The sequence below is a fragment of the Neltuma alba genome, unplaced genomic scaffold (genome assembly GCF_004799145.2).
Source record: "Neltuma alba isolate B1F8T4 unplaced genomic scaffold, ASM479914v2 tig00012629_pilon, whole genome shotgun sequence".
Classification (NCBI taxonomy): Eukaryota; Viridiplantae; Streptophyta; class Magnoliopsida; order Fabales; family Fabaceae; genus Neltuma; species Neltuma alba.
The window spans coordinates 63437-169878 of NW_021637069.1; the positions used below are offsets into that span (position 1 = coordinate 63437).

The 106442-nt window shown below is 33.5% G+C and overlaps 13 protein-coding genes, 1 long non-coding RNA gene and 2 other non-coding genes across 21 annotated transcripts; 10 read left to right on the forward strand and 6 right to left on the reverse strand.

Moving 5' to 3' along the window:
• Positions 1–21979: 21979 nt before the first annotated feature.
• Positions 21980–27033, reverse strand: LOC114729378 (carbon catabolite repressor protein 4 homolog 5-like). 2 transcript variants are annotated; one of them, XM_028916383.1, is made up of 14 exons: positions 26495–27033; positions 26097–26224; positions 25759–25824; positions 25615–25667; positions 25194–25275; positions 24587–24633; positions 24179–24266; positions 23825–23917; positions 23691–23723; positions 23343–23440; positions 23043–23175; positions 22822–22907; positions 22659–22743; positions 21980–22584 (listed from the first exon to the last, which is right to left on the reverse strand). In XM_028916383.1, exons 1-14 carry the CDS (start codon positions 26796–26798, stop codon positions 22507–22509), a joined length of 1374 nt encoding a protein of 457 aa, XP_028772216.1. In that variant the 5' UTR covers positions 26799–27033; the 3' UTR covers positions 21980–22506. The 2 variants fall into 2 exon arrangements, with proteins under 2 accessions (XP_028772216.1, XP_028772215.1); XM_028916382.1 differs by having other exon boundaries at positions 26061–26224.
• Positions 27034–28775: 1742 nt separating this feature from the next.
• On the forward strand, positions 28776–33956 carry LOC114729352 (lysM domain-containing GPI-anchored protein 1). Its single transcript, XM_028916349.1, has 5 exons — positions 28776–29942; positions 32423–32537; positions 32681–32842; positions 33624–33655; positions 33778–33956. The coding sequence occupies exons 1-5, from the start codon at positions 29294–29296 to the stop codon at positions 33954–33956; spliced, it is 1137 nt and encodes a 378-aa protein (XP_028772182.1). The 5' UTR covers positions 28776–29293.
• A 1977-nt stretch (positions 33957–35933) lies between these two features.
• Positions 35934–42907, forward strand: LOC114729325 (protein Brevis radix-like 4). 4 transcript variants are annotated; one of them, XM_028916312.1, is made up of 7 exons: positions 35935–36201; positions 36295–36463; positions 36542–36694; positions 36778–37157; positions 41131–41266; positions 41644–42044; positions 42461–42907. In XM_028916312.1, exons 3-7 carry the CDS (start codon positions 36572–36574, stop codon positions 42537–42539), a joined length of 1119 nt encoding a protein of 372 aa, XP_028772145.1. In that variant the 5' UTR covers positions 35935–36201; positions 36295–36463; positions 36542–36571; the 3' UTR covers positions 42540–42907. The 4 variants fall into 4 exon arrangements, with proteins under 4 accessions (XP_028772148.1, XP_028772146.1, XP_028772145.1 ...); XM_028916315.1 differs by having other exon boundaries at positions 35934–36463; positions 36567–36694; XM_028916313.1 differs by having other exon boundaries at positions 35934–36440.
• Positions 42908–43786: 879 nt separating this feature from the next.
• Positions 43787–45295, forward strand: LOC114729326 (protein BIG GRAIN 1-like C). The gene has a single exon (XM_028916316.1). The coding sequence runs from the start codon at positions 44196–44198 to the stop codon at positions 45204–45206; it is 1011 nt and encodes a 336-aa protein (XP_028772149.1). The 5' UTR covers positions 43787–44195; the 3' UTR covers positions 45207–45295.
• A 406-nt stretch (positions 45296–45701) lies between these two features.
• Positions 45702–45803, reverse strand: LOC114729383 (U6 spliceosomal RNA). The gene has a single exon (XR_003738738.1). It is a non-coding gene; the product is annotated as a U6 spliceosomal RNA (small nuclear RNA).
• Positions 45804–48213: 2410 nt separating this feature from the next.
• Positions 48214–50547, forward strand: LOC114729327 (vacuolar protein sorting-associated protein 2 homolog 1). Its single transcript, XM_028916317.1, has 5 exons — positions 48214–48403; positions 48863–48993; positions 49336–49440; positions 49808–50068; positions 50175–50547. The coding sequence occupies exons 1-5, from the start codon at positions 48367–48369 to the stop codon at positions 50310–50312; spliced, it is 672 nt and encodes a 223-aa protein (XP_028772150.1). The 5' UTR covers positions 48214–48366; the 3' UTR covers positions 50313–50547.
• A 1080-nt stretch (positions 50548–51627) lies between these two features.
• Positions 51628–52824, forward strand: LOC114729329 (uncharacterized). The gene is made up of 2 exons (XM_028916319.1): positions 51628–52199; positions 52301–52824. The coding sequence occupies exons 1-2, from the start codon at positions 52059–52061 to the stop codon at positions 52511–52513; spliced, it is 354 nt and encodes a 117-aa protein (XP_028772152.1). The 5' UTR covers positions 51628–52058; the 3' UTR covers positions 52514–52824.
• A 2591-nt stretch (positions 52825–55415) lies between these two features.
• On the forward strand, positions 55416–58198 carry LOC114729353 (mechanosensitive ion channel protein 10-like). The gene is made up of 5 exons (XM_028916350.1): positions 55416–56737; positions 56824–56947; positions 57044–57337; positions 57414–57616; positions 57755–58198. The coding sequence occupies exons 1-5, from the start codon at positions 55416–55418 to the stop codon at positions 58020–58022; spliced, it is 2211 nt and encodes a 736-aa protein (XP_028772183.1). The 3' UTR covers positions 58023–58198.
• A 719-nt stretch (positions 58199–58917) lies between these two features.
• LOC114729328 (uncharacterized) lies at positions 58918–59550 on the forward strand. Its single transcript, XM_028916318.1, has one exon. The coding sequence runs from the start codon at positions 58985–58987 to the stop codon at positions 59342–59344; it is 360 nt and encodes a 119-aa protein (XP_028772151.1). The 5' UTR covers positions 58918–58984; the 3' UTR covers positions 59345–59550.
• A 150-nt stretch (positions 59551–59700) lies between these two features.
• LOC114729324 (replication protein A 70 kDa DNA-binding subunit A) lies at positions 59701–62942 on the reverse strand. The gene is made up of 2 exons (XM_028916310.1): positions 62557–62942; positions 59701–61487 (listed from the first exon to the last, which is right to left on the reverse strand). The coding sequence occupies exons 1-2, from the start codon at positions 62820–62822 to the stop codon at positions 59876–59878; spliced, it is 1878 nt and encodes a 625-aa protein (XP_028772143.1). The 5' UTR covers positions 62823–62942; the 3' UTR covers positions 59701–59875.
• A 1380-nt stretch (positions 62943–64322) lies between these two features.
• Positions 64323–67064, forward strand: LOC114729333 (40S ribosomal protein S3-3). Its single transcript, XM_028916323.1, has 6 exons — positions 64323–64460; positions 64551–64698; positions 64800–64971; positions 66285–66339; positions 66424–66555; positions 66668–67064. The coding sequence occupies exons 1-6, from the start codon at positions 64431–64433 to the stop codon at positions 66845–66847; spliced, it is 717 nt and encodes a 238-aa protein (XP_028772156.1). The 5' UTR covers positions 64323–64430; the 3' UTR covers positions 66848–67064.
• A 3809-nt stretch (positions 67065–70873) lies between these two features.
• On the reverse strand, positions 70874–72675 carry LOC114729343 (protein ELF4-LIKE 4-like). Of its 2 annotated transcripts, XM_028916336.1 has the most exons (3): positions 72515–72675; positions 72123–72196; positions 70874–71518 (listed from the first exon to the last, which is right to left on the reverse strand). In XM_028916336.1, exon 3 carries the CDS (start codon positions 71471–71473, stop codon positions 71129–71131), a length of 345 nt encoding a protein of 114 aa, XP_028772169.1. In that variant the 5' UTR covers positions 71474–71518; positions 72123–72196; positions 72515–72675; the 3' UTR covers positions 70874–71128. The 2 variants fall into 2 exon arrangements, with proteins under 2 accessions (XP_028772169.1, XP_028772168.1); XM_028916335.1 differs by lacking the exon at positions 72123–72196 and having other exon boundaries at positions 72515–72673.
• Positions 72676–76524: 3849 nt separating this feature from the next.
• Positions 76525–76605, reverse strand: TRNAL-AAG (transfer RNA leucine (anticodon AAG)). The gene has a single exon. It is a non-coding gene; the product is annotated as a tRNA-Leu (tRNA).
• Positions 76606–78654: 2049 nt separating this feature from the next.
• Positions 78655–79436, forward strand: LOC114729376 (uncharacterized). Its single transcript, XM_028916379.1, has one exon. It carries the CDS (start codon positions 78750–78752, stop codon positions 79044–79046), a length of 297 nt encoding a protein of 98 aa, XP_028772212.1. The 5' UTR covers positions 78655–78749; the 3' UTR covers positions 79047–79436.
• A 2955-nt stretch (positions 79437–82391) lies between these two features.
• LOC114729322 (uncharacterized) lies at positions 82392–98150 on the forward strand. Its single transcript, XR_003738732.1, has 3 exons — positions 82392–82915; positions 86961–86965; positions 98138–98150. It is a non-coding gene; the product is annotated as an uncharacterized LOC114729322 (long non-coding RNA).
• LOC114729321 (chlorophyll a-b binding protein, chloroplastic) lies at positions 82919–84624 on the reverse strand. The gene is made up of 4 exons (XM_028916308.1): positions 84544–84624; positions 84181–84401; positions 83238–83752; positions 82919–83132 (listed from the first exon to the last, which is right to left on the reverse strand). The coding sequence occupies exons 1-4, from the start codon at positions 84588–84590 to the stop codon at positions 83115–83117; spliced, it is 801 nt and encodes a 266-aa protein (XP_028772141.1). The 5' UTR covers positions 84591–84624; the 3' UTR covers positions 82919–83114.
• Positions 98151–106442: the final 8292 nt, after the last annotated feature.

Below are 106442 nucleotides of genomic sequence, written 5' to 3' on the forward strand. Positions count from 1 at the left end.
TGTTTTGGGCTTTAGCGCTCTCTTGCACACAAAAAAAGAATCAGAAGGTACTACCAAAAGAAGCTAATAGATACGCTTACCCCAGAAACATCGTTTTCAGAAGGGACCATCTAGTTACTTCCTATTCAACCGTTTTCAGTTCGTCTCATTTTTCTTAAAAAAAAAGAGACTTCGCACCTAACCCGGACCCATACTACTGCCGTAGGCTGTGCAGGTATTGCGATTCTAATTTGAACGTCTTCGCATGTAAAATCAGTTGGCAATATTTTCTTTAATAATAATTATTTTTTTTGAGAAACTTTCATAATTATTATTCATAACATTAAAAGTGGTGCTGAAGTCCTTTTTAATTGTATTTCGTTAAGTTCTTTTTCAAAACTTGAACTTAGTTTTATTTCTGCTTTTAATGCTGGATGTTTGTAAGCTCTTTTATCCTCAGTAATAGCATTTTGACTTTCTCCACACAAAAAAAAAAAACATTAAAAGTGGTGTAAAGAAGGGAAAAATTTAAAAAAAAAAGTAAAAATTGAGCTAAAGATTAAATTGATTGAGATTGAGATTTAAACAAAGAGGATTGTAATAGAATTCTATGAAAAGAAAATAATTATCAAAAAGTCCTAATGACAAGTAAAAAATTGTCACTTTTTACTTTAAAACTTTAAAACTTATTAGTAAGCTACCACTTAGTTGTTATTAAGAATTAATAAAAATTATATTCTTTTCTTAAAACTTAGTTACAATTCTTCCATTTAAATATTGAAGTGATAGCACGTGAATTATGAATCAATGTAAATTTAAATCTTTTTAGCTCAATGACATATTATTTGAACCAAACAAAAAATCATTCATTTGTTTTTGTTTAGCTCGGTCATTATGATCGATTTTTTGTTCGGGGTGAGTATTCGGTTTTTCGGTTCAATTATCAGTGATAACCGAATAACCGAATAGAGTAAATTTTAAATACCGAATCGAAACCAAATAACTGAACTAACCGAAACCGAATTAACCGAAAATTTTAGTTTGGTTAACCAATTAACCAAAATATATATAAATATGGAAAATAATTTTAAATTAAAAATAATAATAAAACACAATTATAACTATTAATTAATAAATATTTCATCATTCAATGTGATTTATTATAATAATATTTATTGAATATAAATATATTTAAAAAGTTCACATATACCTACATATATATTTATTATAATAATATTTATTAAATATAAAAATATAATATATTTATTTCGGTTATTTGGTTATAACTGATTTTTTTTTACTAACCGAATCGAACACCGAAACCGAATTGTTTAAAAAATAAAAACTGAATATATAACCGAAAACCGAAATAACTAGACCCAAAAACCGAATTAAATTCGGTTCGGTTCGGTTTTCAGTTATTGTTCGGTTTTGCTCACCCCTATTCTTTGCCCCATATTTTTAAGAGTAAATTATAATATTAATAGATGAAATATCAATTTAAAATGTTGGGCGTGATCGGATTTTTTTAATTATATTATTCGTTTCATTTGAGGTCTATTACTATAATTAAAATTATAAGAATTATGGGCACCCATGGCCATAATAAAACCTTGAGTTTTGTGTTTCTCTCATCTCATGCCCATGTGAGTCATATGAACATATTTCAATGTCATGCGTCTCAGAGACTCATGAGTCAGTCAACAATGTAAACTTCGTCCACAAGTTGAAAAGTGAACATATTCCTCACGGAAATCAATCAAATGCACAAAGCATAATTAATAATGTGATGTATATAATATATTTTATATTATTTATTAACAAATGTATAACGGCCAGAAGTGTGCACAATACTGCTGCAAAATGTATGCATGATAAAAGGAAAATTATTAAAAAATAAATACACAAACATGTACAATTTTTTTTTTAATTACAGAGACAAGTACTAATAAACTGAAGTTTTAGATGAGATGGAACTTGTTATTTCTCACTTTAAAAAACTCAAGACTGATTTTATAACGTAACCTGCATAAAAATAAGTTTTATATTTAAAAACGTTAGAATAATATCAGGGTTAAGCGCAAATCTTTTGAATAATACACCTACAGACACACACTTTTTAAGGTTAAACAAGGAATATATGTCTACCCTGTGGTCACAATGGAAAAGGAGAGCGTTCTACCAAACTTTATTGATCAATTAAATACTGCCAGAAGAAAATTCAACAAATCTCATAGGGTATTTGGATTACTGAAAAAGTGTTTTTTAAAAATATTTTTTAAATCAAGATAAATTTTTTTACGTATTTATTTTGCATATTTCTTCATAAATTGAGATAAACTTCTCTGCATATTACTTCGTAAACTGTAAAATTATTTCTAAAAAAATAAAAGATTAGTTTACATCCAAATCCTTCCTTAACCTTACGAAGAAAGTAAATCTTGTTTGACATAATATAACAAAAAAGAAGAAGAAGAAGATAACTGCGGAGGTCACAGGACTACGTTGTGATATTTCAAGATGATTAATTTTTTTACAAAAATATCATATTTTTGTTGAAAATATGATAGAAAATATCGAATAAATTTTTGCCTAACAAATTTATATACTTGCCAACAAATTATCCTGAAGAGGGAAAGTCTTCTATAGAGAAGCAATCATGCTATACAAAACTACACTTTGATATTTTTTACAAGAACAATAGTCAACAAGCATGGAGGAGAAAAGAAATTATTCTTAGATTTTGTTTACAATACGAAAAGAAGAAGAAGAGGGATTCATAAAGTATGGCAATATTGCAAGTTACAGATTTCAGAACAATTAACCAATCCTTAAAAAGGGGTTTTTGGGGGAAAGGAAATAAAGTTAAAAGGGGGGCAAATCCAACGAGATCCAGATATCCAATACCTTTGCTGTTCGGATTGGTGTGTTAGGACAGAGCGTCAGCCCACTCCCGGCGACCGATCCTTCGCTCCGCCGCTCTCGTCGGCCTCAGGAGCCACGGCGTTCAAATCCAATACTTCATTGTTCATGGTCACCACCACCTCCTCCTCGTTCTTCTTCTTTTTCATCAATGACAACGCGTGATCACCGTCGCCTCCAGCATCATCGGCGTTTTCTCCATCATCCACCGTGATCTCCGCCTGCTCCAGCGCCTCCCTCCCACGCCTCCCTCTCTCATCAAAGTACTTCACAGCCACCTTCATCCTCCTCAGTATCGCAAAAAACTCCTCCACCTCCTCCTCCGAAGGGGCCGCCGCCGTGCTTTCCCCTCCGTCGCCAGCATGTCCCTCCTCCTCCTTCAGCTTCTTCAATTTCTCTCTCTTTTCCGCCTCCACCTCCTCTCTAACCACCCTCTTCTTCCTCTTCTCCAGTTCCATAACACAGATGAATCAATTAGAGCCACGAGCTCATACAGACATATATAAATTATTTGGAGTGAAAATGATAATCTCTCTCTCTCTCTTCTTGTTCTTGTTCCTTTGGTTAAGACAATAAATTGATTGATCACAATATTTCAACCGGCAAATTCAGAAATCGGTGAGCGAGTGCTTTGCACGTGCTCTTGCCCGACAGGGACAATATGGTAAATAACATTTCTGAGTTTTTATTCTCAAAGAACTTTTTTTTTCTTTTTTTCATTGTCAAAGGACAATTAACCTGAGTATAAACTTTAGACCAACATTGATTTGGTAGATTTGTTTATGAATCCATTTTAAAAAAAGCAGAGAAATTTTGAATAATAACCTATTACTCCTCCGGTCCTTTAATATAGGACCCAATTGTTGAGTTGGTTTTGATTCTAAATATAAGACCCATTTATCATATTTATTAATTTTCTCTAAAGTACCCCTATGTATACTCCCTCAACCATAATCAAGTAGAAGAGGGAGATGAGGTATTAAGAAAGATGATTATGGTATTTTAGGTAAAACATGTCACATTTCTTATAATTAACTAACTTACCTAACTTTTTTAATCTAATCAAATTAATTAAATAAATTTTATATTAAGGATCGGAACAGTAGAATAGTACATGCACACCGTGAAGATTATTATTCTTTCCCCCACAGTGACTCCATTTTGAGGCGTCCATGGGAAGGGTCGAGGGGTGATGATGTGATGGTGCGGCGCGTGGGGTCACATGGAGCCGTTGGATTTGGGAGGGATTGGCGGAAAAATCAACAACGATGGATGACGTCTTGAGATGAGCACCGTGACGTCAATGTGATTGCGTAAGCGTAGTTATGCTACTCCTGGTCCTCACATGCAGGCCCACTCGCCGAAAACGACACGCGCACAATAACCGTTGTTTTGTTTTTGGAACAAAAAATGTAGGTTTTTTTTTTTGGTCTCCTTAAGGGGAATGGATGTTAATAAAATTAATTAATGTAATTATTCAAAAGAAAAAACTTAATAATTAATTTTTTTAATAAAATTATTATTTTTGGGTAAAAAATTATATTTATTAAATATCTATATTTTATCCTTAATTTTTTTTGCCAAAATTCTCAATTTATGTTTATAACTAAACATTGTTCTTAACATTTTTAGCTTTAAAAAAACTTTAAGTCAACTGGTCATATTAATTATAAAAATAAATAATTATAAATTTCCACGTGTTTGAGTTCTATCTTTATTTTACTATTTTAATCATTTCATCTTGATTAAATTACAGTTAAAGGATTTATTTGAATTCTAATTCTAAAAATTTTGCAGGAAAACAAAAAGGAAAGAAAACATTACGATTTTATCATTTCAAGCTTGAAATTTTTTTTTAAACTGATTTTTAAGTACTAAGCTACTTTCTGTTCTGATTTCGAAGATGCTTTGGATTGAATAAGAACTAAATATAAGTTATTAGCATTTTATACCAAATTTATTAATTAAGTCACACGATTCAATTCCACCATTTTAAGTTTCAACATAATTAATAGGGTTAAGCTACATTCACTACGTTTAATATTTTAGAATATTTTGTAGTGTATTTGGTACACTGAAATATATTTTTTAGGTATGTTCAGTATCTTAAATTATATTTTTATGCATTCAACACGTCAAAATTGTTAAGTGCAAAATTACATTAAAAAATACTTTAAAGTGTTAAACAGATTGAAAAAAATATTTCAAAAAGATGCGTCACAAAGTATTTTAAATTATTGGATATACCTAAAATAATAGTTGAAGGTGTTAGATGCACTTTTATCCCAGTTAATATTACCTTCCGTTTTTAATATAAGAGTTAATTTGATTTTTAATGTAGTCTTAAATATAATATTCAATCCATTTTGTCACTCATATTACTTTCGATTCTCAATATAAGAGCTAACTGACTAATTTGAGTATATTAAAAAAACTAATTGAGTTAATTATTTGTAATAAATGTGTTACCTTTCCTAAAATATCAGTGTATTAGATAAAACTATTGTTATTACAAGGAATGCCTTGAAAAAATGAATAAATATGAAAGATATAATGGATTAAAGTCTTATATTTAGAATCAAAATAAAAGTCAAATGAGCTCTTGTATTAAGAACCAGAAGTAATATTTATTTATTTTTTCTAAAATAATTATTGTAGTAGTTGCATGTATTAAATATTTCATGAAATGGTAGTTCTAGCTAATACACATAATTAGCAAAGGTATTTTGGGGAAGACAATACATATTTATTAGAAATAACTAACGTAACTAATTTTTTTAATCTATTCAAATTAATTAACTAAATGTTATACTACTTCCGATTCTTAATATAAAAGCTCTTTTGATTTTTACTTTGATTCTAAATATAAGACTCAAATTCACTTTGTCTCTCATATTTATCTACTTTTTTCCAAGATAACCATTGTAGTAATGGTAATTCTAGCCAATACAAGTGATTAGCAAGTGTGTTTTAGGAAAAGTAATATTTATTTATTACGAATAACTAATTTAATAAATTTTTTTAATTTACTCAAATTAGTCAACTAGTTCTTATATTAAGAATAGGGTTAGGATTAAGGATTAGAAGTAATATAATGAAATGAATAGACGAAGGAAAATCCGGTTAACAAAATTTTCAGGAAGAAAAAAAGAAATGGTCATAATTATTATTAAGGTTATTAATATGATTTTTAATCTCTCAAATTTCAAACTATAAGTTTTAATCCCTTAATAAACAAATTGATCAAAGTTTTTATCGAATTGTAAGGATTGATATTTTAAATAAAAAAAGGATAAAAAATTATATTAAGGTTTATTATCAATATCAAATCAAACATTTCTTTTGACAGATCAAATCAAATATTTATTACTGGAAAACTAAGTTAAGGAAATGTTCGAATAAAAAGAGATGGTCATAATTTTGGCCAAAAAAAAAGAGATGGTCATAATTATTGGTAGGTATCAAATCAAATATTTATTACGGCATCTAGAGTCACATATAGACGACAAGGGACGAAAAGCATGTCCAGCCGTAGCCAAATTTCGAGGTAGTGGTGCTCAAAGTTCCTCGTATCAACAGCTTTCAAACAGTATTGTCAACAAACAAAACGGAAGAAGAATATTCAACATTTCTGTATTAATCGGGATTTAGTTATGATTAAGATAACAATAAATAAACTTTTACTATCAAGGACAGAGTAGCTCATATTTTAAACTACGCGTAAAGTTAAAAAAAAAAAGAAGAAGAAAGGACCCAACTCGATTAATGTATTAAAATATTTAAGAGAAATAATGTAGGTGAACATTTTTTGAAAAAAAAAAAATTCTCCAACGCGAATGTTAATTTATTTTGGTAATTGTAAGCTTGTGACCGTTAGTATAATTTTGTGAATTCCACTAAATTTCATTTAAACAAAAAAAACATGAATTCTCCTGATAATTCAAGGAAGTTGGCGCTAGTTTTGAATATTTTGACACATTTCTTTCGTGATTTCTAACATTTTGAATGTTTTTAGTTCTCTAAGTTTCAAAGTCAGTCAATTTTCCTCTTCTTGACTGAATATTTAAAGGTCGTAGCTGGAAGAAAAGAAAACATAAATAAAAAGCTCCAGGAAAAAAAGGTTCTAATGAACCACATTTTCTACAAGTTAAAATTGTTGTTTATCCTTTATATTGCATAAAAAATACATTTTTATCTAGAAATAGGAACAATCTAAAAGGATAAAACATATTTTGTAGCATAATACAAAATTTATTTAATAAATTTTATAAAATATAATTGGTAATTTTAACACAGACAAATAATAAAATTTTTATTTTTCTTCAGATAAATTTTAATTTTTAGAATATTTTGACTTTAACTAGGCTGTTATCATTAATTTTATAAAATTAGAGATAAGCGCATTGTTCTAAGTTATAAATAATACTCCTCCGGTCCTTAATATAGGACTTAATTCATGAGTTAGTTTTGATCCTAAATATAAGACCCATTTCTCATATTTATCAATTTTCTTTAAATTACCCCTATAGATACTCCCTCAACCATAATCAAGTAGAAGAAAGAGAGGGGTATTAATAAAGATGATTATGGTGTTTTAGGAAAAATGCGTCATTTTTCTTATAATTAACTAACTTACCTAACTTCCTTAATCTAATCAAATTAGTTAAATGGGTATTATATTAAGGACCGGAGGAGTATTATTTTATCATGAGCTCACATTTTATTTTAGTCACTTTTGCATTATAAGCAGATATAAACCGTTCACATTAAAACTGAGCCATTCAAATTTAATATTCTTATTATTTTAATAAATATAAAATTTAAATATATTTATAAAGGTTAACATATTTTGTCAGAATGAAAAATCTTCAATCTCGTGGATTTTTAAGAAATCAATAAATTTTCCAACTTTATAAGATTACATATTCTCATAATAATTTGAATAAGATACTCTTCTGCCCTTATTTATAAAGTAAAGAGAAGATGTTTTTTTATTTTATTTATAAATCACTTCATTAAATTTTTAGTATAAATTTACTATTTTGTCCTTTATTTATTATAATATAAATAATTTTTTTAAAAAAGGTATATACATATTAAATAAGAATAAAGTTAAAAAAATTGTTATATTTTAATAGAGGATTAATATAATTTAAGATTTTTTTTAATATATACTCCTTTTATTCTATTTATAAATTACTTCCAACATGTTTCACATAGATTAAGAAAAACTTTAAATGCCATTAATTATCATTTAAAATTTAACTTTTCAATTTTATTCCTATTTAATATACATTATACCTTATATAAACAAAGTTAACAAGGTATTCCTTCCGTTCCTTATTATAAGAGAAATTTGATGCTTATGGCATGTTCCTATATATAAGAGACACTTAAAAGTTGTCTCTATTTTTTTGTATTGATTTCTTATTTTACCCTTATTTATTTTGTCTCCAACTCATACTCTCTATCCATCCCCCTTCTCTTTCTTTTAATAATTTAATTGTTCCCTCTCATACTCTCTCTCCTTATTAAGGGAGTATTGTTGGAAAAAACATTATACTTTTTACATATTAATTGTCCTCAACTAATTTTAACTGTTTTTTTTATCAACATAATTTGGTTATTTGTCTCTTATAATAGGAATGGAGAGAGTAATAAATAAAAAATAAAATTATATATTTATATAAAAAAATTTTAATACCTTATAAATAGGATCAATTTTTTTTTTTTACTTCGTAAATAAGAACGGAGTGGTATGAACATACGCGTGAACAAGACAAAAAAGTAACCGGCGAAGGGAAAAAAAAAAAAAACAAATCAAACGGGGGGCCTGTGTGATGAGAAGGAAGAGATGAAAAGGCGCGTGAGAAGGGTTGTTGTGGGGTGGAAGAAAACAAAGGGTAGTGGGGAAAGATGACCAAAGACGAAGTAGTGAGCTTCCTCGATGATTCCGATGAGACTTAACTATGACTCTCTCTTTGGTCCAATCCACCACAGTCAACTTTTTTTAGTCTCTCTCTCCTCTGATCTCCACCATTATTGTCTCCCCTTTATTTTTCTTTAATTATGATATGATTTAATAACAAATTTCACATCTAATTTCTTGTTGGGAGGAAAATTTTTTGATTAATTAGGGAGATGGGGACTCCACTCATCAGGACTAAGACAGGCAATATGACTAAAAACTGAACAAGATTCAAACTTTTACCTTTGTGAATTATGAGTTATAATATTCCACACTGTATTTGTTTGCAACTATTTAATATTGATATTAATAACAAATTTTCATTCACCTTTGTCAGATGTCACCACACTTGCACAAATACTTCCTTAATACTTCCTTCAATCCTATATATAAGCTTTACTTTTAGAGATGAGTCTATTTCAAAATATATGTTTTATTTTTTAGTTTGTTTGAGTATTTATTACCTTTTTTTTCTTTCTATTTTACCCCTGATTAACTGTATTTAGTACTTCTCTCTCATTAATATTACCCACATATATTTTCTTTTGTTATTTTTCTCATTTATTGCCTATCTCATTTAATCTCTTAATGAATAAGGATAAATTTGAAAAAAAATACATTTCTAACCAATTTATTATTTTTAACTAATTTTAATTGCTAATTAGTTAAATGTGATTTAGTTATTTGAAACTTATATATATGGCCACAGGGAGTACTAAAGTTTAATCTTGATAACCAATGGAAGAGGGACTAGCTCTTCATAACGTAACAAATCAAAATTCGAATTTCTGTTAGCAACATTGTCTTGTATAGGATTGCCTCTAAAGGTGTGTTTGGATGGAATTAGAACCATAGTTTTAAAAACGCTTTTACAATATAGGAAGCAAATATGTAGAGGAGTTTATCTTGATCTGCAGAAAAATGTTTTTACTTTTCATGGTATTCAAACATCCCCTAATAAAAAGATGTTTATGCCTAGAAAAAAAAAGAAGAAAAAACAGTCTTAATGGCTAAGTTAAGTATACGTGCACATGTTTCTCGGTCTGTTTTCAAATTAAAAAACCACAAACCTGAATTTAAGTTTCATCGAATACGTTTTTTTTTTCCCCGAATGACATCTTTGATATTTTTTTTTTAAAAAGCAATATTGCATTCTAGTGTTCAGCAGTCTCTTAATTTTCAGTCAACAATTTCAGATGTGATTACTGGTTGTATTATGTTATTTACTTCTTTATAACTGGGAGAATAATTATTTTTAAATAATTATTTATTTTTAACAAATTTATATTATACACGCAAATCGAATGATCACAATTTACTTAAAAATTATAATTTTTAAGGAAAAGCTTATAAGATCCACACACAACTCTTAAAAGATTCTACAGTCTAGGGATTAAAAACTAGCATTTTAAAAAAATTATTCTATCTAATGCATTATATTAATTATAATACTCGCCGTGTTAAATATGTAAGCTAGTTATAAGCTTTATTTTTATCATAAATAGTACAAGACTTTATTTTATTTTATCTTCTAAATTTATATTTTTCAAATTATTTATATTAATTGTACATGTTAAAAGATTTTTCATGAAATATTAATTTTAATGCAAACAAGGCACTACAAGTCTACAACTTATTAGAGACACAAGCATGGTGTTGCCATGTTTATATGAAATTAAATTGGTCTAAATGCATGCGTAAGGATACACGCACACATTCGTATATATATGTGATTTAATTTTAAAACGAGGTAATGACACGGTTCAAAAATATTTGAAAAAAGAGAAGCATAATTTATTATTGCCTCATGCCCATAATATAAAAGTCAGTTCAGTTCATTATTTTCTTATTATTTATCAAAAGTAGCTCTATTGATTTTACTCCCTTCTATTTTTATTATAAGTTTTAAATAACTAATTCATGAATAACAAATAATTAATTAATACTAGTTAAAAATAATAAATTTGTTAAAAATGGATTTTTGTTTTCAAATACGTCATTGTAATAAATGAGAAAAAGTATAAAAAAATGTGTATAAAAATTTGATAAAAGAGAAATAATTAAGGGTAATATAAAAAATATATTAAATGTTAAGACAAATTCAAATTAAAAATTATAAAATAAACCATACACTTTTTCAAATTTAAAATTTATAAATAAGATAGGATGGAGTATATATTAAAGGAGTTTGCAAATGATAGTTCCAATCAAAATGATCTAAAAGAGATATTTTAAAAAACCTATATATATTTAACAGATACTCTAACTAGTTAAATAGATGTTATTTGAAATGAAGGAATTATTTTCGGGGAGGAAATAGGAATAAACATGAAGTCGGCCAAGAGAGCGTGAGTTTCGTAGTAAATAAGGAAGAGAATATCAGAGTCAATCCTGTGGGGCCCGGATACGTGGCAGCCTCAGATAGTCGCCTATTTTTATTGCGTCAAAAAAGAAAGAAAGAATAAAAAAAGCCAGGGTAATGGCCCACTTAAACGGTTGATTTGACTGAAGATGTCAACATCTCAACAGTATGTGGAAGAATTACGGTTAGATTTGAAGGTAAGAAAATAATTACAAAATAAATCTTAGAAATTATTTTTTTATTTTAAAATTTATCATTACAAACTGTTTAAATTATTATTAAAATTTTTTAATAATAATTCTTTTTAAGGACCCATTGTAATTCTCTCAAAGTATTTTGAGAAGAGTTACAGAATTTTACTTGCCTACATCCCATTTACGCATAACATAACATGTGAGACACAGATTATTGGCTAGTGCTTTTATTACGAGCTAGTACTTTTCGTTTTTAATGTAAAAACTAATTTAATTTTTAATGTAGTTTTAAATATAAGAATCTAATTCACTTTATTTCATATATTTCCTAAAGTGGTTATTGTACTGTATATGTTAAAAATTTTATCAAATGACAGTTATAACTAATACACATAAGTAGTAAGGGTATTCCAAAAAAAAATCTAAATACTATCTCTAGTCCTAATTATAAAATCTTATTTGTATTTAACCAACTCTTATATTAAAAACCGGAGATGGTACCATACAGGGAGAGACTTATATGATATGGCTATAAATATTGGGATTTGGATCTCTAAATTCTTCTTTGTTTTTTTTCTTAGAATCTCATTGCTACCAACTCAAAAAAAAAAGGTTCAGATTTAATATTTTTTTAAATAGATATTTTCCCTCTCTCTTTTTTATGCAATATTGTAATAAAATTTTTATAAAATATTAAATTTGAACTGTTTTTTCTTTAAATCTAAGAGTGGAGAAGAGATTCTAAAAGGAAGAGAAAGAGAAAGAAATTGTGAGGGGACGCGAATTCTACGTATTGGTAATCACCCTTTGCATAAAAAGAAGAAAAATATAAAATTGATATGTGCAGAAGAATCATTATTGGGGTGGGAGGAGGCGGAGAGATTTTCAAAAGTCACGGCATCAAATATTCCGCCCTTTTAATTATGCCATGCACCATGTTCCCAAAGACAAGGGCCAACTTCAACCAACCCATTCATTCTGAGCAATGTTTTAAAAGCCGGACCGGAAGTCGAGCCGGAAAGATCAACGGGTCATGGTTCAATCGATCGGATCGGTCGGACCGTTTGGTCAGACCGGTGATGCAATAATTAATTTAAAACAATATTATATACATATAATTAGTATATATGAAAAATATCAAATTATTAAATAATTTAGAAATGCATTTAAATAATCTAAAATTATAATGAAATCATTGAAAATGGACTAAAACCTTATATATTTAAATTTATGTATGTTTAAAATATTTAATGATATTACAAATTATCAATTCATTCAAATCAAAATATTTTTTTAAACGATAGACCAAATATCAAAACAAAAAGACTAGCAACTTACGATTTTAACACCACAATATATGAAATTTTCAATGAAATAATACTCTATGGTTATAAATAGTCTAAAAATATATTAGGATATTTAAGGGGATCAATTTTTTTATTTTTCTTCTATTTTTTTTTTAAATTTTTAGTATTTTTTCAGTCAGGCTAAAAAACCGTCCGGTTTTCTGAAAACCGTTCCGGTTCCCGGTCCAACTCCGGTTTCCGGCTTAATAACGGCTCAACTCCGGTCCAATCCGGCTCAACTATATGAACGGTTTTTTGGTCCAAACCGAGCCGTTAACGAGTCCGGGTCACGGTTCAACCGGTTCGACCGTCCGGTCCGGTCCGGTTCTTAAAACATTGATTCTGAGTCGTGGCCTCACAATGAATTTAATAAAACTGATTTTTTTAAAAAAAAAAATCTTTTTAAAGTGTAATATTATATTCTGAGTTCAAATCGCATGAATGCGATGATGGGCTCCAGGTTTCCAAGCCTCGACTATTACAACAACTATCATCAAGCTCATCTTTGCTTCCAGTTTTTTTTTTTTTTTTTTAAAGAAGAAGCTTTGTTGTTAAAATTTGTTTAATTTTCAATTTATCCCTTAATGATTTAGATATTTATAATTAAGTACTACCTCCGATCCTAATTATAAAACCCCATTTCTAGACTACAAATAAGGTCTTATAATTAAGACAGGAGGTAGTATTCTATTTTTAAAAAATTATTTTTGTCCATGTAAGTATACTTTTTCCCATACAAACTATTAGGTAACTTTAAATATATTTTTTGACTATTATATCACTTTAAATATATACATAAATCCTCTTAAAATCACTTAACATAGGTTGCATCGTGTATTATATTATTCTGTTATTTTTTGTTTCCTTTGACAAAGGGGGAAAAAACACGTCCAACAAGCCAAAATAGTCCATAATTGATTAAATTGCTATAACTAGACGATACATGTAGGAGATAAATTATAAGAAATAAATTAACGTGTAATGTAAGAAACTAATAATAATTTTTTTCGAATAATGAAAATCGAATTGAAATCAAAATTTTCAAAGAAAAATTCTGACCTATTATTTTTTCCTTGGGACATTAATTCTTATATTATTAGTCTGACCAAAACAAATTAATTAGGCTGTTGTAAGATGGTGGATTCTTTGCGTGATGGATTATGAACCTGTCACAGCAGGGTCGATAAATGGGCCCATACAGTGGGCCTCATCGCTCATATTGTAAATATTGACTGTGGGCCTGTGGCCCAAATGTTCATGCAATTGCACACTGGGAATGAGCGTTATTTGTTTATCGTCGCAGAACAGTAATTATTTATTAAAACTTTTTGATTTAGGTATCATCTTCATAAGCTTGACTATTTACTGTTTTTTTTTTAAAAAAGAGGAATTATTTTAGATGGAGCGAGTTTTGTGTTGACCAGTGAATGAATTTAATTTTCAATTTTCTTCTTATGGTGATCCATCAACAATGGCTGGGATGAGTAGAAAAAAATATAATTATTCTTAATCAAGATCTCGAGTTCAGATTCTTGTGAATAGGAGAAAATTACGTTGAAATGTATTAACCAGAAAAAAAAATCCTAATTGACTTCGCAATTACCTACTTCACCCATAGTTCAAGTTTTTTATATTTATTATATTAAGTTTACCGATCATACATAATCATGTTTTTTTTTTTTTTTGCTTCATGTGGATTTCTAATTAAATGCTAATATTTTAAAAATAGGACACATGATTATATGTGATTGAAAAACTTGACACAATAAATATCACAAAATATAAAAATTATTTGAAGTTAGTTTTTCTCATCAAATTGTTCTAAATTGATATATTCCTCCAATCCTTAATATAAGACCTATTTAACTAATTTGATTAGATTAAGAAAGTTAGGTAAGTTAGTTAATTATAAAAAAATATGATATATTTTTCTTAAAACACCATAATCATCTTTCTTAATATCCTCTCTTCCTCTTCTATTTGATTATAGCTGAGAAAGTATCTATAGGGATAATTTAGAAAAAATTAATAAATATAAAAAATAAGTCTTATATTTATTATCAAAATTAACTTAATAATTAGATCCTATATTAAGGACCGGATGAGTATTTTCTTTCAAGTATGCTCTTGATCATTAATGTTTATTTCTTCTTAGGTTGAAGTATATTTTTAGTTCTTCAATTTTATGCAAGGTTTTAGTTTGATAGCACACTAATTCTATACGGGGTTTTGGTTTGACCCTTTAATTTTTTTAAAAATATATTCTAGTCCTTTTAAGATTATTAGCCTTAAACAGTGATTTTTGTTGTAATAATTATGATTATTTTAAAAATTAAATTTGACATGCTAGCATGTAATAATATTGTAATAACATTTATAATTTTAATACCATCATTTTTTGTTGACAGTTTTAGGGTTGAAGGACAAAAAAATATAGTTTTTAAAATTAAGGAACTGAAATCTTATATAAAATGAAAAGAATTAAAAGTATGTTTTAGCCTTTTACTTATTAATTAAAAAGCATTTAATGTTAATTAATGATATTTGCCAATAATATGCATTTAATGATATAGATATCGCTTATATTTTGAGCCTGAGACCTTTCTTTTTTCGGAAAAATAACTTATATTTAAAACTGGAAATAATAATAAACAAAAAGCTAACAAGAGAAGTGTGCACACACAAATCTTGAGCCCTCGTCACAGGTTGTCTTGAAACATATGGAACAAAGGAAATTTGTGTAGGCAGTATATTTCTTCATTGTGGTGTTGTCAAAAGACATTTTTCTTTCTTTTGTTTTTAAATAAAGTAGCAAGTATTAATAATATGAGATTAAGTGATAGTAGTACTACTTCGCCTATTAATATAAGAGTTTGTTTGACTTTTAATTTGATCATAAATCTAAGATCACAATCTATTTTGTTTATCATATTTATCTATTTTTTCTAAAATAGTAGTTCCACATGTTAAGAGTTCAATTAAATAGTACCTCTAGCTAATATACATGATTAGCAATGATATTCTAGGAAAAATAACATATATTTATTACAAATAATTAACTTAACAAATTCTGTTAATATACTCAAATTAGTTAACTAATTCTAATAGTACCTCCAGTCAATAATATAAGAGCTAGTTGATTGATTTGAGTATATTAATAAAACTAATTAAGTTAGTTATTTGTAATAAATATGCGTTGTCTTTCTTAAAATATCTTTGCTAATTAAATATATGAGCTAGAGCTATCATTATTACAAGGCCTATTTTAAAAAAAATGAATAAATATGAGAGACAAAATAAATTAGAATCTTATAATTAAAATCAAAGTAAAAATTAAACAAGCTTTAATATCAAACTTGCCGCCCCCTACTTACAAGTCCGTTGGCTTGAAGGCTTTCTTCAGCCGTCCACAACTTTTTTATTTTTTATTTTCTCGTCTGAATGTCTTTTATTTGATTTTTTTAACTAAATAGCTAGCCTTTTAATAGATTTTTAGTTGAATTTATTAATCTAATGTATAGTTGTTAATAGATTTTTATAATAAAATACTAATAGGGAGCAATATTTTTTAAAAGTATAGCACTCATAACATACAAATATTTTCTCATGGAAAAAATATAATGATATTTTTATTTTGAAATATTAGTCACCGAATAAGAGAACATTTTACCACATTCTCTCTTTAGTTACTTGCCTCCTTTTTCTCTCACATTTATTTCTCTGTCTTTTTTTTTGCCAGCATTTCTCTGTCTTTTAATTATTTTATTGGATTCTTTTCCTTTTCCAGGAAGGCAAAAAAGGTCCCCTCTCGAGTTCATTGACTACTCTTCACTGTTATTTCATTATATTGAATGACAATATTGGGATTTTGATATTAAAAAAAAAGTGTTGAGATCTTAATTTCGTCGTTATATAACACACACACACACGCTAATTTTACTTCGAGGTCACAAAAAGTTTGAGTTAAAAGTAACAGCACATTATATTTAAGTTGAATACTTTTAAAAAAAAGAAAAAAAACAGTTAAAAGTTCTTAAATTTATATATTTATATATAAGAACAATTAAGATTTTTTAAAATTATTATTCAATTAGCTGTATATGCCATGAAAGCAAGATGTTTGGTGATGTGTGATGATGAAGAGCAAAAATTAATTAAAAATTGAATATTATGCACTGTGTTTCCTTAATGGTTGGGGGTTATTTTGGAAAAACATCCAATTTCATATTTCTATCATTTTTATTAGTCATATTCCGAGGAAGGTTTATTAGCTATGTTTTAAGGGACAGAAGCTGTGTATGTCAAATCAAATGAAAAATATTGGCCACGTTAAAATAAATAAATAAATGGACCGTGAAAGAGATAATTGAGAACAACCATAATACCGGATTTATAAATATTAAAAGTGATGAACTTTTTGTAGTTATTAGTGACTTAATTAAAAGTAAGTGTGTGTTCATGCATCTCACAACAGGGCCTAGAAGTTTTCCATCCTAAATTTGCAACCATATATCCCTGCAAAATCATTCTATCTTGATTTTTGTTGAGAATTTTAATAAATATTTTGAAGAATTTTGTCGATATATATTTCTTAAGTATGTGACTATACTCAAGCCTAAGAATATAGTTTTTTAGAAAAGTAGATATATTTTTCTTAATAGCTTAAAATTTTCTCAGTCATTGTAATTATTAGATATATTTTTAACTTTTAATACGTTTTACTCATTATAAAAACACAATTTTAAAAATGAATAGAACATGATTGCAGTAATAATTTAATCATTTGTCCAGTGAGAAAGTATAAAAGATTTAGTTATGAAAAATTATGAATAATTTTTATTTTTATTTAAGAATCAAACGAAAAAAACTTAATAACTAAAAAGTGTCATAGTTTGATACACACTTAATTAAATCTATATACAGAGTCACATCATGACGGATAAAATTCACTAAGTTAATAAAGACTTGACTTACACTCTTAAGATTGGCTTAAAATCCAATGTTAGTGAGGTCTACATGGAAATTTACCTCGCTTTATGATAAGAACGTTAGGGTTTTTAAATATATATGTGTGAAAATTTTAATTATAAAAATTATAAATAAGTTTTATTTTCACTTAAGAATTAAATAACATGACCTAATAATTAAGAAGTGTGTCATCATTTAATAGACACACTTGATTGACTCTGTATACAATGCCATGTCATGAGAAATAAATTCGTTCAATTGATAAGAACTCGACTTATACTCGTAAGATTGGTTTAAAATCCCGTATTAGTGAGATATAAATTAAAATTTAACTTACTTTATGACAAGAAGGTTAGAGTTCTTATATTATATATAATAAATTAAATTATAAAAAATTATAAATAAGTTCTGTTTGATTAAGAATTAGAAAGAATGACCTAATAACTAATAAGCATCATCATTCAATATATACAATTAATTAAATATATACAAAAACACGTCATGACAATTAAAATTCGTTCAATATTAATAAGAACTTGACTTATAAGATTGGTTTAAAATTTAAGGTTAGTGAGATATGCTTTAAACATTTAACTTGCTTCTTGATAAGAATGTTAGAGTTTTTATATTACACAGATATAAATAGATAGATAATTCTATTCATACAAACATTCTCTTCTTAATAAAATTTTTCGGTTGATCTTGCACATTTTTCTCTGGAAGTTTAAAACATATGAGAAGCTGAGGCCAAAAAATATAAATATAACCTCTCTTGGTTGCTATTATTGTTATTTCATAAAAAATGTTTCATGGTTTCCTTTATCTTTCGTTTTTTTTTTTATTTGCATTGAAATAATTTATGACAATTTCTACTTTCCATGTATTTTCTTTGAGTTTCTCGAGAAAGGCGAGTTACGCGGCAAATATAGAGTGTGAGCTGGGTACCTACTGGGGCAGTCTCAAAGCAGCCCTGCCCTCGTTCGTCCCTGTTCGTTGACATTCTGACATTCTGAAATGCGGCCAAAGGAAACCGTTCTCTCCAACGTTTATCATCACACTCACACCTAAACGGTACATGCACTCACCTTTTTACTATGATTTATTATTACTGAGAGGGACATCATCGTCCACATTATTATCATTGGTTTTTGAAGAGTTCAAGGTTCTTCTTTTTATCACCTTCCGCTCTCGCCCTGAAATATGTCATTCATTTCGTTCCTCATGCAGGGCCTCCATTGATGGTTTCGGATGTTTCTGGGTTTCACATCACAAAATATCACCACCCATAATTCTCTGTAGAGTTTTGGGTTTCTTTTGATACTCATCAGAAAACTGTCTCTTCTGATCTTCTTCCTTTTTCCTCCATTGTTCTGCGTGCTTAGATTTTCTTTCTCTTTACTTTTGTTTTGGATTCTGGGTTTAGCTCAAAATGACAGGCTCGCCCAGAAAAGTTCTAAAGCCCCAACGAGAAAGAGCAAAGAAGTCGAACTTTATGAGAAGAGTTCGAATCACATTCACAGACCCATATGCTACGGATTGTTCAAGCGAAGAAGAGGGTGAATCTGTGATGATCAATGGCTGCAAGCGATTCGTGAAGGAGATTCTTGTTCCTATCAGATCATGCGGAGGAAACCTGAAAGCGGGTCCCAGTTCTGCCACCAGCACCAGCCGGAGGAAGCGGAAATCGTCAGGCTTACCGAGAGGGGTGTGACGTCGTAAATGGGGGACCTACGTTGCGGAGATCCGGGACCCATTTCGAAGGGTCCGAATGTGGCTGGGAACATACAATACTGTGGAAGAAGCTTCTTTGGCTTATGAGGAGAAGAGGAGGGAATTTGAAAGCTTGCTGTCCCGTCCATCTCCATCATCTGTGCTTGACGTCACTTCTAATAATAATAATAATAATAATTCAATGGGTAGTGATGAGAGTGATGGTTCTGTGAATGTAGAACAGTATTATGAAGAAGAAGGGTACATTCAGCACTTGTTAGAGGAGCCAATTGTGCCATTACTGGAGGTTAGAGGAATGGTGTTTGGTGGTGAATCTGACAATAATTTGGACGTTAATGATAATAATGATGATGATGGTGCTAATGGAGGTTTGATCTGCGATGATAATAAGGAGGAAGCAGAAGAAGAAGAAGAGGGTGAAGGGAGAACAGGTGTTCAGTCTGCTGGGAGTGATTCTAGTGATAATGTAGAGTTAGATTGGATTGATGAAGCTCTCAATGATGATGAATGGCCTTGGGAATGAATGAGCTATGTTTTGCAGAATTAAATGTTATGAGATGAAAATGTTTGTTTGTTTTTTTATTTGCAGACAAATTGTATATATGTTGCCGGACTCCATTAGATCGAGAAGGATGCCTACTGTTCTATTGCTCTCTGCTTGCTTCTTGTCATTATTATTATTATTTTTTCACTTCACTTTTCCAAACTGTCTTCTTTTGCTTTGAGTTGGCTCTACAGAAAGGGATCATGCAGGCATGGCGAGAAAAATGTTTTCGTAAACAGTTACCTGACGTTGAGATTAGTTTTTGTCCCAGAGGTTAAGATTCGCTTTTGTGACGGGGGGAACACGAATGCCTTCTTTATAAAATATCCACTTCATTTTTGTGAAGGCGGGAAAAAGAATGCCTTCATTAAGACTTTTTTTTTTTTTGGGAATTTGAACGGCATGCAATGCATGCCTGATTAATATCCTCTCAGATCTTATTTATAAGTTTTAAAATTGAAAAAATATATGGTCTATTTTATAAGTTTTAATTTTACTTTGTCTTAATATTTATGTATTTTTTCTAATGTTATTTTTAATTATTTCTTTTTCATCACATTTCTTAATACATTTTTTCCCATCCTTTTTCTTATTTATTTTAGGGGTTTATTTGAAAACAAACTATATTTCAAATATATTTATTATTTTAACTAATTATTTGTTATTCATAAATTAGTTATTTAAAACTTATAATAAGGATTAAAAAGAGTAACTAGTAATTAAACATCAAATCTGATGCCACTGGTGGCATATGGAGTGCCACTAGACCATATAGTCTTCGGCCATTGTATCATATTTACTTCTTATGTTCCTACTTATTCTAATTATTACTGTTATTAAAGTTTTTCTTTTAAATTTGAAGTCATCAAAATATTTTGACAAAAAATATAATAATACAAAGTTACAAACAATGGACTATGTGATACTAGGGGTGTTCATGGGCAGGGCTGGGCAGGGCATGCCCCCTGCCCTGCCCTGCCCATAGAAGCCCTAACCATTTTCGGGCTGGGCAATAACGGGCTGGGCAGGGCGGGCTTCCAAGCCCAAATAGTGATACCTTGGTGAAATTTTTTTTAGTTAAAGTAAAGGTATCTTATAACAATTATAAAGAAATAAATACTTGAATAAACAATAAATTCAACAAATCAATAACTTTGCTTTGTCTTAAATTGATATATCTTTTAATATAACACTAAAGTGAGCTTGTTTTTGCATCTTTGTAAGACAACCAACAATAAAAACAAACTAAAAGATACTAAACCAAATTAAAAAAATTAAAAAGATACTAAGAAGGAAGAATTACGCATACTACTAAATGTATTTATGGCAAATAAAAGAGGGGAGAATAATATATATTATTATATATTATATATTATTATAAGTATTTTTGGCAAAAAAAAAGAATTATAAATATATATATCACGGGCAGGGCCAAATGGGCAGGGCAGCATACCATGCCCGCAGCCCTGCCCTGCCCATAATATGCCCAGCCCAAAAATGCCCATTTTTCTTTGGGCTATTTTTTATCCGGGCTGGGCAGGGCCATTTTCTTGCGGGCTCGGGCGGGCATACCGGGCTAGCGGGCTTGATGAACACCCCTATGTGATACGCACGATGCGTGTATTAATGCCAATACCGTACATATCGCGAAATCGAATACAAATACGTTTACTCTTTTTTTTTTTTTTTAATTGTTTGTGCTTGGTGGATCATAAGAGCGTATGGGCAACTGCTGTTTTACTTTAAGGCTATGTTTGGCATGTGAAAAACAGTTAAATGCGAAGAAAACCATTTTTATTGTGTTTAGAAATTAGTATACTGACTTTTTTCCAAAAAAAAAATCCTCTATCTACAAAAGAAAGCTTTTCCCTTCTCATTATCTTCTCAATTCCCTTTTTGTAAATAGCGTCACTCGCTGATGAGAAATTGGCAAGAATTCCGTCCTATCATACAGCAGGCAACATCTTTATGGTCTGATACAACTTTAAGAGAATGCTATTACATGAACACATAAAAGTACCGCACCATATGAGACTAACTTCTCTAATCAAATGGGATAAGCTTATACAACTTCAAAGAATCAAAGTTGTTTCCGCATGTTACAAGGAACTGGAATGTATAACGGCTTCAGTGCCTCTGAGCCTTTGTAATACCTCGAGATATACTAATGCTTCTCGGCAAAAGCGGATATCTGAAGCATTCACTTGTGCCGATTTTGTTCAATGAGTTTCAAAAGGACTTTCACGCAGCATACTTTTAAGGGAGTTTGTACATCCTCGGCAACGATAAATTTATGCTCATGATGGGCCTTTGCAGTGCTAGCAATGAGCAGAGAGAGAGATTAAGAGGACCAGGAAGGGTAAGAAACTGAGCATTGATCATTGGTTTTAAAGTGATCATTGGTGACAACAGTTCTCTGAGTTCCTCGATGCTGGCATCTTGTCGATCACCTCAAAAGTTTGTACATCCAGCACAATATTGGAATATCTTACTCAAGCAAATTGGGATCGATCTTCGTTGCTTGCGAAAGCAAACTCACATACAAGAGCAAGATGGTCACTTCCCCATTTCTGCAGAACCAAAAATAGTCATGAATACACTAAGAATCCAATATGGATACAAGGCTTGGCTTTAAGAGTGGTACCTCACTGGGAAGTCCTTTGGTTCTTCTTAAAATATCAATGGGCAAGGTTTCAAGAACTCTGACTGGGACAAATTCCTTTGTATGCCTGTTAATAAATGACATCATTAACCACGATTCATGAAGGCAAACAATTTGAGTGCAAATTAGTAAACTAAAGAACAACCAGATATAATCAACAGTTCCCATGAACTTGGAGTGGTACGATGTTGCCAACGGTTCCCCAGTGTCATCCCTTGTTTTATTGTTTCCCTGTCAGCAGTAAGTACATAGGATTTATACAAGAACAGCCAGTATGGGCTGAAATGGAAATGCAGCCCAGACAACTAAGTGCCGTGCAAAATTTGCCAAGAGGAGAAATGTAATTAGCAGATCAAAACACCATACAGGAACACCGGCATATGCACTTTGGAGCTTTAGATGACTCCGTAGATGAGTGACTCCTGCTGCACCAGTTGCAAGTCCTAATTCTTCCTTACTCCATCTATATCCCAGTTGCCTCCGAACAGACATTGAAATGCTGCACCAGATGCACAACCAGATAATTAATTACAGAATACATAAAACACACACACATGAGCCACAGATAATGACCCCAAACCTTACTACTAAGCACAAACCCTGTGTGATTGCTTTGCATCACAGATTTGTTCAAAGTAAAGGACTTGATATGGATTTGAAAACAACCTGGCTTCATAACCAACTTCAGGTCTGAAAACTCTACAGCTAGACGAGGCTTCAAGCTGTCCTGACATATTCCTGCGATTATACAATTGGATGTCCAACTGCAACGAGTGGGACGGTAGCTTCAGTATGCTGAAACTCAATAAGAGGCTATACAGCGAGTGTTTATGTGATTGCCCTAAGGGGAGGGGGCAACAGAAAACAGATTACTGAATTTTTTTTCCTGGCAAGTATGATGAACGAATTGCTTAATTGGAAGCTATTCATATGAACAAATTTCTGTTAAAATACTAAAGAAGTTATTGCATAGACTCTTGAAAATATACCACGGAGAGGAGATTTGGGATTCACCTTGGAAGAAGCCAGGAATTCATATATCGCACTCTAATCAAGCAATAGCAACAAGGAATATTAGCGATCAAGTAATAGCCTAGAGCCTCAAATCTGAAGTTTCTCAACAAAAAAGTACACACACAAAATCTTACTTGTGGAACACTATTTAAATCGCCAGCAAGAATAACAGGAATGTTGTCCCATTCTTGGGATAGCTTGTAAGCTTTATCAACAAAAAGTCTGACCTAAATCATCAGGTCCCATGGAAAATTAGCAGGATCAATAAAATAAATGGGAAATTTGATTAACTAAAGGCAATTACCAATATTCTCTTCTAAAAACAAAGGAAACAGTCAGACACAATTTGAAGGAAAAATCATTAGTACCACTCCCGACCGAGGGGAAAAAGGTTTTTACACAGAAAGAATCACAAGCACAAACGAAATGCCTAGATGTTAAATGTAAGTGTAATGCAACCCCAGCCGCTGCAAAAATCAGACAAGTACCTGGCCCAGCTTGATGTCTCCTCGATTTGGGTTGAACAGCACATGTATATTTCCTACTAAAAATCTTCTATTTCTTGTAAATGGTGTCCTAGATGTAAATGGAAGTTCAAGAAACAAGGAGAACATACACAAAGAATTAGTGATTCAGCAAGGCTCTTTCATTTACAAAAGATACAATGTCTGTCCATGTATATGTGGGCAAGTTATTGTTAAGGCAAGATTTTCCACTTAAAAAACCAGATGAGGATGCAGCATATAGTAAACACTTTCCAAGGTTTGGGCCACTTCATCATCACCACTAAAAGATACCTAAATAAAATTACACCAAGCAATACATATATGAAATGACATATTAGACAATTGATGATTGATTCACTATGCAGCTGATTTAAGAGATGCAAAACTCACAATGCTGTTGGGCTGCATACATCAGATTCCAACGTATCATGGTTCACCTGCCCAATAGATGGAAATATAGAGTGATAAATAATAAAAATAAGAAAACTAACCATGCTACATAAAGGAACAGCTGACAAGAAAACATATTAGCATGGCTACAGTGCAGGGAAAAAAGCAATACCAGGAACAAGATGGTGGAATGAAGCTATGGGGAAAACTGGGAGAAAATGGTCACCAAATGTAGACCAGTTTAGCAGAAATGCCTGATCTTAAGTTTTAAATCCATTTTCACACAATTAATCAAATGCAGAATTGGTAAAAAGAGGCAATAAAATTTCCGCATCTGCAGTCTACACCACTTTTATAAATATCACATCATACAAACCTCAGCACTAGAGCAAAACATCAAACCGATATATGACAAGAATAGCACACCACTTGCACTAAGGACTGCTAGACATAATTATGTTACTAGAAGCAGCAAACTAAGTTATGGGAAATATTGGTAAATTAGTGTAATAATGTGATCACATAGATTGTGTCAATAAGAGAACAGATCAAACCCATAACAGAGATAAGAGAAACCAAAATTAATAATGAATCAAATCCTAAATACCTCAAAAATGCAAAGCTGGGCAACATTGTTACGAAGGCCAAACTGTTGGAACTCTATGTCTTCTTCATGCAAAAGGGTAAATCTGTTTTCAAAATATGGCCTAGCCTGAATTAGCAAAGTGACAGAGAGGGCAAACAATAGCAATAGAGAAGCAAACAAAGAAGAATATGATACACAAATAACATGAGAAGGAATGCCCGTATATACTATGTGCCAGAATTAGTACATTTTTATTTCCACCCACATTAAAATATAGAAGGATATTTAGACTGCCTGTCTGCCCAGTATTCATTGGCAAAGATTAGGCAATGGTAATTACCAGAAAGAGAAAAAAAGGGTAGGAAATGTTATATACAGGACGAGTTAGTAGAATAAGCAAAAACTTAGCAACATTAATCACTTAGGGGTAATGGAAACCCACAATTTGTCTTTCCAGAATACAGCACACCCGTCATATGCTTCCCCTGTGCGAGCCTGATGATTAATAATGCTAATCCATGTGAGCTAATAAACTCATTTTGGACCATAAAAAATTGATGTTTACACAAACACTACCGTATAATACCTTGTAAACACCTTTAAAGCCATCATTTTGGAGAAGATTATCCAAGTTATCAAAGCGATCAACCTCCTGAAGCCATATAGAAGGTCATCAGGATGCAGTCTTTGATAAACAAGAATCGATCCTATTCTATTATGTATCAACAATAACATAGATCTTCATAGATACAATAGGGAAGAAAAGTCAACTATGCTGATGTCTGTTAATTCCATTTTTAATTTTTCTAAGCTTCTTGCGGGTAGTGAGATGTTGAAATTCTAACATGTACAGCATGCCGTGCAAAACAGATGCTGATAATAAACTACCTGGAAACATATTATGCCAGCATTGTAGTTATAAACCTCCTCACGTATAAGTAATTTCCGACGGTCCCACTCCAAAAAACGATGTGGGATATTAGAATACAAATCCGGATGCTTTAACGCATTTTCAACACCGAGGATATTGTATGACACAACCACAATCTTATCTGCAAGAAAAGGAAAGGGTTGAGAAGAAAGATCACCGGATCAACATAAAATAGTACCACTACCCGATACAATCTCATCAATATATTGCCACGCATCCTCTAGTGTTTATCTTAAAATGTCAATCACACAGCACTAACTCTCCCTTTTCCCTCTTCACTTTCAACGCAGTACGTGAACATAAATCCAGAGGCAACGTTTAAGAGGAAATCAGAATTCACGCACTTATCCTCCAATTTTTTCTTCCAAAAAGCTATCTGTCGATTCCTTACCCTTATTGTTAAAATGATCTTCGGAAGAAAAAACCCATCTCCGAGAAGACACCTCGTTATTGGATTTTCTTGCCATTTTCTTTCTACGACCTCGAGAGGAAGAACGGAAGGCTTTGAATTGATTCGAAGTGTGCAAGCTCCGATTAGGCCTAGGGTTTCGGGTTACAGGCTCCGACTTCAGGAACAACCGCCGCTTCTTCATGTGAGTGCTAGAAGATTCCATTTGAGAAGACATCCTCCGCTTCGCCAAATGACTGGCGTTTGAAATTTCCGGTTTTGGCCTTTCGCGATTGGGATTCGTCATCCTGCCGCTATAATAGGATAATGACTCCGAATTAGGATAATTTAACTTCTAATCTTGTCGAACGGTCACAGAAACATAGGAAGGACACCAGGTTCCCCGATTGCAATTCCTTGGTTTCAAAGCCAATGCTATTGCGGTGATTCTTTTTCTCAATGAAAAGCCCCTATCTCTTCAGGCTTCCCGATGAGGTCCACGGTGGCACGAGATGAAGTTCACAGGCACGGCGAGCTCCGACGTTGGTCAAGAGTCCACAATTAGGGTCGTTGACAGTAAATAATGCTTCCAATTATATAAAATAAATATTTTAGAAATTACCCAAAAGTGTGTGTAATTTTACTTTGATTAAAAAAAATAACTGGATCGTTACTATTTTTAATAAATTTTCTTGGTCGATGTTTTAATGAAAAATGCAAAGTATATTATAACAGGGAAAAAATAATTACTAAAAAACCTAAATAATAATCTAAACAACCTGTAATAACAAATTTCAAGATAAGAAATGATAATTTTTTAGACTTATTTTATAATATTTTTTTTTGGATCTCATTATAATTTTTTTGAAGGAAAAAAACTCTGGCAAAAAAAAATATAACAAAGAAAAAAATTTTGGTAAATGAGATATTTATGCATATTTAAAAGCATTGTTAAAGTGCATTTTTGCCATTAAAATATCTCATAAGGTGGAATTGGTATTCTAAAGTACTATAATACTTAATGAAGCAATTTGGCTCCGGACTCTGTTAACATTCTGTTTTCTGCTGTGACTGACAATGAACATGCTTAATTGTTGCGTTCATATAAGATGCTTACTCTCATTATGATTTGGGAGGCAAATTAACGAGATATTTTTTTCACTTAAATAATATTTTTCATGGGATTAGCCGTATAATAGTTTTTAAAAGTTGGGAAATGACGTTGTTTCATTACATATATATATATTTTTTATCATACCAATTACTCCTTGCATGTTTAAGATTTTAAACTGACTTTTCACCCAAATTTACTTGAAATGCAATAAAGTTACAAGAAATGCATCTTCTTTTCGTTTGGAATGCTTCTTTCTCTACACCGTCCATCTTCATCCCTCTCTTCTTCTCTATCCTTTCAGCCTTAAAATAACAAAATCTTCGACTCATCTCAGATCTCGCCTTCTTCCCTATTTTCTGCATTGTCTATTTGGGAAAGGGGGGGGCCATATCCCCGTCTGGTCACCCTCTGCCTCTCTTTAAGAGGCCCCCCCTTTGCACCTGTCCTTGCTTACCAAATTTTTTTTATTGGAAAAGATTTCTGTAAAATTATAAATGATAGGGAGAATTATTACAAAGTTCCATAGGTGTGTCATTGCAAATAATTTCTCACTAAATCCTTCTGTCATGATTCATGAATCTCAATAATATCCTATGCTTTACACTTTTAATTGTTAACTACAATTAAAGTAAGACACGCACACATATTGAATCATGTTATTATGTAAGTTGGATTTTCCCTAATTATGTATCAATGCATTTGAAGAAAGGGCAGCACAAGAAAATGCAAATTTGTGCGGAGTTACATATAACATGCTCACACTCATTCATGATTTACCTTTTCGGATTTTTCATTCAAATACATTCTCTGCATTCAAGTTTATAAATGTAAAAAAAATGCAGACTAGATATTATATGATCTCTCAATAAAATTGGGATGTACAATAGTTGGACAGATTATTATCTAAACAGGTAATTATCTAACCTATATCTAACACCAAGTATCGGACAAAAATAGTACCATTAGCATATAGGCCTAAAAATCAAAATTTTAAACCGAGGAAATCGATGAATGTTCAACTTGAAAACCAGTTATTCATTCGTACTGAAAATCAGTCTAGTCCATGATTTCCAAAATGGAGGGTTTTGTCATTTTCCCCCCTTTTAAACTGGGGGGTTTTGTCCTTGGTTGATCTGGGCGATTCCCAAAATCAGTCAATTCTATACTATTTTACCATACCATTGTCCAATCTAACTAGGAATCAAATGAAAACTATACAAAGCTAATATATCAGCCTTCATTGAAATCAAATTTTCAAATGAGAAAATCTATGAATGTCCAACTTGAAAATCAGTCTGGTCTATGATTGCCAGAGGTGGGTTTTGTCTGTCCTTGATAAACTACAGTCACAGTTTCTTATGCCCCAGTAACAGTAAACTTAGTAATGTGACTAGCTCGAATTGTTTTGCGTAAATGCAGGTTCTATAATCTATCTCATCTTAAATGACTGGTAGGTTGCTAGCAATTACTCACTACCAGAATCCCATTCTTGCATGCTATATCATCACTCATCGTCTCTTCAAACCAGAAACATTCTATCCACACAAGCTTCCAAAAATTCACCAGCATATCCATGTGCATATCTACCTAACCAGTCTTCCTCAAATTTACTCACAGGAAATAAGAACAATCATCAAACACTCACCGTGATCTCTTTTTTCCTCCACATTCTCGCCAAATAAACAAACATGAGGAGCCATATCCAGTTTCTCTTGGGACTTGCGCTCTTCAGCATTATCTGCCTCGTTCAAACAAAATCCATCATCGAACCCTGCTCTTCCTCAGACTCCTGCTTTTCTCTTCTCTCCTTCGTCGTTCCCTGGGACTCCAAGCTCTCTGAAATCGCCTCGCACTTCCAGGTCAATGTCTCCGACGTCCTCGCCGCTAATTCCATCTTCCCGATATCACAGAAACTCTCCGATCAGATCATCAGATCCAAATCCGTCGTGAAGATCCCCACGTCGTGCCCTTGCGTAGACGGAATCCGAAGATCTATGTCCACGAACTACACGGTGCAAGCATCGGACACACTGGAGACCATATCGGAGGGATTCGGCCGGCTGGTGAGCGCGGACCAGTTAGCGACGGTGAACAGCATTAATGCGACGAATCGTTTAACGAACGGAGGGAGGTTGGTGATACCGTTGCCGTGCACGTGCTTGAATAACGTGAGGAACGGCGAAACGACAGTGTATATGTCGTATGTGGTGAGAGAGGGAGAGAGCTTAAGGAGCATAGCGTCGGGTTCCAAAACGACAGTGTCGGATTTGGAAGCTATCAATGGATTGGGTCACGCCACCGTCGAACCGGGGGATATCATTGCCGTTCCCATTGCAGGTTGGTTTGTAATCTGTCTTTTGTCATTTTGGGTACTTTTTCTTTTTTCTTTTTGGGTGCGGTGCCTTCTGCAGCAAGAATTTTTTAATAAAGAAAAAAGTATAAGAAGTATAATGGCCAAAAAGGAAATTAGAAGAAATAAGGGCAAGAGTTTAAATGCTTGCTGCTTGCTGCATTCGGGCATTGTCATTGCCTTGTCATGGCCTCATGGCTGATCCAATTTTAAAATATATTTTTGGCCTAAATATAATACCAAAATTTATCAGAACAGAAAATAGTTAATATTATTACTTATTAGAATTTATTTAGAATATAAAATCAAAATTACTACTATTTTTCAGTTTTAAATATAAGAGTTAGTTTAACTTTTATTTTGATTTTAAATATAAAAAATCTATTTTATCTTTCATATTTATCTATTTTTTCTTAGTTAGTTCTTGTAGTAATAGTAGTTCTAACTAATTCATTTAATTCGTAAGAATATTTTAGAGAATACCACACATTTACTATAAATAACTGATTTAACTAATTTTTTAATTTATTTAAATTAGTTAGGTAGCTTTTATATTAAATATGGAATTAATAAAAAGTAGTTTGGGGGTTGAGCACTTGAAGCCGAAATTGGAAGAGTTGTTGCAGACCTGCAGATGTGCATGGGGTGGTGGGGACTCTGGCCTTTGGATCTACATGGCTATAAAATCCACTGCAAAAATATAAATAATTTTGAGAAAGAGAGAATTAAATTAGGAAAATCTCTAAAAATAACTGGTAAAATTTAAAATTTTAAATAAAAAATTACTACTAAAATGTGTTGTCATTTGTTTTCGAGTGTAGTTATTTTTTTTACGAGTGTATTACCCAATACTAATTTCAACAATTATTTTTTTGGAATTTTCCCAATTAAATTCTCCTGAAATATTGAAAATTTAAATGAGTATTTCAAATTTACAAAAATGCCAGATAAGTTTAAAGGCACTGTTTAATAATTGATTTTACTGCTTCTTACGAGGATAAAAAAAAAACTCTCTCCTCACTGGTCGTTATAGAATTTCGGTCAAGTTTAGTTAATGTGGACTTTTATTTTTTGGACTGAATAGTTAATGTGGACTTGACTCTCCTATCCTTTTTTCTCCGACCAGATAATCTACTATGATTCGGTCCAAAAAACCTGACAACCATTTCTACCAAAAAAACAAAACTGACAACCATTGACGCATTAAAACTTCTTCCTAGCATCACATTCCTTGGGTACTTAGCGCAGAATCTAAATAGTAAGTTGATACTCCCTCTGTTCCTTATTATAAGAGACGAATAACCGGATTACGTTAATCAAAAAAATAGTTAAAATTAGTTAAGAACAATCAATATATAAAAAGTACTCCCTCCGTTCCTTATTATAAGAGACGAATAACTGAATTACGTTGATCAAAAAAACAGTTAAAAGTAGTTAAGAACAATCAATGTGTAAAAAAATATAATTTTTTTTCAAAAATACCCTCATTAATAAGGAGAGAGAGTATGAGAGAGAACAATTAAATTATTGAAAGAAAGAGAAGTGAGAGGTAGAGAGTGTGTGAATTGGAGACAATAAATATGGGTAAAATAGGAAATCAACACAAAAAAATAGAGACAACTTTTAAGTGTCTCTTATATATAGGAACATGCCATAAGCACCAAATGTCTCTTATAATAAGGAACGGAGGGAGTATTATTTTTTTCCAAAAATGCCCTCATTAATAAGGAGAGAGAGCATGAGAGAGAACAATGGTAAATTATTAAAAGAAAGATAAGTGGGAAGGAGAGAAAATGTGAGTTGGAGACAATAAATATGGGTAAAATAGGAAATCAACACAAAAAAGTAGAGACAACTTTTAAGTGTCTCTTATATATAGGAACATGCCATAAGCATCAAATGTCTCTTATAATAAGGAACGGAGGGAGTATTATTTTACATATAAGATTTATTTCATATATTTATTAATTTTTCTAAATTAATCTCATTGATATTCTCTTAACAATAATGAAGTAGGAGAGTAAATGAAAGAATTGAGAAAGACACTAAGGATGTTTTAGAAAAAACATGTTATATTAACTAATTTAACTAGTATTATTTATCTACTCAAATTAGTTAACTAAGTCTTATTAAAAACCGGAAGAGTACAAAATATCTTATCAAAAAACAAAATAACTTATAAATTATATAACTATCAAGCTTCTATATGAAATGACTAGAATAATTAAGCTAATAACAACTTTACCGAAGACATCTCTGAATTTTATTTTCATGTTATATAACTATACTGTACTAAGTTACATTTAAAAAAAAAGATTATCATAATATTATTGTAAAAACAAATATAAATATGACTAGTCTATTACAATAAAGGAGTTTATTATAGTGAATTAATGTTTTGATGAAGTACACGTAGATTCATATGTAATTATATGGTGTAGACTTGTACCGTGGTTTGCATTTGCAGCATGTTCTTCAGCAACACTGAATTGGTACAACGAGTCTCTCATCGTCCCTAATGGCTCCTACGCTCTCACTGCCTCTCGCTGCATCAAATGCTCCTGTAACCCCACTGATCTCAGGTCATTACATACATACATATATATATTCCACTTTAGTTTCCATGTTTTTACTCATTAAATGTTTTAACTAGATCTTATATTAAAAGTTGGACGTACATATGTTTTATGATTGCCTTCTCTTTGTGGCATGTATATATCTATAGGCTGCAATGTTACCCATCTGGTCTACCAGTTCCTTGCTTCAACTTACAGTGCAAAGAATCCAATCTTGTAATTGGCGACCAACATGTCACTTATTTCAAACCTGGCTGCAATGTCACTCAGTGTCTTTATCGTGGCCATAGAGGCGGCAAGATTCTCAGAAGGTACCGTCCTGCCTAATACACATTGTTATTTTTCATAGTCTCTGAATAAACTTTAGTTTTGATTTCTGTAATCTTAAATTATTAATTTTAGTCTTTATAGTTTCATTATTTTTTTTTATCTTAGTTTAACTAATGGTTTCTATTCGTTTAATGAGTTTTGATCTTGATCTCTAAATCTAAACTCGAACAAAATTTTTATGAAAACTATAGGGATCACTCATAATTTGAATGGCTAAAACTTAAAACGGGATTGAGCTGTGATAAGGACCAGCAACAATATAGTTTATAAACAGGATCTTATAATTAGAACCAGAGGTAGTATATAAATTAAAGTGCATGCTGTGTAATTGATAAATAATACTCTTCCGGTCCTTAATATAAGATCTATTTAACTAACTTGATTAGATTAAAGAATTTAGGTAAGTTAGTTAATTATAAAAAATATGACATATTTTTTCTAAAACACTATAATCCTTTTTCTTAATATCCTTCTCCCATCTTCTACTTGATTATGGTTAAAGAAATATCTGTAAAAGTAATTTAGAAAAAATTGATAAATATAAGAAATAGATCTTATATTTAGGACCAAAATCAATTTAACAATTAGATCCTATATTAAGAACCAGAGGAATAATATAAATGGAGTCTTATAATTAGAACAGAAGGCAGTATATTGCATCACTCCAACAACTCAACTAAGAAAACAACCCAATGAAATTTGAGATTATGTTATAACAATATTATATTAGAGCTAATTTGTGTGTTGATTGTCTTATTGCAGTGTGTCGAAATCTTCTTATCTCAAGTGCCCCGGTAAGTTCACTCATGATAGATACAGACATATGTATCATCTTCATGTGTGTGTGTGTATAATATCATCAAGAGAGGTTTCAGAATTTCTGATTATGGCTATTTAAATATCAATTTTTATGCAGAAAATTTAACTTATAATGCAGCATCTCCTTGGCCATCCATAAGTTTAAATCCCGCAATAATGCCATTTGGGGCACTTTCTCCATATCCTTCACCTAGTCCTGTTTCTGATGCTTCCATGCACACGGCTCAAGTTTCAATGGAGTTGCTCCTATTACTACTTTGGATTTGTTTCCTGTGATTAATCGATCAATGAAATTACGTTTATTATTATCGGCTTTAGTTTCCAAGGATATTGTATATTTATTAATTATTAGTGAGTACAATGACTGTCCCAAAAGTGTATGCCTAATTGTACAAGTGGCAGCCGGCAGGTATTGATTATAACAGATGGCTCATTATCACCATTTAGACATGGTGCTTCGGTTCAAATAGAATGTAAATACAAAAGATAACTTCAGGTCTATGAAAACTATCCTCCAAGCGCATGGCTCATATTTAGATCCCATTTGATATGCGATGTTGAGAATAAGAGATGATGATTGGGGTTATAGTGTTTAGAATGAGTGGTTACTTGTGACTTGACAAACCCGCATATGAAATTGGAAAATACGACGTAATCCCAATCACAATTTTTACCTGTCATTTTCATTACTTCATACTAAACATGACCTTAATGTTGGACATATTGTAAAGCATATTGTTGAAAGTTATTATGTTTTAATTAATAAGGCATTTTATGAAATGCAATTAAAAGTAATTGATATGATTATCTCTGAAATATCCTCCATAAATAAACAATCTACATGATTGAACCATTAATTGTGTTCATTTGTCGTTTAAAAAGTCAACCGTATGCAATGAATGATACTCCTCCGGTCCTTATTATAAGACTCCATTTGACTTTTTATTTGGTCCTAATTATAAGACCCCAATCCATTTTGTCTCTTATATTTATGCATTTTTTTCCAAGATAATCCTTCTAATAATGATAGTTTTAGCCAATATACTTAATTAGCAAGGATATTTTAGGAATGACAACACTTATTTGTTATAAATAACCAACTTAACTTACTTCCTTAATCTCCTCAAATAAGTCAATTGGGTCTTATAATTAGGACCGGAGGAGTACTACTATACTTGAAAATATTAGAATGACTCCGGAATGTTGACTAATTGCATTGACCCATATGAGCTAGTTTAAAATACCTTGTAATAATAACAAGTGAAGGGAATAGTAATTTTATGGAGATTTTCAAAAGTGATTCCATTCATTTAGATTAGGGTTGTGCAAAAACCCAGTAGTCCGGTATGGTTCGGTCCAACCCGAGCAAACCCGGTTTAGAAAAAATTAGTCTAAAACCAGATTGGACCGAACTAGTCTCATCGGGCTGGACTGGATTAGGGACTGGCCCCTCAGGCCAGTTGGTCCAGTCCAGTCTAGCCCTTTTTTTTCAATTATTATTTATATAATTTTAATTTGATTTAATTTTTCTATATAAGTTTTTTGTCTATTTAAATAATCAAGATTTATCTATTAACTTCCTAAGAGTATGCGTATATATTTTCTACAATACAAGATCTATATTAATTAGGATTAATTAATAAAACATGGCATTATTGGGAAATTGAAAGGGAATGATCAAATTTGATGAACTTTGGATTAAAATATATGTAAAATTTTATATAGTAAGTTACAATCTTGCCTCCTATTAAAGAAAAAAAATTTAAAAGAAAATTAAATTTAGGTCCTGGACAGTCCTGGACTGGTCTAGGCAATCTAGAGGATTAAGTCCAGTCCAACCCGACCTCGAGTTGGTACTGGACTGGACCAGACCTTAGGCTGTCTTTTTCAGCCCGAGGTCTTTACTGAACCAGATTTTGAGTTGATAACAAATCCGATCTAGTCTGGTCCATGCACACCCCCTAATGTAGATAATGTTTTCATCCTACTTCTTAAGTTTCCAATACAATCAATGAATTATTAACTCAAAATCTATCTGATATACTTGAAACTCAATTTATCAAAAAGGGAATTTTTCTCTATAAATATTTTAAATTATTTACCTATAACATATAAGTTACAAACACACGATATCATTTTGAATTTCAACTAATCATCTAATATATTGTGAGCACGCTCTTCTCCACTCGGTTAAGGGGTTAAAACCCGTTTAAGCTTGGGTCCTCTTCAATTAATGGTATATTGGGCCTGAACTGGATCAATATCTACGCCCAATGGGCCAAGCCCAATCACAATAAATGGCGGAGTCATTCTTTTACTTGCTTCGCCATTGGGCAAACAAGTATCCAAAGCTTCGCGGAGGGTCCAATAACCGGTTAGCATCCGGTAAGGGGTAACCGAAAGGCACGAGAAATACAGTACGCAGTTTCTTGAAATGAAAATGAAACAATACAGTCTACAACCATCACTGGGCATTTTTGCAGATTTGCCACTAGAATTCGCCATGATCCCCGACCAGATGGTATCTCTTTCCCTTTCCCTTTTCTTTTCCTCCAATCATTCAAAATCGATCTCCCTCCATTTTTTATATTCGGTATGTTTTCTGTTTTTCCAGGGATTCTTTGCTTTCGTAATTGAAGTTTGACGTTCGTGGCGCATACTCCTAGATCCTCTGTTTTCTCAAGTTCATTATCGAAGCACCTGATCCTCCTCAATTTTATCCTCAACTTCCAAATTTTTGTTCTGGCTTGCGCTTTCAGGGTGCGCTCTATTTCGATTGGGAGGTACTTCTTGCAATGCGGAACCGTATAAATTAGCTAGTATAAAATCTGAGTTTTATTTTCTACGAGTTAACTTTGCAGAGATTGACGAACTTTGATTAAGCAGCAGAAATGCTTACATGCATAGCTCGTCCAAAGAAACTCGGGCATGAGTCACTGAATCAGCCCGATGATTCCGATTCTACTAACCCAAGCGCCGCCAAGAGTCAAGCTACCAAATCCCTCACTTCTCAGGTACTTAAATTCTTCTTCTGTGGTTTCAATTAGAAGTTTCGTCCGATTGAAGTATCAAATTGAAATCTCTATGTTTCGTTTAGCTCAAGGATATGGCGTTGAAGGCATCCGGAGCTTACAAGCATTGCGCCCCCTGCACCGGACCACAGACACAGAATCGACTGAGAACCAGTACTGAGTCAGACGCGGACTCGGATCGGTTCCGATGGTCCTACAGACGAACGGCGAGCTCAAGCTCGACAACGACGAGGACATGGGGAAAGGAGATGGAAGCGAGGCTGAAGGGGATTTCGAGTGGGGAGGGGACGCCGAACTCTGCCAGTGGACGGCGGGTGGAACCGGTGGTGCTGTTCGTCGAAGAGAACGAACCTAAGGAGTGGGTGGCGCAGGTGGAGCCCGGCGTATTAATCACCTTTGTATCACTTCCGAGCGGAGGGAATGATTTGAAGCGAATCCGGTTCAGGTACGCCTCCAATTCCTACTCATAAGGGGGGGACACTAGGCGTCGTATTATTTCTTTAGGTGCCGTTTTAGTTTTGATCGGACGGTGACTGTTCGTGACAGTTTTGGTCAAGGTGGACATATGGAATTGGACCCTGCTGTACCAAACTAACAGTGATGTGATGATAATGACTATGAGTGCCTTTTCCTACGGTGAACTGTCAATTTGTCTCACATCACTAATGGTGCATGGACAGCCAAGCTTTAGGTGATCCTTGATTTAGGATTAGTGGTTCATACCGATTTTAAATATAAAAATTAGTTGATTAATTTAAATAGATTAAAAAAATAAGTTAAGTTAGTTATTTGTAATAAATATGTGTCATCTTCTTAAAATATCTTTACTAATCAAGTGTCTTGGCTAAAACTATCATTATTGTAAAGATTATTTTAAAAAATAAATAAATATGAGAGACAAAATGAATTAAAATCTTATATTTAAGACCGGAATAAAAGTCAAATGAATTTTTATATTAATAATGTGAAGTACTACCTCCGGTCCTTAATATAAGACCCTATTTGACTTTTATTTTGGTCCTAGATACAAGACCCCAATTCACTTTGTCTCTCATATTTATGTATTTTTTCCAAGGTAGTCCTTCTAATAATTGTAGTTCTAGCTAATATAGTTGATTAGTAAGGATATTTTGAGAAAGACAACACCTATTTATTACAAATAATTAACTTAATTTCTTTCCTTAATCTCTTCAAATTAGTCAATTGGGTCTTATAATTAGGATCGAAGATAGTATTACCTTAATATATGCCTGATTGTCCTATTATAGCCCTGATGAATTTTTCATTTTAAAATATAGTATGTCCCCACTTTGGGCTACTTCTATATTTCAATTGATAAAGTTAGAGTAGAGCCTAATAGAGGCTACCGATTTAAAATCTCATAATGTAACAAAAAATGAATAACATGAATGACTTTTTTTTTAAATTGAAACAAGATGAATGTATAATATATTTAAAAAAATAATCATATACTTGTTTATTAAAATTATTATTACGAGACTAATATACATTGTATTTTCACTGGGAAATGTAAAAGTAGCTCTATAAAAAATAAAAATTTTCCTCTATGATGGCGTAGGATAAGCAATGATTTACGCCTGGCCATTCACAGCCCATTTTGTTGGAGTAATGTCGCAAGATAATCAAAATAAAAACAATCAGCACTGTATCAATAAATCAAGGAATCATTGAATTGACATCTCTTTATGAAGTGAAAATTCTTTAAAACTTTCTCTCTTTCTTAAACAAAGTAGCATGACCCTTCCGTCATAGCATCCAAAGTCCAAATCCTATTCCATAAATGTGAAAGGGCTTAAGTAGGGGACCCCATTCCCTTGTAATTTCACGCCCTTCCCATAAAGCAATAAAAGAAAGTTCAAAAGGAGAGCTTACTGTGGCCTGTTTATTGGCGGTGGGCCAGTGTTGATTTTATTAGGTCCTCTAACCCGTCTTTGTTGTCTGGTGGGAGGAAATTCTTGTCTTGTGATCTTGTCATGACAGGAACTTTAGTATTAACTAAACCAATAAACAAAAGCTATATATATTCACGCTAACGAAATTTTGAGAGATCTCTAAAGCTTCCATGTAGAAAGAAATCTATTATTTGTTTGATTTACCTTTCTTCATTTTTAGTTCGAATATATAAAATTATCAAATTTTCAAATAAATTTTACTCTTGATAAGTGTTGTCCGCGGCCAGCTGCTGTTTATATGCTTAATCTGCCAGGAGTCAGCTGATAAGTTTGTACAAAAAGCTTTAGCTTTAGTATTTGTCATCTTATATGTGCGCTATGCTGAGGAATGCCCTCATCATCGGCCACTCAGAAACTGTATACATGACAAAAGTGAACTCTTGTTTCGTGGGCACCAAACACAGATTGAGAAGCATAACTTAAAAGAGGGTTGTTTGCCATATTTTTATTTAACTTATTGTATGATTGAAGCTCAAAGAGAGTCTGCATATGTTGCTGGTCCTACTTGGTGACTTGTGGTGCAATCCCATATAATACGAACAGAGATTGACGATTTTTAGCCATATATTATTAAATCCTGTTCGTCATCGAAATCATTTTATGTTTAGGTGAGTTTAGTGGTGTGGTTAATATTAATTAATTTTGGACCCACCATGTTTTGATTGCTTAGACAAACCCCCCAGCCAAGGTCAAATGTTGGCCTCAGAACTGCTTTATTCCATGCACCGCCTGACCCAGTTCTGCAATTATTCATTTGAGTATACTTTGTCAAAAAGTATCCACTTGAGTGGCTCGCCATTATTGAAAACAGCGTTAAGAACTTCTTAAAAGTGTGTCAAGCATAACACACATAATAATACAGTTAATATGAAGCAAAAAAATAACATTATAGTCATAATTGAAACTTTGGAGCTATCACAAGACAATATAAATCCTGTGATTGAAGACCCATAAATTTCTTTTAAGTTTGTTGTTTTAGATTTTTTTTTTCATTTTCCTTAAAATGTTAAAAACATTCCATAATAAGTAAATTTCAGCAAATCCATGGATCTCAGCTTCAGAGGATCCATATTCATCACAAGAGCCGCTCAAGCAACACGGGCAACACAAAAATGTTGGTAAGGCGGCCAACTTGATTCAGTTGGAAACTAACGAGGGCCGAGTCTAGTGAAGGAGACTAGTTTGACACAACGTCACAAATCAAGATCTGAATTCCTATTGGAAAAAGTATCACATTTGGTGTCCAGCAGTATTTGCTTTTAATAGAAGTATATCTGTGCCTATTAAAAAAAAAACTTGATTTAGTCGGGCCTAACAACGAACTCGATTAGGTTGGGTTAAATTTTGGGCCAGTATCTTGGAGAGTTTTGGCATCCAATTGCGTGTAGCCGTGAACATTGTTTTAGGGTCCACCTGTGTTGGGGTTTCCGTGCTGTGTCCTAGTGTTTAATTCTTAAGAGACATAATAAAAAAACAAAGTTATTGATCATTTTCAGTTTTTATTAGGCTCGACTAACTAAAACCAAAACAGTCTTAGAGAATGTTTGGATTGGTGTTGGACAAAACTGACTTCTAGCTTAATTGACTTTTGTAACTGAAGTTAGAGTAAAAGTCAGTTATGGTATGTTTAGATAAATACTTTTAAAAAATCAGTTGAAAAAGTTAAAAGTTATTTGGATGATTAATAAAAAAGTTAATTTAGTTGTAAAATGACTGAAAATGGCATGAACTTTATTAAATAGTAGTGTTTGAAATTTTATATTTTTAATGTGATAATAGTTTTAAAAAATACATAAAATTATTATGATAAAATATAAATAGTTTATTTGTGAAATTATAAAATAAAAATATTTGCTATGGAGAAAAATTTGAAAACACATTGTAGATAATTAATTAAATATATATAATGGACAAACATAAATATAAATTAAAATTTATTTGGTCTGAATAAAAGCTCATTATGCTAACAAAAGAGATGAGGTAGAGGGGACAATGTGAGGGTAAATCTAAGATGCTCATTTTTAATGATTATCGTTTAAAACTGCAGTTTGAAAAGTCAAATTTTCTTCCGTTGTGTCCAACTGAGGTTGGAGGCCAGAAGTTGGTTGGAAAAGTTAGTTCAGCCAAACAAAATTTTTTGTCTAACTCAGTTTGCAACCTCAATTTCATCATTTCCAAGACACTTTTGCCGTTAAAAAGGGTAATCTAAACATGCCCTTAGCAAATGCCTTAGTAGCGTGCAGCAGTGCACCAGAAATGAAAGTTTAATTATTTTCTTAAATGAAAGAATTAGAGATAAGGGTGAGGTAGGGGAAGTAATCATAAAATGCAGATGCTTTGTGCTATGCTCAAGTACTTCAGTTATAAATTATAAAATGTCATTAGGATTAAGGACTTAAGAGTCATTGGCAGTGAATTGAGTTTTGGCTTATTTTCTATGTACAGTCGGGAAATGTATAATAAATGGCAGGCGCAAAAATGGTGGGCAGAGAACTATGAAAGGGTCAAGGAACTTTACAACATTCAGAAGCTTAATCGCCAAGCCTTCCCTCTTCCAACACCACCAAGATCTGAAGATGAGGTAAACTCTGGATTTATGTATATCTTAGACATGTGATCATACTACTCAGTAATTTCTAGCTAAATTTGCTTGGAGCAAATGGTTACAGACGTGTGGCGCATGTATCGCTCAGTAATATTTCTTCCATTTGGTAGTTGTGCACTTACAGAGGAGCAACGGCGACTCTAGCAAATGTTTATGTGCAATCTTTTTTCCCCCCCCCCCCTTCTAGTTATGCCATTTTCATATTACTAAAAGTTTCCCTTCTTAAAGAGGTCAAAGCATTTTTGTAATGTTTTCAATTCATTTTATTCTATTTTTCACGGGCAAAGAAAGCATTGACAGCTGAAAGAAGTTGTTTTCATTTTGTTTATTTAATGGGTTTGTGGTTGTGACAGCTCTCAAAGCTTGAATCAGCAGAAGATATCCCTGTGACACCCCCATTAACCAAAGAACGATTACCTCGTAATCTAAATCACCCAACGGCGTTGGGAACGGGATACTCGTCATCGGATTCTTTTGACCATCTTTCAATGCAATCTCGCCATCATCATGAATCGGGTGGCCTTAACTCAACACCTAAAGTCTCCACCATAAGTACGACCAAGACAGAAGCATCATCCATGGACGCCTCTATCAGAAGTAGCTCATCCAGGGAGGCTGATCCTTCAGGGGATATATCAATCAGCAATGCTAGTGATCAAGACACTGAATGGGTCGAACAGGATGAACCTGGGGTTTATCTTACCATCAGAACATTACCAGGCGGCAAAAGAGAGCTAAGACGAGTCAGATTCAGGTATGTTTGCCGCCAACTATTGGGAAAAATAGGAATCAGAAATAGAAGAAATTATTGTGTAGATACCTAAGGAGGATCTATGTCATAAAGAGAGGAACTCATAAAATTCTGACTGGTTTGGTTGATGAACTTAAATACAATATCGGGTCTTTATTATACGTAAAACGGTTATAATGCAGATGCTAGGTAACTTTTCTGGCAAACTAAACTCTACTAAAATTTCTTTGAAAATGCGGATCCTCCTTTATACTTGAGCATGTGCCTTGTAAAGCCGGTGACATAAGTGTTCTCAAATCCTTTTATGGGTTTGAGGCTTCAGATTGTCGTCACTTGGTAACTAGAAAATTTTATTTCAATCATTTTGATGTAGAACCATATAGAATTGATTTCCGTGCATTTTCTCATTTGTGGTGCAGCCGAGAAAGATTTGGGGAGGTGCATGCTAGATTATGGTGGGAAGAGAATCGAGCCAGGATACATGAACAATACTTGTGAGATTGAGGAATAATACTTCACAGAGCCTGGAGGTGGTGTTGCTTATGAAATTGTTTCATACCTTGTCTTACCATACTAGAGAAATCCCATTATAGGTAAATTAGATATCACAAGAGGTGTTCTTGGCACCTCTCCTGTTTTAGGCCGCATACATAAACTCGTCACACTAGCTATATTTGTGTGATCAGTTCAATTTTTCTCTTGAATGTATGTGGTAAATTTACCTTTTGCTATTTCCTTCACATAATGGTGGATAAGGGTGCCAATTGCTATGTTACATGAAAGTCGGGTGGGTGTAAATTTCTATAGTAAATCAGATATTGGGTACAAGAATGAATGAATCTATCAATTGCTTTTTGTTTCCACTTCTCTATTCGTGTCTAAACTTTCCCGTTGAGAATGACGTTTATTCTTATAATCTTATTATTCCCAGGGGCAACCTTTGAGTCAGAAAAGGAGGCAAGAACTGGATTAGTTAATATTGGGCTCTGTAGTCAGCCCAAACAATGCTTGTCTTTGTAATTGGGCCTAGGAGAGGCCCAAAATGCCCCTTTCTCTAAGTGAGGCCTTAAAAATAGGAAAAAATAGCCAACTTCGGAAACAATAGCATGTAAATTAGGCGTCTGGCAGTTGTGTTATGCAAAGCCGCCCAATACTAATCTGGTAATCTCGAATCTTTTGGATACCTGTCGTTAAGTTCTTTCATTCTAGTAAGAGAAAAATGTGAATGTGATGAGAAATGGCACTTCTGTATTTTGGGTAAATAAAAATACAGTAAATATTGAAATGAAAATTACTCTATTTTTCATGCACTCGCTTTTTATTTATATCCATGATGAATCAAACATAAAAAGATTGTTTTCTCAAAATAATTCCAAAAAAAATAATGCTAATAATATGATCCACAATACAAAAAAATTATTATTTCATCGGTGAAAAAAAATTATCATCTTTTATCCAAAACTAACTTTGCTAAACCAATCATCCCTATAGAAGGGCAAAAGGAACATGATTCGGACAGAAGAAACGAAACCACGTGACAAGGTATTTGTTAAATCTTGTTAAATTACTGTAGACATAAAAACAGAATTTAATAACTGTGTTCACTCAGAAACGCCATTGATATATGATAAAGCTGAAACGCCACCAGCAGCTACCAGCATCGATGAAGGTGGGTGAGTTCTGAAAAGATAAGCCGCACGCGCGGAAGTCACTTTCCCCTGTCCCCTTTTTTCCTCCGAAAGAAAATTCCCTCCATCGCTTCAAATCCAACACTGTCATATCACCCTCTTCATCATTGCCTCTCAAACCCTTTTTTTCTAAACAATTTCTCTTTGTCTCTCTTTGTCTTATATTTCTTCTCTTCCTTGTTAACCTAAAGCTCTACATTTACAAAACACCTTAACGTGATCTCTGTATCACACACATCTTCTTCTAAATCTCACACGCTTTCTCTCTTTCTTTCTTTCTCTGTTTTCTCACATGACCCTCTTGCCTTCTGTTTATTAATTAATTTCCCGTTGCAGCTTTTGACACTGTCTGTCTCCAACATTACAGCTCGTTTCCTCTCTTAAACTAAACTTCTCTGCCTTCTTCTCTCCTTCGTGTTTATAAATTCTGTCTTCTTCTTCTTTGTTCAATTGTGCTTGAAAAAACATGTGCACTGAGAGATCCATGCGAGACCCAGAATCTTTCCCACAGAGAAGAAGAACCCCGTCTTTCTCCTCTAGCCTCCTTGACGCAATTTACCGTTCGATCGACGAGTCAAAATCCAGTCTTGGTGAGGATCTTGAACTGGGGGTCTCGAAAAAGAGCAATTTCACCTATAAACAGAGTGTGTATATGGAGAAAGGAGGGAAAGTGAGGATGAATCTTCGTCGAGCCGTTATGATGGAGGATTGGATGGAGAAACAGAGTTCTATGTTGTTTAATTCTTCTTCAAGCTCATCGGAATGTAGCTCTCGTGGTGCAGCATTTTCATTCTCAGAAACAGAAGCCAGCTTCAGAAAACTAAGGCCAAAGCTCAGATCCGAGAGGACCCAGAAGCATGAGAAGCCAAAGAAGGTGAAGCAGCCAATTTCACCTGGAAGTCGAATAGCTAGCTTCCTGAGCTCCATCTTCAATTCTGGGAATGTGAAGAAGGCCAAGATGTGTTATGTTGGAGCTGTAGAAGATGTTGGCCTTGAGAGAAAATCAAAATCACCATGCTTATCCACTTCCTCTGCTTCTTCCTTCTCGTGCATGAGGAAAACTCCTAAATGCCAGAAGCCCAACAATGGCAGCGTCAAAAGATGCGTGAGATTTTACCCAGTTAGTGTGACCCTAGGCGAGAACGAAAACTCCCAACCGTACCACAGTGATCCAAACAGTGTTCGGAAATTCTCAAGAAACCCTTCAATGAAGAAGTTGAAGAGCTGCTCTGTAGTGGCTAAGGAAAACAGAGCAGAGGCAAAACAAGCAAATGGCGAGTTAAATTTCAGAGGGTTTTATGGTCGTAATAATGAACATGAGGTTCATGAAGATGACGATGCTTTGAGCTGTTCGAGTTCAGATTTGTTTGAGTTGGATCATCTTATAGGAACTGCAAGGTACCGAGAAGAGCTTCCTGTTTATGAAACTACTGATTTAGAAACCAACAAAGCCATTGCTAATGGTCTTCGAGTGTAGTCTTGTAACCTTCAAAAACAAAATCATTCTATTTCATTCCTCAATTTGTGGAATTTTTCATTTAATAATGATTTATGTATTTTTTTCCGTTTCCCCTCTAATAAAGAGACAAAAATTATGCATTTATTTAAATGTAGATATTTAATTTTTTTAAAATTAGATTAAATTTATTCAATTAAAATTTATTTGAAAAAATAACTTAAATATACAAGAATAAACCTATTTTTTACCCTAACTCCTAGATCTACTTGAAGAATATTCTACTTGGCTTTATTTTGATATTTTTCTTTGTAAGGCAAAAAAAAATCATTTTAATGAAATCCTTATGATTTAATTAATTTGAACAATAATTTTTATTGAAAACCAAGAAAAATTATTCATAATAAATATATACCAGTTAAATATTAAAGTTATTCATAATAAAATAATCACTACTGTTTCCTTGTTTATTAAGAAACATGGAATGTAATCTCAACTTTACTTCTTCCAACTCTATCATTTATTCGGGTTTTCTCGATTTGTGATGTTATTCTTGCGTAGAGACCATGCTAATCTTTTCTGTATCGTTCTAATTTTATCAGATGTCCCCGAAGGGACATTTATTCCGGTTTTTAAGCCCACGTAAGTTTTGTACATTTACAAATTCTATAATCCAAAACTAGTAAATATTATGACTTCTTCTTAACCATAAATAAGACTTAATTGCTAGAGGTTTTATTATAGGTGCATATATATACAGAGAATTTTACTACGATTGATAACATTGTTAGCGATTGAGAGTCAATAGATATATAATATTTAAAATGCGAAATTAATAAAATTTTAGTTCGTTGTAACTCAATTCCTAAGTTTTAATTCGGTGTAACTCATTGTAATTTTAACTATTTAAAACGTTGATTAGCACATTAAAAAAATAAAATGATAAGGGACTATAATTGTTTTTTCTCTAACTTCGGGTTAATATTTTAAATGGCCAAATTATATATAAAGATTGAGTTTTAACCAGGTCAAAAGTATAGAATTTGAAATGGCACTAAGTTAAAATTTAGGGATTAAGTTATAATTAAGACAAAATTATAAGAAATAAATGGTTAATTTCCCCCCCTAAGAATGGCTTATATTATATAGAAATAAAAGTACACCTAATGGCTAACAATGAATCTGGTAATCCATATTTGGGTGGCAGGGTTTGTTAAGAGATACCAAGACAAACTGAAAAGAGAAAAGTGAAAAGCAGCCTCTCAACGATAAGAAATGAAAAGGCTTTTTTTAAAAGGAAAAGCTTAGCCTTTTCCACCAGCTTGGCACATGGGTTCAGTGATTGACTTAGTTAAAAGAGAAAGAAACCACTTAACCACCCCCTAACCTTTTAACTTCATGCAACATTGGAATTAAATATTCTTCCGGTCCTTAATATAAGATCCATTTAATTAATTTGATTAGATTAAGGAAGTTAGGTAAATTAGTTAATTATAAGAAAAGTGACACATTTTTCCTAAAACACCATAATCATCTTTCTTAATACCCCCTCCCCCTCTTCTACTTGATTGTGGTTGGGGGAGTATCCATAGGGGTAATTTAGAGAAAATTAAAAAATATAAGAAATGGGTCTTATATTTAGGATCAAAACCAACTCAAAAATTGAGTCCTATATTAAGGACCGGAGGAGTATATCATTACCAGTTCCCATATTTGCACTTCTTGCCCGTTTCAAAGCTCATAATTACACTCTCAATTTGAACTCCCCTAGCTAAACAATATATAGTCAAAAAGCATCACTACAAGTTGGTTTGTTTCAATTTTCATGTAATAATAAGTGAACCAAGAATTTAATAATTCTGGAACGAGGCGTGGACTGACAAGGAACATAAACCAAAGGGACAAAGCAAAACCACAAGAGTACGTACGTACGAAGAAGCAACAATATAACATTAATTTACAGTGAAGACTGAGGATTTTGCAGAGAATAATAGCGTGGGAAGATAGAGCTAAAACAGGCAGAAACAGAGGAATGACATGCACAAAACAGAGTGGCAGTGAGTTTAAGGGCTCATGTTTCTCACCAACCTGACACAGCTTGTGATGCCTTCAATATTTTATAATACACTCACATTGTGTTTGCATTAATAGCAACTTCATGTGAAGAAACAGAAGCAATAGCACTCGATCCAAACACCATCTGTCATTCCCCCAACCCCAACCCATTATATCTATATTTAATTATTGTCTCAAGTTTTATCGTATTACTCTGAATAATTCTCAATCACTCCTCGAATAAACACTCAAAGGGGAGGGATAAAACAGAGAAAAAAAATTGTTGGCAAATCCTCCGCTGCAAAATTTATTTGTCAAAGGTATCTAACTCCCACTTACACAGCAATCCTGATAAACTAGAGGCGTATGGTTAAGCGATAGGGACTTATGTTCTCTTGACCAAGGTTGGGGTCCGATCCCCGCTTGGGCATGGAAAGCGTTAAATCTCCTGGCCAGCTATCTCACCCTTTGAGGTGCTTACAATTAACAAATCTGCATTAGTCTGGGCTATTGATGTATCTGAAAAATAGTCTACTTAGGATACCAAATAAGGTTACTAAAAAAAAAACAATAACAATTATGTTTAAGTTACTACTGTCAAACACCAAATGTGAACACCTCTCATAATGAGAATTTGAATATTGATTTATCACATTTCGAAAAATTAGTTAGTTCTGCTAGACCTAACCTTCCCGAGAGTAACTTGACTCAAATTTTTACCTTCAACAATTTTGCCTAAAATGAAATCATATTTCAAGAATTTAGTAGTTAATCGGGCCCAAGTGATAGGCCCAACATACCTAGTGATTTCGGAGCTTCGGCCCAAAACTAAAAGGAAGGACCCAAGGGCAAAAACGGCAAGGCGGCAAAAGGACTGGGGTCCACACGTGCAGGACACGTCACTTGTGGTGGAAAGGGAGATCGGCTCGGTAATGACGATGATTCCTTCGTTGGACGTTTACCGCGTAACAGAGGTGGGCGATATTTTTCTACGAAGACAAAGTCCCAAACTCAGAAGCATTATATAGGATCGGAAGATAGCTGTTTTGTCCTCTGATCATAGGTTTTTGATTCCATTTCAAATCTCTGTCTCTGGCATATTGATTTGTATTTCCACTCCAGCACCATGAGTTTCATCTTCGGGAAAAGGAAGACTCCCGCAGGTCTGTTCCCGCGCCCATATTATAAACCTTTGAATTTGATATAATTTTTATTCGATTGGACTCGAGATGATGAATTCTCAATTGGGGTTTATCTATTCGGGTTTTAACATTCACAATGTCAATTAGGTTTTTTTTTTTTGCCCCACGATTGTTCCCCATGTTATCTCTTTTCTGGTTGTGACGGTTTCGCGGGAGTTTTTGCCTCCTTGCTCTGATCATATGTAAAAGTTTAATAGCTATATCTATTTTCCTCTAGTCAAATTATGAGTCGTAATCTATTTGTTTTAGCTGAGTCGTATGGCTCGATCATATTTTCGTATTCATTTTGCACTCCTTCTAGTTATGATAATAAAAAAGTAGGATTCTTCCATAGACAGAGTGGTAATTACTTCAAATTTTACTTACAGAAGCGCTTTATATTGATTTTAAAGTACGTGATCGTAAGCTTGTAATTTTCAGAGCTTTTGCGGGAAAACAAGAGGATGTTGGACAAATCAATAAGAGAAATAGAACGGGAGAGACAGAGTTTACAAGCACAGGAGAAGAAACTGATTACGGAGATAAAGAAAACTGCCAAACAAGGCCAGATGGTATGGTGTTTTTATAGAACTAGTAGCATCTGCAATATGCTAGCTGTTGGCTCAGCAGTTTCAAACTTATGAATTACGATTTCAAACCTACAAGCCTCCCCTATGACGTGGGACTAGTGTTACTGTTGTAGTTGTCTTATTTTATATTAGTGATCTAGTTTGGTTCCTTGGATGTGGATCAATGAGCAAATTGATCCACATTTTTGTAGCAGATAACTGACATGTCAGTAATGCTGAATTTGTGTCCCTCAAATTGTAAAAGGTTAACGCCTGGTTTATTTGTTAAAGTGGGCGGTGAGATGTTCCAATAACTCCATTTCTTAATGTTATATAAAATTTCAGGGAGCTGTAAAAGTGATGGCCAAAGATCTTGTCAGAACACGACATCAAATTGAGAAGTTTTACAAGCTTAAATCACAACTCCAGGGTGTATCACTTAGAATTCAGGTACGCTATAGTTGGTTTAATTTTATAAGTGGGTTTGTCCGTACATGGTCGTTGTAAGATGTATGTGTTCCGTTTTCTGAAGATAAAGTCATTTTTTCTTGCAAAAAAGTGATTGGCGTTTGCATTGAATATGAGAGATTCTTAGGTATGTCAAACAGATGATAAGTAGATTTACAAGTATGTCAAAGGTGGGTCCCATTGGGAATTGTGCCCGGTATGCTTTGTGTCATTTCGTGATTGCTTTGGTTTATTTAGTTCGAATAGCTTATATATGAACTGATCTACTTCAGGGTTTTCCTATTAGAATCCATGGCTTTAACTAAGTGGGGCGCTAAAACATGGAATCTTCTGTATCACAATTGTGCAGACTTTGAAATCAACACACGCAATGGGTGAGGCAATGAAAGGCGTGACAAAGGCAATGGGACAGATGAATAGGCGAATGAACTTGCCATCTTTGCAAAAGATCATGCAAGAATTCGAAAGGCAGAATGAGAAGATGGAGCTGACAACTGAGGTCATGGGAGATGCAATGGACGATGCTCTGGAAGGAGACGAGGAAGAAGAGGAAACAGAAGAACTAGTGAACCAGGTTCTTGATGAGATTGGAATTGACATAAACCAAGAGGTATTTTTAATCACCCTTTATCTTCTTTCATCAGCTGAAAGAAAAATAATTCATTATGACTCGTAACAGTGCCTGTGCCCCTAACAAGTTTTGATTTCATGCACAGCTTGTAAATGCACCATCAGCAGCAGTTGCTACTCCCGCAGCAAAATCTAAGGTGCCTCAAGCTGAAGCTACGGGAAATGATGACGGTGGGATAGATAATGATTTACAGGCAAGGTTGGACAACTTAAGAAAAATGTAGTCTTCACTTTCTATGATATATATACAAACCCTGTCTCTGGCCTCTGCTATGAAATCTGGAGTTTCTTTTTCTCCCCTCTCTTCCTTTTGGGTGTGTACATATGACACAGCTTTGATTGTTTGAACTGTCTTGTTGCTCGGACCCACGGGCCACGGACGACCTGAGATTGTGAGCAACAAGAGTGTACGCTCTGTTGGAAAAAGTGTTCCTTTTAGTTTCTCCTTACGAGTCATAATGGCCTCTAGTCGTTCCCTTCATTTAAGCATTTCCCTCAAGTTACAGAATGAAATTGCATGGATTCAAATTAAGCCTTTTTGGAAAAAAAAAATTGCGAAAAATGTTACTTCTAAAACTTTTATAATTAGCTATACATTATGGATCCTATATGTTTTTTAATACAACGATCCTGTGTTTTATGACACATCTGAATGGTGTAATTTTATTTTATATATATATATATATATATATATAAAAGGATAACATTTAGATTAGTTTTCTTATATCTATTATGATAAATTCTCTAATCAAACATGGATTATATTCTTAAAGTACTAGCATTTAATAGTATTTAATTACAAATTCATATTAAAAACAAAACGCATGATCATGTGTGATTGAAAAACATGATATAATAGATATAAATTTAGCCCAAGTCTTTTCATAAATAAAAATGGACAAACAACGGACACACAGCCTTAAAGGCAATTGCATTATTTATTACTTATAACAAGTGTGGCTTTTGCAAACGTTTGATACTAATTTGATTCCGAAATGATATATCCTTTTTAAGGTTTAAGTTTTGGACCATATACTGTTTAACGCAGTGCAAATTAACTTCATAAATTTTGTTTCTGTATGTTGAATTACTCATTCAAATAGAATAAATATAAAGTTTTTTTTTAGTGAAAAATAAATATAAAGTTTTATCTAACAGAGAAAATAACAAAGTATTACTAAACTCTGAGGGATTAATTCAAATAAGGGAGTAAATTCAGTCACTAAGATATAAAGGATATTGGAGGGATCAAGTTGTGTACGTACTTTGTATTGTCTTATTTATTTTAGCATTTCATTCCATTCTTACTTTTAAAATTCCCAAACAAGCCGCTGAAGTCATAATAATCATATATTGAACCTTCAATTCACCCTTTGTTTCCTTAAGGGACAAGCATTTGTATTTAAAGTAGCCATTGCACCATGGCGCTGGCATAAATTATTGGCAAACCAAAAAGATCAGGACAATAAGACAAGGACAGATACAAATAAAGGTCGAGCGACCTTCTTTTTTTTTTTTTGACCGAATCGAGCGACCTTATTCAAATTATAACAACATAGCACCAAGCCTTATTTATGAATAATGAATCATAATTCACTCAGAAAACCAAAAAGAGACCAAGTTTTAGTAATACTATTATACTGCAATATATACAAACTTTGATTCTCCCTAGGTTTGTGTTGTGTGACACCCATTGGTCGATGCCGTTGGTTTTATAGTTTCTTATGGTTGGACTTTTAGTGCAAGCGAACAGGGCAGGGCATGGCATCCGATGGACCTGCCTGGTTCTTCTGACTTCTTCGTTGCTGTCATCTTCCTCATTTGGGTAATTGCTCAGAAATGGAGATAGAGTTGGACCCACATGTGACCCATTTAGCTATGATCAGCCACTAGGCGATTCTGGATATTCCATTCAATTTTCGCAGGCCCCACGTAACTCACCCCTCAAACAGCGACGCCATTAATGGCGGATGGGAGCAAGCCTTCACGAGAACTCCCCGGCGGAAAAAGCTGGCAAAATTGCAGCACAGGTGTTCGACAAATTGGGCAATCGAAGTGAGAGTAAAGCCACATGTCTATGCACACTGCATGAAACCTATGCTTACACCTCGGTAACTTCCTCACCTCTTCCCCTTCTTCAAACCCAGAAAGACAAACCGGGCATTCACAGTCACACTCACAGTCTCCTTCTGCTTCTTTCTTGTACTTGAAGCTTGACAGTAACAAGTTTCTGTTCAATCCTACATCAAAACTCCTGCTGGGTACTACTGCTTCAGTCACACGATTTGAAGGCTGTGATGATGGTGAAGGCGACGATGAAGATGATGACTGCGCTTGCCGGCGGCCTCCGCGGCACTGTTTGATGATGATAAGGTTGTATACTGCTAAAATTACAGCCGCTGCTCCTACAACTGCAAGGCCATAGTAGAGGAGAGCCATGTTTTGAATTTGGTTTCTGGTCTGAATGTGGATGAGGAAGAAGATGAGGAATTTTCAAGATGTGGCCCATTAACTATCGGTTTTTTAATTTACAGAACGACTTGGGAAATACTAATACTATATTGCTAGTCAGCGGACAACTAAAGTTAAGATCAGGTCACATCCACTAGTGACATGATACGAATGCATTAAAGTTCATAAAATATATTCACTAGGAGTTACTGAATGGTTAATCTAAGAGCCGTGAAGGCAGAGAATTGAGAGAACAATTTTGTGATAAATATAAAATGAATTGTTTGAAGAGAAGATAATATAATGGGCATTGTAGGTCAGTGATGGGGTTGGGCTCTTTAATTTTTGTATTCTTGTTTTTCAAGTGCTTCTTTCTTTCTTTCTGTCATTTTGGCCACTCACTTCGGTATCCCCTTATTAATTCTTTCGTCTTTTGCTTTTGCTTTGCCATTTGTAAACCAGACATGTTTCTAAAAACTTACTTTCCCTTGTTTAGGTGAAATTAAATAGTACGATCCTAAATATAAAATTACACTATAAAATAAGTTTTACATTTAGAACGAAAGAGTAGGAATTGATTTTTTTATTTTAAAAAGTATATTTTCTTTCTAAACATATGTGTGTATTGTTAATTTGCTACAAATGTACAATCTTTGCTTTTGTCTTGTTTAAATGTCAACGTTTTTTGAATAACAAATTTATAGAAAAAATTAATTTATTGGTCCTTCAAATTTTAACCCAATTATGGCTCAATTTTTGGGCTATTTTTTAACTTTGAACTTAGTTAAAACCCAGTCCTGTTCTTTTCTCACTTAATAAACTAATTATTTTTCATATATAACCTAGTTGAGTCATCACCTAGTCATCCTACATGGCTTCCAAGTAAGCTCATCTCCTCGCGGATTCAATGGAAATTAAAATTAAAACGACAAAAAAGGAAGATGACGAACAAACAGGCGGCCATGTCTATATTTTCACAAAGAAAACTTTATAGGTTGATTCCATTTAATTGTATCACTATGGATTTCTGTCAAAAGAAAATTTAAATAATAAAACACCTTATGTGACTATCTGAGCCATCATAAGAGTGGCTAGACACTAATAATGAGCCCAACCAAGTGACCAACTTATACCATTTTATGTGTCAGGTTCCTCAAATTTAGGTCTCTGAAAAAGGGACAGCGTCTTAGGTTTTTTAATGCAGATTTGTTTGTGCTAAAATCCAATGTTAAACCATTTTTGTGGTTAGCTTATTAGATTTGCTTTAGAAGAATGAGAAGTCTTACTACTTGTAAACGTAAAATATTGTTGAGTTCCAATCATCTTGTGAAAGATGTTCGAAGGGCGTCGGAACATAATCACGTGTAAAGAGAATGATAATACTAAAATACTATGAGCACGACAATTCATAAAAGGAATGAGGTTGGAAGAATATCACGATTGAATTAATTAATAACAAAAGGAAAAATTGCAGAAACAAGACCTCAGAAATTGCAAAATTGCAAATAAATTATTTTGTGAAAAAATGTGTTGTATTTGCAATCAAATTGTTTTTAAAACATGAAAGTGTTGTAACAATCCGAATTTATGATTTTTCAATTTTCACAATTTTCTGTTTTGCATTTTTCCCTTAATAAAATAGTAATATTATCCACTTGCTCAACCCCAACCCTAGAAAGTGGCTGATTGATATCCACCAAATAACTGGTGCTAATATTTCACTACTTTATTCACGTTTATGATATTTTGCAATTCTTAATTTTCTGCTATTAGTGTGTCACGTGGTTTTAGTCTTTTATTACGTGATGGTCATTAAATGTAACCATATTTTTCAAGGAAATAAAAAGTGTCATAAAGTTTTTACATACGGTGTCATATGGTTTGAAGATTACAATAAAACTGTTGGCGGGCAAAAAAAAAGAAAGAAGAAAAGAAGATTACAATAAAACAAATAAATCATTTAAAAGACGGATTAATAAGTTCCACGTTTCTTTCAGTTGCAGAACGATATCCATCCTTGATCAAACAGTGTTATGTGATAATAATTTATACCACCCTTGTTATTAGAAGGTGATGTGTGTGTTTTTACACATAAGATATTAAAATATCATCTAATAATAAAAATAAAAAGAAGCTCAAAAAAATTTGAGAAGAACCCCAACATTAAGTAGCGATCGGAGAGTAGCGGACAAGGAGGAGTTGACACTCCATCCCCATTTGTGTTAAGAATCATAAATATCCATATTAATATAAAATATGGAATGTGGAACTCGGATTTCCAGCTAATATGCCAATTATGGCGGTGGATGATGACGACGATGAGTTTCGTCTTACACCCAGAAATAATCGCAACTTTGCTTCATTAAATACTAATATCTTGTAAACAATTTTGTCAGATGGTCTTTGGATGTGATTCAGAATGATGCGGTCCAGAGGAGTGTTAGGTATTGGCAGCTTTTTAATTAAATGAGAACAAGTTGCGATTACTTTTGCATTTTCTTAATCAAGTTTGACGTTTACACGCAGGTTTGGTTTTTCTGGGCATGGCTCGTTCTTCTCAGTTCAAAGTTTCAGTCTTTTCTGGGGGAAAACATTGGGCTCCACGCTGGACTTTTGACTTGTAAAACCCTTTTCCATGCATTGCTAAACCCTCTTTTTGTGGAAACAAACAGGGCTTTTCCCTCCTCCTTTGACGTTTAGTAGAAAAGAGAGAGTGCCCAATTTGTTTTGTGATTCTGGGTATGTGTCATTCTTCTCCAAGTTAGTATTTTTAGCGGAAAGTTTTCATTTTGCAACTCCCTCATCAGCTATATCTTCTGAAGTGTCAATATTTTCAGTGGGGGCGTCACATTTTGTAACTTTAATGGACAAGTAAGATGCCAAAAAACGAAGTGGTTCTGCAAATCCAAGAAAAGGAAGAAGCTTTGTATGCGAAGAAAGAGTCCCAGATGGATTCTTCGCCGGAGATAAGAAACGTAAGCCCAAAACCCAGTAAGCCACCAAAATTTCCGACAGAGACAATAATCAAACGAAGGTCACTGTCAAGGTCGGAATTCTCGAAGCCAAAATCGAGATTAGTGGAACCACAGTATCAGACTGACCCCAAATTTCTCGGAGGAAAAACTCAGATGATAGGTTATGATTCATCGTCTAATAGGAATTCTCCGAATGTGACTTCACCTATGAACAAAAATACAACGACTACTCCAAGGAGTAATATCAGTACAGCTCCAGTAACCCCACGAACGCCATTGAAAGGGATAGAAGGAGAAGATGAAGAAGATGAAGATGAAGAAGTGTATAAAACTGCTCATCTTGAAGTGAGCAAGAGATCAGGCAAGAAAAAGTTGAAACTAATGGCTTTAATTGAATGGAGTGCTTTTGTTTGCATCATGGCTGCTTTGGTATCGAGCGTGACCATCCATAAACTGCAAAATACGGTGATTTGGAGTCTGAATCTATGGAAATGGTGCGTTTTACTGTTGGTAATTATCTGTGGTAGAATAATCACTCAGTGGTTCATCAACATTCTGGTTTTCTTGTTCGAGAGGAACTTCATATTCAAAAGGAAGGTTCTTTATTTTGTTTACGGGCTTAAGAAGAGCGTTCAGGCCTTCATTTGGTTAGCTTTGGTTCTTCTAACATGGTTTCTTCTGTTCAATCATGGAGTTAAAAGATCCAGAAGAGCCAGAAAAATTCTGAGTTACATAACAAGAGCGCTCGCTTCTTGCCTCATAGGATCAGCCATATGGCTTATAAAAACTTTACTCATAAAGCTACTAGCTTCTTCTTTCCAATGCACCAGATTCTTCGACAGGATTCAAGAATCAATCATTCATCAATACATTCTTCAGGTTCTCTCGGGGCCTCCATTGATGGAGATGGCTGAAATGGTGGGGAGAAGTGCGAGCACTGGTCAGCTCAGTTTCAGGACATTGAACAAAGAGAAGAAAGCACAGAAAGAAGAAGTCATTCATGTGGACAAGTTGAAGAAGATGAAGCAAGACAAGGTTTCTGCTTGGACAATGAGAGGGTTAGTTAATGTGATAAGGAATTCTGGGTTGTCCACCATACCAGACACACTCGAAAGCTTTAATGACGAGGAAGGAGAGCAGAAAGACAGGGAAATTAACAGTGAGTGGGAAGCAAAAGCAGCAGCTTATAGAATTTTCAAGAATGTAGCCAAGCCTGGAAATAAGTTAGTTTATATGTTGCTACATTGATCAAAAGCTCTTTGATGACTTCTCTTCTCCAATTTTCTCACTCTGTTTTAAATTGACCAAGGTACATTGAAGAGGAAGATCTCTTGAGATTCATGAAAGAAGAAGAGGTGGAGAATGTGCTTCCTTTGCTTGAAGGAGCTGTGGAAACTGGAAAGATAAAGAGGAAGTCCCTCAAGAACTGGCTGGTAAATTAACTCTCTCACTGTTCCTCATGTATAGGAATTTATAATCCAATAAGGTTCTGTTTATCTGCATTTGACAAGTGTGATTGCTGATGTTAGGTAAAAGTTTACTTGGAGCGCAAGTCACTGGTTCATTCCTTAAACGACACAAAAACTGCTGTTGACGAACTGAACAAGCTAGCTTCGGTCTTGGTTCTCGTAATAATCATCATAGTGTGGCTTCTTTTAATGGGATTCCTAACAACTAAAGTGCTTCTCTTCATTTCATCTCAGCTTTTACTTTCTGCGTTCATGTTTGGAAACACAGCCAAGACTTTGTTCGAAGCCATCATATTTGTCTTCGTAATGCACCCTTTTGACGTTGGAGATCGCTGTGTCATCGATGGTGTACAGGTAACAACATATATACGGTTCATATATATGAAAGATAGCTGATCTTCATTGGTTGACAGATTTGTTTATGTGGTAGATGATAGTGGAAGAGATGAATATATTGACGACAGTGTTCTTAAGATATGACAACGAGAAGATATTCTATCCAAATTCAGTTCTAGCCACCAAACCAATCAGCAATTTTTACAGAAGCCCAGAAATGAGTGATTCAGTTGAATTTGCTGTTGATGTTTCTACCTCCATGGAAACCATTGGTGCTTTGAAAGCTGGAATAAAAGCGTATGCGTCTTTCACTTCTTATTTTCCATGATCATCTTCATCATCAGTTCAATTCTAAGTCATCATTGTAATCCTTAGGTTTTGAATGATAATACATTAATTGAAAGAATGAATCATCACATTGTGAAATTTTGTCAGATACCTGGAGGGCAAGCCTCAGCATTGGCGAGCTGGGCACAGTGTGGTGGTGAAGAATATAGAGAACGTGAACAAGATGAATATGGCACTCTATGTGACTCACACCATTAATTTTCAAAACTATGGAGAGAAGAGCAGCCGAAGATCAGAGCTTGTGCTGGAATTGAAGAAAATTTTCCAACTTCTTAATATTAATTATCATCTTCTTCCTCAAGATGTTCATCTCAGTTATGTGGGACCAGAAGCACCCTCTACCATCTGGAGATGATCCTTTTCCTCATTATTTACTTGTTTCTAATCATATGCGATTCATTGAGTTCTGCAAACGTTTGAGTTTGAAGAAATGATTGCTTTCTTTCTTTCTTTTTAAATTTACATGACTCACTCGTGAACTGAATACGTATTCACTTGGATTTCACAACTTCAATATAATAAATCTCTACATCCTAGCAAATTTGACAACCGTGTGTTGAAATTATTTTTTTCACATTGACAACTCCATTTCCGATTATCAATAAGAATGTATAATTTCAATAACTGCAGTTACCGATGTGAAGATCTTTATGTGTGATCTGTCAGTATTTTTATAAATATTCTTTGAACTTGAAAACATGATTTAACTCTTCCTAAGACTCCAATTCACCTCAACTTTTTTATATCTGGAAAAAAAAACATATGATACTTTTTTTTTTTTTGTAGTTTGAGAAGCTGTGTGAGAGCTGACAGTAATTTTCTCTAGAATTCAACAAGTACTTTAGATATATATATATATATCATGAATAGTGTAGTTTAAAAAAAAAAAATTAATGCATGGGATTCACTAAATAATTATTATGTCTTTGGGAATCTTTAAAGATGTGATAATGCTTAAATTTAATTAAGGGGTAACAGATATCATTTTTCGTTACATCAAGTCGGAAGTTTTTATCAGTATAACTGTATAAGAATAGAAAAAAGGAAAGAAAATCCATTAAGAGAGGAAGAAAGAAAAGAGGGGGCTCATCAGATAAGATAACCTTATCTCTCTCGATTTGGATTTTCGACTGGAGAAGCCGCCACGTAGGATGTGTCAAAGATGCACAAAATTTCCACCACTCGTTGCCATCACCTTCTCTTCAAAACAAACGCTCCTCAAATCCAATCCCCTTCCCTCTTTAACGCAGGTTTCATTCCCCCGACGAGCACTAGTTGCCCCACCAGCAAGAAGAACCAACCAGAGGTGACTCACCAATGGCTTCAACTTCCGCAGTTTCCATGGCCATGCCACCAGCTTGCGCCGCCCACAAGAAGGCGGCGCCACCCACATCCACATTCTTCCAGCCACTGCCTCTCCGACCTTCAAACAAGGTCGCCGTATCCAGTCCCAGTTCCAGGCTTGTAGTGAGGGCCTCCCTTAAGGAGAAGGCCGTCACTGGTCTCACCGCCGCCGCTTTGACAGCTTCCATGATGGCTCCCGATGTGGCTGAAGCCGCCGTCTCGCCGTCTCTCAAGAACTTCTTGCTGAGCATCGCCGCCGGTGGGGTCGTGCTTGCCGCCATTGTTGGCGCCGTCATCGGTGTTGCCAACTTCGATCCCGTCAAGCGAAGCTGAGGAGAAGTGCATCATACCTCTCTTCATCCACCTTTTAGAATTTGTCCTGTCATGTGTATGTCCAATTTACATTGTTATTCAGTAATGAACTGTGTTGTGTGTAATATGTCACTCTTCATCTCCAGATGAGCTCAGACTTTTTCCAATTCTTAAATTCCATGTTTGCGGCTGCCTATGAACGAAGTTAACATGCAGACCCAATATTTATACACACCTATATGCACCTTTTTCCCCCATGTGAATGTGTTCCGCTGCGTAGCAGAATTGTACTGGCGGATCAACCTGTGGGCAATAACTGAATTCGCCGTGAAGCACACTATTTCTAAGATTATGCAAGATATCTGCACTAAACACGATGACATTTTTCAAGTTCCCACAGGAGGAAACACAGAAAATATACTAGTTGAATTAATGGAATTTACATCTAAGGTTTTACAGTGGGCATATATAAATGATACTGTAAATCGAGTTAGCCAGTCCAGAAAAGGCGTGGCTCTTCTTAATCTAAGGAAACATGGGAATCCGACACAATTACTGCTTACAAAATTTTGAAATCAAATCTAACATGTATCTACTCTCGGAAGAATAATCCACCTTATCTGCCTTAACCACTGTGATCTTCACCCTCTGTTCGTCACCATACAATTCCTCCTTGACTTTCAGCCGAAACACAAACTGGTTGAAGAGTTTACCACGGATCATGTCCCCAAACCTATCATCATCCTGATCTTTATACTTCAATAAGTACAGCTCCTTTGCTGAGCAACCTAAGATTTCCTCGCCTGATTCTTGGAATGCTGTGACCCAGGTTATCCCCGTATGATCCAGAATTTGGGCTTGAAGAAGGTAACGGTAATCACACTCTTCAAACTCTTGATTGCATCTATCGCATTGCCACCTGCTTCCTGACCTAGTCACTTTTTTACTGCACTGCCGGTCTCCAATCATCAGTGGGCAAGCTGTATAACAAAATGGATCTGTCTTGATGAATGATATGGTTGCCCTCACTGTTATCCAGTCTGGCTTATCTGATCGCCCCAGGCCTTCATCCTTGATCTGAGACACAGTTTTACGTATCTCATTCTTAGGTCCTCCTGGCGTAATGTCCTTAGAAACGGACAGAGAAGCTGAATCTTTCCCCCCTTCATCAAACCAGGCTCTTAATCTATGAGCCTCAGGAAAATCTGGGTTAATGAAGAGTTGGGTAGAAGAAATGGTTCCTATAGATTTTCCACTAAAGTCATTAACCCTCCCAGATTTGACTGCCAGAACTGGGAAAAACCCACCATCAACCATTTCTTGAAGCTTTTGACCTTCCCTATTGCAGAAATCACCCCAAAGGGTTAGCTCAACACTCTTGCCAGACATGTCCTTTACGTTCAGAATTCGTCTTTGAGTTTCCATTCCATTCTTCCTCAAGATGGGAACCGAGGGATTTACCAATGTCACAACCCCAATAACATCAAGTATGCAGTTACTTTCGGTGTTCTCAATGTCACTGATAGGCCTAAAGGAGAATTGCTGTCTGGGTATTGAAGCATCTTCATCTGGGCAAAGCTCCACAGATGAATTAGAGTCCAGGAAAATTTCCCAGTCATTCTTCAAATGATTGAAGTTCTTCTGCGCGGGTTTTAAGCTACCTTTGGATATCAAGTAGACTTTACCAACCTCAATTAGATTATAAAATCGGTCAACAACAGCATTGAAGCATGTTACTCGTATTTCACCTCCATCAGAGTCAAGGAGATCAAAAGAGAAAACTTTTCCATCTCCTCGAGCATTATTATAGCGGCGGAGATCCCCTTTTGCAGTTACTCTTGCCTTTATAGCCCACCGGCCTTGATAAGGATTTAAAGCAGCGATAGGAATGATCCGTGCAGGTGCTTCATTCTTCATAATTGCACCATGGCTTTTGTAAACTGGTGGTGGTCGGAATGGAAGTTGAACAGTTGGTCTGAAGTTCTGCTCATCATGACCTGAATTTTGAACAGGCGGACGATTATTATTAAGCCTAGATGAATTCTGCATATTGTTATTAGACAATGCTGTCTGGGCCGTTGAATCAGATACCACAAATGAGTTTGGATTCCCGATAATCTCACAATCTGGAATTATAGTTTCCATGTTGAGCACCACAATGATCCTGCACAAGATAAGAGCGTCATGTGACTTGAATCTACACCAGAGCAACCACTATGATGCCAAAGAGACAGAAGTATAGATTAATATATAGAAACTATAACGTAGAGTGGAAGTTCTGCAATCAGTACTGGACACTACAGCATTGATGAAATACTTAAATATTCCATGTGCAGGGAAAACAAATCTATTATGAGGTTGAACAGTTTTCAGGCCCCCCATATATGAACTGAGGCTACTGCCGCTCTGATGTTTTTTACCCTCCCAAAAAAGCAAGCCATTGATTAGTTAACACAACAAAAGTGAAAAATAAGACAGAAAAGAGCGCTGACAAAGAAAGCTCAGACATGATGTGCAAATCAAAGTGTGAATGAACTATAAATCGTACTTGTCTATGTTCAGGAAGTAAAAGTGAAGAAGATTTCTTCCATTGAAAATGTATGTTCACCAACATGAAGATAGGACTCTTACTGTCTTACAGTCTTTCTCTACTTATCTTTTCTTAAACAAAATCAAGCAAAGTTTTGCTTCCAGAATGAAGATTCTGAATCAACATACTACATACCACCGAAATGGTTACCAATTTTCAATACCATGAGCAATCTTCGTGGCTACTCTTAAAAATCATATCCTTCTCGTTTATAAGTTTCAACCGAATGACCATTCAAATGACGTTTCTAAGATAGGACTCTTGCAGTCTTTCTCCTACATATCTTTGTTTAATCAAAATCAAGCGAGCTTTTGCTTCCCGAAGGAAGATTCTGTATCAACATGCTAGATACCAACCGAACGATGACCAGTGCCCGAAACGGCGGGCAATCTTCTTAGATACTCTTAAACCATAACCTTCTCGTTTCTAAGTTTCAAAAGAATAAACAAAAAGAATGATGTTTCCACACGGATTATAGTTATAGTATATACATATATAGATAAATAGATAATAGATAATATCCCTCTGTCACTGTTTTAAACTTCCAGCTTCATCGTAACCGCTTTGGAAAATGAACTTCGCCTCACATTAACCAGAATGGCACAAATGAACCAAAATTTAGAAATAGGAATGAAATACTAACTTGCGGTTCTGAATTTGACTGCAAATGTACTCAATCAGCTGAACGACGGAACCTTTCTTGACTCGTCCGGTTCTAACTCGGTTATTCAGCTGAGTCGCGAGCATAGCGTGCTGAGTGGAAGCGGAATCAGAAATAAGAAGCCGGTACCTCTCCTGCTGCGAATTATTAGAAATCAACTTGATGTCCAGGACCTGGACGAGCGGCTTCGAGTTCACGTCGCCGGCCACAATAGCCGCGATCGCGTTGGGCGTGAGATTCACCGGCATACTCCAACCCCAATCACCCGAGCGAAAAGCCTATGTGACTATGTCGTGGATGAGGAATTCACGCAGAGGCGGTGGTTCCAGTTTCGCCCGAAATGAAAATCTGACAAAGTGAAAATATATATAGGAGAGCAAGTCCACAAGATTTTGGAGGGAGAGTCGGGTTTCTGCTTTCGCGGAATGGGCAGAATATATCCGTATAATTACGACGATACCCTCGGAGGGGGATCGCCCGTCATTCAACTCCAATGGACATCTCTCTTCTTCTCCCTCATTTTAGACGAGGCGATGAAGCATTTTTTTGTAATGGGAAGACAAATTTATTCAAGAAAAAAGGAGTACAATTTTTGTCATGGATATACTATATCCGATCCTATTTATAAGAACCAATTAACTAATTTGAGGAGATTAAGGAAGTAGGTTGAATTAGTTATTTGTCCTTTGTCTTTTCTAAAATATCCTTACTAATCAAGTGTATTGACTAGAACTATAATTATTAGAAGGACTATCTTAAAAAAAATTAAGTAAATATGAGAGACAAAGTAGATTGAGGTTTTATATTTAGGACCAAAATAAAAATCAAACAAGGTCTTATATTAAGAATCAGAGGTAGTATAATTTTACTTCTTACTTATTATTATGTTGACTTTATTTACATAAGATATAATGTATATTAAATAGAGATAAAGTTAAAAATTTATTAAATTTTAAATTAAAGTTTGTGAAATTTAAGATTTTTCTTAATCTGTATAAAACATGCTAAAAATGCCTCATAAATAAAGATAAAGAAGTAAGTCATATTGGGCTCCCTTAGGTGAGAATAAAAACACGATGCAAACACACATATAAAGCCCATGTATAACTTGACCAAAACTAAGCCCATATATAACATTGTAAAAAACAAAAAGGCCCATACATAGCAGCCTAAAAATTAAAAAACTATAAACCCCAAAGAGTATATGAAACATTAACAGGGGAACTAGAATAGAATAGAAAGACTAACTCTAGTAGTAAGGAGTCAACTCATAACTTATAAATTATGAGTTTGAATCTCACTACCGATGTGAGGGCCTTGTTAGTGAGTGATATGTAAATATCTCTGTAAACATTATCTAAAGAACTCAACTCATCTAGATTTTTTTTTACCAAAAAAAAAGAATAGAAAGAAGTTAGTCACTTGTGATAGAGCAAATCGAGGTCCAATTTCTCACTACAAAAAATGCCTACATAGTGTGAGACAGTGTGTCGAATAACTGCTTTCAACAAAAAGATACCCATACTTAGAAGAAAAAAGAATAGAATTATATGGCATGAAGCTGTGAAATTCAAAATATTTAATATTTCATAAATGTTATTATCAGTTAATAATTATCGCAGAAGCCAATTAAACACTGTTACAATACAGTTAATATCATCCGTTGGATACCGAACCTTAAATTGCCTCCACCGTTGGATTGATGACCGCCTCCAACATATAAGCCCATCACTTTGGTTCGGAGCCTCTCTCCGGAATTAGGGTTTGCGCTCTGCGAAGAGAATAAGAGACTCACCCCATCCATTGCCACCGGCGGCGTTGAGATCCTTTGCCCTGCATTACACTTCGTTGCGACAATGGCGACTCAGATGAGTAAGAAGAGAAAGGTCGGTACTGCATTCCCTGGATTTGTTTTAACCTCAATCTATGACTTCTGCTCCCGTCTAATTCTTTTCATATTTACTGTGGATTTGTAGTTCGTTGCTGATGGCGTTTTCTTCGCCGAGCTGAACGAGGTTTTGACCCGAGAGCTTGCCGAGGATGGATACTCTGGTGTTGAGGTTAGAGTTACACCGATGCGCACTGAGATCATTATCAGAGCCACTCGAACCCAGAATGTGCTTGGTCCGTTTTCATATTATTCGAGCATTGTTATTTGTGGCTTTGGTGTGATTTATTAATGCTGATATCTGAGGAGAACTTATGATTTGGTTTTGGGAACACAGGTGAGAAGGGGAGGAGAATCAGGGAACTGACCTCAGTGGTACAAAAGAGATTTAAGTTTCCGGAGAATAGCGTGGAGCTTTATGCTGAGAAGGTGAACAACAGGGGTCTTTGTGCTATTGCTCAGGCCGAGTCTCTTCGTTATAAGCTTCTTGGTGGTCTTGCTGTGCGGAGGTACATTCTTGCTTCAGCCTTTGTAATTGTATCTATGAATATGCAGCATGACGTGTTTGGATTGTTTCAATCAAATGGATGCATAGCATTTTGCTTCTCCTTGTTATTATTATCTTGTGCATAGATATTTGCTACATATGATTTGCAGTTTAGTATAAGCTAATAAGTAAGGCCTACCTTATGTTCTGAAGCACATTATTTCTCTCGATCCGTACATAACACGATTATGCTTTAATGGACATGCCCTAGCATTTTCTTTCAGTTGGTCATCTATAAAGCAGGCTGGTGCTTCTGTACCAAGTTTGTGTCGGAAGATGACTAAATCACAGTTTGTCCTCCATGCCATCGAAACTCGTGACATAATATGTTATTCATGTAGTAACTTTGGAGGCTACATGTTCATCTGCCTTGCTAGTCTTGGTTTGTTGCCTGCCCGTCCTGCCTGTGTTTCTCAGTATAATTATAACTGGCCATTGCCAGTGCAGAAGCTATAAAATGCGATAAGATATTTCATTTGGTTCTATCTTTGCTTGATTTGTTGGCCTGAAGACCTTCACCAAACCTTCACTTTTATCTTCATTAGCTCACCAGCGAGAACATGGAGCTCGAACTGGGGCAGGGCTAGGCGTTTCCCAAGAAAAGAAAAAGTGGGGAAGGGTAATTTAGGAGTGACATAAATTACTAAGGCTAATTTAGTCATAATAAGTTCTGTTTGCACCCGTTCCCTCCAAATCCCTCCACCTTTTTTTGGGGTGGGGGATTTTTTGAGCCAAATGATATGAGGAGAGCAATCACACCCTTCAAATCTCTCCAACCAAAACACCCTTAATGAACAGCCTTTTGTTTTCATTGGTCATCTATAAAGCAGGCTGGTGCTTCTGTTCCAAGTTTGTGTCGGAAGATGACTAAATCATAGTTTGTCCTCCATACCATCAAAACTCATGACATCATATGTTATTCATGTAGTAACTTTGGAGGATACATGTTCTTTAGCTTGCTAGCCTTTGTTAATGCCTTGCTGGCTTCCCTTTGTTCTTAGGTATAATTATCTTTCTTTGCGTCATGTGGTTTGATTCAATGTTCTGAAATGGGGTCTTTGTTCGCTGATTTCTTCTAACATTGGTATCCTTTGACCCACTTGTTTTTCATTCATCTAGATGGTTATTATTCTTAAAAAATACATAGTTTGTGTTGAAAAGCGACCTTGGCTTTTAAATCTTTCTCAACATTTTGTTCGTTTGTAATTTGGTTTTCCGATATGTCTTTGTTTGTATTTGAAATCTGTACTCAAATAGCTCAGCAATTTCTTTCAGGGCATGTTATGGTGTTTTAAGATTTGTTATGGAAAGTGGAGCAAAGGGATGTGAGGTACCTTCTTTGAATCCTTCGCTTGTCCGCATTTTATTTTATCCAATAGTTTAATGTCTAATTGCTGTTTTGAATTGTGAGTAGGTCATTGTAAGTGGAAAACTGAGGGCTCAGCGTGCCAAATCCATGAAGTTCAAGGATGGATATATGATTTCATCTGGTCAGCCAGTCAAGGACTATATTGATTCTGCAGTAAGACATGTTCTCCTCAGACAGGTTAGCTTGTGCCTAGACTTCAGAGTTCAGAATTATATTCTTGGACCTTATAAAATGTTTGAGCCGCTTCAAAGTGGCCCTGCTAATTATATACTTGCTTAATGTTTCTTAGGGGGTTCTTGGTATCAAGGTCAAGATCATGCTTGATTGGGATCCTAAGGGAAAGCAGGGTCCTAAAACTCCTATTCCTGATGTTGTCACAATCCACCCTCCAAAGGATGAAGAAGAATACATCCGGCCTGGTGCTGTTGTGGCAGCTGATATGGATGTCCCAGTCGTGCCTGTCGCTTGATCTGTTTTGATTCAGCTGTTGGTTTAAATTTTGTAGTGGTTAAGTCAGTCATTCAAGTTTTTCTGGTTTCTTAAATATTCAGAGATTGTTATATACTAAAGTTGTGAGTTTTTAAGCAGCATAAGCCGGGTTCTGTTGCCAACAGATTGGCCCTAAAAATAAACTTAGGTACTGTGTCTAATTTATTCTTCTAAAGTAATGTTAAATCTTTTGAAAAGCTGGCCAGTGCAGAAATAGTCTAAAACTTGGGGCCAATTGTCCAGTGGGTCGTCGAATGGAAATGTCCTTTAGGATCGAACTTATGATTAATCGTGAACCTTGTGGCTCAGTAATACCCGAGGCCTACCACAGAGGAATATTGTGTCGCGTGTCTTTTGAAGGGATTGCTGATAAAAAAATGGGTATCGTGATCTTGGTGCATTCAATATTTTAACTTTTTAATGTTGCAATTTTACCTGTGATTTTTTGAATTTGGTATAATTTCACCTTTTTTATTTATTTAAAATCACCCGTTTGCTTTTATTCACATGGACAATGGCAATTAAAGTTAACAAGTTTGGTAGTTTTTATCAAATTATTGACGATTTTCAATTAACTTACAATCACATCAGAAAACTAGAAAAGGGGTGAAAGTACATCAAATTTAATAGATTATATTATGAGTATCCTAAAAAGAATCACAAGTGTTATGATATTCGAAATAATAATTTATTTACAAGAACGAAGAAAGTCATTCAAAATATCCGTGACCATGAGGCGCATTTTTAATTGATGGGAATTATTGTCCATTCCCGGAATCAGAATCCTCCCACCTTAGAAGATAGGCTGTCTGTTAGATTTAATTTGATGGTGCAACTTTGATTTTTCAAATATAATTTTGATTTTGATTTTTTTCCCTTTAGAAAATCATAGAACAATATAAGATTGCACGGTGTTATAGTCATAAAATCAGTCATGAGTCATCAGAATGTCCTTTATTTTATGTCTAAACTAATGATGAAAAAGAATAATTTGTAAGAGAACACCCACCAAACAAAAAATAAAGATGGACATCCTGAACCAACTTAAAAAAGAAATAATGGCGGAATATGACAAAGTCAAAACAAAGTCGAGTTTCACTACAACACACTAATAATTTGACAGGCAGAACAAAAATGTATAAAGACAAAAATCTGGAGGCCAAACCGTTCAATGAAATCAAATAGGAAACAAAGGTGCTCAGAATTCACGGGTCACCTAACAAAAACAAAGTCAACATCTTTAAGGTTAGTGGAGATGGCTACAGTGGAGAAAAGGATTGAATTGGAATGATTACTGAATACCAATATCATCCCAACCAGAAAAGAAGCAAAAACCTAATACTGTATTTATTGACTCATGCTTGAATTAATGAAGTTTTACTTGCTTAGAAATGTTTGGTGATTATCACCGTAATTTGTGCCTGATATGATATTTTTAAGCCAAGTTGTTCTTGAGTTAAAAATTGTGGGCAAAATTAGGGGCATATTACGATAAAGAATTACTCCATATGGTCCCCGGAATAAGAACTGAATAACTGAGTTTATGTATTGATCTTTTTTAAAATATCATCTTTAATCATTTGCGTTAGAACTATCTCATAATGGAAACATTCTTGTATTTTAGATCAAAATGAATAGTCAACTAGATTTTATATTTAAGATCGGAGAGGATAATATGATGGAAAGAAGATAAAGGAATGGCCTTGATACATAGAAGAAAAGTTGGGTTGATGATAAAAGGAGGAGAAATGAAGGATGATATGCTTTTCAACAAAACAAATGAATGAATTGCTGCAAATGAAAGGAACAAAGTAAAAGGAAGAGAGGATAAAGTAGATTCCCACTCCACAAGTTTTTTTTTCACTTCATCATCTTTCATTGGCCTGCCAATGATGTTTCCCTACTTCCTTCTTCTTATTGTCGTTTTGCGTTTCCTTTTTTTTCTTTTTAAATTTATTTTTAAGGGATAAAATCCGTCTTTGCATCTTTTTTAAGCTACACTGTTTATAAGTCCATGTGTTTCTCTCTTTTTAAAGTTTAAAGGCATCTTTTTATTTGTGTATCTAAACCACAAGCTCAATATTATAAGCACATAATTCCTTAACTAAAGACATACTTATCATATTTTAATTAAAAATTATATTACTCTTATGTTTCTATATAAAAAACTGATTAAAAAAAAGATATGAACATATTGGGTTTAAATAGTCTAATAAGGTGTCACTTTTTTAAGTCAAGAATCATCCTTTAGGGTGGCATAACCCTCTATAGTATAAAAATTTAATTAATTAATCATTTTATGGAGAACTTAAATTTGTTTTTTTTTTTCCAATCATCGTAAAATTATTATTTTAATTAATAATACTAGTAGTAGGTTAATCCTTGACGGCCTTGATATGATAATGGTGTTGTGATGCCAACTTTAGTACAAAGCTGCTTTTTTTTTAATTTACTTTTTGTTTCACTAACCGTATTCCTCTTCATTCTAAGATCCTCGTTATCCCTTGCTTCTATGATTCTATCCTTATTCGTCTTCTTGGCAGAATACTTCTATTATTATTCTTTTACACTATACATAATGTGAAAGTTATTTTTTAATGGTTAAAAATAAGAAATTGTCATTTTTATTTTTTAAAAAATCGAATCTATATCATTGCTATTTTCTTGATACATCGGAAATATTATATAACCACTAATTTAATAAGACTTCATTCATCTACTGGTTGACAGACGTGTTAATTGATATTACTCAAGGTCCTTTTTTTTCCCAGACAAATTACCTAATATGTGAATCTATTGACTAAATCATTTTCAAGTTAAATTAGGCCTCAATTTTAAGGGAGATCTTTCAACATTATTGACTAATTCCTGAAAGCAAAATTGATTTGACCAAGAAAAAACAATTTATATATTGTGAGATTAAAATGCTCTTAAAAGTTAAAATGTCAGAGAAATTAATATAAAGAATAAATTTGTTTTAATCTCTCTTGTGCTTCAAAAATATTTGTGATTTTCCGACTCAATCCACATCCATAAAAAAAAAAATTGTTACGAAGTCCTAAATAAGAAATATAATTATTAAAAAGTCTCAGTAATACCATTGTAGTTTATAATGACAAATTATAGATAGTAAGTGACAACTTACTTATCATTAGGACTTGCTGATAATTATTTTCTTTTCTTAATATCTCATTATACTTCTCCAAAAAAGAATCCAACAATTTCATTTTTAGTTCCTACCTAAAGTAAGAATTTGGGCACCATATGGAGCTGAACATGAAATTAAAGTTTGGTATATTCAATAACATGATAGCTAAGCAACCACAAATCACAAAATAAATAAATAAATAAATAAAGAGAGAAGAAAGTAATAAAGAAAGTGCATTTTCCTATTCATTCCTTTTGAACAAGATGATGGTACAAGGAATTATTGGATTTGGCTTCTATCCGCTATCCTTTCCTTCCACTTTCTTTTCACTACGCATCTTAATTGTTAGATTGAAATTTGAACACTCCAAAATTGATATTTTTTTAAAATTACTAATAAAATATCAAATTATTAAAAATTAATTAATTAAAATTGTTAAATTTTAGTCATAACTCGTGACAGTTTCAAGACTGCAATAACAAATACTCCTTCGGTATTGATATACAAATTTAATTGAAAAGTTGATGTTGGTTCTATTTGTAAGACTTATCTCATATGCTTACCAATTTTTTTAAAATTAACTCTATTAATATTTTCCAACGATAGTCAAGTAGAAAAGAGAGAAATAGAATTACAGAAGATGCTTATGGTATTTTAGAAAAAAATATATCATATTAACTAATTTAACTAACATCTTTAATCCACTTAAATTAATTAATTAAATATTATATTAAGGGCTGGAGGAGTAACTCAAAAAAAAAAATCATTAAATCTGAACTGCTCAAAGCTTAACATAATGATCAAAATGGGTCATGGATGAAAAATGAATAGAAAAAACAGAGAGAAACCAAGTCCGAAATTATTACAGCACAAGAATGCTTCATTTCTATTAAATCCACAGTAACAGTAACAAAGGTTACACCTTACAGTAAAACAAGAGATTCTGCAAAAACCATTCTTATTTGGAAATCTAAGATCTGATGATGAGTCAGTAATGAGCTATTTAATTAAGCTACAAACACAGCATCAACTACAAATTAATTCTAATTAATCTTGTTCTATATCTGGGACAAATTACAAAATTAACTTAACAACACAAACTAATAATAATCTCTAAGTAGGCCTGAGTCTTTTTTGGCCACCTTTCCCATCTGATTTCACTGCACCACTGGAATCTCCCTCTGAAGAAACTTCCATGGATTTGGAGAAAGAAGTTGAGAGATCAGAATACAGATCCACCACTTTTCTGATGTTATTATTAAGCTCTTTGATCAGACCCACGTTTCTGCTAAGGTTGTCTGCTACCTTGGACTCATGATTCTGGTTTATCTCGTTTATCAGAAGCCTGTTCTGATCCAATATGTTCTGTACTTGAACAAAGTTCTTCTTAAATGTCTGCAACATCTTCCCATCCACCTGTGTCCCATTGTTCACACCAGAAAATGGGTCTCCCTCCATTGTTGACGAATCCAGAAGCTTAAATCAAAGTCAGTCCCAACAGAACTGCAACATGAACAAGACACAAACTTTGGATCAGACAGTGGTTTTTTTTTTTAAAAAAAAAACCCTTTTGTTGTTTTTCCCAATCATATTGCCACTTAGCATTGTCGGAAAATACATGCCTGCACTGAACATATATCGCAGAAAGACAAAAACATGAACAGTTTTTGAGCTGCTCAAGAAACATGTTTAGCATATGAGACAAGTTCTGCAGAAAATAGTAGTAGGAATCATTACCCCCATGAGCTTCTTTTCCAGATGGATCAGTTTGTCATGATAATGCGATTTTACTAATAATAACTCTATTATTATTGTTATTTAATAATAATTTATTATGTGTTCATGATTAAATGGGAAAAGATGATGCAGCCCATTTTCCTAAAAAGGTCACCTTTTTTAATGTACTGAGAAAAATACCTCCTTACAGCTCAGAGTTCAAAAGAAGAATCTGAAATACTACCAGTCAAGGAAGCCTTTTTCCGGGAAAATTACCAAAACCCCAAAATTTCCGAAACAGACATACATTGAATAAAACCAAGACCACATTTTAAAGAAAAATCCCAAATTAGCATTACTCTGAATTCAGAGGAATCTGGAATGGAATTACCATATTGGGAATTCTCAGAAACAATGATTCAGACCGTACGAGGAAGAAACTGAAAAAGCTTCCACTTGCAGCAGCTGAGTAAATAGAAATTAGGTAAAGAAGAAGCACAAAACACAAACCCACTTGATGACTCCAACAAATAATCAAACGAGATAATCTCAAACCCATTAAAGAGTAGAGATCTTCTCCGCATGAGTTTGGAGCAGAAGAACAGAAAACAGACAAATAAAATGTTCATGGAACCGAAGATTAAGAAGAAACATCAAAGAACAAGTTCTCAACAGAAACAAGACCAGAAAAAAGGAATCATTAAAAGCCATGTTTAGCAGATTACTACATACTACATTAAAATAGTTAAAAATACATACGTTATCTATGTTCTAAAGTCGTACCTTGAAAATCTGGAACATTATAATGAGAAGACACAGATTGAAAGGAGGAGGGCGATGGATTCCCGAGGAGAACTAGTAAAGATCGGCGATTGAATCGAATCTGGTGTGAATTTTCTGGGAAAGGGGGGGGGGGGAGAGAGAAAGGGGGAGAGAGAGAGAGAGAGAGAGAGAATATGGCAGATTTGACAGTCTTGCTGGGAGGGGCTGGCCGTAATCTTTCAATGAGTTAATATTTAGGATTAGGAGCATCAATTAGGGATTAAATAATAACGAATCCATAAATATTATTATAGATATATCATATGTCCACCTGTTATTTTTAATATTTAATATTTAATGTATTGATTTATGATCCAATTGGATACACTCTAGGAAGTGGGAACTTCTCCTGTCCTTTACTCAGATCCAAAGCATCACCTGTTCAGATTTTTTTTTCCATCCTGACACGTGGCTCCTTAATCTCGTCAATCCTTTCATCATCATGTGTGGGCCCCCAGTTTTGCTAAGATTGTCTATGAAATATGAATCTTACATGACTTAGACTTAACCTAATTCAATTTACTCAAGAGTGATTATGTGATTTATTTATTTATTTGTATCATGAATTTTAACAAAATAATAATTGTTTTAAGTGATTCTTACATGGTTAAAAAGATTAATCTCCCACAATCAAAGATTGACTATCTAAGTTTATCATTAGTATTTTATCAGTCATAATTTCATCATGAGTTGTCATAATGATGCGATTATAATTAAATATAATTTCTTTTAAAAAATGATAATCAATCTATCATTGTAATAACAGACTCGTGTTAAAGTCAAGTCTATAATTTGCAAACCATTAACTTGCCATTTAAAAAAAAAATACATGTGTTATCCTAGACTTGCTTAAATTTTTGAACAGATGAAAATATATAATACTTATATAATATTTTAAAAAATAAAATTAGGCTACCCTCCTTTACCACTAGACATTCCTTTGTAAGAATTGATCGTTTTTTTGGGGGGGGGGAGAGAAAGTTAATAGTAACCTGGATAACATTAGAAAAATTAGTGAAAAATTTTCCATTAAAATTTTTTTTTAGAATTTCCTAAATTAAAATATCGGTACCCTATGCATGCAAAAAATGCTGGATACCAGTGCTCCCTCTATAGAAATATTTATCAGTCTTTCTCATTAATAAAATTTGTAACATGTGACTTTTCTTCAATTTTTTAATAATATTCAATATGTTGTGCAGTTAATTGGGTAAATTGAAAATGGGAGTATGTTTTTTTTTTGGGGGGGGGTATAAAAGGGAGAGTTGGAGAGATTAGTGATGAGTGCTTAATCAATAGGATAATGGTAGGTGTGGAATATAGCTAGAACGAGGCAGAATTGGGAGGGAATTTGGTAGAAGTTCGTGAAGGCGTGTTGAGAAATCTGAGAGAGACTTTGAAATTCTTGTAAAATATGACACAAGTCAAAGTCATTTGTATGAAACAAATTCAATTCCTTTCGGAATAATAATTCCACTCCATTTGATGGGCTGATAATGCAAGCAACAGACAAAATATATAACAGTAATACTCAAAAAAAAAAAAAAGATGGCATCTTCTTTACCATTTAATACATGTACATTCTAAAAAAATAATAGAGTAGTAAAATTATCCATTCACATAAAGATTTTAATAATATAATTTATAAATATGGAAAAAAAATACTCATCAGTGAGATGAGTTTGAGTATCATTTTAAAAAAAACAACCCTGAAAATAACTAAATTTTGGGCTGCTACTTACATCTTATTACTTCATTTTATTATCCAAGTTGAGGTGATTAATTGATCGTCGCAGACACTAAAATATGAGAATGAAGAGAGAGGAGGGAGGAGGGAGGAGAGAGAGATGAAAACAATGAATTAGGCACGTGGGGATGGGGATTAAGGAGATTAATTAAGAAGAGGAAGAAAGAGAAAGGTGGGGGGAGGCACATGGGAGAGGAAGGGGGAAGCAGCGCATGATATCATATGATACGACGTCGAATGGGGTGACGCCAGCTTGGCATTTGCCAGAGGACATGCTTCCTCCTCAGTGCCTTCCTTCCCCCTTCCTCCGTCCATCGCCGGCATCCTTCTCTCTCTCTGTCATGGTCTTTCCTTATTATTATGCCTTTTAGAGAATTTTTGCCAAACAAACTGTGGGTATTTTTATTTTTTTTCTCAATATGATTTTAAAAGTATTTTAAAAAATGAGAGAGCTATTTTGTTTCTCCATTAAAATATTAACATTCAACAGTAATTACAGGTTCTTAAAAAATACTATATTCGATCTTTAATATAATAATTTATTTAACATTTAATTTGATTCTAAATATAAGACTCAAATCTCTTTTACATCTTTTTTTTTTTTTTAAAAGACAATCTTTATAGTAATTGAACATGTTAAATGTTCCATCAAATAATAATTCGAGCTAATACATATAATTAGTAAGAGTATTTTAGAAAAAAATACTTATTTATTACCAATAACTTTTGTCAGTCTTTTCAAATTAGTCAGTTAGCTCTTATATTAAGAATTGGAGCTAGTATTTTCAGCAAAAAAATAATCTGTAACACTATTATCATTTCCAGCCACCCATACACACTATGTTAATTTTTTTTTAAAAATTATATTTCATGAGATAAATTTTTTCTCATACACTTTTTTTCCGGTAGAGAATCACATGAAATAAGATAATTTGAAGACTATATATATAGAGAGAGAGGGGAATTTTATATAACGAGGGCTGGCAAGTGGCAAATGCTCCCTCTCGCCTAGGAAAAAACTGAGTAAATATCATAAATTTTGATGCTTTGCCTCTACTGATTTTAAGATTTTTATTTTATAAATGATCTCCTTTTATATTTGTGTTGTGTTTTTTCCAAATGATTCTATAAAATTAGCACTAGCTTTATTTTATTTGTATTTACATGAAATGATATTTTATAACATGCGTGTATATATCAATCCAAGGCAATAATTTAGCAGTAATAATACAGACAGAACAACCTGTGATGGATATGTGGCCATAATAAATGGAGGGAGGAGAGTAGCACAAGCAAAAGGTGGTAATGTCTTGTTGGGGGTACCTCGTACTGGCTAGCTGCTAACTCTACCTCATGTGGCCGACCCACCTATGTGTGAAGTATGAACTGTCACTTGCTTTCTCTATCCAGCGAGCTAACTCACACTTCACTTCTCACTCTATATTATTACTTCCTTCTAATTTTTTTTTCTATTTCTTGTTAAAGACAATTTCATTTGAAACACTGTCCAGTATTAAATATGAACATTTTTTTAAGTGGAAATTCGAATTTCAGTTCATCATATTACGAGAAACTGATTTTTTTTGCTAGACTCTAGTCAAGCTGGTATTTTCTTCCAAACATTACATGCTTTATGGATGGAACTTTCTTTTATTTCCACCACAAACTATTGTAAAATCAAATATTTTGGGTCCACCTCATAATCTGGTAGGATGCCTTCTACATTGTTTGCCTCTCCGCACTGACAATTTTTTTAACCACAGGAACCGTGCCCTAATTATATGCGCAGTTAACCAAATTTGGACCTCTTATATTACATGCAGTTTCATGAGGTGACCCGTATTCTTCATTGCTTATTTTATATAATATTCAGTCTTTTCTTGTGTAGCAGTTTCTTCAGTTTAAAACGTACATCTGCGTTCTAATATTATAAAGATACAAATGCATTTTTATAAATTGGAAATTTCATAAATATATAGTTTTGATAGAAAATTCGGATAGTTATTATTTGTTAATCAGAAGTCCTAACAATAAAACTGTAAAAGACAGCCATATTTTGCCCGGGAGGCTGGGACGAAGATTAAAATGGGCTTTGGACGCGGACTGGCCTCTTAACACAAACTGCACTAATAATAACAATTTGGTCCATATTTATTGGGCCTCAGCCAATATGGGCCCACAGAATGGACGAGACAAAACTAAAAGAGGGCAAGGTAATCGAAACTGTGGAGAGTGGGATTTGAACCCACGCCCTTTCGGACCAGAACCTTAATCTGACGCCTTAGACCAACTCGGCCATCTCCACTTTCACGTGACACCATGGCTAGATTCTTTTTACTTATAGTTGCGATTCTTAGATTTTTCCCAAATAAGTTTGGCGGTGAGACACAACTTTGAAATAAACTAAAATCTTCCAGAACAATTTGACTCGAAGTCCAATTTGCAGATGTAAACTTTTCAAAGTCTCAGTTTTCCTTTCTTCCTTTTTTTTTTTCCCACCTCAATTTTCTCTTTTTAAAAAATAATTCCATTTTAAATATTTAATATAGAATCTAATTGAAAGTTGATATTAATCTTATATATATAATTTATTTTATATATTTATTATTTTTTTAAAATTAACCTTAAGAGAAATAAGAAAAATGATTAGAATGTTTTAAGGAAAAAACATATCATATTAATTAATTAAATTAACATTTTTAATCCACTCAAATTAGTTAATTAAATTTTATATAAAAAAGGTATTATTATTATTATTATTATTATTAATTACATTACTTCACGCCATGGATAGTTTTTCCATTTTGTCACAGGGGGGCCACCAATAATTAAAAGTTTTAGAATTTTATTTAACATTGCATTGCCTCCTATATAAATAAATATGACGTCAATAAATTAATATAGCACCTACTGCCATATTGGCAACAATTATACATGATGCGTCTTATTAATACATAAAAGTAAAACAATATAGCCGGTTATATTACGCCTCTGGTCCTTAATATAAAATCTAATTGTTAAGTTAATTTTTGTCTTAAATATAAGACTTATTTTTTATATTTTCTAATTTTTTTCAAATTATTTTATGGGACACTCCCTCAACCATAATCAAGTAAGTAAGAGATGAAGGATATTAAGAAAAATGATTATGGTGTTTTAGAAAAAACATGTTATTTTTTATAATTAACTAACTTACTTAACTTTTTTAATATAATAAAATTAGTTAAATAGGTTTTATATTAAGAATGGAAAGAGTATTATTTCCACAAAATGAAAGGGGAGGTCCCATAATATAGCTCATATATTTTAATGTCGTTGAATCGGTGCACACTATATGACAAACATTTTTCTTAATTAATGTAAATTGTTTCGTGGGAATGGAAACTGGAAAGTAAAGTCAACATTGTTTTGCATTCTTAAAAAATGATCCCAAAACAAATAATGATGCTCTCGAAAACTTTTAATGAGCCGTGTGGGAAAATTTAAATTGTATTCGTGGAATCTAAAAGCAACCCCTTTTCGCAGTCATTTAAAAAATTTTATTGATGAAAATAACCTAAATAAAAATATCCATACTTTCTATATACAAAATTTGCACATACAGAAATTATTAGATCCTTTTTACAAGTAAAATTTTTTTATTAAATTTTTCTCAAATTTCCTTCTTTTTAATTATTACAGGATACAAACTAACATGACTGGCTCGACAATCAAGAGATGTATCAGATAAACTATTATTGATAATTTGATATGTAATTCTTTTTTTCGATGAGGTGATATGTAATTCTTATAAAAACAAACAAACAAAAATATCAGGTCATGATCATATTTATCATAGTAACCTCTTTATGTCCAAATACAAGATATTTTGAAAGATTTGGTTCCTTTCTCTTTGAAGTATCTGCAACGGTGAACAGGAAATCCAGCCTTCCAAGCAAAGAATGCATTATCCCTATCATTATCAAAACCAGTGCACACAGAAACAACTCAAAATCCATTTCAAAAATAATTATCAAAATTCCAGTAAAATTATTCCATTCTCCAGTGTTTAAATAATCCAGCAATAAAAATATTAATTATCTAACACAGAACATATTTTTTAAATATGAAAGTAATTTCCAAATTTATATTAAATTCAAATAAAAATTCCCTAATAGAAAGATGTGAAGAGAAAAAAGGTTGGCGATAAAAAAGAAAATGGAAAAAAAGAAGAAGAAGAAAAGATATCTCTACAAAACTCCAAGCCTACTGTTAGCCATCAAACCGAAACACGTCGACGTGTACAATTCCACCACCTCTTTTATTTAATTATTTTTTTATTGCTTTTAAATATCACAATAACCATATTAACCCGCAGACCACAAATTCTGTTTTTTTCTTGATCTTTTTCTTCCTCTCCCTCGTTCATCTTCATCTCTGTGTTCTCCGTAGTCTGTAATTCTCCCACATATGGGTCCGATGGTGGCGACCCAACTGGCGACCGGTCTGGGAGTGCTGGCCGGAGCCGTCCTGGTCAAATCGGTGATGGACCAGAAGCCCATGGCCGGACCCTTTCAGCGCTGCCCGTCCTGCAACGGAACCGGTCAAGTCTCCTGCCTCTGCTCTCGCTGGTCCGACGGCGACGTCGGATGCCGCACCTGTTCTGGTTCGGGTCGCATGATGTGCAGCAGTTGTGGCGGCTCTGGAACCGGGCGGCCCTTACCCGGAAAACTCATCGTTCGCCCGCCGAACCGCTCACCCCACTGATTCACAGGTCCGATTCCAAATTCGCCGTCGCAGATCCTCAATTAGCCTTAGATAAATCCTATACCCCCCTTTGTCTCAATATATATAGACACACAGTGTTCTTAAATCATAATTTTGTATTTGCAATTTCTAGAATTTTTTGCCGGGAATCCCCAAGTGATTGAAGAAAATCGAAGTGATGCTATAGAATTAGAAAGTAAATGGCATCTGAAATAGATTCTGGGGATGTGATTTTAGGATTGTAGTTTAGATTGTTACAGGGATGATGTATGGTTAAAGAAAACCGGTAATTGAGTTTGTTCCTGGAAGCAATCTGTTACTGACCAGATTTGGATTTTTTTTGCAACTGATGAAATTGAAAAGAGTGATTTAAATTTTAAAGTTTGTTAATTTCTGTGACTACGCTATGTTTTGTTTTGCAATATACTAGCTCCGGTCCTTAATATAAGACCCTATTTGACTTTTTGTTTGGTCCTAATTATAAGACCCCAATCCATATTATCTCTCATATTTATGTATTTTTTTTCCAAGATAATCCTTCTAATAATGATAGTTCTAACCAATACATTTAATTAGCAAAGATATTTTAAGAATAACAACACTTATTTATTACAAATAACTATCTTAACTTACTTCCTCAATCTCTTCAAATAAGTCAACTGGGTCTTATAATTAGGACCGGAGGTAGTAATACAATAATACAATATTCTGTTTGACTATTTTGATCATAAATATAAGACCCCAGTTCATTTTACTTATCATATTTATACACTTTTTTTTTAAATTTGCCCTTCTAACAATAATAGTTCTAGTCAATACATTTGATTAGCAAGGATATTTTAGGAAAAATAACATTTATTTAGGACAAACAACTAATTTAACTTACTTTTTTAATCTCTTTAAACTAATCAACTAATTCTTATAATTAGGGCTGGAGGTAGTATTTTAGTTTATGTCGGAAGTGATAATAACAAAACAATTTTAAGTATGTCGGCACCATGTTTACATTTCATATAAGTCTAAAGATAAAATTCTTTTTTTTCTCCGTAAATTATATTTAAAAAATTATTTATAAATCATTCCTAACAGATTTTAATTTGCATAAAAATAGTTAAGAGATGGGTAGTTCATTTTTCACTCACAAGCTAAGCTAATCAATTCAGGGTTGATGGAGGCTGAGTGGTGGAAATTAGGATGTGGATAGAAATTAATGATTTTTATGTTGAATGTTGTGGGGTGGCTAATTATGTTTAATTAATTAGTTAAAGCAAAAGACCAAATGAAGGATTTGCACAAATCGAGAGTGGATTTGAATTGTTAATTAATCGCATTATAAGCAAGTTGGATGCTATTTTCTTCCATTAATATTTTTTAAAACCTATTTTTCCCCTTTTGGTGATGTAATCTTGTGCGTATCAGCTGGCTCCCAAATTCATCCTGAAGCGTGACATTTCACGTAATGACTATTGAACTAAACTCTGTGTTTTGTTTAATTTTCAATTTTTTACTTATCGTTAATACCAAACTATTTAATACTCTACAATTTATTCAGAGTGAGTATTGTCAAATCCAATTGTAAATTGTGCATAGGTTTTTTTCCCCCAAATGTTCAAAACTTAGACTTAGAACCAAAACCTTTTAGATAAATTGAAATCTAAAACTTTTTATACTTTCTCTCGTTAGCATCTAATAATAAATTTATATAAATTAATAAAATTAGTTATTTTTGAAAAAAAAATAGATGTTGCCTTTCTTAAAGTATCCTTACTAATCAAATATATTACCTATAAGTACTATTATTATAAAAATTATTTTAGAAAAAATAAATAGATATAAGAGACAAAATATATTAAGTTCTTATATTTAGAACTAAAATAAAAGTCAAACGAACTCTTATATTATAAATACGAGAGAGTATTATATGATGAAAGATGGTGAAGATATTTATCACAAGCATTAAAAAATTAGATATAATCACTGCTGTTTCTATTTGGTGCCTCCAAATGTGGCACAGTGGCAGCATACTTTTCTTGGGCAACAAACTAGGTTGTGGAGTCACATGCCACAGACAGAAGGCCAAGCTCATCGAACAGCTGCCAAAATCAATTTTAACCTTTACGAGATTAATATTGTAAAAAAAAAGAAGGAATTTTTTGCCTTTTCTCAATGCCCGTGTAACCTGTACATTACAAGTTGCATAGCCATGAGGCAGCTTCAATGCAGCAATCCATTTTTAAACAATTATGCTTTCTCAATGTCTAAGTAAATCATTTATTTATTATAATTTGATGGGGAAAAAATAAATTTTAAAATCAATGCAAGTCTATAATTTCAGCCATTTATTACGTTTATGCAGATTTTTATCTTTCATTGATAGTTATGTTTCATAAAATAAGCATCTGAACGGTTGCGATGGAAAACAGGGTCAACATTTTCTTGCCACAAAAATAAAAAGCTATTAACATCAGTGCATCATCATAGCATTAGTCTATATGGTTATACAAATTTTTTTTCCGACCAGCAATATGGTTGTACGATTTGCTCCTATGAAGCAGATGTTTGATTATATTAAAGTTTGTTTATCTCATTGAAATATGACATTTCATTATAAAAATATGAAAATATGTTCCTTAAGCCGTAGACCCTTTCAACTACGACCGATTAAGTGTTTATTTAGAGCTAATTAATATAAGTATTTATAAGCCTCTTTATGTAAACTGAGAGAAAACTTCTCTTATAAATTTATTTTATATTCTATGAATTATGATTGAAAAGTTAGTTTTAAAAGATTATCCACTAACTCCAAACACGCGCTAAATTTGATGCTAGGGCTTTACAATTGTAAAATCCAGCATTATATGGTCACATCTTTATTTAAAATTTCCCTTACAGTTTTAAACAGTTATTTGCATAGTTGTTAAGTTAACTTGCTTATATTCATTATGTCAGAGTTTTCAATTTATCTCATGTAAATTTATAATAAAATAATATTAAATTCTAATATTTCAAAAACAGGACACATTGTCATATTTGATTGAAAATTTTAACATAATAAATATAAGGAACTTGATGTAAGTATTATCCTAGTATTAAACCCATTTATATAATTTTTTTTAAAATTTAATGTGCAAAATAATAAATCTCTCCAGTATCTAAAATTCCTAGAAACTCTGAACAAATATTTTTTGAAAAAAATTGACAGTTACAACAAAGTTTGGCCAATACTACAAATACGTGTTAGTAATATAATTTCCATATAAAGTTTCAACAACATTTGGATTCATTTATAAATAACTTTTCAAACGTAATTTATAGAATACGAGACTAAGAAGAGTTTTGTCTCGATTTACGTAAATTTGTTTAAAAACCCGTTTTGAAAAGACCTCCAAACAAGCCCTTAATCTTCTATTCAACAGACTGCATATCTTGAATCAGAGTTGTGTGCAGCTCGTAGATTGCTCCCCACGACAAGGTAAGAAGAAATAACATAAGGCACAAAATTTGAAGCAGCACGCACGTTTTAAATGTTGAACGCCACTGCCATTTAGCACACCCATATTTTAATTCCTTTTTTTATGACTATTGCTTTCCATTCTCCATTGTTGACTTGTGAATGTGAATGATTTGTCCCCGTATATTCAAAGGCCACTGCATTTTCCTTCTTTCTTTTGGATTAAAAGTCAGTCGTTCCCATTATATTATTCTAGTGCCCTTGACTCCTACCACGACCAACAATTTCTATATAAATTTTTTTCGGCATTAACGTCTTCGATCGGTTGTGCCCACCTTCCACAACTTTTCCAAGCTTCTTCCTTGCAAGAACTTCGACATACCACGATCCAGGTAAGATATATATAAATATATATATAGTATTTTACTTTGCAAACTAATGTGAATGCTACGTGAACTTACATTCATGGCATCTAACTTCAAATAAGTATTTGTACACTGATTGGATTATCACTATGTGCACCACATAGAGAAAAAAGCCACATTACAATCTCTTCATCACCCAAACAGATTACACAGTCACCAGTATTTCTCCCTGCTGACATATTCTCAGTCTTCTCACTTGGGTGAAAAAGCCTGCAATTTCCATTATAATTTGAACAATTCAGTTCACTTTTTTTTTTTTGTCAAAAGAGGTCACGCAAAAGTAATTGAGATGTAGTAGGAGTCGGTTAAACTTACAGCAAAAATGGTGGCATGGCCAGGGTCTGCTAAGTGGGCAAAGAGGTTGTCAATAGGACCAGTGCCAGTGTAGATGTGCTGGAACCAAGCACCCATCACAGCCAACATGGCCAATCTTCCATTCTTAATCTCTTTTGTTCTCAACTCTTTGACCTTCTCAGGCGAGCCGGAGCCCCAGCCCAATGGGTCAAACCAGAGCCCACCCGGGTAACCCACATCAGTGCCTGTGAGCTTGTTGTTGGGGAAGATCGGGTCGGTGTTGACGCTGCCGGGCTTGAGGATGTCGGCCCATCTTCTTCCCTCTGCCCATCCGATGAAGATGAGCTCAATGATGAAGAGGGTGGTGGTGTCTGTGAAGTATTCCAGCTCTCCAGCAGAGTACCACGAAGGAGTGTTGAGAATACCAATCTTTGTTAGGAACTCTGGGATGAAAATTCCAGCAGCACCCAGCATTGCCCATCTGCAATGAACCAGCTCCGCTTGAACATTCCATCTCAGGCTCTCTGGATCAGATCCTATCAAAATCACACCAAACCAAATCCCTTTTCTGTCACTTCCTTCCCAAACAAGTACATCAAACCAGTTCAATGGCATTCAAGTATACTCTAAAACTTGTTGAAAAGAAATTCACATATGATTTTACTGTAATGTAGACCACGCCTGATGAAGTTCCAGTGACAGCAAATATCAAGATTCAAGAATCACTGTAGCTCAAAACGATGACAAATAACACCTAAGAGATTTGATATACTAATATCTGAAGTTTTAGGCAACATCCATCCTGTGCTTGAGGCTATAGAATATCTATTGGATCTTTTCCACAAGACAGTTTTAAGTCATATGAAACATGTAATCTCCAGCAACATTATATCTCAGAGCATAGTATTCAAACTACTGAGAAATGTGAGGTGAAACTGAATTTCAATCGAATAGAAGGACATACCGAGACCGAGAGGATCAAAGCCGAAGTCTCCGGGAAGGCTGCCGTCAAGCCATGGAGGAGGGGTGCTTCCTGGGAACCAGAGAGGTCTGTCAGGATCAGCCGCCGCCGCACACACTCTGCTACTCACAGATCGTCCTCCGACTGTAAACTTGTTCACCCTCAACTTCCTTCCGCTCAGAAACGAAGTCCTTGTTCCCAAGATGCTTCCATTCTTCTGAGAACTGCATTCAACATTTCATTCACATGATTGTGTACAATAAAATCAATATAAAGCATTCCAAAACATCCACACCACATGGTCGTGAAATTTACTCTGTGTAACAAAGACGGCGTCTTTAAGAAAAGAGGATCAAGAGAACTTGCCTTGGGGTGGCGATGGCGACGGCGGAAGAAGCACAGGCGGAAGCCATGAGAGCTGAATGATGGGTGATTGATCTGGTTGATGAAGGTGAGAAACAAGGAAGGAGTGAAAATTTGTTAAAAGAGGTGAAGGCTGTATGTTCTTCTTATCTGGAAGGATAGGATTCTGAGGTAGCAATTGGATGATAGGGGTGCCACGTGGCATGCAGAATCGGATACAGAAGCCGATTCCCTGACACTTCACAGGCTGACGTGGATTCATCAGAATCTGAGTCGTGTGGTTCAGATTTGAGGTTTCAATTTCACAGGCCATGTGCCGCTCATTACTCAATCTATTTCTTCACTCCAACTGCTGGATTATCCTCTCCATGGGGCCCTCCGCGCCTAACAAAAATCCTCCGTTCCTTCCTGCCTATTCATTTCCCCCCTGTTTCCTCATTCATTTTTATTTTAAAATTTAAGTATGTTGCTTATATTTCAATTTCCCTCACAAAATACGTTGTCAAGTAAGATAACAAGAAGCCTAACCTCTTTAAATGAGATCCCTTTTTGAGTAGTAAATTAGATTTTTTTTTTTTTTGCCAGCGAGTAGTGAATTAGATGACAAATAATTTAATTTTATATTAATAGTAAGCAAATAATAAATAATTTCTATACACGCGCACACACTAGAGTTAAAAACTACCGGTTAGTACCATAACAAAGGTAAGCCCCAAGGATTTTTTTGTTACAGAAGAGGGCAGAGCCCAATAGAAAAAATCAGGAACCACATGATGGGGGAATTAATCCCAAACATTCGTTCGCAGCCAAGGCCTGCAACTGTGGTGGACAGGCAACAAAAATGGAGGACTTCAAGAACCCTTCCTTTGCAAGGGCATCTGCAAGCTGATTTTTATCCCGAGACATATGCTGAAGTTTGAGATCCCAAGGACGCGCCACTACTTTCTGAATTTGGATAAATAATAGACTAGCATTGGGAAGAGTTTCTCCTTTTTGCAGCATCATGATCACATTTAGAGCATCAGACTCAAGAATGACTCTTCTATAACCCAAGTCCCAAGTAAGCTCAAGTCCCTTAAAGACTGCCCACTGTTCAGCTTCAGAAGCAGTTGAGATACCGATCTTATGAGAGAATCCCATAATCCAAGATCCTGTATGATCCCTAAGGACACCTCCACAACTTGAGATACTGTTAGATCTTGACATAGCCCCATCAACATTTAACTTAACCCAGTTTGGAGATGGTGGTTGCCAAACATGTCTCAAAGGTTTGGGGGAGCTAAACATTCCCTGTTAACATGGTTCTTCCAAGATTGAACAATAAGAGCAACGGGATTATCAGGTTTGACAAACCCATCCTTGTAAACAGATTCATTCCTCCATTTCCATAGTTTCCAAATAGTAAAACCCCACAGTAAGTCCTAGTTTTCAGCAGCACATAAGCCCATATTTCCTTTTAGGTTAAGGGAAAACCAATCGCGAAGAGGCGCTGCAAAGAAAGATGACATATACCTGGGCTCTAGGCGTTGTGACCAAATGTTTTTCGCATAATCACAGTCCCAAAGTATGTGTAGTGTATCTTCAATTGCATCATTGCAACAAGGATAAACAGCAGAAATAAGAGACGAGGAGCTAATCCAAGCATTGGTAGAAAACCCGTTATGAAATGCAATCCACATGAAAACTTCGATACGCTCAATCTCTTGCCATTTCCATATAGCTTTATAAACTTTACAGTGAGGGTTGTCCGGAATTTTTTTCGAATTTTTTTCCAAGAGAAAATAGGCACTTCTAATGGGAAAGGTTCCATCGCTAGTTGCACTCCAAGAGAGAGTATCCTCGCCTGCATCATCCATAGGAGGTAGCATAGATATTAATCTCAGTAGAATGTCCTGTCTTTTGAAAATCCCAAGCACCTTGATTCGTCCAGTCAGAAACTTTACTCTGTTCTTCTCGAAGTGTTAAGGGTCTTCGACAGGAATCTATGATCGATTTTTCAGGAAGAAGCCAATGATCAGTAAAAAAGTGAACAGAATGACCATTTCTTATACTCCATTTGGACCCCATCTTAATAATTCCCTGTTGTTGAGATATGAACTTCCAAATTGGAGAGTCTCCTTTACGAGCATCAAGCAAATTTTCCTCGTTTCTAATCATATATTTTTTAAACAGAACATCTGCCCAAAGACCTTTGTCTCCAGTAATGAGTTTCCATGCTAATTTTGTCAGAGAAGCCCATAGGAATTTTGATTTCACAGTGTATATTGATTAATAGTGAATGGACATCAATGGGCCAGACCAAGAAATGAACAGATTTTATGTGGGCTGGGTCACCATGAGCCGGGCCCAGAAATTGGGGAACCCGCTATCCCAAAATTATAAATATTGCTCAACACTTGGAGGCTCCAAGGTTACGAAAGGATAGGTCTCTTTCTCTCTATTACTTTTGGTCAAGAAAAGGAAAGCAGAAATGTCTGGCCTTTAAAACTTGATAGTTCATGCACAAATTATTGTTTTGGTAACTACTCATATTTATCTCTTTAGGGATTCTTTTGTTTGGGCCAACTACCTTTATTGCTATGTTATTGTATATATCTGAAGGGCTTGATCTGCGTGTATTGTTTGAGAAATAAGAGCGAAGTCGAACAATTATTTCCTATATTTTAATCATTGAAACTCAGAAGTCGTACAAATCTTGAATCAATTAGATTTGGATTTTGAAATATAGGCTAGTCGAGGAAGCCTACGAGTATTATACAACGTGCAGATTTGGATCTTTTATATGGTTTTGTCGTAGTCCTTTATTCAAATTTAAAAAAGAATAAACATAACGTGCAGATTAAAAGGGTTAAGGGCCGAAGCATTAGCCATAGCCAGTGGATGGATGGGCGCTTTTTGGGCCAACCAAATTTGCAGGCCTCCATTTTAAGAATTAAACAATGAAATCAACTGTTTTTTTTTTAGAATTAACAGACTATTGGTTGAGATAGTAAACAATTTCATCCCCATAAAGAGAAGAATATATGTTTGAATTATGAAAAACATGCTTCTTGGAAAAATTTTAACCTGCCGACTCGATAGAAATTAATCTCAAATTCAAAATAATTTGAAGATACTCTAAGTTGCACAAAAAAAAAATTGTCTTCTTAGATAAATTGTGATCCATCTGATCTTTATATATAACTAGATAATTAATTTATAGTCCTTGTTAGGAAAGTTGATTAAGTTATTTTTTCAATTAAAAATACGTATTAATTTTTTTGAATTACCCTATTGAATCATGTGTGTTGGAACCACCCTTGATAAAAATTCTCTTAACATGTGTGATCAATATAGATAGTTTGGAAAAGTCATAAATTTAAGAGACATGGGAGATTGACATATTATGTTTAAGACTAAAATAAACCCTTAGCTCACTCCTATATTTAACATCAGAGGGATGTTTTGAAATTCACTTTAAATTCTCATCCAACCAATGCTTTATATTTTATAACAAAAAACTGCCCAACTCACTGAAATTTTAAAAATTAATTTTTGATGCCATGTAAGTAAACTTTTAAATCATGAATTAATGTTGGAGTCGCTTTTAAATAAACTTTTAAATCATGAATTAACGTTGGAGTCTCTTGTAAACAGAGAATAAAAGAAGGCATCCCATTTAATAAACTTGAAACTAGTGAAAATTGTATAAGTGAAGAGGACTCATAGATCCAAATTAAATATTTTTAAAAAAAACAATTAGGTGTAATGAGATTTGATATCTGACAAAAGCCGCGACCAGGAGATAGATGTTTATAAAGGGTTTGGTGTGAAACTAACGCTTTTAAAGAAGCAAATAGTGGTTATCAATGCTCCATGTGTTAATATTTCCATTATTTGGTGTTTGAGGTCTACCAGCAATATCAAATCCTGCTTCACCACTGATTTAAAACACAACCCCAACCCAAGAAAAAAAAAAGATGATAATAATTATAATGTTTTATAAAAGGAGAAATTAATGATATGATTTGGTAAACAAAATCATTTTGAAAAAAAAAAATCTTTTTTCCATGCAAGCATGTGCTAGTAATTAGTGCTTGCTATTATATTCCCTTTGATCATATATGTTTCTTCTGAATTATGGCTTTCATCCTTAGAATCTCTCCAAGCTCGCCATTAATGTGACACTAATCAACCAAGTGGGGTCTCCTGGCTTCCCTCTTCCTCCACATTTTATTTCATTGAGTCATATTTTTTAAGTTCTATCACACAAGTCTCCTTCTTAAACTTCTGTTTTTGTGTAATTTGATCGTGAATCTCCCCAAAATTTTAAATTTATGCAATACATGTTTGTATGGAAAACAGCTCAAATTTTAAGGATGGTTCATGTGCATAGCTCAATGGTATCTGGACATGCTCCGTTAATATGAAGCAAATTATTTGATAATACCATATTACAAATGCAAGTATGAAAAATTAGGGACCTTGTTGTCAAAATACTTTATAATTAAAAAATATTTGATGCAGTGTATGTATTTTTCCCCAACATTTTCAATCAAACTTCAATAAACGAATAAATTTTAAAAAGAGAGATTAGTAATGCATTGGAGAGTGGGATTGGTGAGGTGTGGGACTTGCGGAGTCAACAAGCATCAATTTGACTGGGAAGGAGTGGCAAGGCAAGCCACACATATATAGCCCTGAAAGTACTAAATAATGAATAATGAAATGCCCATAATCATTTTATATATATATATACATACCCTTAATAATATTTATAATAATAATAATAATAATAATAATAATCATGATGATGATGAGAATAATGAATGATGAGTAAAAACAGGGGTTGGCCTAAAAAGGAGAGTTTATGTTGTCGCCTTCTCCCAAAACTTGGACCCCCACAAATCTCATTATTATGTTCTTCTAACTGTTTGCGTTTGTTCACGCAACTCATCATATAACTGCACATGTTGCTGCTCTCAATTTTGGTACCTTTTTTCTCATTTTGATTCATACCACCTTTTCCTATTGACTATTTCCTCCTTAATTTCTCATCCCTTCCCATATAAACCCCCAACTAATCTCTCTCTCTCACCCATTTCATTTTCTATTTTATCATTCCTATTGATTTGTATACATAATAAAGAAGTTTCATAGACAATTACAAATGCATATAATTAGAACATATATTCTAAAAAAAATTAATACGTGTTTGTTATAAATAATAAATTTAACTGATATTTTTTATTTTTATCAATCGATTGTCTAACTTTGATATTAAAGATTGCATGGAACTAATTTTTTTTTTCCGCTAGTAGACGACATATTAAGTGGGGTCTTGAGGTTTAGAGGCCACAAATTGGTATTTTGGCGGTGAGAAAAATGACAGGATAGGATACATGCAATAGTGTTCACTTTAATTTAAATTCCCGTTCCTTAATATTGTTGAACAATAATAACACTGATTGATTAGTGAGTTAGTTAATTAATTAATTAATAGAAGTGAAGAGTGGAGCATGTATAATTATTGTTGAGAAGAGCAGGAGAGGCAGGTTTAGACAGACGTCATGATAATTTGTGAGACATGTTGTGAGTGATATATATGTATTACATATTTTCTTATTATGAGGAACACCAAAATCAGATGCACAACTTCACAAAAACCTGAATATGTATGACTAAAATGATGTACTAATTATCATGAATTTTTAAGGAACGTGATCATAATGTTCAACCAAACTTTCAACCTAATCATCATCCATTCCTTAAGCAATTTGGGTATATATGTTTCTCTCTTCCACCAATTGATTAATTAATCATCCCCTTTTAATTAATTTCCAATTCACACATCATTAATTTGGTATATTATATTGTTCCCTTTTTCTCGTGGGTTCCTAAGTTAAACTTTCAAATTTCAAACTAATCATCCATTCCTTGAGCAACTTGCTTCTCTTTATATAATTCTCTCCAATTTCCATTCTTTACACTGTTTTCATCCTTATCATTAAAGAAAATTAAATTCATCTTGGCAGGTTTCAGTTCTTCTCGTTTTTTTTTTTAATCCAGAAGCTATACATTAGAAATACTATTCCTTGTTACTCATCCTAGTCTTAATTATAGAAGCTAGTTCATAATTTGTTTTAATTAAAAATATAAGATCTTAATTTGTTCTATCTTTCTGAAGTTATAACATTTTCACCAAATTCTTTCTATTAATTGCACTTATTAATAAGGGATTTTTCATCAATGAATATTTAAGTTCTAATGCAAGTGAATGATTAAATGAGATATTTTCAAAAAATTAATACACATATTTTATAAATAACTAACTTAACTAATTTTTTTAATATCTGCAAATTAGTTACTAAGGTTTTTATAATTAGGACTAGTTAATGAAACGACCTTCTATAGTTACATGTCATCTGTATATATGAACTTGGCGAAGACTTTTCCTTGTGGATAATTAATTAAAAACGTCTAAACTATACTAATATTTCAGCCGAAATTAGTTTTCTGAAGTCACTTTTCCTTGTGAAACACCTTCATAAAATATAAAGATAAGATACCGACCAAGCATCATGATTTTGTTGATACATAAGAAAAAACAAAATTTGCAACTGTTAATAACTTGCTAATGGAACCTAATTCATACCTATCTAGCTAATTACATTTACATCACTCTGAAACCACATATGCATTGGAAAAAAAAAAATTTAACGTGCACTTTTTTGTTTGGTATCTAAGTTTTCAATTAAATTAGGAACTATGAAGTATGAGTTTATAAAAAAAAAAAATTGACTAATGAATTCAAAGAGAAAAGTGCATGCATATTGTTATGATAATATATTTATAAATTATATAAAAATATTATCCTTATATAAATATTATACAATCATGTGTGCTGGTCTTTTGGGCGGCCATATATCATCATCCTGCTGATTATGTTCTCCTCAACTCCATACTACTTACCTTAATTATCATTATCATGAACACAGATTAGGAGATTTTCCATTAATTATAATATCACAAAACAAGTTGGTTGCTATCAGTTTTTATTTTTAATAATATTTTTTTGGAGGCGTAATTAGATAAAATGTAGCTGTCAAAATGACGTATTAACTTGTTATTATCTTTGTCCATATGCATGCATATATGTTGTATACGATTCAATTAAAGCCACAAACTCAGCATATTTATAAAATAATAATACTGATGTGTGATTAGATACGAAAACGCCAAAGTTTCTTATCGTTATTAGTAATTTAATTTGTGGTTGGCTTTATTTTAATATTCTTTTTCCCTCTTTAGTTTTCATGTTGAGGTAAGAATCTGGAAATTAAGAATTAATTATGCCGCTTAATTTTTTCTCTGTTTCGTTTCTTTTGTGTATTAATTATGTGTATTTTTTAGAATGACGTGGGATTTCATGCTCACCTTTGACGTTGAAAGATAATATAAATGAGAAGCCAAAATTATGTATAATTGAGTTGTGACTAATCTCTTGTAGAAAACTGGAAGCTGTTACATCTAAAAGTAAATTATTAAGGTAATTTAGTCATTAAAAAAACAAATTAGCAATTATTAATCGCCGCCTTTTGGATTGTTGGCTTACATTTGATGCCATTTGTAGTCCTCAAAATTGACTACCATCTCTAAGATCCATTGTGTAGCTAGTGGACAAAAACCAGTTCATTGCCCAAAGCATAAGATTTTCAGATTATTAAGGCTTTTGAAATAAGAGTTTGAAATATTAAGGCTTGTGAAATAAGAGTTTGAAATATTAAAAAGACTTTCTTATATAGCTATCTAATATATTCACTTAGATTTGAGTATTCTCATGGTAAGACAAGACATACAATCCATATTTTGTTAATTACTACACTTACATTTGTAAACATTATATAGATTGATTCATCTTCAAAACATTATGAGTTTTTTATTTATTTTATGAATAAAAAATTTAAAGAAGTTGACTACTAAGAACTAACCGGTAGCAAGTCAAACTTTCCAATTTGAAAAAAAATACTTACGGTGATTTTTAAATGTTCTTCATCAACAAAATCCTTACATAGAAAAATTAGAATCTACAATTTTATAAGATATGAATCATACTTTTATTAATTAATTTATGATTTTTTTTATTTCTGCATCTATGCCTCTTGTTCAGTTAGATTTTATGTAGAGCAAAGCTACCTATATCACTTGTACTCACAAAGTAACTCTAGACCATATTAATATTAAATGTAAAGGCAAATGTGTTCAGATATTGGGGTGAGATTTCATTTTACCCGCAACGAGAGCCACAAATTAATATGATGGATCTTTTTTTTATAATTTAATTTTAAGTTTACTAAATGATATATCTGATGCAGTTGGCTAGCTGTTAACTCTTGGACGATAAGATAATTGAGGGTGGGAAGGTTACCTTCACTTACCATTCACGTAAAGATTGTCCCATAAATTGCCGGCAATAAGCAATTCACTTCATTATATTGGTTACTCCATGCATTTCCCAATACTTTACTTTTTAATTTACTTGCTTCCATCTCCTCTCTAGTTTCTTAAGTTTGTTGGATTTTAATTTCATTAATTAATTAATCCATTTAATTAACTGTCGCATATCACCCAATTAATCAAGTATTAATTATATTGGTTGATTAGTTCTTGTCCATTGTGCTCATAGGCATAGCTTTGGGTTCTTAATCACCTTGCCTTGTATATTATCACGTCTCTTTTTCTTAATTTGTCCGCATACCTTAATTAAAATTACATGTTTCCAAATTAATTAACATGCATGATAGTTCATACCTTGCAACTCAAAAAATAAAACAAATAAACAAGGAAAGAAAAAGAAAGCTGTCCCTTCATAATATGCATAAATTATTGAGCCCGCTTTATATTTTCTTCTTCTAATTGTCATTGAAAGTATTTCCTGCAAAAATTACATTTAAATGTTTGGCCTCAGTTTACGTCCAGAATCGGGCATAATCTCCTGTTCACAACTTAATTTTGAAGCTTTCTAGTTATATATTTTGTCCTGATATATTTAAAATTGAAATTCAAAATATTTTTTTAAAAAAATTGACTTATTATTTTCGTTATGAATGAACGAAAAGATTTTAATTTAATTTTTAATTATGATAAGCTTATTATTGTTGCTAGATCAGTATTGGTCTCTTTGTCACTTTACTTTCAACTCTGATAAATAATTATATGTACAATTTATAAACTAAAAAATTGCAATTGCAATTTCTTAAATCATCGCTTAAAAAACATCACGGGTGAATATTTTGCAAAAGAAGACTCATGGTAAAGGAAGGCTTTTAGCTTAAATTAACCACACACAAAAAAAGCGTATACTTCTTTTTCTTAATATAAAACTTAATTATTAAGTTAAATTTGATCTTAAATACCAGACATATTTTTCATATTTATTAAGGATACTTTCCCAATTATAATCAAGTAAAAGATAAGAAATGATATAAAAAAATAATTATGATATTTTAAAAAAATATGTAATATTTTTTATAATTCACTAACTTGTCTAATTTCTTTAATTTAAATCAAAATAAATTTTATGTTAAAGATTAAAAGAGTATTTTAGTATGGACTATAAGTTGATTGAGTTTATCGACTGAAACGAATTAAGCTGACATATTTTAAGGTTTGTATGTTTTTCGAAGAAATTAAAGCATTGATCTAACCATTATGATGGAGGGGAAAGTGAAAAGAAACTGGAAAAGAAAAGGAAGATTTGATTAAGAAAGCTTGAGAAGCACTCAAACAAAGTGGGGCCAGCACGTGGTGCGACATACGAGGAAGAAGAAGAAGAAGCAAATTGGGTTAAGCAACACAATCCAATCTTTCTGCTCCTTAATTAATTCCATTTATGGTTCGTTACGCTAAATTCTCACTAATCCCAATAATTCCCCTCTTTTTTTATTTTATTTTTCTTTGGTCTCCACAATATTCTATTTTCGTTATCAAGCAATAGGAATGTCCCCATTTTAAGCTAACCCCACCTCCTTCACTTCCCAATGCCATCACGTTTCCTTTTTACTCTATTATTTATTTCACTTCCATAGAAAATCTGCAATCTGATTGTTTTTATTTAAGCAAAATTAAAATTTATTCTATTGATTTTTCATAACTAGCTTACCTTTTTTAAATTTAGCTAATCACATTAAATTTTTAACGATATTTTTTTTATAAATCTATATGGACATGCATGCTTTAGGAAAAATGAATAGAAATAAATAATAAAATTAACTTATTTTAACATGATTAAAAAATTAACTTATTCTAAAGTGATAAGAGAAAAATTACACACTTGCAGCCCAAAAAGTATAGAAGGAATCAGTTTAAATTATTTATATTTATATTTTTAAAACAAGATGTAATTAATAAGAATGCTGTAAATTAGTTAAACGAAGCCCGACAAAAAGACTAATCCCCAACTAAATTAAAAAGTTTTGCTATTAATCAATAAAAAGCTTATTAATTTTTGTTTTAAAAAATTGAACTCATCAACGAGTAAGATCTAATCAAAGGCATCAAATCAAATTTTTTTATCATGAAAATGGAAATTGGTGCCAGAATGTCACATGAATGATCTCTGTTTATTGACCGATGCTATAATCATTAGTTTTTCCCCAGACTGTTTTATCTTTTTGATCCCTGTTTGCATATATCAAGGCCAGCTATAGCTCACTTAACTCATTTGTTTCCTTAAAGTAATTCTCTCCCTTTCTCCTTTTTTAATTATGACAAATATAGTTGATTACAGCTACGCTGCCTAACAAAAGAAAAAAAATGCTTGTGAAGAAATAGTTTGCCGTTAGATATATAACAACTAATTAAATCGCATTATGTTACATTGTCTAATGAAAAGAAGGCTAAAGCTTCGAAAGATAAACATGCGCGAATATACGTATGCATATATATATGTACATGTACGTGTGTATACATACGTATTTACATATGTATGTACAGAGTCTATTCAATAGAAAGTGTTTAGAGTTCATCTCAGCGATCTATGTGCAGTCCAAAATAATAATAATGATAATAATGGGTCTTGATTTGTGAAATCAAGAGCATCCATGCAAAATGAATACCACTTCTGATCCTTGATATAAAAACTAGTTAGAGATTAAATTTATTCCTAAATATAATATCTCAATATATTTTGTCTCTCAAATATTCATATTGATTTTACAAGAAATTCCCATTAAGAAATAGTCCTAATACATATTATTAAAAAGAGTAGTTTAGAAATAATTAACTTAACTTTTTTTTAACCTTAAAAAATTAATAATTTAGATTTTCTATTCAACAGCGGAAAGTAATTGAAATGTATAATCATATACTGCTTCTTGCGTTAATGAGACCGATCCTTAATCCAAACACATGCATATGTGTACCCACATATGTGCGTGCATATACACGATACATGTACACAAGCACAAGAACATATAAAAGAGACGAAGGATGGAAAATTTAAGAGTTAATATAAACTTTGGTCCCTCGAATTTGTCTTCAATTTAGTTTTAGTCTCTCAAAATTTAAACCATAGATTTTATTTTGGTCTTTCAAATTTCTTTTCATTTAAAATACTAGTCCCTATAACCTAATAAAAACTCGGATTATTTTGCTCATAGGGGAGGTTTGAAATTTGAGGAACCAAAACCAAAACGAGAACAAACTCGATGGACAAAAAATTATATTAACCCAAAATTTAAATATTGGCAGATAATTAATTTTAGTAATTTGAAGAATTGTAGAAATCATAAATGAAGGGCGGGATAATAATAATAACAATAATAATTAGGGGGCGCATGTGGATGCTGTAATCTTTGGTGAGAGTTAGTTACCGACTATAGGCAATAGGACAGAGATGAACATACAAAATCTCGAAGTGTCAATTGTAATCACATGAAAATGGTCCATTATTGGGAGCCCCTTTTTTATTTCAATTCCCTGATTGATTTGCAGCCATTTTGGACTTTTGTCCTTTTGTCTCTTTATTGTTCACTCCTATCCCCACTTTAGTGTCCCAATATAATATAATTAGTACATATCAATTCTTCACCCTGGCCTCCACTCCCTCCCCCCAATCTCTAATTTAAGTAATAATAATAATTTCCTATCCATTCTCAAATCCCACTCCTCTCTGTCTTTTTGGCCTAACCACACCAAGAATCTTCTTAAATCTTTCTTAAAGTTTAATGTTGCGGTTTTTGTATCAATTTCTTCTGTTAGCCGAAGGATGATCCACAAAAAAAAAAAATCATTTCCGCTCTCTATTTTCTAAGTCAAATTTGAAGATTTGAAATAACGTCCCATGTTGTTTTAATTTACTCACTACTAGAAGAACTATAAGGTAGCGTGATATTATTCTTAAGCCATGAATATAATATTGTAACTTATTAGATTCTATAGAATATATATTTTGAGGCGTGGCATATGGTTAAAGCATAAAACTAAGAATTGAATAGTGTTGATGGGAAATGTAATTATTGAAAGAGTTAGGAGAAATGTAATATTAATGAAAGTAGACAAAATTAGAATCGGCTCTCTCTCGTGAGCTAATTAATTAATTAATTAAAAAGTGTAATAATATAAGGCCATGGCCACCACTAAATATTTGGAATGACTAGTGAGGAGATATGTGTGAAAGAAAGCGCAATCATATGTAGTGTTCCACCCACTCACACACACATCTATATCTCTTCAACCTTATCCTCATTTTGTCTCAAATCCTCTTCTCTCATTGACCATCGTCACTTGGCCCTCTCTGTCTCTAGAAATTTCAAACACTAATTGGCCACTTACATATAATTTACAATATAGCACTTCGCTTCCATTGCAAAACTCTGAATTTTTCAACACACCCCTCCTACGTGGCATCCCATTAGTGGATGGACCAGTCAATGAGGGGGAATTGAAATAAAAGGGGATGAATATTAATATTTTTGAACTAAAAAGCCCGAACCGTCGTGGGAACATCATGACTAAGCTACGGTTTCCTTTCGTCGAGGAGCTGAGCTAGTAGGGGTGAGCAAATAGCCCATAACCCGCTAGCCCGCCCATAACCCAATAATTTTTTACCCATTAAAGCCCGCCCAATTAGCCCAAATAGAAGATAATAAACGGGCTGACTTAAATGGGCGGGGCAGCTCATTAAACGGGACGGGCTATGGGTAAGGCTTCGGGCTGCCCATACCCGCCCATTTAAATTTTATTTTTTAAAAAAAAAATTTTTATTCCTTACAATAGACCTAGTAGCTGCGTTGAGTTTGAGCCTTTCATTCAATCTCTCATTATCCGTTTCAATCATAGTTCATTCCAGATTTCCAGTTTCCATTTCGGCGACGGCGAGACGCGACGCGAGGTCGCGAGTGACGGCATTTCTCAATCGCTCGACTGAACGACTCTCTCAGTGTCACTCACTTGCTCTGCCGACTGCCGCTCCATAGCTCCACGGCTCCACCGCCTTCGCTCTGTCACTCTGCGACTCTGTGTGACTGCGTCTCTGCCAATCAACTTTGAGCCAATTGCCCAGCTTGCTTCGAGCTCCAGCGATCTATATATGGACTTTAATCAATTCGTCTGCGAGAGAGTGAGAGAGTGAGGCTCTGATTTTCGCTTTGAGATTTCAGCTTTGTCGCTTTGCCCAGCTCTGTTTGTACTGAGTCTTGCTGTCTTCGAGTTTGAGACAAAGGCCGCTGTCACTGGTGGCGTCCTTCGATCTGTTGAAGATTGAAGCAAAGGTGAAAGGTCTCTGTCACTGGTGCCTGGTAGCTCACTGAAACTGTGACTTCGGCTTCAACTTCTCCAGTTCTCCTTCACGGCAACTTCTCAGTAGCTTCGGTTAAACTTTGTTTTTGACTTCTATTGTTCTTTCATTTTGGACTTCCGCTTTAAATGTTGGGATTTATTATTCTGTTTATGACTTATTATGATTGGTGGTGGCTACTTTTTTTATTTTATTAGGCTTTGATTGTTTGTGACTCTAAATGAAGTTGTGTGATTAAATATAGTTAGTATTATGTGATGTTATTTTATATTTGATTTGCTATTTGGTATGCAAAATTTATTAACAGTTTCATAAGATTACACTTTGCTGAAAAAATTGAAAAAAAAACAGAGTAGAAAAATAAATGGGTTACCCATAACCCGGTCAGCCCAAACGGGCTGCCCCGCAACCCATTTAATACGGGCTAAAACGGGCTACTACCGGGTTATGGGCTAGCCCATACCCATTTATTCATAAATGGGCGGGCTATGGGCTAACCCTTGGGCTAGCCCAGCCCGCCCATTGCTCAGCCCTATGAGCTAGGGCCACACGAGGTTCCACTTCTTCCAACTTTCACGCTCCTTTTTTTTTCCCAGGAAAAAAAAAGGTTATAGAATGAATGAATTAGGGTTTGGTGTGTAGAAATTGAAGTCCTGGAAAAAGAAAGCTGACTTACCATGCACGTAAAGTAGAGGGAAGAGAGAAGGAAGAACAAGAAGAAGGAGTAGGAACTTTGTCGTTGAACTGGGAGGCATAAAGCAACCCTCTTCTATGTCTATCCTTGCTTCCACGCCCAACCACACTATTCTCTAACCTTCTTTCCTAATGTAACTTCTTATTAAACATACATCAATCTTCTCATAAATAAATTCACATCTTTTATCAATTTTAAAATAAATAAATATTACTTCTGTGATTCTAAAACCCATTTTATGGTAGTGCAATCTAGACTTTAAAAAAATTGTGCACTAATACTTCATATGCATGATCCATGATTAACTGTTTTAGCATAGAAATTAATAAAAATTTTAATAATTAAAAAAGTCACGAATTAAGATTTTATGTGGTCTAAGAATAACTTATAAAGGTAATTAAACCAGCCCTGCAAATTTCAATTCTATGTGTCAACAGCAAACTTATGAGTAGCAGCGTGACCCGTTATACTTGAATAAGATCTCAGGTCCATGCATGCTCTGAAATTGTATAATTTTAAAAAGAAATTACATGCATGGATAAGAAAATTGAGCAGCAGATTAAGGAGTGGGGTGTAGATGACTGGTGTGTGAAACGACTGGGAGGTAAGCGTGGGTTGCTTTGAAGTTGAAGAAAAAAAATGGAGGAAGGGGACAAAAAGCAAAAAGAATGGGGAGGACAAAAAAGGGAGATCACATCACATGGGAGAGGAGCCAGTCAAAAAAACAATGAATCTGAGTCTGAGTCTGAGTCTGCCATTCCTGAACCTGACTCGTCTTGATCAAAAAAAGGTAACGTGCAGTGAAGCGCCTCCCGTCACGTGCCAACGGGGGAGGGTGCACGTGCATGGTCCTTAGCCTTCACGGGTCTACATTGATTGGCTTTTTCTTACTCACCAAACCAAACTCGCCATGAAGCAATGCTGTGCTGTAGCGCTTTGAATTACGGACCCCCACCCTCCAATCATCCCTATACCATCTCTTTGACCTCTTGTTGACTCCTTCTCTCCCCTCCACCCCCCATTTATCCTTTCTTTTCCTCCTTTTATGACATTTTAAAAATATATCACCTTATTGCTATACATGTTATTTCGACATCTAGACAAAATCAATCTCCTGGTCAGAAGTTTGCAAAGGACAATCTTATCGTTCTCTTGTTGACTGTATTCTATAATTTTTATTGGAAACATTAATCTTGTGGTTCTTATAATTTTGAACTGGTGATAATTGAGTTAAATTTAATTTTGACTCACAATGCGGGATAATTTCCGTTGTTTTGACTTTCGGTCTTTAAACTCTACTACTTTCGGTTCTTAATATAAGAGTTAGTTGATTAATTTGAGTAGATTAAGAAAGTTAGTTAAGTGAGTTATTTGTAATAAATAGGTGTTGTATTTCCTAAAATATCCTTACTAATCAAGTGTATTGACTAGAACTATTATTATTATAGGAACTATCTTGAAAGAAAAAGAATAAATATATGAGACAAACTAGACTGGGATCTTATATTTAGGACAAAAATAAAAATCAAACAAGATCTTATATTAAAAACCAGAGGTAGCAGTTCTTATGATTTTAAATAGTTAAATTATAGATATTGAGTTGTATAGGATGAAAGTTCGTAGGCGGATGAGTTACAAACATATAGAAATGAAAATTTAAAACTGAATGAAAATTAGGAGACACTAAGGGGGTGTTTGGATAGAAATCAAACCATGGTTTCAGAAGTGTTTTTACGGATTACGAAGTAAATATGTGGAGGAGATTATCTCGTTTTGCGGAAAAGTGCTTCTGAAACCATGGTTTTAGATTTCCCCAAGACCCCCTAAATGGACAATAGAAAGAAGGTCAAAGTAAAGAAAAGGAGGAGAAGCTTAAGAGTGAAGGGGAAGGATGAGATGAGATGAGATGGAAGGGAATAGGATCACGTGAGAGGAGGGGACAGCAGTTACGAGAGGAGTGGGATATGGCAAAAGCGTGAAGCAACATCCTCTGAGTTTGTCCTATCCCTGTTATTATTATTATTATTATTATTATTGTGTGTGTGTGGATTCAGTATCCTCCTGATCATTCATTCATATAATAAATAATATCACACTTCACTCATATTACGATTGCTCCTATTTAATATTTAACGAATATATATGATATAATATGATATCTGCATCTCTACGTACGTACGCGGGTGCAGGAGTGTGCAGGTGGTTTAGAAATGAAGTGATCTTTTTTTCCCCCCTTTGTAACGTAATGAATTTATTGGGAGCATGCCAGCAGCGTACGGATACAGTAATATGAGACATGCTTTGTACGTCTACACCATCATCACCCCATTCCCTCACCTTTTGTCTTGTTACGTGTCACTTTGTATCAGTCTCCTCCTAGTTTCATCGCTATCTTTCAACGTCCATATGCCCTAGTGCCTAGGGGCCAAAGCAAGGGCAACGAGCCTATTGCTAACGATAAATGAATAAAATTTTGTCGGGTTTCAGTCTCAGATCAATGCCTATCTCCCACAGCATACTCCCGTTTGATATGTACAAGATGCAACAAAATCATTGGGTTTATTTATTTTTCCCTAGGTTCGAGTGCATATGTCCCATCCTGATTTTATTTTTAGAATACATTTAGTATACTAATTTTATTTTTTAAAATGTATTTAGCACTCTGATGTTATTTTCATACTTATATCTAGTTAACATCCTAGTCTCTAGGATACTTAACGTACTAAAAATAAAATTAGGATACTAAATAAAAAAACAAAAAAAAACATATCAAAATGTTAGATATACCATACAAAGGATTATGATATTACACACACTTGGGAAGTAAAATATGCACATTATAGTTTATTCGTATATATAACTGAGATGCATACTTGCATTGCATAAACTTTAAGAAATGGGTTGAATTGCTTAGAGACATTAATATTAGAGCTTGCGAAGGTTTCCATATTATATGTATTAGAGTTTTATGAGGGTTTCCATATTATATGAAGATATAACTTCAATTCTAAATTTATTTTAATTTTTAAGTCTTAAGGCATATAACTTGATAATATTTTATTTATTCATTTTTCTGAGGCCAGATATTCAGTCTTATGGTGGCAACATCTTTTGTTTTATAATTAAAAAATCATGATTATGAGGTGAGACTTTTACTTATGTCCTTATAAAATATGAACCACTGAATTCTTATCGACTTGATGAATCTTTGTGAGCCACGTCACTACACATTTAGTGGTATTTTGATGGCATAAATATCTTGCACTATTTTAATTATTTGAATGTGAGTGACAATTCAATAGGATGGATTAAAACGAAAGATCTACTATGAACGTACAAAATCCAAACAATTAATGAATCACACTTTTCAGGTATTAAGGGGGGGAAAAAAAAAGACCAGTGAAGTTATAATTAAGGATGAAGAGATATATCGATTATATGTATTTACGCGATATATAATTTTGTTTTAATTTGGTTGTTTAATTTGAAAAAGGAAGTGGATAAATGAATGGATAGTTTGCATGTTAAACGTGGAGGTGAAGTTGTGTGAGACTAAAAGAGATATATGTCTGTATGTATGTATGGAGGATATGTTGAATTTGAAGATATTTAAGGAGAAGACTGAATTATAAGGCCAGAAATGGTGGTGGGACAGAGGATGCTTATCAAGAACATATAGCAAAGTTGGGTACGGTGTTGTCCAAATATAGTCCATTTATAATATGGCTGCCTAACCCTAATTCTTCTTAATTATCCCTTCCATCTCACATGATTCACGCTCTTCCTTCAACTAATTATTCCCATCATACATTGAATCTGTTACTATTATTTTATTCCTCTATGTCTCAGTTTAGCCGCCCCTCAATCCAACAATTTTAGGTTGCTATCTCGTACAATACTACTTCCGCTCTTAATTATAAGAATTAGTTGACTAATTTGAAGAGATTAAGGAAATAAGTTAAGTTAATTATTTGTAATAAATAGGTGTTATCTTTTCTAAAATATCATTGCTAATCAAGAGTATTAGATAGAATTACCATTATTAGAAGGACTATCTTAGAAAAATGCATAAATATGATAGACAAAGTGGATTGGGGTCTCATAATTATGACCAAAATAAAAATCAAACGATGTCTTATATTAAAGACCGGAGGTAATATAATTTATGTCTAGATAGTTTTTTATATATAAAAAAAATTCAGTTTGATATTAAACGACATGTTGAAAATTAAAGTCATTATCCGAAGATTCATATGATGAGATTTTTTTTTTTTATCTCAACTTACTTCTGAGACTTCCTAATAAGGCTACTTATAATTTATTCATTCTATGGTTTTATATATTTTCCTACTTTTATTGTTTCCGCCTGCTGCCTCGTTCATAGATTTTTTCCCCCTTTTTTGGTTGGGCTCAGGCGATGGCGTGAAAGTTAGTTAGTAATGAGAATAATGTACAAAGAAAAAAGATTAAAGGTGGATAGTAATGTAAGTGAAGATTGAGATTGCGTGGTGGTGGTTGACTTGTGGTGTACTCTGCGTAGCCCCAAAACTGCTTGTTGCTAGGAGTGGAGTCAACGTCCATTTTAAAACTCTCTTCTTTCTTCTTCATAATTAATAACAACTTACCCAGTAAGTATAATAAATAAGCAACTGTATCTTTAATTCGTGTGGCTTCCAAACTGTATCAATCACTATTTTATTAGTTCTTAATCAAGAATTAATTAATTAATTAATTATATTCCCCCATTTGTCTCCAAATTCATCTCTAGTGGTAGAACACTAATGCAATGCTCATATGGAAAATGGATAAAGCGGAAATCTACGAAATTGATGTTTCATTTATTTTTTTTTGGGTAATTTAAAAAAAAAGCGTGGAGGGAAAATGTGTTGCGTGGCAGGGGGGAAAGGTGACAGGTGTGAAGGAGAAGAGAGGGACGTGGCAGACTCCACCTGAGGCAGGGAATGACAACTAACTTCTTAGCTGTCATCTAACCTCCCAACAATTGTGGCTCCCACTTCCATCCTCTCTCATTTATTATGATTTACTACTTCCGATCTTAATTATAAGATCTTGTTTGTAGTCGACTTCGTTTGTATACTACAAACGAGGTCTTTATAATTAGGATAGGAGATAGTAACTCCTTTGTGATATAGAAGATAGATAAATAATTTATAAATATCAGAAAAATTAATTGAGTTAGACAGGGTACTAAAAACCTGATCTGGAGCCAATGAATTCAAAAGATTATAATATAATTCACAATAACAAAACATGATAATATTAATAATAATTGATAACAAATTAAAATATTAGAATCTTGAAAACACTCATCCTTACAATAAGTAAAATTAATAATTATTAATATCAAAATCATCATTAACTTCATTCAAAAGCGTCACTTTGATCCTTTTGAATTGCAAAAAAAATTGGTTTGAACCCTGCTAGTTTTTGTATTAAACAAGATCGAATCAAAGATTGATTCACTCATTTTTAGTTCGAATCGGCCAGTTCAATCTAATTTTTTAAACTAAATATTAAATTTTAATATTTAGAATCAAAATAAATCTCCCAATCAGCTCCTACACTCAGCAACAAAAGGAAAGTAATCTATAAAATTGTAAGGAAATCTATGGGAGTTGAAAAAATAAAGGCGTTCCCTCTCATGAGTCACAGGTTGCGTACCTTTTACATGGCTACATTCCCTACTGAACAAGTTTGTGATATACAGGAGTTGCTAGCTGATTGATCTCCTTCACTCCATATATTATGTAAAAGAATCAACAAAAAACGACAAAGCCGTGGATCGATGACGTGGCTTCGTTATGGTTTTTCATCTCAGCAGATCCTGCCTTCGCACTTGAGACTCCCATGTTTACATTACAGCTGGTTTTATCCACAAGGAACTAAAGCTGCGCCACATTCTCATGCATCTCACCTTTGCTTTCATATTCGGATTACATTTCGTGCTCATGGCCGTGTTTTTGTGTGCATGCATGCCTCCACGTGTCACCAACCCAGCTAAGCTCCTCATCCAACAAAGGCTTTTGTGGATCCTTCTCATGGATGCACGTACGTACGGTTTCATATACGGTGCGTAGGCTACGCTTATATACGCCCACACCTACGCACGTTCCCATCTCCCTTAACCAACTAATATCATATATACGTGTATGTATAATATTAATACTGCCTCCGTACAACAGTGGATCATTTAAGTTTATATGATGATGTAGATCTTAGGTCATGAGCCTCCATTTTCCGTTTTTTCATATACCCTCCATACCTCCGATGTACTATTTTCATCAGTCGTGATTCAATGTTCCTGAATAATGACATTACCATGCTAATTAAATTTCCTGTTCCCATTTATGAACCATTGGAACTACTCCCTCTGTCCCTAATTATAAGATCTCTTTTTTTGAATGGATTTGTCCCTTTTTATAAGGTTTTCTTTGAGTTTGTCTGAACATTTAATATATTGTTACCTATTTTACCCCTAATAAATTTTATATATTACATTCTCTCTCTATTTATCTCATTATTACTCTCTTACATTTATTAGAGATATATTTAGAAAAAAACTTACATTTGTTACATATTAATTACTTTTAACTAATTTTAACTGTTTTTCTTAAAAAGCATAATTTGGCCAAAAGGTTCTTATAAATAGGGACGGAGTAGTACTTATTTGAGGACAATCAATATATATATGTGTATATGTATATTTATATCACTAGCGGCACCTCTCTTTCATGAGATATAGATAAATGAATCATGTGAAGGAATTAAAGTTAGTTAAAATGAATGGCAGCTTAGTGAAATGCAAACTCCGTTGCATGCAGTTGGGAGGTTGCAGGTTAAATTCTGCCCGCAAGCTCCACGTCGTTAGTGTGTGACTCTCTGATTCAAAAAACAGTTGGCTGGTGTCATGTTAATACTACCTCTGATCCTTAATATAAAAATTAGTTGACTAATTTGAATAAATTAATAAAATTTATTAAGTTAGTTATTTATAATAAAAATGTATTGTTTTTCCTAAAATACTCTTGATAATTATATATATTAACTAAAACTGTTATTTGATAAAATATTTAACATATATATGTAATTACTATAACGACTATTTTGAGAAAAAAATGAATAAATGTGAGAGACAAAGTGGATTGAGGTCTTCTATTTAGAACCAAATTGAAAATCAAGTTAACTCTTATATTAAGGATCGGAGGTAGTATTTAGATATATAGGATTTATGCTAAATTGAAGTTGACAACTAAAACCATATAGTAATGCGAAAGGTAATCAAACACGCCATATGCCATTAATTGCTGTGCTTGATAGGGGGCTTGGAGTCTCACTGCTCTCCTTAAATGGTTACAAGGCATAAACACGCAACCAATGCTTTGATGACAGTTTCACGAGAAATAGCCCCAC

Coding starts and splice junctions, on each gene's coding strand:
- LOC114729378 (XM_028916382.1), bottom strand. CDS start 26,798: ATGACGAATCCCAATCGCGAAAGGCCAAAACCGGAAATTTCAAACGCC. Junction 24,634..25,193: donor CCCAGCTTTGCATTTTTGAG/GTATTTAGGATT, acceptor TCTATTGGGCAG/GTGAACCATGATACGTTGGA. Junction 23,441..23,690: donor AATTCCTGGCTTCTTCCAAG/GTGAATCCCAAA, acceptor CACTCGTTGCAG/TTGGACATCCAATTGTATAA.
- LOC114729352 (XM_028916349.1), top strand. CDS start 29,294: ATGAGGAGCCATATCCAGTTTCTCTTGGGACTTGCGCTCTTCAGCATT. Junction 32,843..33,623: donor GGCGGCAAGATTCTCAGAAG/GTACCGTCCTGC, acceptor GTCTTATTGCAG/TGTGTCGAAATCTTCTTATC. Junction 33,656..33,777: donor TTCTTATCTCAAGTGCCCCG/GTAAGTTCACTC, acceptor ATTTTTATGCAG/AAAATTTAACTTATAATGCA.
- LOC114729325 (XM_028916315.1), top strand. CDS start 36,572: ATGCTTACATGCATAGCTCGTCCAAAGAAACTCGGGCATGAGTCACTG. Junction 36,695..36,777: donor CCAAATCCCTCACTTCTCAG/GTACTTAAATTC, acceptor TGTTTCGTTTAG/CTCAAGGATATGGCGTTGAA. Junction 41,267..41,643: donor CACCAAGATCTGAAGATGAG/GTAAACTCTGGA, acceptor TGGTTGTGACAG/CTCTCAAAGCTTGAATCAGC.
- LOC114729326 (XM_028916316.1), top strand. CDS start 44,196: ATGTGCACTGAGAGATCCATGCGAGACCCAGAATCTTTCCCACAGAGA.
- LOC114729327 (XM_028916317.1), top strand. CDS start 48,367: ATGAGTTTCATCTTCGGGAAAAGGAAGACTCCCGCAG. Junction 48,994..49,335: donor CTGCCAAACAAGGCCAGATG/GTATGGTGTTTT, acceptor ATAAAATTTCAG/GGAGCTGTAAAAGTGATGGC. Junction 49,441..49,807: donor GTGTATCACTTAGAATTCAG/GTACGCTATAGT, acceptor ACAATTGTGCAG/ACTTTGAAATCAACACACGC.
- LOC114729329 (XM_028916319.1), top strand. CDS start 52,059: ATGGGAGCAAGCCTTCACGAGAACTCCCCGGCGGAAAAAGCTGGCAAA. Junction 52,200..52,300: donor AAACCTATGCTTACACCTCG/GTAACTTCCTCA, acceptor TTGTACTTGAAG/CTTGACAGTAACAAGTTTCT.
- LOC114729353 (XM_028916350.1), top strand. CDS start 55,416: ATGCCAAAAAACGAAGTGGTTCTGCAAATCCAAGAAAAGGAAGAAGCT. Junction 56,738..56,823: donor GTAGCCAAGCCTGGAAATAA/GTTAGTTTATAT, acceptor AAATTGACCAAG/GTACATTGAAGAGGAAGATC. Junction 57,617..57,754: donor TTGAAAGCTGGAATAAAAGC/GTATGCGTCTTT, acceptor AAATTTTGTCAG/ATACCTGGAGGGCAAGCCTC.
- LOC114729328 (XM_028916318.1), top strand. CDS start 58,985: ATGGCTTCAACTTCCGCAGTTTCCATGGCCATGCCACCAGCTTGCGCC.
- LOC114729324 (XM_028916310.1), bottom strand. CDS start 62,822: ATGCCGGTGAATCTCACGCCCAACGCGATCGCGGCTATTGTGGCCGGC. Junction 61,488..62,556: donor AGTCAAATTCAGAACCGCAA/GTTAGTATTTCA, acceptor TATCTTGTGCAG/GATCATTGTGGTGCTCAACA.
- LOC114729333 (XM_028916323.1), top strand. CDS start 64,431: ATGGCGACTCAGATGAGTAAGAAGAGAAAG. Junction 64,699..64,799: donor TCGAACCCAGAATGTGCTTG/GTCCGTTTTCAT, acceptor TTGGGAACACAG/GTGAGAAGGGGAGGAGAATC. Junction 66,340..66,423: donor GTGGAGCAAAGGGATGTGAG/GTACCTTCTTTG, acceptor AATTGTGAGTAG/GTCATTGTAAGTGGAAAACT.
- LOC114729343 (XM_028916336.1), bottom strand. CDS start 71,473: ATGGAGGGAGACCCATTTTCTGGTGTGAACAATGGGACACAGGTGGAT.
- LOC114729376 (XM_028916379.1), top strand. CDS start 78,750: ATGGGTCCGATGGTGGCGACCCAACTGGCGACCGGTCTGGGAGTGCTG.
- LOC114729321 (XM_028916308.1), bottom strand. CDS start 84,590: ATGGCTTCCGCCTGTGCTTCTTCCGCCGTCGCCATCGCCACCCCAAG. Junction 84,402..84,543: donor GTCGCCATCGCCACCCCAAG/GCAAGTTCTCTT, acceptor TGTTGAATGCAG/TTCTCAGAAGAATGGAAGCA. Junction 83,753..84,180: donor CTTTGATCCTCTCGGTCTCG/GTATGTCCTTCT, acceptor TGATTTTGATAG/GATCTGATCCAGAGAGCCTG.